General features: G+C 38.4%; 10 protein-coding genes across 36 annotated transcripts in view; 7 read left to right on the forward strand and 3 right to left on the reverse strand.

The window, feature by feature from the left end:
* The first annotated feature begins 4,988 nt into the window (after positions 1-4,988).
* Positions 4,989-5,581, forward strand: LOC125230929 (COX assembly mitochondrial protein homolog). The gene is made up of 2 exons (XM_048136218.1): positions 4,989-5,133; positions 5,227-5,581. Exons 1-2 carry the CDS (start codon positions 5,076-5,078, stop codon positions 5,523-5,525), a joined length of 357 nt encoding a protein of 118 aa, XP_047992175.1. The 5' UTR covers positions 4,989-5,075; the 3' UTR covers positions 5,526-5,581.
* On the reverse strand, positions 5,516-7,082 carry LOC125230928 (tRNA-splicing endonuclease subunit Sen2). The gene is made up of 3 exons (XM_048136217.1): positions 6,257-7,082; positions 6,045-6,169; positions 5,516-5,713 (listed from the first exon to the last, which is right to left on the reverse strand). The coding sequence occupies exons 1-3, from the start codon at positions 7,074-7,076 to the stop codon at positions 5,579-5,581; spliced, it is 1,080 nt and encodes a 359-aa protein (XP_047992174.1). The 5' UTR covers positions 7,077-7,082; the 3' UTR covers positions 5,516-5,578.
* A 72-nt stretch (positions 7,083-7,154) lies between these two features.
* Positions 7,155-29,548, forward strand: LOC125230926 (V-type proton ATPase subunit H). 4 transcript variants are annotated; one of them, XM_048136213.1, is made up of 12 exons: positions 7,155-7,296; positions 7,549-7,572; positions 7,876-7,957; positions 8,034-8,211; positions 8,457-8,669; positions 14,938-15,120; positions 18,776-18,910; positions 20,464-20,649; positions 22,056-22,243; positions 22,587-22,775; positions 24,649-24,762; positions 29,025-29,548. In XM_048136213.1, exons 1-12 carry the CDS (start codon positions 7,239-7,241, stop codon positions 29,098-29,100), a joined length of 1,626 nt encoding a protein of 541 aa, XP_047992170.1. In that variant the 5' UTR covers positions 7,155-7,238; the 3' UTR covers positions 29,101-29,548. The 4 variants fall into 4 exon arrangements, with proteins under 4 accessions (XP_047992170.1, XP_047992172.1, XP_047992171.1 ...); XM_048136215.1 differs by lacking the exon at positions 14,938-15,120; XM_048136214.1 differs by lacking the exons at positions 7,155-7,296; positions 7,549-7,572 and adding an exon at positions 7,618-7,792.
* Positions 29,549-30,961: 1,413 nt separating this feature from the next.
* Positions 30,962-44,944, forward strand: LOC125231093 (actin-related protein 5). The gene is made up of 12 exons (XM_048136438.1): positions 30,962-31,122; positions 31,205-31,370; positions 31,598-31,764; positions 32,766-32,957; positions 35,793-36,023; positions 36,658-36,779; positions 37,002-37,082; positions 37,363-37,524; positions 38,296-38,459; positions 39,033-39,170; positions 42,604-42,758; positions 44,534-44,944. The coding sequence occupies exons 1-12, from the start codon at positions 31,014-31,016 to the stop codon at positions 44,836-44,838; spliced, it is 1,992 nt and encodes a 663-aa protein (XP_047992395.1). The 5' UTR covers positions 30,962-31,013; the 3' UTR covers positions 44,839-44,944.
* A 2,542-nt stretch (positions 44,945-47,486) lies between these two features.
* On the reverse strand, positions 47,487-92,977 carry LOC125231267 (zinc finger protein ZFP2-like). 24 transcript variants are annotated; one of them, XM_048136666.1, is made up of 22 exons: positions 92,891-92,977; positions 89,807-89,978; positions 88,941-89,154; positions 73,143-73,208; positions 68,269-68,361; positions 67,810-67,893; positions 67,263-67,407; positions 65,125-65,235; positions 64,925-65,035; positions 64,617-64,727; positions 64,385-64,495; positions 63,839-63,922; positions 63,121-63,291; positions 62,675-62,845; positions 62,300-62,470; positions 61,070-61,240; positions 59,098-59,167; positions 56,974-57,135; positions 52,970-53,107; positions 52,338-52,444; positions 51,757-51,839; positions 47,487-51,658 (listed from the first exon to the last, which is right to left on the reverse strand). In XM_048136666.1, the coding sequence occupies exons 2-21, from the start codon at positions 89,839-89,841 to the stop codon at positions 51,769-51,771; spliced, it is 2,397 nt and encodes a 798-aa protein (XP_047992623.1). In that variant the 5' UTR covers positions 89,842-89,978; positions 92,891-92,977; the 3' UTR covers positions 47,487-51,658; positions 51,757-51,768. The 24 variants fall into 24 exon arrangements, with proteins under 24 accessions (XP_047992623.1, XP_047992621.1, XP_047992622.1 ...); XM_048136664.1 differs by having other exon boundaries at positions 92,758-92,891; XM_048136665.1 differs by lacking the exon at positions 92,891-92,977 and adding an exon at positions 92,782-92,890.
* Positions 92,978-97,454: 4,477 nt separating this feature from the next.
* Positions 97,455-101,387, forward strand: LOC125231269 (60S ribosomal protein L11). Its single transcript, XM_048136690.1, has 5 exons — positions 97,455-97,510; positions 97,755-97,916; positions 98,286-98,435; positions 100,087-100,234; positions 101,234-101,387. Exons 1-5 carry the CDS (start codon positions 97,505-97,507, stop codon positions 101,359-101,361), a joined length of 594 nt encoding a protein of 197 aa, XP_047992647.1. The 5' UTR covers positions 97,455-97,504; the 3' UTR covers positions 101,362-101,387.
* A 651-nt stretch (positions 101,388-102,038) lies between these two features.
* LOC125231102 (dynein regulatory complex protein 1) lies at positions 102,039-112,142 on the forward strand. Its single transcript, XM_048136451.1, has 16 exons — positions 102,039-102,172; positions 103,034-103,221; positions 104,883-105,118; positions 105,197-105,403; positions 105,687-105,854; positions 106,063-106,441; positions 106,526-106,623; positions 106,704-106,829; positions 106,966-107,091; positions 107,381-107,423; positions 107,505-107,589; positions 109,973-110,052; positions 110,189-110,329; positions 110,463-110,565; positions 110,662-110,825; positions 111,816-112,142. Exons 1-16 carry the CDS (start codon positions 102,039-102,041, stop codon positions 112,004-112,006), a joined length of 2,469 nt encoding a protein of 822 aa, XP_047992408.1. The 3' UTR covers positions 112,007-112,142.
* Positions 112,143-116,183: 4,041 nt separating this feature from the next.
* LOC125231046 (androgen-induced gene 1 protein-like) lies at positions 116,184-117,379 on the forward strand. The gene is made up of 2 exons (XM_048136388.1): positions 116,184-116,429; positions 116,516-117,379. The coding sequence occupies exons 1-2, from the start codon at positions 116,283-116,285 to the stop codon at positions 117,071-117,073; spliced, it is 705 nt and encodes a 234-aa protein (XP_047992345.1). The 5' UTR covers positions 116,184-116,282; the 3' UTR covers positions 117,074-117,379.
* A 5,713-nt stretch (positions 117,380-123,092) lies between these two features.
* On the reverse strand, positions 123,093-139,590 carry LOC125231377 (dyslexia-associated protein KIAA0319). Its single transcript, XM_048136821.1, is given in 19 exon segments — positions 123,093-124,042; positions 126,232-126,346; positions 126,805-126,949; positions 127,471-127,638; positions 128,356-128,523; positions 128,526-128,571; positions 129,026-129,226; positions 130,095-130,184; positions 130,374-130,564; positions 131,477-131,717; positions 132,460-132,600; positions 133,496-133,653; positions 134,362-134,584; positions 135,494-135,723; positions 136,129-136,249; positions 136,595-136,874; positions 137,112-137,349; positions 138,112-138,342; positions 139,214-139,590. Coding segments are annotated over 18 exon segments (3,051 nt in total). The 5' UTR covers positions 139,377-139,590; the 3' UTR covers positions 123,093-124,042; positions 126,232-126,330.
* Positions 139,591-140,415: 825 nt separating this feature from the next.
* LOC125231171 (serine protease 29-like) overlaps positions 140,416-144,179 on the forward strand; it is an 11,981-nt gene continuing 8,217 nt past the window's right edge. Inside the window, exons 1-4 of the mRNA XM_048136533.1 lie at positions 140,416-140,505; positions 140,767-140,837; positions 141,977-142,160; positions 143,436-143,641. Of these exons, the coding sequence (XP_047992490.1) occupies positions 140,469-140,505; positions 140,767-140,837; positions 141,977-142,160; positions 143,436-143,641 (498 nt within the window). The 5' untranslated portion in view covers positions 140,416-140,468. The remainder of the gene's footprint in view (positions 140,506-140,766; positions 140,838-141,976; positions 142,161-143,435; positions 143,642-144,179) is intronic.

Consider the following 144,179-nt stretch of genomic DNA (forward strand, 5'->3'; position numbering starts at 1 on the left):
CAGACGCACGCGTCCACTGCACTATCTTTTGATACTAAGTTTATCTTGGTTGTTGGCAATGCCAAAGCGTAAAACGCACTAACCAAAACAGTGGACTAGTATTTTTATCATCATCTACGGATGATCACACAACGCGTACTTTTAACAAGACGCGAGCCTGGGGGTTGACCGTGAGTCAACACGAAGGCATAACTCATGTAAGACATGGTGATTCTATTACGAACACATGTTGATATGAACATTAGTTACTGAATGTTATCCGCGAGATAACACTAAGTAAGACGCGCATTCGCGCATATGGGTGAAATCTACACTGAGAGAAATTTGCATTGTGAATTTAACAAGTTCGACTTGTTGCGGTTTATCCGTTTGAATCAGCCAAACGTATGTTTAAAACAATATGTGTCAGGTTGTTTTTATAAAATCGACTTGTTGATTCAAATATATTGCCGATTCAAATGACAAGTAGCTTGTTGTTTGAATCAAAGAGCACGTAGGTGCTATTTTAACCAAAAATGAAACTGGTTGTATCTTCTCTCAGTGTACCCACAATTTTGGTACTATTTTTATTTTAGTTTTTATAAAACTAAATTATGGCTTGGTTTTGTTCTGTTCAGAAAGCATCGTTGCTTTCTCGAACAAGAAGTCACGGAGACCGAAATGGTACATTCCGGACAACAAACTCGATTACCAGGACTCGAATTCTCCATACATCGAGAATGTTCCGGAGATCTTACCTGAAGACGCAACACCCTGCGGGTACGGCGCCAGGCTCAACTCCTGAAAATCCAGCTCCAAAAGTACCTGATTTGGACCCAGACCTGGTTACCGTGTTTAGGTGAATATACCGACCATACACCCATATTTGGGGAAAAATGTACGGTAACTTAGCCTCCCCTTGGTTATCATTAGTCCGCAAGGGTTTACCAAAGATTTGAAGGATAAGATATTAAAAGAATACCTTATCTCCGAAAATTGTACGCTTTTTTAAGCATTTAGATGCTTCATGCAGAAATTTCTGCGGCCATTACAGCCATGCTGTTTGTGGCAGCTGCCAGTTGGGTGTAGGCATTATCAGCCATAAACCGAGCTATTACTGTTCTATTGACGTCTGATGATATATAAGATCACTGCTACCAAGCTGTTAAGCGACAGTTGTCGCATCTTATCAGACTTGCATTATTGCAAAACCCAAGCACGTACAAGGCTTGTCACACCCAGGTTATAAAAACCCTTCTTGACCATAATTCAAGATGCGGGCGATTTACTCTATGGAAGTAAACTCCCGGAAAAAATAAAAGCCTCAAAAGTAATTGAGAAACAATGGCTACAGATAAAAAAGTCTGTATATTCGGGAAAGAGCAACACGGCTCCATCAACTTCGACATCAACGTCGGCGCGCAACCAATACCAGTTTCAGGGAAACGGGTCAGGCTCTCCTCGTTACCAGTCGATAACGGGGGGGGGGGGGGGGGAGCCCAGAGAAGGACAGCAGTTAACCAACCCCGAACCCTCCAGCCAGACCAGCGGGCCAGGGCAAGCCCCGTGCCACTCCTCAACAATGAGTCAGTTACCTCACGCTGGTAAAATAAAATATTTTTTATGATTGCTGGTCAAAAATAACATCAAATGAAGTTATTTTAGATTCGCTTAAAAACGGTTGCTCGGTAACTTTTGAACGTCCGGTTTTTCAAGACGTTGTACCCCAAATAAATTGGACAAGTAGTGAAAAAGCCGTTATGGAGGTACGTCCAAAATTTAAATAAGCTGGATGCAGTTGTCCCTTGCATCCCACAGCATGACCAGTTTATTTCGAGAACGTTTTTGTCACAAAAATCTAATGACACCAAACGTTTTATTCCAAATCTCGAAAAGCTGAACAAATTTATTCCTAGAGAACATTTCAAAATGGAAAACCACAGTCCAACTGTTAAGCTTATACTTATCTACCAACAGGTAGCTTCATGGCTACAGTTGATTTGAAGGAAGCTTACCCACTGATTCTTATTGCGAGACATTGCCGCAAATATCTGAGCGTCCATTTTGAAGATGAAAACCCTAGTTTATTAACTAAAATGAATTTACGGCTTTGTCTTATGGTCTTTTTTAGCGCGGTATTTTATGTGTCGGGTACTCTTATGTAGAGTGTTTACGAAACGTAAACGTTTACCTACTAGAATGCTTGTGCTTTGTCATAAACTATACTAATAGGACATTAAAACCGCGACAGGTTTGTCGAGACTTAGGTTTTATGTTCAACTCAGTCGATTTTTTTTTTTACCTACGGGAAAAATGAGAGAAAAATCGACGTGATGGTTAGAAAATCTCTGTCACTACACTCTTGTTCAGTTAGAGAATTATCTCAACTGATTGGAGTACTTATTGACGCATGCCCTGCAGCTAAATTTGGGTGGCTATATACTAAAATTCTAGAACGCCAAAAATTTCTAGCCTTGCAACGCGACCCAAACTATAGTAAGAAAATTAAATTACCGAAACTAATATTAAATGATCCGAACTGGGGGATGAATATTATATTCTCTTGCACACGGAGCGTCGAGATCCGAGGAAAAAGCTTTCCACATAAACCAATTGGAAATATTAGCAGTATGTTTACCTCTTAATATTTCTTTAATGACCGTCGTTGTGACTGTTTTATATTAATTCGTATAGACAATACGAAAGCTATAACTGATATAAGCGATGAAAATCGCATGGGCAGCGTTCAATTTCGAATTTTGAACGACCCTTTCAGACGGATTTGGCAGTGGTGTGAAGAAGCGAAACCTTTGGTTTTTTTTTGCATCGTATATAAATATTAAATATACGAAAGACAATATAGAAGTAGACCGGGTATCACGAAATGTGAATCTCGATACTGAATGGGAACTATCTCATGAAGCGTTTATACTGCTACGCATAATGTATACTGCTGGTGAGCCTGATATTGATCTTTTCTCTTCTCGCTCCAATGCCAAATGTACACTTACTTATCATGGTGGAAAGACCCAGATGCATCAGCTGTAGATGCTTTTACACTAGACTTTTATAGTTTCCCTCCATTGCCGATCATTTTAAAATCTTTAAAAAAGATAATTTATGACAAAGTAACAGGAAGTTTAGCTTCCCCGTCTGGCAATCCCAAGCGTAGTTTCCTTTGTTAATGTCACTAGTAAAATCCGATATTATTTACATGAGCCCCGAAGAACATAAGGTCTGTTCTGATCACAGCACCAGGAATCCGTTCCACAAGCGCTTTCTCCTGGGTGCAGCGGTGCTCTCCGGTAAAGGTTATCTGAGGAAACTTCATGTGATCGCATCTATTTCTAAAAACACCATTCAGCAATATAACGTTTCGTTTAAACGTGGTTTAAACTATGGTGGACATTTTGATCACAACTCGATCAAAACGTTTTTAGTAGTTCGATTAAGTTGATTCTAAGATTTTTAACGGATGGATCCATAAACAATCTAGGTCAGCATTATCCCTGTTTCTCAGGACCAAAAAAAAAAAAAAAAAAAGAACATGTTAAACGTTTGTTAAAACGCACATTTAAAATGAGACCTAATTTTCCAAAATATACTTACTCACTCTTGGGATCCAAAAATAGTATTGGATTACATTGATGAATGGTATCAAAATACGACTATAGAGCAGATTACCTAGGTACTAAAAAGCTTGTCGTATTATTGGCATTATGCACTACCCATCGCGTGCCAACATTCTTACTGATTAAATGAGTGAATATACACTACCCAAATGGGGTAAAAATTATCGTGTCAGATATTACCATATACCCCGACATACTTATACTGTTCCTTTCGTACCTTAAAGAAACGTGTCGCGCGACTTCGGTCCTTCGCGAGTATCTCACTCTAACAAGCGATAAAAGGGCCTCCGAACTCAGAACACCTCTTATTAACTGCGAAGCGCCCTCACAGGGACGCGATGGCACAGTCAATAAGCAGGTGGATAAAACAAGTACTAGCGGAGATCGGGATGGACGTGGCAACATTTAGTGCACACAGGCACTCGCCATGCTACCACGTCTACTGCCGTTTCGGCAGGGGTCAATGTTTGACATTATCAGAAAAACTGCGGGTTGGACCTCAACCTCGCAAATATTTCCTAAATTCTGCCATCGTCAAATAGTTGACGAAGACCTATTTGCAAGATCAGTTTGCTATAAATAATTATGAACTGTGTTACTGAATAAGACTGATCTTGTGTATAAATTACATAATTATGTAATTGCTAGTTGTTTAGTAATAATTATGTAACAAAATTGAATGATAAATATTTAATTTTGTTTTCACAATTGCCATCCGCAAAACTTTGTCTCTAAACAACTACAATAATGTAAACTTAATAATTATATCGAACAATGAAGCGAGGAAATATAATATATGATCAAACGAGCTTCGCAAGCGAAGTTCGATCGATATTATATGACTCGCTTCATTGGAAGATATAATTACCCTCCCTCCCGATACACCCAGATTCCAAAGTTTTGCTTGGAATAATCTCTGAAAATAATGATGATGCCACCGCCGGTTGACACCGACCTGAGGGTGGGGGGGAAGGTTTAGAGGCAATTGAAATACTTATTTTTTATAAATCTCTAAAATAAGCGTGCAATATGTTGCCAGTAGATTAAATAAACTACAATAATGTAAACTTAATAATTATATCTTCCAATGAAGCGAGTCATATAATATCGATCGAACTTCGCTTGCGAAGCTCGTTTGATCATATATTTTTAATGAAGTATTTATGAGAATATTTATCCATGTTTTCAAATTTATTTAACTGTTTTTGCAAATATTGTCGCCTGTTTCCTGACGATTACTCGTTTAAGTGCGTATAAGAACACCTCATGGACTGTCAAATGTCAGTGTCATTATTGCCAAATGTCAACATATTTTTGAAGGAAGACTATCTTCTATCTTACAGATGCCATGAGAACTAAAAACTGAACTGAATCTTCTATCTTCCCAACATCATAGCAATCGTAATAATAGTAAAAAGACCATCAATAATTCTGTATTGCATGAAAGTTTGAAATTACGTAATAATGACAGAGGATAAGACCGTACTACCAAAAAAATTCTCTGAAGGACCGCATGGCGTAGGTTAGTTCAAGTTTACGTAAACTATTTCCAATTTTCCAATAGTAAAACGGAACTACCCATGTAAATAAAATTACAACTTGTCTTATTCTTTAGGTGATCCTGATGATCGCAGCCTGAGAAAAGTGGAATTGGAAGTCATGATACCCAAATTAATGAGGGAGAAGGCCAAAGCAGAGAAATGCATAAAAGAGGTTGCAGAATTTGAGAAGTGTGGTAAAGACGCATCCCTACTGATGGTGGTTAAATGCCGGAAAGAAAATGCTGCTCTAAAGGACTGCCTCTCTAGCTGGTATCGTGATGACAGCTTTAGAGCATTATGCACGGAAGAATATTTAAAAGAAAGAAGTGAATTTAGGAAAACTGGAATCAAAAAGTCAATAAGAAGGGCTTAATTGTATTTTATTTGTAAGATAGCTGTTTAGTGTAAATATAAACCAAATGCATTTTAGTCAATTTCATCATTTACTAATATTGGAATGTTCCTAGTGAGATGTATTTCCCGCACACTGTACTCCTTTAAACCTTCCGGCATATTTTCTGAATAAGTGCTGGGCTCATCAACTTCTGCAATCAATACTTCCTGAAAATATATTACAATGTTTGTAATGAGTAGACATAACAAACAGCAGTTAGTAAAATAAGCAGCTTAGCAGCAAAATTTATGTTATTATTACAAATAAAAGTATGTAACATAATATTTTAATCACAGCCTACATTATCATAACATTACAACCTACAACTAACAGAGATATTTAATTTTAAATACTCCATGAGGTAAATCAAAATTTAAATAAAAATATGAATATCTTTACTTCATTAGTCAGCTGCAGAGAAAACTAGACCCCCTTGCATACAAATTTGTACGGCAGGGGGTCTCCTTTTCTCTGCAGCTGACTGTACATAGCTCATACCTTTGTAGTAGTAGTGGCCATTCTCACATGCCCAAGAACTGACACAAAATCAAATTGGTCTTCTTTGCATTTTACTACTACTATGTAATCAGAGTGCATTATTCCAGGACCCTCTCTGTACAACACTGGAAACATCAAAATAAAACATAGTATGAGCCATTCATAGAAAAATTCAGAAGTTGCACTACAATAATTATAAAAACCATGTTTACCATAGTCTCCACCAAATTTAATTCCAGATTTGACTATGTATCCTTTAGATCTGAAGTAATGATAAACAACATATTTGGGAACAAACTTCTTGTCCATCTTTGTAAACAAATCCCAACATTGTTCTATTGTGAGCATCTTATCACCACTGCCTATAACTTGTAAACAACCAAGGCCATAAGAAAGGAAGAAAGCTTCTTGTAAACTCAGCATTAGCTTTTCTTGAAGCTTTATTTTATTTATGCAGCATTTTGGTTTCAGATTTTCGATATAATTACCCTCTTCAGTATCACTGTCTGGCACAATAGCAACCAATTCTTGGTCACCGTGTGGTTCAAAGCTATCAAAATGCCCCTGCTCACTGTCAAAAACATCATTACTAGCACTATTACTGTCATCACTTGATACCAAGTCTATTACATCTTTATTGCCAATTTTTTGGCTGTCATGCTTTATCTTAGTGATCAACCCATCCATGTCTGTTAGTAATTTGTCTACAACAGATTTTCCATGGTTATCAGCAAACTTTTTGTACCAGTAATTCCGTTTGAGAAACTGCCGTTTGCGCATAATTTGGCTATAAGCGTTATGAGCTGCTCTTGGCTTAGAGCGCGAAACAGAGCCCTTGCCAAAACACCCCATGTGATACAGCAGAGCCATTTCATCTGGCGATCTCACCTCGACGTTAATTCCATTATAATATCCAGTAAATACTATCCGCATCGAGCTATCCACCGGAAAACGGGCGGATTCCACTGCAATAGACGGCACGTTATTTGGGTCATTACTCTGACATTCGTCTTGTGTTTGTAAAGAAGTCATGACAATAGAACTGGCCGGTTCCCAAATTTATTTAAAGTCGTATGTGTCACGCCAGCAAGTTCAAACGCAAATTTCATGTATCAGTCAGTTTTTTGGTAGTTTCGGCATTATTATGCACTTATAAATTTTCGGCAACAATTATACGGTTTCGAAATTGTTAAGATGTCTGAACCAAGTAGACCCAGGAAACCTGATTCAGAAAATGTTGAAGAATATCAGTGTAAGTACTTTATTTTAAACAAATAGCTGATCCAATCCAATCCAATACAAACGACCTTGCCAAATTTATCTTTACTGCTTTGACATTGACAGAACGTTTGACGTTTACGGAATACCATAGAGAATAGGTACTTCATTATTGATTCCTAAACGAAATGAAATGACATTTTAACTTTCTTCATATTGGTTGCTCTGAATTTATTCCCAAGGTAGACAACATAACATGTTATATACTTGTCTCTTTTTTTCTCAGCATGGCGGGTATACAACAAAGAAGGTAAGAAAATATATGCTTTCACACTACACCAACGTCACTTTATGTAGTCACAAGACCTCTCAGCTGAGGCTGTCGTCTTTACTTGTATTTGGGATTTATTGGATTCTTTGATCTTTATTCCAATTATTATTGGCTTGATCATAATTCTATGATATCCTAGCCAAAATGGCTAACATCAACGAGGAAAATGTTAGTAAGCTTATTGGCGAAGAGAATATTGGTAAGTTCCTGTCCATTGTATCTAACTTGCTAGAACCAATTTTATGGAAAAGATTATGTGATTACCACTCCCATGTTTTGCAGATATGATCGCCGCCACCAGCGTCCTGCAGTTGAGGGCCAGTGAAATCCGCCAAACGGATATAAAATGGCAATCGTATCTGCAGTAAGTAAAGCAGAATGATTGAAGCTTATTCTACAGATGTGTTTTAAGAATTAGGTAAATATAAAGTATATTTTAGGTCTCAGATGATCACGCAGCACGACCATGACTTCGTGTCGGCCCTGGACCGTGGCAAGAAGGACCTTCCGGATAAGAACCCCGATGAGTGCTGCACGGTATTCGTAAACCTGCTCACCCATGTCAGCAAGGATCACACTATCCAGTACATTCTGGTTATGATTGATGATATCCTGTCTGTAAGTTGATATTTAAATAACATTTTTTCTACAATTCAGACCAATTTAGTTTGTCACACTGAGGTAAAGTGGTCATTATTGGGTTTTGTTTTTATTGCAAACTTTTATATTTTATAAACAAGCATTTAAATTTGGTTAACAAATATTTTGTTGTGCAGGTTGCTGTTCATTTATACTGGTAGCAAAACAAGAGGAAAAAAAATGGATAATGTCATTTATGAATATTGGTGAAAATGAAATTTCAGGAGAACAAGAACCGAGTGAAGATTTTCCGTGAACACAACAAGTCGGGACAAGTCTGGCAGCCTTTCCTGAACCTGCTGAACCGCCAAGACGAGTTTGTGCAGCACATGACTGCTCGCATCATTGCCAAGTTGGCATGCTGGCACCCGCAGCTCATGGACAAGAGCGACCTCAACTTCTACCTGACGTGGCTGAAGGAACAGCTCAAACAGAATGTAAGTTACTACTCTGAATATGGGCCTTGTAAACTCTGTTGATAATTTCTGGATGCTAGTGGGTAGTTGGTAGCCCTAAGCTTTACATTGCTCCTATGTGACTAAACGCTTTAAAAATATAAATAATGGCGCAATTTGCGCTCGAAAGTGCAATCCGTGAACTTCAGCAGTCAGTTACAACAATGACCACTCGTATTTCATCGCTCGAGACCAAGATCGCCGAACAATCTACGATAATTCTGAATGAATCAGATACAATAAAAAATCTCAAAACGAAATTTGAGGGTGCTGCGCAGGAATCAGCAAGCTGTAAGTCCATCAGCAATATCCCCCAAGCAGCGCTGCAGCGGCCGGTGCGTCTAGCGAAACTAAAAGCCGTCGCAAATATTAAAGCGCCTCCCTCGAAGAAAACGAGCGCTAAAGCCGCTGGCAAGCCCGTACTGAGAGCGTCAGATGTTGGCGGAGCAGTCCCGACAACGCCCGAGGTGAGCCGAGCGCAGCCGACCACGTCTACCACCTCCAACGAGCCTACGGTAAGCGATCGGGCCACAACACCAGCGATAGTTACGTCCGCTCCCGCGCCCGCCGCCGCACCTGCTCTTTTGAGCGAACAGAATGAATTGGATACCAACTCACCACACAGCGACGAAAAATGGCATACAGTTAGCCGAAAACGCCGCCGAGTTTTCACTGGCGCAGGAATTATGGATGACGACATCTCCACCATCGAACGCGTTAAGTATGTTCAAGCCTGGTCCTTTCGACCGGAAACAACAACGCAAAATGTACTAAAATACCTAAAACAACGCATCCCATGTGAAGGTATCAATGTAGAAAAGCGAAATATTAAAACTAATTTCCATGCCGCCTTCGTCGTCAGTTATCCGGAAAGTATTACAGAACAAATCTACACGCCAACGTCGTGGCCACCGGGTGTGAAGATATCGGAGTGGTTTCGGAGGGGGACTGGCGGACCGCGGCCCGCCGCCACTCTCACCGACGGCCGGCGCGAGCGCACGTCTAGCTCGACCTCCGTCCGCTCGCCACTGTGATAAGAATGCATCTACACCACGTAACGACGACTTCACAATAATTAAAGTGTGCCATCAAAACATCGCAGCCTTAGAAAATAAAACGCTACGACTGGAAGTGCTATTAGAAAACGAAATGAAGTGTGACATTCTTGCAATCTCTGAGCATTGGTTATCAACGGATAAATTAAGATGTATGAATATTGACGGTTACAAACTCGCATCCAGTTATTGTAGGAATGTCACTGCGCACGGCGGATCTTGTATATTTACGCGTGATAATATTAAATGTCTTGAGAACAGTGAATTAGTTCAGTTATCGATGGAGAGGTATTGTGAAATATCGGCAATAGATTTACTTGATTTTGACGTAACGATAATTTGCATATACCGAACAAATTTAATTAGCAATAATGAGTTTTTGGTACATCTAGAACGGTTGCTCAACAAGATAACTGAGGCCCAGCTCAATTGTGTAATTGTAGGTGATATGAATATTAACTGCTTAGGGCCCCCACAGACGGGAGACAAAACTGTTTTGTCTCCGTCGCTCGGTCTATGGGCTAGTATGAAGGTGCGCACACGAGGCGACGCAACTTTTCATACAAATACGAAAGTCGCCGAGCAACTGTTGCCTCCGTGTGCGCGGGGCCTTAGGCGAACCGAACGCGGACATAAACAGAAGGTCCGATTTACTAACTACCCATGGTATGATGAATAAAGTCGACTTTCCCACTCGCGTGACGGCTACAACGTCGACCTGCCTTGACCACCTGTATTCGAACCTAGCTATAGATTTCGTTAGCGTTGATCCCGTCATTACCAATTTGAGTGATCATCTTGCTGTTATGGAAGTACTACGACTGCGAGATAATCATTCAAATAAAGTCACCCACTTGTCGCGAAATTTCACAGTGCAAAACCAACAACACTTTTCTGCCGCTATTGAGAGCGTTGATTGGAGTCTAATATTTACAAAATATAACGACGCCAGTAGCCTTGCAACTTCACTTATAAATATAATTTCTAATAAGTTCGACACTTGTTTCCCGCTAAGAAAAAAAGTAGTTAGAGATAAAAATAGCTCAACCTGGATAAATAATGATATTAAATTATTTAAATCCTTTCTATTTGAGATGATAGAATTAGGAAAACGGTAATGTAATGACAGTATTTGTAAATTTATAACTAACATCAAAATTAAATTTGACATGTTAATAAGGAAGGAAAAATCCAATTACTACAGTAACTTAATAAAAACTGGCAACAATACACCAAAAATACTGTGGAATGTCGTGAACAGGGAGAGAGGCAAAAATAACTGCCCTCGACTGGACGTGACAGAGGTGATTGTAAACACCGATGGGTCACTGTTTGCTAGTAAAAAGGATGCTGTGAACGCACTGAACTGTAGATTCCACAGCGCTGCGGCGGCGTGCGGCGCGCCCTGCGCCAGCTACGCGCTGCGCTGCCGCCTACGGATCAATCTCTTAGGCTACTGCCATTCAGCGCGGATGAGGTCTATCGCTTGATAACATCACTCATTCCTCCTAAAGCCTCAATGGACATTTACGGGATAAACATGAAGTTACTGAGGGCTGCACCGATCCCTTTAGCCTATGCCATGGCCGAGTTATTTAATCGCTGTATAAAAGAGGGCATCTACCCTAAACCACTAAAAATCAGCAAAATAGCGCCAATATTTAAAGGCAAGGGTAAAAATGCGGATATGGATGCATACAGACCCGTCTCAATTATCCCTGCGCTGTCAAAAGTATTTGAGAACGGTCTAAGTCGTCGCCTGATGAATTTCCTGGAGTCGACGAGTGTCCTATCTGACAGACAACACGCTTATCGTACGGGCCACTCCACAACCTCATTGACCCGTGATGTAGTCCGACGCATAGTTGGCGCCAGGGAAAGAAAACACGAGGTTGCTGTATTATGCTGCGACCTGTCCCGGGCTTTTGACGTCGCAGACCACGCAGTCCTCACCAGCAAGCTAAGGCACTATGGGATCGATGGCCCCACACTCTCCTTGTTTAAGAGCCTTCTCCAATTTAGATCTCAAATTGTTGTCGGAGATAGTGGAAAGGCTAGATCAGACCCACTGGAAACCACTATGGGTGTAGCTCAAGGTTCATCGGTCTCAAACATATTATTCTCATTGTTGCTGAACGACCTGCCGCATGCAATAGAGGCTGCTGAAATCCTCATGTACGCGGATGATGTTGCTGCAATTGTCACGGCGCAATCGGTGGACACCATCGAAGAGAAACTGAATGAGGCCGCGGGCCAGCTTGCACAGTGGTTCAATGCCAATGGTCTGGCGCTGAACCTCAAAAAAACGCACTACCTGGTTTTCAATCTGTCTGGTCGCAGCACGAGGCCACTTGCTGTATCTGTGAACGGAACTGCTTTAGACCAGTTAAGTAGTACCGGTTTCTTAGGCTTTGAAATCGACACCTGTCTAAAGTGGGACCATCATATTAACAGACTCAGCGGACGAATCGGCAGCGCGTGTTTTGCGTTAGGACAGGTGACCAGGTTAGTGTCTGATGAGGCTGCGCGCTCGTGCTATTTTGCCACTGTGCACTCCCTGATCCAGTACGGTGCGGAGCTCTGGGGACGCTGTGCCGGGTGGGAAAGGGTGTTTCGTCTCCAGAAGCGTGCGGTCAGGATATTAGCCCGGGTACCGCAAAACACTGCTGCACGATCATACTTCAAAAAAACTGGGAATACTAACTTTACCTGCAGTGGTAATCTTGCAAGTGGCTATGTATGTGAGGACAAATCTAGCATCCTACAAAACGCGAAGCATGGTACATACTTACAACACACGATACGCCCACCAGCTAGTCGGCGTGGACCGCAGAATGGCTAAGTCGGCCAAGCTCACTCATATCATGGGACCCACCGTCTACAACAACCTGCCCGACAGCGTCACCGGCGCCCAGAGCTTGGACGGCTTTAAATCTCGCCTCAAACGTTGGCTTGATGAGCACTCCTTCTACGATTATGAAGAGTTCCTAAATATACACAAAAATAATGTATAATTGATCTCATTATTTATTTTGCTGCTATGACACATTTAATGTTTAATTTAATGTGTTTTTTTTTGTCTCTTTTATAACGTGTAAATAACCTTTATGAATAAATGACTTATGATTATGACTTATAAAAATAATGTTGTAAATGTAATTTAGTTTTAAGATGCATGTAGTGTTTACATTTGCATAGTATTGTTTATTCATTGTCATGGACATTTTGGTCTTGGCAGAATATACTGAAAAGTAAGTGAACAAAAAAAATTTTTTTTTGCTAGTGACATGATATCTGATATTGACTAGGTGTAAATGATATAGATTATGGATAATCTCAGTTGAACACTGAACCAATCAAGAAATGAACAGCAGCAAAACATAAACTGTAATATTAGTAACTGAAAATTATCAACAGAGTTTATAAAATCTATGATTTCCATGCATGACTGCATAAATTAATTTGTGATCTTGTTTTTTTTTATTGAATTATACAGTGACATGTCATTTTCATTTGTTAGTCGTATACCTCGAAATCAAAAAATCCTAGTAGCTTTTCACCTATTCGCATTTTGCCGCGATAGTGTATTTTGTTGTAGCGTTTAATATCGATGGTATATTTTGTTACTCGCAGATATTTTTAGTAGATTTTTACAACAGTAGCAAATTTTGATGTAGCATATTATCAATAGCCTATTTAGTTAACCGCGTATAATTTCAATAGATTTTTACAACAATAGCAGATTTTTATGTAGCATTTATCACTAATAGCCTCTTCAGTTAGCCGCAAATATTTTTAGTCGCATTTTACCTGGGTCGCAAATTGTATTAATAGTTTTGAAAACAGGCTATATCACTGGGATATAAAAAAAAAACGTGGTATAATACGTGGTCAAATGGACATATATCAACATCATCATTTGCATTCTGTGACAGACAGCAAATAGTGTCTTTTATTTTTTTAGTAATATCAGTGATATTCACAACGAGGTTATATAACCAGGAGAAAAACTACAAATGTGAAATGCATTTACAAAACAAAACTATAGAGGTAAAGTGCTTGAAGGAAATATCACGATATCTAATAACGCATTACAAACAAATATCTATCGAGGTGAAAAGCGACTACAGTGAAGAAAGGCAGGGAAGTAAATATGCTATGAATTTTATACACCATTGTAATTAGCGACCAAAAATCATACTACAAGAAAAAAATCGGTTCAGAAATTTTGAGATCGCGGCGAAAAGCGAATAGGTGAAAAGCTACAAGGATTTTTTTGATTTCGAGGTATATGACTAACAAATGGTCATTTTGTCGATAACATCATTGCTTGGCTGTTCTATTAACTGCTAGCATGAAATTTTAGCACCTACACTTTACTGAACAGTTTTTGAATTTGGTATGCACTTGCACATTTGTTTGATTTTTTCAAAGAGAGAAATTGCATATACCTATTATATACAAAATCGGACTGCGAGAAAGCTTGTAACTTATAATAGTAGCAGAAATACCTTTATTATTTTCCTTTATTTGAAGATCTTTACCTAATTGGATTACAAGTTACAACCTTTATTTTCACATGTGCACAATTTCTACTTCCTTTGTAGTAAATATGTCAATTGTCAAATATATTAAAATGACTAACAGACTATCCTGTAGTGTACAATCTCTACTTATTATTTTGTTAAAAACTGTCTTTATTCAAAGTTTTTTTTACTACATACACTTCTCTTAGAAATTAGATTAAAAACTTTTACACTACACAGAACACAAAGTTGCCAAATCGCCTAGATATTTCTAATATTAACATACTTTGCACTACTTTAGTGCAGAGCTGTGCATTCATCAAAGCTGCAGTAACACCTTAACAGACTTTATTTTCTAAACATATATTTTTGAACATTGTGAATACCTGCTTATGTATAACTTTAAAGTGTATCCAGATATTGAAAATGTACTAATCGTCGAACTTGAAAGAGTAATTGAGACACAACAGCACTTCGTTTTTTGCAATCGATTTTAACTTGGGAAGGCTTCTTCCGGGACGCAACTATATAGCAGGGAATCATGATGTTAAAATATATAAAGAATAAAGTCATTAATCTAAAGCAGCTAACAAGTCGTGTTCATCGCGTACCATCGCCGCCGGGGCAATCGCATGTGCCCTGTTACTGAGAGGTTTGTTTTCTGGTAAGGCGGAGAAAATGTCTGCCGAGTTAGCGCATGCCGAGCAGGTTATGTTGGCTCATGAGAAACCGATCGTGGACAAACACAAGCACAAGTACAAGGCCCCCGAAGCCCAGGGCAAATACCACAGCCTTTACACCTCCTTCGACGACCTTGCGCCCCTCGAGGACCTGCCCCCGGGCTCCAAGAAGGTACTCTGTGTAGCCGCGGCTCTCCAGTTTGTAACAACCGATGCTAACATGTTTTTAAAGCTGTTACTAATTAATTAATATTTCTTGTGTTCATTAATCGTTTAAGGCATGCTTTCTTAACCTACTGTAAGTAGTGTTGTGTGTATAGAATGCTGTATGCGCGTGAGCTTCAGACTTTGTGTGAATAATAAACGCAAATAGATGGTCTATTTCTAATTAGCACAACAAATAGCGGTTGGGCCGGCGCTTTCTCGTTGCAGCGCACAACAATAAATTTCGCTATTAACTCAATCAATGTGCTGGTGAATTTTGTAGCCGGTTATCTTACATGTACGTATCGGTATACGTAAATAGTTTGTTACGAATTAAATAAGTAAAAATAATAATTTAATATTTTGTAAGAAGCAAACAAATTAAAGTGTTCAATGCATTAGATGACGATGTTAACACTACATAAACTAAGAATTTTCTTAATAAAGGGGCTATTTATTATGTATGATATAGACGGGTTAGTGTGATATGGATGCTATTTTTATTTTTCAGCGCTAAATTACGAGACAATATTGGGTTTTGTTTGGTCCCGTGTTTTTATTTGTTTTCTAGATTAAATGTGAAGCTTAAAGGACAATGGGCTTAAAATGAACAACTTACGCGGCATTACGTTTAGCATCGCTTTTTAGCGCGTATTCAATTATGAACCAGTATCTATCGCTATAGCGAATTAATCGCTTAATCCTTCGACCTCAAAAGACATTTACTGACGCACGGTCACAGCTCAATCGTAAATTCGTGAATAGTCAGTCGAGCGTTTGTCGCGCGAGTACATTGCCTCGCCCTGTGTGGGCGCAGTTCATACTGACAAGGATCACGATGTTGCAACGCGTCCTATAATCGGAGCTATTCAAGTTTCACCTTTCCAAGCAATATAGACCGGTCAAATCTTACACAAAAATCTGCTAAAAAAACAAAGTGTGATGTAAAGCTGCATTTTTGGTATATTATTTAGGGTCCTTGAAAGGAATGTGAAACTATGTTTTGCAAGCAAAAAAAGTGTGTGCTTTTTTTTTAATATGCAAAAAACTGCAAAAAAATCGGACTTTTTTTAGTTTTTGTAGTGTCATTTAAAAACTAGACATTTTAGGCAATAAGTTGCTTCGCAAAGGTTAAAGAACATTAAATTTGAAATCATTTGAGCCTACTCGCAATGCCGTATCTCAAACAGTTTTTGAGATATGATACTTCTAAAATGGGTATTTTTCCCCTCTTTATGAAAATTTTCGTTTTGCCAATATTTTGAGACAGATTTCAGCAAAACATAGCACGGTATTATATATTTTGCGAAATAAAGTTGTAGAAAATTTAATTAGCTTTCATTTAAGACCAAAAGAGGGCCAGTTAGTCAAATAATCAAATTTATAACCTAAAAAAATAAGATTATAATTATAGTATAACTAGATCAGAAATGAGTGGTGGAGGGTGATGGCCAAACGGGATAGTTTACGTGATATATATTTCAAGAGACGTAACAAAGAAGGCGTTATTATTATTTGGGGACTGTTCAAGTATTACGTAAGCACTATAATTATAGGGGGCGAGGAGGTGATTACTCTGCTTATAGGGTTTTGGTCATGATTTAGAGCTTTCCTTACTTTCTTGCTAACAAGGGGAATGGTGGGATGGTATATATTTTTAATAAATTAGATTAGAAACCTAAAAAAATAAGATTATAGCATAAATCTAGTATTACTGGATCAGAAGTGAGTGGTGGAGGGTGATGGCCAAACATCATGCCAAAAGATGGATAAAGATAAGAATGGGGGAGGGTTAACACTTGATATAAATTTTGTCTTTTATCTATTTTACTGTACAGTTTCTTACTTAATAGTTGAACGGCCCCTTGTCTTTGACATACTTCCACTTGTTTCTTCCCTCTATACATTTTGTATGGGGCAAGGTGTGTAGAACAATGTATTTAATATTATGTTTCGTATGTTGTCTAGACAGTCAGGTATTTTAAAGTGTGTGTTTTTTTAAATATCTGTGTATTGCCTATGGTATTAAATTTTAGATGGCTGGATGGATGGATTGTATAGTGTGTGAGTGCTCTTAAAAATTACCACAAACACAAGCGTCACAAAATATCAGTCATACTCGGCCACTGAAACAGTGGAACTAAATAAAATGAGTAGCGATTTACAATTATTGCTGGATTCTGAATTTTGATGTGAGAAAGATCTGGCACATCAGTATCGCCGCCTGACGAAAAAACGATTCAGAAAACCTTCATTGGTGTGAAGTGGTGAACACCAACACCAATGTGGCTCGACTATTACAGTGGCCGAGTACGAGTGATAGTTTGCAACACTAGAATTTGTGTTTGAAATGGACATTTTTTAATAGCACTCAAACACTATTCATCTAAAAATCAACACTAGAAATAAGTACAGATTTGGGCGTATCAAGGTGTCAATATCACTGCGGTGAAAAAGGCCACTGACTGTCCAGACAACATAAGTTGAATACATGAGTTATGAAGGGCCGACCAAGCGCACTGCCTGCAGAATTAAAGAACACATTGCTGCTGTCAAAAATAATGACACTTTTCTTCTTCCTCTGTTCCTCATGGCTTAGGATTGCGACGGTCAAGACTTGACCGTCGCAAGTGACCGGGTCAAGTTGCTTAGTCCTACGGTAATGTCGACGGAACGCCACAACATACCTAGATTGAAGATGACTTCAAACTATCAAATGTATGGAATCCAGTGATTTGTTTGAGTAAGTGAAGTCAGAATTGAACAAACGTAGTGACATTGTAAGTGTAGTGTGTTTGGACAGACCATCGTGTGTGAATGCGACCGGATTTACACCCGCACCCGCCTTCTTCATTTTTAGAAATATCGGGAGCACGACAAAAATCAAAAAGGTAATCACGGTCTATATCCCAGTCAATATAAGTCTGACGTAGAATACATAGTAGTATTTCTCATTTAAATAGTATAGAAGGAAGTAAAAAATGGGACTACGTCAAGGACAAGGGCCATTCAAGAGTTACTTATGCTAATTTATTACAAATATATACCCTCCCCCCATTTCCCTTGTCAGCAAAAAAGTAAGGAAAGCTCTAAATCATCACCAAAACCCTATAAGCAGAGCAATCACCTCCTCGGCCCCTATAATTATAGTGCTTACGTATAATGCCTATTATTGTTATAGTTCTTACGTAATACTTGAACAGTTCCCAAATAATAATAACGCCTTCTTTGTTACGTCTCTTGAAATAAATATCACGTAAACTATCCCGTTTGGCCATCACCTTCCACCATTTCTGATCCAGTTATACTAGATTTATGCCATTATAATCTGATTTTTTTAGGTTATAAAAAGTCTCCAGTTTTTAAATGACACTGCAAAATCTAAAAAAAGTCCGATTTTTTTGCAGTTTTTTGCAAATTAAAAAAAAATCACACCCTGTTTTTGCTTGCAAAACATAGTTTCACAGTGCTCCAAGGACCCTAAATAATATACCAAAAATGCAGCTTTACATCACACTTTGTTTTTTTATTTCTCTTTTTAACCAATCTAATACGTGTTGACTTCACTGGCCCCTACTCAAGGAGCTTGTACTATAAACTATAATGACTCTTCGTGGTTCCAGCACATCGACTACATCCAGTCGGTGGCGCGCTGCCTGCAGATGATGCTGCGTGTGGACGAGTACCGCTTCGCCTTCCTGTCTGTGGACGGTATCTCCACGCTGCTGTCCATCCTCGCCTCCAGGGTTAACTTCCAGGTACATAATTCATATATATTACTTGCTTATACATGCTGTGTTATCAGTCGAACATTAGATCGCGCGGCGGCCGCGGGCACTGTAGACTGGGTTTCGTACCGTCTACATTTCGCGCAGCCGCAGCGCGATGCAATCTTCGAGTGTTTGCCGCGCATAATTTGTTTGTACAGAGCTTACGACTTAGGGCTAGACGGAGGCTGTAGGGACAGACGGAGTTAAGCCCAACTACAGCCTGGCAAATAAGAGTAGAAACACAGAATATATAATAGTACAAGTACAGAAGGCTCACTCCTTTGACGTGCACAAAACGCCGCCATTCTAAATTCTTACCTACATTAACAAACGGACCGCACGCCTGCAGACGACAAATTCATTGGGCCACGCTAAGGTCGTCGCCACTGAATGCTCGCGGCCGCCGGCATGTACTTGTAGCGCGGCGAAAGGATCGCGGAGTGAGCCGCCCCTGGTAGAAATTAAAAAGTGACTACATCGTATTCGTCCCTTTCAAATCAATATGTGTGAAAAAAAGAGAGGACACTAAAGGCGTATTAAGTTGTCAAGTAATTAACTAAATATTAACTTAATTTTAAGCGACTTAACGCGTGTAAACAATCAATTTAGTAATAAGTTACAAGTTAATATTTAGCGTGCACTTAAGCAAGTAGATTAGAAATTTGTCTATTTTTCGGTTAAGTGGGTGGGCATGAACTACCACTTGACACGTTTGGACAAGCACGATTTAGTTAAATATTAGTTAATTGTATAAGTTTGGCGGAGCGGTTGCGATCGTATGTTCGTGAGTTAACTATATTTTTTGAAAAATGTTGTGGTCGGAAGACACTAGACAGTGAAATTTAATTATTGAAGAATATATTAAACAACGCACTAGCGCCATATTCCTTACTTCTGCTTATCCAGTTTCTCACCCACAGTCTTGTGGGTGCTCTCGTTTCCCTGTCTATTTCATCCTTCAGTTCGTCTAAATCCTCGCTGAATACGAATTTAATTACTGAATTTCGGGATGACTAAAGAGCTAAGGCTGTTTATAGTGTTTATGACGTGTAAACGCTTACTTAAAATTAAGTCGTTAAAATTAGTTACTTACTTGACAACTTAATACGTGTGAACCGGCCTTATGCCATTTTTATTTAGTTTCAACTCTTCTTTTGCCAGGCTATACACCTTGTATGGGAAGATGGGAAGCGCACGCCGACATTGTAGTTGGCGTGCAGGCATTAGTGCAACTGGGTACGAATGCAGTGTGCATGATGATGATCCCAGTTGATAAAAACGATTATATATATTCTTACATAGCCCTCAAACCATCACTCTACTACATTTTACTTTGGGTTCATTATGAATTGCTTTCTAAACAATCATCACAAAAGATCTAAAAGGGACAGTAGTAGTTGGAGTAATTCGTATATACTTAAGCAAAATGTGGATGGATGGGTCTCGTTTATAATATTTATTATAATTCTACAAAAAAAAATAGATTTTCCGCTAGGTATGACTGTGAAGCAACGATGAAATGACGCTGTTGTGTTTTTCAGGTCCAATACCAGCTTGTGTTCTGCCTGTGGGTGCTGACCTTCAACCCTCTGCTGGCCGAGAAGATGAACAAGTTCAACGCCATCCCCATCCTCGCCGACATCCTGAGCGACTCCGTTAAGGAGAAGGTCACTCGCATCGTGCTCGCCGTGTTCCGTAACCTCATCGAGAAGCCTGAGGACAGCCAGGTACACTACACACACTAGGACTAGTGACAGTTGTACTCAACCCGCTAGAAGATGAACAAGTCAACGCCATTCCTTCTCGCAAAATTCTGAGCGATTCTTCTAAGACGTATAAGAAATACTTATTACTTTATAGAGAAACCTATAGACAGAAACGTAACTAGGAACAATTGTATTCGAACTGCTTATGAATCTTATGATGTAGGTACAGGCACCTATGCTCAGAAGACACTAGCGCGGGTTGGCATTGCACTTTGCATCCTTCTTCTTTATCTCAATGGTATTTAGCAAAAATGGGTTACATTTTAACGTGCCAAAATGCGCCATCGTTTCATTCACCAGATCTCGGAACCCACTTTGCTACCAGTATGTGTTAAAAGAGACACCGATGCAGCGCGTCGGAGAAGTGAAGGATTTAGGGGTGCTGCTGAAGTCCGACCTCACGTTTAGAGACCATATTGTTAGCGTTTGTAAAAGGGCTTACCGAAATCTGGGGTTTGTAATGAGGCAGGCCCACGCGTTTACCAACATTAAGGCAATTCGCGTCCTGTACGAGGCAATAGTCAGGAGTCACTTAGAGGGTAATGCGGCCATCTGGAGTCCACACGAGTCTAAGTATAGGGTAATGTTGGAACGCATCCAGAATAAATTCATTCGATTTGTGTACCTAAAGTTATACGGAGTATACCCTTTTTACCCGTTAAACTATCCTACATTGTTTGTATTAGGCATGGTAGGATACAATAAACTAGAAGTTGGACGGGAACTGGGACTGTCTTTGTATATATTTGTAAGTTGGTACGAGGCAAGTTGTGCAATCCTGGAGTCCTGGCAGAGGTGCGTTATGGCCGCTGTACACATATGGCCAACGGTTCCACCAACCCTTTGTGAAACCCCTTGGCCAAGATAAGAGCCGCTGTTAAACGGTTGGCCGGCAAGCGCAAGCGCCAACTGCAAACTTGATACACGCTTGGCCAAGGGGGTTGGTGGAACCGTTGGCCATGTGTGCACAGGGGGCGGCGGGCCGACCCTGCTGGCCGAGCCGCGCGCTCGAACGCAACTCCTTCGCCAGGCCCCTTTCACGCGCGCACTCCGGACCATCAATCGAGTAGCGATCGAGTTAGATATATTCTCTTGTTCTCTGAACGAATTCACAAAGGCTACGCTATATGTTTTGTGCTACGGCAATGTATAAAATGTTGTGTAAATTTCCATACTATCGTATTAGGATGCCCTGTTATTGATAGTTTATGTGTATGTAATAAATAAATAAATAAAAAAAAAATTACTTTGCTATCCAACAATGTCGATTACACTTAACTTTCATATATTTGATGACTTGATCCTACAAATCGGCGCTTGACACCATAAATAGGAAAGTACATCATGCGAATTTGTTTTATATCCAGGTGGCAAAGGAGCACTGCATCGCCATGGTGCAATGCAAAGTCCTGAAGCAGCTCGCGATCCTCGAGCAGAAGCGCTCCGACGACGAGGACATCATGAACGACGTGGACTTCCTCAACAACCGCCTGCAGGCTTCCGTCCAGGACCTGAGCTCCTTCGACCAGTACGCTACTGAAGTTAAGAGTGGACGGTGAGTTATTTTTTCGCTACCCTTAATCTTTAGGCAGGTGTAACTGTAAGTTTTCGTTGGCTGAGCGGCAAACATTGGCCGTTTGCCGCGTCAAGACACTGCTCCCTCTGGGTAGCGTATATGACGCGCCGCGCACCTATACTTTAATTACCTAAATGAATAATAATGTGGGTAAATGTGTGTTGTTTAAATTCGAACTAAGCTGATATTACACGAATATGAGCTAACATGTATTTTTGTTTTAAACGTAAGAAGTAAAGTTTACCAGTGCTAAGCTGTTTAAAAGAGTACCTATAGTCCATTGTACTTTGCGGCATTTGACATAAAACATTTTTTTTCACAGACTGGAATGGTCGCCCGTGCACAAATCCGCCAAGTTCTGGCGCGAGAACGCGGCCCGCCTTAACGAACGCGGCCAGGAGCTCCTGCGCACGCTGGTCCACCTGCTCGAGCGTAGCCAGGACCCCGTGGTGTTGGCCGTCGCCTGCTACGACGTGGGAGAATACGTGCGTCACTATCCCAGGGGCAAGCAGTAAGTATCTTACTGGCAGGGTCGCCATGTGACGTGGAACGAGTGTGTAACTAGTAGACACCTGCTGAGCGCAGCCAGGACCCCGTGGTGTTAGCTGTGGCCTGCTACGACGTGGAAGAGTACGTGCGTCACTACCCCCGGGGCAAGCATTGAGTGCTGTACACTGTCCGGGTCGCCATGGGACGTGGGACGAGTTTGTAACTAGTAGACACCTGCTGAGCGCAGCCAGGATCCCGTGGTTGTTAACTGTGGCCTGCTACAACTTGGGAAAATACGTACGTCACTACGTACGGGCAAGCAGTGTGTACTGTATACTGGCAGGGTCGCCATATAACGTGGGACGAGTGAGTAACTAGCACCTGCTGAGCGCAGCCAGGACCCCGTGCTGTTAACTGTGGCGTGCTACGACGTGGGTGAATACGTGTGCCACTACCCCAGGGCCAAGCAGTGAGTACTGATGTAGTGTAGATGTATTTGAGGCAAGAATAGGGATATAGACTACATATAAACTGGCAGTGTTAAGCCAGACGCTATCGCCGATCGTATGGTTGAAGTAATTCTGTTTAGTTCGTCCAAACACACGGTTTATTTCAAAGGAAAAAGCTCAAATACAACCAGCACCCAAAATATCTTGGAATTACTCTGGATAGATCGCTCACGTACAAGGAACATCTTGTGAAGCTCTCGCAGAAACTATCGACGCGTAATAATATCCTGCATAGGCTATGTGGCACCTCGTGGGGAGCATCAGCGGATTGCCTGCGCACCACTGGTATCGCACTGGTTTACTCAGCAGCGGAATACTGCGCCCCTGTGTGGTCAGAAAGCGCTCACGTGGGCAAGGTGGATGCCAAACTGAATGAGACTATGCGGTGTATATCAGGATCGGTTAAGTCCACCCCTTCCTATTGGCTACCAACACTATGCCACATAGCACCTCCACATTTGAGGAGAAAACATGCACTCAGGAGAGAAGCTGAGAAGATCAGATCCAACCCAGCATTGCCTACTAAGCAGTGAGTACTGATGTAGTGTAGATGTATTTGAGGCAAGAATAGGGATAAAGACTACATAAAAAAGGGAATTCTGTTTAGTTCGTCCAAACACACACTAATACATACTAGCCACATATTTTTCGTTTTTTCTAATTAATGAAAAAAATACAAAGATACAGAGCATCAAAGTTCCGGAGTGGCGGCTTGTGACGTCACTTTTAAGTAAAAATTGTACCTAGGCGTGACGTCACACGAAACTTCAATGCACTGTATCGTCGGCATTTTTCGTTTACGAGAAAAAAGAAAAAATGTTTCCAAATTTTTTTGATAATCTAACGGACGGACTAAATAGTTTTTTTAGGCGGCTCGCCCATTACTGACGTTGACCGAACTAGCACGATAAATGCGAACGTTCCCACGAAAATACGATGGAAAACAATTATGTACGAATTATGTACTGCAGACTGGCAGGGTCGCCACTCGCCGTGTAACTTGAAAGGCTACTTTCTTGGATTCCAACAGAAAAACGGTCTTGCTAACGATCTTCACTCCGCGACCACAGTATAATAAAGAGTATTATCATACAGTATGGCCACTCCCGCTCCCCGCTGAAAGTGCCACCCACCCCGTCTCGGTTACCTCACAGTTACCGTCTGTCAAAAACGCGAACAGTCGACCTGTCATATGTCACTCATACAAGCATAGTACGAGTTCACCTGCACGAGCTTAGACTGTGTGCTAGGAATGCGCCTCTTTCATATATTTAATCGCCAGTGTCCGAGGTGTGCCGCGACAGTTCGTGTTTTTGCGAAGGAACTTATTCGTCTTCCTCTTATTCAGGCACGTCCATACTTAACAATATTTTATGTTTTTTCTAGTGTTATTGAGACCCTCGGCGGCAAGCAGCGCGTGATGCACCTCCTGAGCCACGAAGACCCCAACGTGCGGTACGAGGCCCTCCTCGCCGTCCAGAAGCTTATGGTGCACAACTGGTACGTACTGTTCATTACTATGGGCTCCGATTTCCGCACTTAGCCTCGTGCGTGCTGTGTTTGCCGGCTAGGGTCTAGCCAGCCTAACTCCGCCGGGATGGCCGGATCCTCCTGGTGTCTCCACAGGCTTCTCGGAGTGACCTCGTCGTTTTGAGGATTTGAGCCCGTTGTGTGTTCACTCCCTAAAAAGCACTAGCACTAAAAAGTCTTATGTATAGGTAGAATAGGAAAAAAAGGTTAAAAGGTGTGCTATTCCCGAGAAAATTCCCTCTCATAGGGAATATTCCCCACAAAGGGACATTTCCCGAGAACGGCACATCACTATGCCCATGCAATTAGAACGAAAAACATGTCGTGCAGCATGGACGACATTTTACAACCAGTCAACGTTTTCGCGGGAAAGAGAGTCAGCAACCTCGGCCTAATTTCACCTTCGACATATTATTATGACGTTTTGTGTGGGTAAAAAAAACCCTTGCTTAAGAGCGTTATAACATTTCGGCGTCGGGCGAAATTAGGTATTTTACCCGCCGCGCGAGTCCAATATGGCGACCCTTTCTAGCACGTCTTTCCACTCGCTCGCACTACAATAATGGACAAAACAATCTTCATCCTTCCTATGGAATTTTGATAACAACCACAATCTACTATCTGAATATAAACTTTTGATTTCTAATAAACATTATTTTGTACGAAAATACTAGAATATAGCGCAAAATAATATTAATTGTGTTAAAATTTAAAGTAATAATTATAAACTGTGATCATATTTAAGTAGATCCCATCCCAAGTATTTGCTATTGTTATATGATAAGTATTATTATAAGTATTAGAGTAAAGTATATATATTATAGCCTGACAAGTTTTTATTTGACCCTCGCCACGTTGCGGATTTTCAGCTGAACTAATTTATTTTACTGGCAAGGATTAATATTTGACACCCGTCGTCAAAAGTCATTGAATGTCAGTGATGTAAACGAGAAGTAAATATTTTCAATTTTCTAACGGTTTCATCGCAAATTTGCCCAAAATAATATTTAAAAAAGTGAAAATAATTATACTTAAGGTGATAATTTACTAACAACAAAAAAGGATGAAGGATTTCACAGTATTTCGATAACAATGTTCCGAAATCGTTTGTTGACATGTCCGGTACTGACAATTTATAGTGCGGTTGTCCTGTACTGATTATTTGGTTTCGATTTAGCTTAATTTATTTTTTGTTCTTATTTAAGGTGTCTGTAGCTCTGCCGTGAAAAATATTTATAGAAATAAGAAGGCCGTTACATCATTGACACCAGTATAAAACAAGGTCCCACGCAAAAAGAAAATAAACATCGACGACTTCGATAAAGGGACAAGATTCATGGATTTTAGGCTGTGCGGAAACAAGTAGCGAGTATTTAAACCTTGCTTATTAAACTTTGATTCTCTAAAACCCTGTTTTCATTTTCTACAAATATTAAAGCGAAACCAGTACACGCTGTCCCCATTATATATGACGTCCGCACATTATTGCCATATGAAAGCGGTTTGTAGCGACACTCTTTCAGGGTCAAATAAAATCTTGTCAGGCTTTAATATGATGATAAAATAAGTCAAATACAATTCTAATTACATCAAGGTGGTACTCAGGGTCTAATGATGGAGCTACAAGGTGGACACGAAGCGGTTTAGTTCCATGGTTCATTGGTACTGGTGACCACCATCTGGCTTCATCATCAGACCCTGAGTACCACCTCTTGTCAAAGGTCTTATTGAGACGATCCCAATGAGCCTAAACACGAAGTGGTTTAATCATATGGTTCATTGGTACTGGTGACCACCATCTGGCTCCATCATCAGACCCTGAGTACCACCTCTTGTCAAAGGTCTTGTTGAGACAATTCAAATGAGCCTACACACGAAGTGGTTTAGTTCCATGTTTCATCGGTACTGGTGACCACCATCTGGCTCCATCATCAGACCCTGAGTACCACCTCTTGTCAAAGGTCTTTTTGAGACGAACCCAATGAGCCTAAACACGAAGTGGTTTAGTCATATAGTTCAATGGTACTGGTGACCGCCATCTGGCTCCATCATCAGACCCTGAGTACCACCTCTTGTCAAAGGTCTTTTTGAGACGAACCCAATGAGCCTAAACACGAAGTGGTTTAGTCATATAGTTCAATGGTACTGGTGACCACCATCTGTCTCCATCATCAGATCCTGACTACCACCTCTTATTATTATAGAGACGATCCCAATGAGCCTAAACACGAAGTGGTTTAGTCATATGGTTCATTGGTACTGGCGACCACCATCTGGCTCCATCATCAGATCCTGACTACCACCTCTTGTCAAAGGTCATTTTGAGACGAACCCAATGCGCCTAAACACGAAGTGGTTTACTCATATAGTTCAATGGTACTGGTGACCACCATCTGTCTCCATCATCAGATCCTGACTACCACCTCTTGTCAGTTTTGTTGAGACGAACCCAATGAGCCTACACACGAAGCGGTTTAGTTCCATGGTTCATTGGTACTGGTGACCACCATCTGGCTCCATCATCAGACCCTGAGTACCACCTCTTGTCAAAGGTCTTATTGAGACGATCCCAATGAGCCTACACACGAAGCGGTTTAGTTCCATGGTTCATTGGTACTGATGACCACCATCTGGCTCCATCATCAGACCCTGAGTACCACCTCTTGTCAAAGGTCTTATTGAGACGATCCCAATGAGCCTAAACACGAAGTGGTTTAGTCATATGGTTCATTGGTACTGGTGACCACCATCTGGCTCCATCATCAGACCCTGAGTACCACCTCTTGTCAAAGGTCTTGTTGAGACGAACCCAATGAGCCTAAATACGAAGAGGTTATAGTCATATGGTTCATTGGTACTGGAGACCACCATCTGGCTCCATCATCAGACCCTGAGTACCACCTCTTGTCAAAGGTCTTGTTGAGACGATTCCAATGAGCCTACACACGAAGTGGTTTAGTTCCATGGTTCATCGGTACTGGTGACCACCATCTGGCTCCATTATCAGACCCTGAGTACCACCTCTTGTCAAAGGTCTTATTGAGACGATCCCAATGAGCCTAAACACGAAGTGGTTTAGTCATATGGTTCATTGGTACTGGTGACCACCATCTGGCTCCATCAGCAGACCCTGAGTACCACCTCTTGTCAAAGGTCTTGTTAAGACGAACCCAATGAGCCCAAACACGAAGTGGTTTAGTCATATGGTTCATTGGTACTGGTGACCACCTTCTGGCTCCATCATCAGATCCCGAGTACCATCTTGATGTGTCTTAGACCGTATTGTAATTTAAACATATTTATCATCATAACGTTGTAATACTTTAACATTCAAACATAACAAAACATTACAAAAGCAAATATTTACGGATCTAGGATCAAATTTGTTGGTCGCTGTTTACACACACACTATGCGAGGATAGCCCGTGTATAAACAAGGCGTCCGACCCACACAACGATAAATATTCTCGTCGTTCGCGATCAAAACTCGGAGAGCGGAGCGACATACGTCTCACCTTCACGAGCTCTGACGCGGCACTGAAATCGCGAGCGTCCGTCACCGGTAAAATAGCGACAGGAAGGCTAGTTTTCAAAAAATTCACAAAAAATCATTATAAAATTTTATAACGACAAATGTATAATAGCAATTTAAGCAGATGTTGCAGATTATTTATATACCAAAATAACTTCGATAACATGTAGATTTTCGGAGAAATGATAACTTGTTTCGATGTATTTTCGAGACAAAATTTAGTTCGTTTTACTTCCAATTTCTGAATTTCAAAGGATTAAATGATAAATGTTGTTTATTCATTGTAAAGTACAAGATATCAGGAACTGAAATTTACCGCATCTATGAGAGTGAGCTTATCAAATGTGACTTAATAAGAGCTCCCAAATCTGTGCTTCACGCGGTTTTTCCTAAACGAGCATCAGAAAAAAAATCATTACTAATTGAAAAAGCTTTTTCTTCCATATGTTTTTTAATTAACCGTCAGTTAATAAGATGTTCTAACTGAAACAAGTACATTTACTGTCTTTTAGTATGAGTAAAGTGTACAATTTTATCGATGAATATTGTGCATTTTACAATATATCGCCTTTTTTGTCATAGCGCTCTTAATAATGGGCATCCAAATTATCAACCTATTACGATGCCTCAGGTATTCTTGACGTTCAAAAAGTTAAGTTATCATAAGCAAACTGATTAATTTACGTTACATTATTTCCAGGGAGTACCTCGGCAAACAGCTGGAAAAGGAACAAATCGACAAGCAGGCGGGCACCGTTGTCGGAGCTAAGGCTTAAGCAATATATATATTTAAAGCTTTGTTGTTATCGAGTATTTAGATTACGGGCCTCTATTACTGTTACAAATGTACTAATATGATGTAACGCTGTTCAGTGTGACCATGAATACATTTAACACGCCCTAAACTTTGTAAATAAGTCCCAATTCATGTTACCTAATTTCAAATAGTAGAAGAGTATTATTGTTCAGTCAACATTTAAAAGCAATTTGATTTATTTATTGTACACCTACAGTTGTTTTTAAAAGTAAGAAAGTCTAATGATTGTCAATATCCACATTCCTATTTATAATTGTTATATAAAAATCGATATATTAATGTATGCTTCAAGAAAAATACTGTTATAATTAATAAAAGTAAATAAAGTGTTAGAAGAATTTACGTAGCAACTTAAAGTTGTTGAGAGCTGCGACAGTATTGTGAATAAATTAAATAAATAGCGCAAATCGTGTTTCATTTCCGTGAAAAGCTATCATTCGCTGACATAATTATTTTGTCTGTCTGTATTGTCGTGGCCAAAGAATATAATCCTCACTTCATATGGCACAATTATAAACTGGTAAGTACATAAGTGGCATACGACCACGGCTATCTTCTGAATCCTTGCAAGTATTTAGAAAATTTTCAAACTTATGTAATGATTGAAACGTTTGTAATGATTTCAAACTTATTAATGTCATACATTAAATTTATGTATTGAAAAGATTACACATCTGTGAATTTCTCTCTTGTTTCACACTTTTTATAGTAGTCGGGTTTTAGTTTTTCAACTTATTTTTTATTTAACTTACTTTGGGGTTACTATTTTATTAATTAAATATGAGGACGCCGAAGGCGCCCGGCTTAGGACCGCACGCGTCGGGAATACTATAATTATTATTATACTCTTTGGCGTCGGGCTTAGAATATCTTACCTCTATTCTCATGGTCGTGACTTTCGTGAAACTTCTTTTAAGTAAGCACAGGGACATTATGAAATTTGCCGCCATATTCTACTGACAAGAGCGCGATGTCACCATAGATTTATATATTATTAAGCTAGATTGAGTTGTTAGGCCTATTATTGGGATAGAAGTGTTTGAAGCGCCAACACAGTTGGCCATTGAGAGAGTACGAAGTTGGGGCTGGTGTGGCCCTCTACAGCGCAGCTTATTGCCACTGTCAAAATCATTTGAATGACGTCATCACTGTCATTATTTGGGGATACCAGTCAATATTCAAAGTTACTACCAAATCTACTAATACCGAATTAAAGGTTTTTTTTAATTGCGCAAATCTTTGGTTTTATGGCTTCATAATAATGACTTACAATTCGTTACAAGGTATTAATATCCTTGCCTCGATATAATACAAAAATAATTTAAGAAGTTTATAAACTTAGTTATCATACAGGTAAAAAATACTACTACTATAGTAATCTCTTTAACACTGGTCACACGTGCGAGAGGGACACCAGCCCCCAGCCCCAACTTTGACCCTCTCATGTGGACACACTTTTACTAGTCTGATATGAACGTCTTTCTGCACCAGTGATAAAGTTCAATTTAGTATGGCAAAAAAAGTGTGAGCTCAGTCCCTATTGAAAGTCCATGGATGTCACAGTATAAGTCGAAATTCTATTATTTTTAACGCAGCCATTTGCAGCTCTAATTAAACCATTAATGTGGCTTTAATCAGTGGAATTGGTGGAACGATAGCAAAGAGTAGTATAATATATCAATCAAATATCAATAGTGTATGCAGGATCGTGTAATAACCTTGTAACGAGTTATCACCACGTTTTTTTATGTAACTAAAACAGATTTGGAAGAAGAAACGTCAAACTGACATTGACAGTTGTATGAAGTGGATGGTTTTGGTTTGTGCGGCCTGTTTCTTTGGGTTTATTATTTAGGTAATTTGTATAAAATAATGGATAACAACGTTTTAGTTTTAAAAGACTACAAAACCGTACCAGACGTGGTGCATGAATATGAGCCTACTTTAAAATTCGGCCATATACCTTTAGTTATTGATAATGGTAAGTTATTGTTTATGATACTTGTTCTTTATTGTATTTCTTACTTTATTTTCGAATGTTTTATGACCAAAACTTGTCTCAGGATCGTACCAGTGCCGTGTGGGTTGGTCAATATACGACGAACCTCATTTAATATTCAAGAATTTAATAGCAAGACCCCGCAAAGATAGAGTGAAGAAAGATGCTGAACCGCCGGTAACGCCGCCAATTCAGATCGGAAATGATATCATTAACATAGAGGCAGTAAGGTAACTAAAGTGATTGGGATATTACAAATAAACTTTTAAAAATATTAAATTAACAGACCACTTAAAATGTGTCTTATGAGTTAAATACAGTAGATTGGAAAAGGTTTTTAATTCGTTAATTGCTAGTAGTGAACCTACAATGTATTTACTCCTGAAAAACACTTATATTGAAATACTTGGTCATAAAAGACTAAAAAAAGTCTTTATTAATCATATTATTCATTCAGGTTTCAGCTAAAAACACAATTCGACAAGAATGTGGTCACACATTTTGAGGTGCAGGAGCAAGTCTGTGACTACATATTCTCTCACTTGGGCATAGACAATGAAGGAAGCGTGCCTCATCCCATCGTGATGACTGAAGCTTTTGTTACACCCAATTACTGCAGACAGTGTAAGTTTTTTTTGTATCCTGGGCTACTTGCCTCCTAGTCAAATCAGCTTCTTATTAAGAACTGTCAAAACAAATTTCAACGTCTTGTTAATATGGAATTAATTTGAAATTGAATTGAGTGATAAATAATAAATAAATAATAAATAAATATTAAAGGACATTCTTACACAGATTGAATGAGACCCACGGTAAGCTCAAGAAGGCTTGTGTTGTGGGTACTCAGACAACGATATATATAATATGTAAATACTTATATACATAGAAAACATCCATGACTCAGGAACAAATATCTGTGCTTATCACACAAATAAATGCCCTTACCGGGATTCGAACCCGGGACCGCGGCGCAGCAGGCAGGGTTACTACCGACTGCGCCAGACCGGTCGTGAGTGATGTCACGGTCAACTCAGTTACCTTATATATTTCTACCTGACTTATTAAAAATAAAGAGGATTTAAAAATAACTTCTGTCCATGTTTTTCTTATATTTATCTGATGCTTTATTTCGTGCATGGTATAAAATATTTTATATTAAGTACAGCAAGGTCCCTATTGGTGATCTTACGCTAGTTTTATTTCATGTCTACTGACAAGTGTTATTAATTTATATTACATAAGAGTTATCTGACAGAGAACTTCTCTAAAAGAGCTTAACAATAAGTTGTTAAACACCAATGTCAATGCATGGTACAAACAGCAACACCCTTAACTGACCATCGGTAGACTTTATGCCCTTGTAATAAGGATTACAAATGTACAGCTAACAGTGTTGCCGATGGTACACAACATTTAAAAGGCAAAATTAAGATTGCAGCATTTAACAATGGTTTCTGCTATAAACTGAAATAGATATTATAGCTCAAGAAGAAGCATTTTTTTGTATTTATTAAAATTCTCTTGTCAGCAGTATGCCACATTTCTCATGATCCTACAGCCAAGCAGGCATGTGCTGCATAAAATTCTTTCAATTAGTACAATAATATGGTGTTCTTCAATTACAGTGATGTCAGAGCTGCTATTTGAAGGCTATGGAGTGCCAGCAGTGAGCTATGGAGTGGACTCCCTGTTCAGTATGTACAGGAATGACATTGGAGACACTGCTCTCATTGTCAACTGCGGCTACCACACTATACACATCATCCCTGTTATAAGGGGAAAGGTTATTGAAGAGCATGCAAGGAGGATTAATTTAGGTATGGGTTAGTTAGATATTGGATAAAATAGAAAGGACAAAAAAATGTCATGCAGTTGTCTATGACTAGGGAATGCAATCTCGACGAGATTGGGGCCCAGGCGAGATCTCGGGAATTCATGAAACCAATCTCGCGAGATCTCGCCAATTTCGAGATTGGCCGGTTTGTGGGTTTATTCTTGTAAATAATCACAATATAGCAATGAATAAGGATAACAATCATAAGAATGATTGCTATTATGAAACAAATATTTATCTTGACTATTTTTTCAGATTTTTTTGATGTATTTTACATTGTTTAACATAAATTAAGTACCTCACAACTCACAATATATTTTTAAAGTATAGATTATTATGTAAGAAAATAAAATAAAATAATTCACGAATGAGTAGAAGCGTGCCAATTTCGAAATCGTTGTCATGCCAACCGCGAACAAGTACACAGTAGAGACTACTTAAAAAATCTTTATTGATGAAAGGATAAAAATTTAACATTATCAAAATCAAGGTTATCCCTACCATCATTAAATAGACCCACATAAAAACATTAACTTAGTTGACTACTAATAAATAATTTAATTATATTAGACTACCAATACAATACGCTTCTTAAACCCGACAGTTAAATAAGAAACTAAAATAGAAAGAAAAACGGAAATATATACATAAATATCATTAAATAAATATTATTTTTCCACAGATTGACTTAGTCCCACGGTAAGCTCAAGAAAGCTTGTGTTGTGGGTACTCAGACAAAGGCATACATAATATACAAGTACTTAGATACATAGAGAACATCCATGACTCAGGAACAAATATCTGTGTTCATCACACAAATAAATGCCCTTACCGGGATTGAAATCCGAGCCCGCGGCGTAGCAGTCAGGGTCACTACCCGCTGGGCTAGGCCAGACCGGTCGTTAAATATATAATAATAACATATTACAATATATATAGTAGTGTGACTATTTAAAAAAGAAATAAAAAAAAATATAATACAATAATTTGATTTTTAGAGTGTAAAATAGAAATTGTTATTGGTTGCCTAACAAACGAGAGCCGTAGTGAGGTTGTTGTAGGCTTCTGCTCTCTCGACATCCAACAAAACTCTGTGCACGAAAATTCGTAAAATAGATGGCTGTGTGTATACAGCCATAAGTGTAATACCATAATGGCGAATCACGCAAATAGGTCTGGCTGACACCTTTCGAATTATTTCGAAACGGTCTGAATCTGTCATTCGTCATTCCGAACTCAGATAGGTAAATTATTGAGCGAAATAAGCGAGTTGAATCTCTCGATCTCTATTGAGTTAACAAGTTGGCGAGTTCAGTTAAATGATATAGTTCATATAAATCATTTACAGCTTGGGAAAGAAACATGACTAGTCATTTCGCGAGCTTTTTATGCTTGAGTTAAATCTCGTTGATCTCGCGAGACCTCGTCAATTTTTCGGCCGAGATCAATCTCGCTAAAAATGACCGAGATCTCGTACAAAAGAGATCTCGCGAGAACGAGATTGCATTCCCTATCTATGACAATACAATACAAATCATTATGAGCAACAATAATTGCTAACCATCAGGCAATTGGAAATGCCTGTGCCTATTTGACCATTTCCAATATTACAAGTTGCTGCTTTAATCCAAGCTGCTATGGTTTTATGTACACATCATTACATGGAATGTATTTAAAGATAATAATTTTGGACGAGGACTTCCTTAGTTTGAGACATGGACTGGGGCATTTTATGTATGATAAATCGCTTGTATGAACATACGTACACATGCTTCCAGCTTTCCGATGCGTAAATGTCTTCATACTAAGAAACGATTTCTCATACATAAAATTCAGCTCGATGCTGACAGACATCACCCATACACTAACATTTTATTTTTTATTAATATTGTTATTGATTTCTCAGTGTTACTTGGACGACCATAATACAACCACTCAGTTTTAATCAGAACATAGATTAAATATGAGAAGATCATACCATTCCATACATTAAAATGCGACCGCCTAAGAACGCGAATACACTACACCACGAATGGCGACACAAAAAAAAATGCCTTTTTGCTATCGATTATTTGTAGATTGGCGTTTAGTGTCACTTTCGAGCCATAATTCTATGTCAAAAGTGACACTTAACACCATCTACAAGTATAATCGAAAGCTACAAGACATTTTTTTTTGTGGCGCCATCTATGTGTGGTGTAGTGTATGCGCGTTCCACAGACCAACCCCTATAGACATCCATTACAAGACGACTCGCGGTCACCAGCCTTCCTAGTATTTGCACTGATATAAGCGCGGGCGCTCGCCGTGCCCGATCAGTATTGACCAAGTAACAGACCCGAAAGCAGCGCGTGTTTTTCGCACTAAAAAATTGGAAAAGGGTATTTTGATACCTTAAAGATGTCCACCTGTAGTGGGAAATGGTGTGGAAAGGTAACAAGAAGCTCAAATTTAAAAACAGACGGCATTACATTCCACAAATAAGTCATATTTATAATTTATTCAGAGTCGGCATAGGTCAACTTACATTGGCCACTTACGCGTCAGTAGAGGGACAGTCATACTTCTGTCCCTTTTCATCTGGCGCGACTGCCCGCCGTCCTTGAAACGGCCAATCACAGCGCGCTTAACACATTCCCCGCCCGCTCCTCGCACCCCAAACACTGGTGACTCGTATCGCGAACAAAATATACAAGATTGCTACTCTATAGGAGGTTCTCTGTGGCGCGTTCTTAGGCGGTCGCATTTTAATGTATGGGATGGTATGATCGTCTTATATTTAATTTATGATCAGTATCAAAAATTTGTTGTAAACCAGGTGGCAGTGAAATGGTCTGCTACCTCCACAAGCTTCTTCAGCTGAAGTACCCGGTCCACGTAAACGCCATCACCATGTCCCGCGCCGAAGAAATCCTGCAGGAACACTGCACTATCGCGCTGGACTATCAGGAGGAAATCAAGAAGTGGGCTAACCCCGACTACTATGAGGCCAATGTGAAGAAAATACAACTGCCTTATGTGCAGACAGCTAGCTCTTCAGGTTTGACTGGTAAGAGTAGTTTCAGTAGGTGTACTATTTTGTGTGTTAGTATCATTGAAATATGGCATAATGGAGAGATCTTAGAGGAACACTGTAATATTGTCCTGGACTAACAGGAGGAAATCAAGAAGTGGGCTAACTCTGACTACTGTAAGGCTAATACATGAGTGAAGAAGATACGATTGCCTTAGTGCAAACAGCAACTCTATTGATATTAGTATCATCACAATATTGTCACAGAATATATAATAGTACAAGTACAGAAGGCTGACTCCTTTGATGTTCACAAAATGCCGCCATTCTCAATTCTTACCTACATTAAAAAACGGACCGCACGCGAGCAGCCGACATTGAATGCTGTTGCGCCGCGCGAAAGTCGTCAGCGTCACCACTGAATTGGCCGCGCTCGCGGCCGTCGGGATTATTTGTAGCGCCGCGATAGAATCGGGGAGTGAGCCGCCCCTGATATTATCAAAGATCCTGCACCTGTATACTATCCTGGAATTGAAATATCACAAGAATACACGCAGATATTTAATTTTCTACGGTAGAATGTCTGTGTTCATCTCTACAAACCTCGAAATCTCTCTATCTAATCTAATTTGTATGTGTATAATCCTATATTTATCTATTTTTCTTCCAGCTGAACAACAAAAGGAGAGAAAGAAAGAGATGGCACGGAGGCTACTTGAAATTAATGCGAGAAAAAGAGAAGAAAGACTAGCAGAAGATGAGGAACAATTGAACCATTTACTTTCACTACAGTTATTTTCTTTTTACGAAATACAGGCAGTACTCGTTTGTGTTTTTAATATTCATTTAAAAAAATACTTTCAATTTGTAAAGGTTAACAATGTTATGAAACTGTTATGAAAAAGTTATGAAACTTTCAAACAAATTTCAAATTGATGCATTTTTAATATTTAGGAATTTAGAACGGAACCCTAAAAACAAGTTAACATAGTAATTATATTTATTTGATTGCAGGATATGATAGAGGGCGGTGACACAGACGAATTCAACGAGGCTGTCAAAGGGTTGGACTTTAAGAGCTATGAAGATCTTCAGGTATAACCCCAATAAAACTTTAATATATCTCGACAGACATTAGTAAAATTCAAGCGCAGTCAGACAACAGATTTATCATATAAGAGCATTTTTAAGTCGAGTAGTCGAGTTCTCATATTCGGGCGATTTTCTGACTCAGAAAAAAGTCATTTCGTTTGATTTTTCACTACTCTTTCCAACTCTGATATCTGTATCTGCGTCAGGTCATAAATATTTGAACAGATATCTATTGCCATGTTGTTCTATCCCAAAAATGACTATCAATGTTTATATCTTGCAGAAACAAATAACAAACCTAAACATGCGTATAGAGAAGAACAAGCAACGAATAGTAGCGGCGGCGACGGCGGACGAGAATATAGAAGTCCGTCCGAGCGGCCGCTTCCAACCGCCTTCCGACCCTGAAGCCTTCCAGATATGGCTCAACGACACCAGGACTAAGGTATAAACTTTTTTTATGATAAATCGGTGGTAAACAAACATACAACTCGTAAGAAACAAACAACAAACCTAAACATGCGTATAGAGAAGAACAAGCAACGAATAGTAGCGGTGGCGACGGCGGACGAGAATATAGAAGTTCGCCCGAGCGGCCGCTTCCAACCGCCTTCCGACCCTGAAGCCTTCCAGATATGGCTCAATGACACAAGGACTTAGGTAGTTAAAGACTTATATAATACGCCGGTGGTAAACAAGCATGCATACGACCCGCTTGATGGTAAGCAGTAACCGTTGCCTACGGCTGCCTGTAAGTCCTGAGGTTTTATATTTACCTCATTTACCGATCCGAACACACCAGGAGGAGGTTTAAGTACCTCGGTACCCTCGTTAAATACTGGTAACATTATATGTTTGTGGTTTTATATTTTCCTAGCTGGACTCTGTTCTAGATCTGGATTGTACCACTGTGCTGTGCCCTCACACAAAAAGTGAGACGATGTGCAGTGTTCAACTGTTCATATTTCAGTTGGACGTGGTTTATGTACAAATCCATGGACATGGACTAAGCGTGTCACTAATATCTAATTACTTGCTTACATTTTAGCGTCACGCTGATCGTCCGCGCTGAAAGGCTTATGTATGGTGTTGAGAAAGCGTTTTTAATAACGCTGTGAAGTGAGCTGCGTGCCGACCGTTCGACGCGGATGGCGTGACACTAAAACCAGCTTCATAGAGCATAAGTAAATAGTTTGAAGGTTAATTTTCGTTTCAGTACCGCGAGCTAGTCACCCGGCGCGAAGCTCGGCGCGCGCGCCGCGCCGCCATGGTGAAGCGGCGCACCGCGGCCGCCGCCGAGCGCATGCGCGTCATCTCACGACTCGCAGCCGCCGGCGACGACTTCGGGAACCAGGATTCGGACTGGGATGCTTATAAGAGGTAACTCCTATGATATGGCAATAGTATCGCATGGCAGGAAGAATCATGCTTGACAACTCGCACCTCGCAGCAGGCCTCGGGTTGGGACGCCTACAATAGGTAACTCTGTGAAACCGTGTTACCCTAGTATCGACATGACAGAACTACTATTTCAAGTCATTTGGTTAGTTACTTACTTTCATGCTTATTTTTCTAACATCTTTACAAGATAATGTATAGTCTTAAGCTGCGTTTTCACGTAGCGTTCTAATTCTGAACGAGCATTCGTATATTCGCTCGTGCGCAGATGACACACTTGACTTCCATACCTATATCGGTGCACAAACGAATGCTCGCTCAGAACTGTTTAGAACACTAAGGGTCAGTTGCATCAACCACATTTGAAAGACACATCATCGTCACACAGCAGACGTCTATGGAACTTCCCATACAATAAAATTTAACGAACGCTTTAACAGTGACAGACAATCGCCCTTAAGTGAAAATACAGCTTTAGAAGGATTAACCTTGAGGAGTTTACTCGTTGAGGTTTGAAAGAGGCTCTAAGTTCTAATTTATTACTTTGACTTCCAGCATCAGCCGTGAAGCTGACTCCGACTCTGAAGCAGATGGTGAGCGACTTCTGGAGCTAGAAGAGACACTGCGCGAGCACGAGCCGCCGCCGCCCAGCGACCAGAGGCACCAGCTGCACCTGGCTATTGAACCCTTCAGGTAGTCACATCACCATTACTGACTCCAGCATCAGTGTGAAGCTGATACGCGCGGTGATTGACGGTGAGCGACTTCTGGAGCTAGAAGAGGCACTGCGAGAACACGAGCCGTCGCCGCCCAGCGACCAACGACATCAGCTGCACTTAGCTATAGAGCCCTTCAGGTTAGTTCAGCTAGGTTAGCATAGTACAGCACAGAAAATACACTTTTTATAAAACCAAAGTTAAAAATGTATTCACAGCAATACATATGTGCACTTGTGCAGCACTGTTTTGAACAGCTGACTGAGGGCCGCCATCTGAGCCGAGCGAATTGGCTCTGGTGAGGCAAACGTGCGCGCACGAGCACGGACGTTTTTCGCACGAGGATGCTCGGTCAAAAATGCTCCTCGTTACGGAGTGAAGCATGTCGAATGATCTTCGACAATTTTACGTGAGTGACCCGATTTTATGTTTAAGAATACTATTTCCTAAAATGTGTCTTAACATCCTATCAGGATGCCTACTGCCTAGCCAATTAATAATAGCGGACGAAATACTTCCATGTATTTTATTCCCGCCTCTTACGAGTCGAGTATGGCAGCTTATGCTTAGGGCGAGGGCAAATGTATGCCTTACCACAATTACTGGTCGATTCTTGAGAGCTGGCATGAATGGAATGAACAAAACTTTGATTGTATGAATGACACCTGTATCGATATACGTACAGTCGTAAATGTCAAGTACGTGTCAAGAGCTATCATTTTATATATCATATTATTTATTCACAGACCATATTCTTAAATCCGCAACGCAGACTTCGTCAACTGAATACAAAGCATCACGGACTCTATCAGCCTACCAATTTTTATCAAAAAACGTGATCCAAATGTAAAAACTTATCGAGAATAGCACTATTAGTACAAGCTTCGTCAAAAAGTAAAGTATTTTATTGGTTAATCTGTCACACACACACATTCATATTTTCATTCACTCCTTCGTTCCATTTCTGCCTACTCTTGTGAATTGACGAATTCGCATTCAAGCGCATGTTGCGCAAGTATTTCCTTGACAAAGTTTCTTCATCGTCATCTTAATGATTCACACTAGGTATAGTATAGGTGGGGGGGTGCCGTGATGACGTGCTAGCGAGCTCATTGCACCCCCCTATAACGGCTTGGACGGAAACGCCGCAGGGGTTTAGTGGGTATTCTCTTCCCCCTCCCTCTGATTAGCAGAGGGGGGATATGGGAGGAGGGAGTCTCACATACCACCCCCCAATGGGCCTCCTCAGCCCGGGGGTGAGATGCGTAAATGCATTCCCCTGCGTCAAAAAAAAAAAAAAGGTATAGTATAGGTATATCAATGTAAATATATATGTATGTTTATTTTTATTACGTATATATGTAAGTTTATCTTGAATATGTATAGTTTAATATTCATCTATCCATAGTTTAGGGGGCGTCCATTAATCGCGTCATACGTTTTTGGCTTATTTTAGACCCCCCCCCCCCTCCCCCATGGTGATCTTTGGTGATATTTTCAGGACCCCCTCCCCCTGGCCAATATGACGTGTAATTTTTTGGCAACTTAAGTAGACTTTTTTGAACCCACGAATCAACCAAATCTGGGCGCGAAATTCAATTTTTTTATGAGAATTAAACCTTCGCCCACTCATTTTTAAGGTTCCGTACCTCACAAAGGAAACCACTGAACCGATTAACTTGACGGGCATGTAATTTAAATAAAATAAAGTTGTTTTTAGGGGTAAAAGTGAAAATGAAAAATCTATGTTTTTTGAAAAAGTTTTTAGCGTGTTACATATCAAATGAAAGAGCGTTAATTGGGCCATTTTTTTTTCAAAGTTGTCCACCCCACTTTTTTCTTGATTTGGAAATTTTTATGTGCTTTCCACTCAGAATCGCGAGCTATTATAAATATTATAATTCTAATAGGAGAAAAAACGTGTCCCAAGGTTTTTCCCTATTCTGTTACCATTTCTTCATACATTTGGTATGGTGGTAACGGAATGGAACTAATGGAAGGTCTAAAAAAATATGGAAATCTTGGGACATTTTTTTTCTTATCACGATCAAAGGAATTCGCGATTCTGAATATGAATCGCGTAAAAAATACCCATGTTACAAAAAAGTGGGGTGGACAATTTTGAAAAAAATGGCTAGTTCAAAAATATATGTTTTTAATAATTTTCTGTCAAGTAATTTAAGAAAACAGGCAAAAAACGACCATACCTTTATCTCCGAAACTACTTAGCATAAAATTTTCAAAGAAATACCGGGGATAGCCTTTAATGTATAGATTACAGGAAAATCTATTAAAAATATATAGTCAAACCTAAATCGGACTTAAAAGACAAAACACAAATTACGAATTTCACTCACTGGGGCTGCAAGGAGTTACCAAATCTTTTGAAAGTTTTGAGTGCGTTTGAATATTACATGTACATTCATTTTTGTTTCGTCTTTTTTATACATACATACATACATTACATACATACATACAATCACGCCTGTATCCCATGAAGGGGTAGGCAGAGCACATGAATCAACTCAAGTTTCAGTGCCACTCTTGGCAAATAACGGGTTGAAAAAAAAATTGTTCAAAATATCTATTATTTTCAAAAATGACTTAAGCGCCTCCGCTTAAGCTTTTCTTGTGATGTATGTAGTTCCTTGCAACACGAGTCCAACTCACGTTGACCGGTTTTTAAGTGTTATGGCTCGTCGATGATTCCGCCAACGTCAAGGTTTAGGAAGGCACGCGTTTTTTGAAGACAGTTGGCCGGTGAGCTCTACATTTGTCAAATTTGCCGCCTTTTTTCAGTGCCATGATTAGGTTGACAGTCTATAACCGACTGTTCGTGTACACGTGATGAGGGCAAACTAAAAAAATCTTTGAGAATGAAAAATAACCGACTGCACACAGCTCTTTTTTTCTCACTTGATGGTTTCATCGGAAGATCAGCGCTAGAAGTCATCAGCAACACGCTGAGATGAGGCCATTTCGTGGCACTTCATTCCTTTCTGTGTGTTGTAATGTGTAATTAATCTTGACTGTGTTCACGAATAAATTATATTCTATTCTATTCTGTTCTCTTTGCACTGCACAACGCAAGTTACGACTGTAAAAGTTGATATAGAAAAATAGCTCAGAAATATGATTTTTTCTTTACGTTAGTGTAACAAAAAAAATACACGTGATATGTTCCTAACCCCCCCACCCCCCATGGTGATATTTAGTGATTTTTTCATGACCCCCTCCCCCCCTATGCAGTATGACGTGATTAATGGACGCCCCCTTAGGTTAAAGTTTCCTTTTCCTTCTTTAATGCCTTGAGGCATTAAGTCCGCCATTTGTACCTTATTTTGTTGTGCAATAAGGATTAAATATTTGATTTATTGATTTTTCATAATATAAGTTGTTTAATTAAACAGGGCTCCAGAGCTGATGTTCCAGCCATCAATGCTGGGCAACCTGGAGGCGGGGCTGGCGGAGACGCTGGAGTACGTGTTCAAGCACTTCAGCGCCGAGGACCAGCTGCTGCTCGCCAACAACGTCTTCCTCACGGGGGGCTGCTCGCAATTCCCTGGTAACCATTCATTCACTTCAATTCTATTCAAAACCTTTAATGTCATAAACAACACATGTCAAAAATACAAAAATAATAATACAATAAAATAAGGAATTAAAATAATCTTAAACAACTTAGTCAAAAATAATGATAAATACTAACCATAAACATATTGAAATAAAACAAAAATGTCAAAAAAGAAAAAACACACATTCATCATTTTAAATTAAACTTACTATAGAATTCACGTACCGTAAAAAATGCCTTGTCAATTAAAAAGTCCTTCAGCTTTTTAACAAACAACTCATAAGAAGCCGCTTCTTTAATGTCACGGCTCAAACTATTATATATTTTGATACCCACCACCTCCAATGAGTTTGATGATTTCGCGAGCCTGACTAATACAGATTCATTCTCTCCTAGCTGTGTCTGGCTATATCGATTCAGTCAACAAGCTTCAACACCTCTGGTGTTTCGGGTGTCCATGGGCGGCGGTGATCGCTTACCATCAGGCGACCTGTCTGCTCGTTTGCCTCCTATCCCATAAAATAAAAAACATTCTTCTGCGAATTAAAAAAGGTCCGATTTCCGAAAGTAACGGTTCCATAAGATGCAACGAACTAGTTGTGTTGTATGGTATGTATACGTGTAACAAGCTGGAAAAGTTTGTTCCTGCGACTCGGTTAATCATTCTTCACTTTTATGGAAGTACCGAGTAGGTATGTATCGCAAAATTAAACTTCGTCTTAAGACGCGGAGACACGAGGCGCAACGAAAATGCGCAGCTGAGTTGTATGTCTACGTATATTATATGCGCCATTACCCGCAAAACGTCAATTGAAATTGTCCAGCTGACTCAGATGTCTTGTTTAACTAACTGGGTTACAATTGTTAAACCCTGGTCCCAGCCATGCATAAGCTAGCTGTGACTTTAGTAACGTCGGTCAAATAGGTCAAGTTATAAGCCAATCCAAAGTTTCAACTGCACGCTTGGCGCCTACGTCATGAGTTTTTACATAGTCTAAAGAACTTTTTAACCGCCTTCCAAATCTCAAAGGAAGGAGTTATCAAGTAACTGTTTTTTTTTTTTTTAATGTTTGTTCCTCGATATCTCCGTCGTTACTAGACCGATTTTGAAAATTTTTTTTTGATTGAATGTATATGCATACAGATTGTTTCCATTTTTCTCAGAACCCAGTTCTGATGATGGGATCCTGGAGAAATCGAGGGAACTCCTCAAATCTGAAAGGCATACATATGGTGATTTTTGTGTTTTTAAAGGAACAGCATGCATTTACGTACGGAACAGTAACATTTGGTGCAGTGGAACTCCTGATGATGGTCAGAATGGAACTCCTCAAATCTGAACGGCACACTTATAGTGACTTTGGTATTTTTATAAGAACAGCATGCACTTACGTCCAGAACAGTGATATTTGGTGCAGTGGAATTGCTGATGATGGTCAGAACGGAACTCCTCAAATCTGAACGGCACACTTATAGTGACTTTGGTATTTTTATAAGAACAGCATGAGTGACATTTGGTGCAGTGGAACTGCTGATGAAGAGTGAGCCGGCCCTGGTTAGAGTTCCGTTCTGATAATCATTCTCATCTGTAAGTACTTCAGAATCATCCAGATTTCAAAATTGGTTCAGAAATGACGGAGATATCGAATAACAAACATTAAAAAATATACAGACGAATTGATAACATAATCCAACATTTGAAAGTATTTATCACCAGAACCCCAAAGGAAGGCGGTTTTTTTTTCTTAAAAATTATTTAATTCCAGGTTTAAAAGAAAGACTAGAAAGAGAGCTCCTAGAAATGCGCCCCTTCCAATCGACGCATAAAGTGGTTACCGCCAAAAACGCAAGTCTGGACGCGTGGTACGGCGCTCGCGACTTCGCTGGCAGCAACGAGTTCGAGAACTGGTGTGTGTCCAAGGAAGACTACTATGAGCTGGGGGGAGAGTATCTGAAGGAACACTACGCGAGTAACAAGTATTTCAAGAGCCCTGCGCCGATTGTTGATAATACTTTGGCCCCTGCCGGCGACGCTAATGTGGTGAAGGAAGAAATAGTTGTCGACTGTTAGTTTTAAAGTGTGTATATATTCTGTGTTTGAATTGAAGCTGCAACTTGAAATGGTATCATTTCTATGGAATAAACTGATCTTATAAAAAACTAAATGTCTTCTTGTAAACCATCATCATTAAGAGCCATTGCGCACTGTTATTGATGTGCCGACGGAAAGTTTCCAAAATTCTGAAATTTTCACATAGGAAAACTTCGGAAACTTTCCATACTTTGTATGGACAATTGTAGTGTGTGTGGATTGAGTGAGCACCTTCCGAAAATAAAAAAAAATATGCTGATCATTTAGTAAAAGTTCTAAAACAATTGTAAAACGAATCTCTGAATTTGTAAAAAGATAAATCAAAAGTTACAGCCATTAACATGTGCTCACTCAGTTCTCACAAACTACCAACGAAAACAGTGACTATTCATTTAACATATAATATTTATATACTAACATTTAGTAAAAAATAGGCCAACCTACCTCTATAAATATTAGATCACCTAGTGACGTATTAAATTTTTTACAAATAGTTTCTTATGCTCACTCAATCCACACACTTTTGAAAAGCCGAATTTTGATGAAAAACATAAGATTTAGACCGCTATTATATGTGTATAGTTTAGTAAAAGTGAAATGGGAATTTGTAAAATACAAAACGAACCACTAACGTGTCAGGTTTTTTTATAATAAATTTTTGTAAGTGCTCACTCAGTCCACACGTTTTGAGAAAGTTAAAAATGTAAATATCTTACGATTTGTAGCACCTAAGACACTCGAAAGTACTTCAACATTTAGTAAAAATTTTTACTAAATATCCACCATCTAATATTTTATATTCGTTGTCTGGTTTTAAAGATATTCAGACATAACTTTTCTCATACAAATGTATCAAGTAGGGTGACTACACTATGTCGGCTCCTGATTTTCCCCACCTTCCCATTGTCATATTGAGATTGGGGAGTTTCGTTCGTTCAATTTTGATAATATTAAACTAATACCATATTATTTATCCATCTGCAAACTGTTTTTAGGTTATGTTCTTGGCCTAGTGATGATGTGTATTGTGTAATTTTTATCGACGTCACGATGATAACCATATCGACATGCATGCATTAAAAAGGACATGAATGATAATTGGTAAGAAACAAAGAATATAATACTTCACTAGTAAGAAACCAGAACCTGGTAATCTAATCGCGCTAACAGATGAGCGTACCGGATTTGTAAGTGGGAGCGAGAAATAGTTATTCTTTTCTCGCTCCCACTTACAAATCCGGTGAACTATTATCAAAATTGAACGAAACTCCCCAATCTCAATATGACAATGGGAAGGTGGGGAAAATCAGGAGCCGACATAGTGTGGTCACCCTACGTGATACATTTGTATGAGAAAAGTTATGTCTGAATATCTTTAAAACCAGACAACGAATATAAAATATTAGATGGTGGATATTTAGTAAAAATTTTTACTAAATGTTTTTTTTTTTTTTTTTTAATTTATTTAGAAATCAAACAGCCTTTTACAAGTACGGTTTACAAAACCATACTTGAAATATGTTGAAGTACTTTCGAGTGTCTTAGGTGCTACAAATCGTAAGATATTTACATTTTTAACTTTCTCAAAACGTGTGGACTGAGTGAGCACTTACAAAAATTTATTATAAAAAAACCTGACACGTTAGTGGTTTGTTTTGTATTTTACAAATTCCCATTTCACTTTTACTAAACTATACACATATAATAGCGGTCTAAATCTTATGTTTTTCATCAAAATTCGGCTTTTCAAAAGTGTGTGGATTGAGTGAGCATAAGAAACTATTTGTAAAAAATTTAATACGTCACTAGGTGATCTAATATTTATAGAGGTAGGTTGGCCTATTTTTTTACTAAATGTTAGTATATAAATATTATATGTTAAATGAATATATTCACTGTTTTCGTTGGTAGTTTGTGAGAACTGAGTGAGCACATGTTAATGGCTGTATCTTTTGATTTATCTTTTTACAAATTCAGAGATTCGTTTTACAATTGTTTTAGAACTTTTACTAAATGATCAGCATATTTTTTTTTATTTTCGGAAGGTGCTCACTCAATCCACACACACACCAATTGTATGGGTGGAAACTTTCCATTTCATAAATTTAAGTTCCCTTTATTTTTCGTGAAAGTTTCGTGAATTTTTCAAGAAATTTAAGATTTTTTTGGAAACTTTCCGCAATTTGCACATCACTACGCACTGTAGACTAGTCGTCGGCGATTAGGTCTCTCGGCAACCTAAACTCGACAACTAACCGGTGACCGAGTGCGTAATCACTAATTTAACCTGCCTGTCGACGTACTGTCACTGAAAAAACATATACCCTTTCTAATAAATAACTAATATAACAATTCCTGGGTACGTAGCCGAATGGCACAAACGCTCGTAGACATCTATAGCTCTTGCGTATTGGCGCGACAGAGCCAGACTACCTGTCGCGGCGTTTCGCGTCGCAGAAATGCCATTCGGCTACGGCACCTGCATAGTTCGGCTGTCGTCGAAATCGGACACGAACCAATATTACGAAATTTTTAACGGTTGAACATGCATTTCGATTCAATACTAAATTTTCTGCTAATGCTAAGCAGGTTCTAGCTAGGGGGTGATTTAAATTAAAACAAGGGAGTTAGCCACAAATATCATGGCACGTTTATTTTTCTCCACTACATGGCGACTTCTAAAAGAATCGTGACTTGTTATTTTGCATTTCACATAATAGTTTCTTTTTTTATTAGAGCTCGCAAATGAGCACTAAAGAATAATTTTACAATGTATATTTTTCCATAAAATTAAATAAACTCTGTATTTATTTTGATCTCGATATAAATCACTATGAACTGAAAAAAATTTAAAACACTTTGTTAGTTCGCTAATTATATTGATTGATGAGACTATAATAAAGAGTACATTTAAAAAATCACATTAAAGCATATACATAATGCTGACTACATAGACACTCTTACAGCCCCGCCTACCGTTTAGGTTGCATACCAAAGTATAACAATAAACAATTATAAACAATAAGGATAATTAATAATTCACATAATATGAAGATTTATAAGAAAAAAATCAAAAATATTTGATAAAATATCACAAGTAGTCAGACTATAAACAAGTAAATAAATGATTCTTGTAAAGGAGGCTGTAAGAGCGATATCCGCGTGCAGTTTAATACACCACAGTTAACAAACCTAACTTAAAACTAGCCTAAAAATTTTAACAATAAGAAAACAGTTTAGTAGTTAAAAGTATTGGTCATTAAAACTCTGAAGAGCTATAACTAAATGACAAACGTACCAAAGCCATCATGCCATGATGTTTGCTTAGAGAATTTTTAATAAAAATTTGGAATTAAATTATGTAAAGTACTCCAAAATTTGGTTAAGTATGGCTTACAGCCACGTATAATTTTATTATAATATAGACGATAATTGTAAAAACAATAGTGACTTAGAAATAGCTCTCAGTATATAAAAAAAAAGTTAAAATCCTTAGGCTGTACTCTCATAATGATTACAATGTAAGCAACGCAATAATTGGCAAAGCGGAAGTTCGCATAAATCTAATGATACAATAGAACTAAATATATGTACCTTAGACATTATGATTACACAAGGCTCACTGTATCTGCTCGTTAACCTACGATCCAATGTAACTGGTCGACGGCCCGGGCCGCCTCTAGACTAGCACTCGGCCTCCAGGAAGTATACATTACACTCGAGGGATATTAGGATATGTACGATTTCAAAACCGAATGTAAAGGGCTTACAAAACAACGGGCTGCTCCATCGCAAAAACCGCCGATGGTCCAAAAATAACAAAAAATAACGCTGCCAATATGAATTCATGTGAGTATTCTTACGTTTCAATGTGGATTTCTTTATTTTTTAAAGTAATTCAGTCTTTTCTACGTTTGAAAATAAGTAGAGGAGACAATAAAAACTATTTTTACGGTTACGTAAATTGAAATGGCTCATTACTTCTCTATATATAGTAACTAACATCGGTATGTAAAATAGTTAAGCAGTGAAGGCACAAAATAATCGATCCTCTACCTTATTGCCAGACCTTAGTTTATGTTCCTTCACTGCTATTATATTATATATCGGTCCTCATATCTTACGAAATATATTTCCAGTGAACAAACTCACCAGATTATGTAGACGAATGTACCTGCATTTATCGAAAAAGTCAGAAATATACTTCGTAACAAAAAGGACCTTGCGCCAACTTCCGGAATGGCTCGGCTAGGGTGAGGTACTATAGCTCATATAATTATGTATAATTTCAAGAGAAAACAATAATAAAGAAAGTGAACAAATTATAACGAAAATATATTATTAATTCTAGAAAATAAAACGTGATCACCCTCGCTGCGCCACATCGAAGTTGTAACGCAACATACATTTCTATATTTTATATGTACCTAAATCGCTATGTTGGTGTTTCTATTTCCATTCATATATCTATGGATAATACATGGTGTCAACACTGTGGAGCACCTAAAAGGTAGTGCTACACAATGCCGTTACAAACTATGTTTTATAATTTTCAATGGTGAGTTATAATGGTAGCTGAAAGATATATACTACTCGTAAAACTCAAGTTAGTTTGTCTAAATAATACTGTTCTCAATGGCTTGGTAAGAAACTTACTAAAAGTGTACAAGAACTCGAAGACAATTATCTGATAGTCGTAACCTTATACATTTTATTTCTGGGCAACTAAATGCATCCGTCGTATTCATATTACCGTATTTTATCTTAAAATATTGTGTACATATTTTTTTTTATTTTAAAATGATAAATGAGATATTGGCCTATTTTCTCGTGTTTTCTTTTAAATACAGAACTATCAAAATATAAAAAAATATCGAGGACTATCAAACAACATCCATATGTATATTATTATATGTACATACATCTACAAGGAAATTTTGTTTTTTATACCCAAAAGTAGTCCCGCACTAAGTATTCTAATTTTAGTCGAACGATGTTTTCCTCAATTTCGACTCGTATTTTTGGTAGACGTCTCGTCGTTAGTCCCTATTATTCCTATCGTGGATTGTTTTCCTTCCATATCAATCAATAAATAAACCCTACCAATATTTACAATTTCTAACCCAGCACATGGACACACGCAACAAGATGGAAATAAAATAATGCATCTATGCAACAAGGTAAACAATAACAAGGAGAAAAATAAATCCAAATAAAACAAATAAAAAGTATGATGTCGGTACGTAACACACTATGAGAAGGCGAGTACTCTTACAATATTCTATGTCCAATTCTACCCTGACCTGCAGACTTAACTAACTTACTCTACCACATCATTTACAAGAAATGGCACCAATCTATCTTTGATATCAAAATGGCAAACCATAAGGAACCCCCGCAGCGGACACGGCACCGGCCCGTGCCGAGTGCACGAGTGTGCACGAACGTCTCGGCGTTTTGGAAGACTACTGCGCTATATACTATTCGTTATTACTATTATTCGACAAACGACTAAGGGAAATAAATAGTATGGTTTTTATCGATTTTCCTTTGTGATACGGATAAGGGCATATATACTATATTATATCCTAATTGGTAAACGATAACACTCTGTGTACGACATTTTCAAGAAAATACTCTACATGAACATTCACATTGAAAATTAGTTAATGTATATGAAGTTTAATCAATGGTGTTACGATGATATTGCCTAATGTCGCTATCCGCTAGAAGGCACACAAAGTTTAGTAAGAAGCTTCACAAATTATACGCTCTGTCGTGCCAGCCCGCCGGCGCGCTTATTGCTTCCACTCTATAGCGCCCGCACGCAGCGAGTCCACTCCACGCCGACCCAGGCGGCGTCACACGCATGAACACTGAACATAACTTTACCAACCAACGCAATACGATTCAAAAATATTGCCAATTTTATGTTGCAACAGGCACTTCTCTGGATTTCTCCAATAAACATCATATTAAAGTTATTCATTTTGTGAAGCTTTCAATATTGCCTCTGAGGAATCTGCACTTTGTGGAATTATTTGTACTTCTTCATTATTATTAGTTTATATGAACTGGAACCGTCTTATGGATTACTACGGGAAGTATCATCTAGTAATTTAATCTTCTCAGTGATCAAAATACGTCTCATCGGTAACAGCACTATAAAAATTATCCGACTTCATTATACACCGACACATTCTATTTAAGTTAAAGCATCGCAATAAGATATTGTTACAATTCACTACGCCTTACGAAGATTGTATGTATACGACAAGCGAACGGCGAACGTCAAAATTTAGAATTTCAAGTTGGAGATTTACCATTCACGATCCAAAAGTTACCACTAAGCAAATTAGAATATGAGATCAAAAATTTAGGCCTACAATCTATATGATGAGACTTTTTTTTAAGTAACGATTTATGAATGCCACCACGAAGCTTAATATAATTATGTGATGGTATAGATAAATCACAGTTGTGGATATAAATCACAATGCATATCATAGGCGGTACCGCTACTGACTACTCGCTACTCTCGTCCTATTGTGATGTCCACCGGCTCCGCTCGCGACTCGCGACTCGACGCTCGCGCGTCACGCCCGACGAACTCAACAGTAGCTAAATAAACTCCTAGCAAATAAACAATCCGTGCCCGGTCCATGCCGACAATCCAGACGGAAACAACCGCTCTCCTCGATATTGATGACTTTATATTTATTCTTATTCTGTAAATAGCTGCTCTTGTTGTTGGCTGCCACGCAACTTGCACTCAGGCTGCTTACAAGTCAACCGAGAGCTGAAACAAATGACAATAGTTTAGTAGGTTACTTCCTAATAGAAATAAGTCTCTATGAAATCGAACCATTTAAAGTACATAAAGGTATCAAGTGTTACCTTTTGTGGCGATCAGTCTGCCAGGTGCATCTGACCCGACATCTGGGGCTGCGGAGTGGGGGTGTGCGGCGGAGGCGGCGAAGCTACATACATACAACATATTATGATAACAGTGATGAGTTTATAATTTATATATAGTAGTGTTACTACTTAAAAAAACAAATCAAAAAATATTTCATAAAATAATTTGATTTGTTCCCTACATCGATATTATGATAACAATTTGACTCTAAGGTAAGGTAAGACAACACAAAACACATATATAAAGATGTTTTAATTTTGTGTGTAACTTCATTTGATCTTGGACAGAGAACAACTGAAAAGACGTAGGTACTTTAAAATCCAAGTAGCTTATGCTCTATCTACAATTTATTCCTGGGCCGTTTTATTATGGGTCCTGTGACACATTTCTGTTCATATAACCTCGTAAGAACGTCTTGTCACACCAATGCCTTTAGAGGCCTTAAAAAATATATAGTTAACGTTTTCGGACCCATAATATAACGGCCCAGGAACAGTACAAAATATTTGTCAATTTAAAATTTAAGGAAGCTGAACTTGAGTTGAGAAGGTCTACTTACATATCGATGCGATAGACTGCGGCGACATAGCAGACATCTTGCTCGTATCTTGCATGGAAACTTGCGTTCCTTGAGATGTCATATAACGATTCACCATAGGAACAAAGCTAAAAGATAAAGTTGACATTAACTTTTGTTCACAATCCATATTTATAATCAGTATGTTAGAAATTCGAATATCACACAGTGATGTTTATAGCAAAAATCTGTTTAAAGAAATAAATGCATACATACGTAGGTAAAAACGAATTTATAATAAGTTATAAGCATGCTCGGAGGAAATTTGGATTAAGATACAAATTGTTGCCGCCCGATATACAATAGTTTCATAATATGTAGTTAATTTTGATATGAACAAATGTAGTGTCCCATGCCTAAAAGATCTAACCTAACCTTCTTGCTATGTAAATTGCACAAATAAATTAGCATTTGTTTCGAACAAATTCGCTAACAAGAATATTATATGGAGACGGCAAAGGGGATACTCGAATTTTTATATTTTCTTTACTTTCTCCCATAAACGCACCCTTTAGCACAACTTGCCTAGTCGCGCGCGAGTCCATACATCAAGCGAGACTTCAAGTATGGACTCGCGCGCGACAAGGCAAGTTGTGCTAGAGGGTATGGTATACCTTAAGTCACAGACGCCGGGCGAATCAACAAAGTTGCTATTATTCGAGTTGTTGGTGTTGGTGGCGACGTTGTTGATGGTTCCGATGCTGTTGGCCGACACGTTGCTGTGGTTGTCGCGGTGCACGCGGTTGTGATGTCTGTGTACAAGGTATTAGTCCATATTAGAGGTATTTTTTTAAATTATAAATGGGCTTACTCGTGACCACAGACTACCAGATACGAAGACCAGAAGGTGCCTGTTCGTCTGTAATGCTTCTCATTCATAGTATTCATTATTTAAAAACCAGTATTAATACTTGCAGGCAATAATTTAGACTTTTTAATAATCCAGGTCTTTTTCTCGGGGGAGCCTCACCCCTAGAGAACGCGTCCCCAGGTAGCGGATAGGGGAACGCTCGCCAGGTGGACCTGCAAACGGACACCTGGAGGGTAAGGGTGAAATAAAATAGCCCTCGCGGACGTAACAGGCCGGAGAAGGTTACTCCGAAATCAAACCCCTACCAGTGGGCTTCTTTGAGGTAATCGAAGCAGAGACCACTGGCAGTGCTGCACGATTAGGTTGGGTCGCGCAGAAGGGATGGCGGCGGAAGAGCTCGTTAAGAGCCAACGGCGGCGTCCAAAATTCTCCTGGTGGAAATACAACCTTGGCGTCAGGTGGCAACCGGTCGTAAAACACAAAGCCAAACCTTTCCTCCCTGTACATGATGAAGCACAAAGAAAATATGAGTGAGTCAAATGCTAGGGCGTCCCCCGGAAGCGACGTAGAAGCGACACAGAATGCGAAAAAGAAGAAATCTACTAGGGCGTCCCCCCGAAGCGACGGTTTTGACAAGAACTCGCGTTCGCAATCTACGTCTACTATAAATAAGCTTAGACTGGCAACCTGGAACATCGGCTCTATGACAGGACGCAGCAACGAACTTAGTGAAATACTAATAAATAGACAAATCAATGCCTGCTGCGTTCAAGAAACCAAGTGGAAGGGGTCTAAATCGAGGAACATTGGAAACGACTACCAACTTCTATACCACGGGACTACAAATAAACGAAATGGCGTAGGCATCATCCTAGATAAAAACCTGAAACAGCGTATCATTAACGTAGATAGAAAAAGCGACAGGCTTATAGCTGTGAAACTCGCTATGGACAACCAACCGCCATTCAACATAATCTCCCCTTATGCGCCCCAAACAGGATGTACAGAACAAGAAAAACTAGAGTTTTGGGAAGACTTTGACGAGCTGATTCAAGGTATCCCCCAAACAGAATACGTACATATAGGCGGAGATCTAAACGGCCACATTGGAGAAAAAGCGAGCGGATATAGCAACGTTCACGGTGGCCACGGGTACGGGAAAATCAACACGCAAGGGACATCCATCATAGACTTTGCAATAAGATCTAATCTAAAAATTATAAATTCCTGTTTTAGAAAAAAGCCCGAACATCTCATCACCTACAAAAGTGGAAATCACAGTACACAAGTGGACTACATCATGGCAAACAGCAACATGCTAAAACTATATAAAGATTGCAAAGTTATTCCAGGCAATGCTCTTACATCGCAACACAGACTACTGGTTTCAATTATGCATCTTCCGAAACCCCTAAAAACAACTACCGACAAGACAGAGCATATTAAATGGAGAGAAATACACGGCCCGAAAGGTCCCACGTTACTACACCAAATATCCTGCTATCTAGAAGAAGACATGAAGGCGGATAAGCAAGCGAGCTTAATGTGGGCGGACTTTGAGAACTTCTGCATAAAAAAGGCCAGAGAAATACTCGGTGTCTCAAAAGGAGCATTGCGTAACGCCAAAGACCCTTCTTGGTGGAATGACAGCGTGAAGGAACTTATAAAATCAAAACGAGATGCCTTTAAAACCTGGCAAAAATCCCACCTCGAAGAAGACCGGGCCGTTTATAAATCACTTAAAAGCACTGTTAAATCCGCAGTAGCACAATCCCGAGCCGCAGCGAATGAACATTTCTACAATAGGCTGGAAAAAGCAGAAAATGAAAACGCTATATACAAAACCGCGCGCCAGCGACATAGACTGACACTAGATGTCAAAGGTAACAAGTACGTAAGGAACGCCCTAGGTACCCTGCTAACAGCGGACAAAGATATCACAGAAAGGTGGAAAGAGTACTATGAACACCTTATGAATGAGGAATTTCCCAGCGAGCCAATGCTCCATACACCACCAATCGAAGGACCCATAGATACTATAACCCTGGAAGAAACCAGGAAAGCAATCGCTAAAATGAAATACCACAAGGCGGTTGGCCCAGACCAAATCCCAGCTGACATTTGGAAGAAACTAGGATCTGCTGCTCTACCGTGGTTAACGAAGCTTTTTAACCACATTCTTAGTGAGGTAAAAATACCATCGTCTTGGCGCAAGAGCACACTATGCCCAATATTTAAGAACAAAGGGGACATAGCAGAATGTTGTAACTATAGAGGCATAAAGCTTACTTCGCACACTCTAAAGATATTAGAAAGAATCTTTGCCAGACGCATAATGGATATCAGTAGTATAACAGAAAATCAATTTGGTTTCGTGGCCGGCAAGTCCACCATCGACGCAATTCACACCATACGAATCCTTATGGAGAAACATCGAGCAAATAAAGAGAACCTACATCTACTCTTCATCGATCTAGAGAAGGCCTTCGATCGAGTGCCTCGGGAGCTTGTCTGGCAGTCTTTGAGAGCACACGCGGTCCCAGAACGTTACATACTGATAATTCAAGATATGTACAGTAATACCACAACTTGTATTAAAAGTCCCGCAGGTATAAGTGAATCATTCTTAGTAAAAGTAGGAGTGCACCAGGGCTCAGCACTGAGTCCCCTCTTATTTAATTTATGCATGGATTATATAACACATGGCATACAAGAGCCTACCCCGTGGTGCATGCTCTATGCGGACGACATCGCGCTATTAAGTAAAACCGCCACTGGCCTTCAAGAATCCTTAAATAAGTGGGTGGAGAGAATAGAAAAGCATGGACTACGAATTAGCCGCAGTAAGACGGAATACATGCAGTGTAATTACGGAGCAACAGCGGACCTAGAAATTGATGTGTGCATAGACGGTACACCATTGCCTAAAGTAGAAAGTTTCAAGTACCTTGGGTCCGTCATTACAACCGATGCAAATGTTGATAAAGATGTTAACCATCGAATAAATACTGCATGGCTCAAATGGCGGTCACTAACCGGGGTCCTGTGCGATCCCAAAATGCCAGTTAAGATCAAGGGAAAAGTATATAAAACAGTGGTGCGACCAGCCTTAACCTACGGAGCAGAGTGTTGGACTATGAAAAAAGTTCACGAACAACAACTGCACACTAACGAAATGAAGATGTTGAGGTGGGCCGGCGGTGTGACGCGTCTAGACAAAGTCCGCAACGACTATGTTAGAGGTTCCTTCAAAGTAGCTCCTATCGTGGAAAAAGTGAAGGAAAGTCGCTTGCGTTGGTATGGCCACATACAAAGGCGCGAAGACGACTACGTGGTCAAGAAAGTACTCAACATACCAAACTCGACCAGGGGAAGAGGAAAGCCGCCTGCCACTTGGTGGAACAACATCAAGAAAGAGATGGACCGGGACAACCTAAGTACTCAGACAACCCAGAAACGAGTTCTCTGGCGCAAGTGTACAGGGAGACCCGACCCCAGATAAACTGGGAACATGGGTAGGACAAAGAAGAAGAATAATCCAGGTCTTTGAGGCTGGATTCTCAATGCTGTTTTAATACAATAATAAGGCTGTTTGAAAAAGTTTTAGCGAAATTAATTCACTGATATTTGCAGCTTGCAATAGAATATTTGTCATCCATTTGCCATTCGATCAGATAATTTGATATAAGTAGACAATTGCACTAAGGAGCCGGCTGAATGCGTTCGGATGTGCGTTAATTGCGACTTGTGAAGGTCGAGCAGCTGTCGCAGTGCGGCTTGTATAGTATACTAGAGATATGTGTGTACCGTATTAGATAGCTGTCCCGCACGAAGGTGCGCCCGCAGACGCTGCACTCGTAGCAGGAGCCGGCCGAGTGCGTGCGGATGTGCAGCGCGAACTGCGACTTGGACGTGAACGTCATGGAGCAGCGGTCGCAGTTCAGCGGCTTGTCGGCCACGTGCGACCATCTGATAAGAAAACGGGTTTATTAGAAAAAAAAAATCATTCCATGCATAAACTTTTTCGTATTAAATTTTTTACAAATAGTTTCTTATGCTCACTCAATCCACACACTTTTGAAAAGCCGAATTTTGATGAAAAACATAAGATCTAGACCGCTATTATATGTGTATAGTTTAGTAAAAGTGAAATGGGAATTTGTAAAATACAAAACGAACCACTAACGTGTCAGGTTTTTTTATAATAAATTTTTGTAAGTGCTCACTCAGTCCACACGTTTTGAGAAAGTTAAAAATGTAAATATCTTACGATTTGTAGCACCTAAGACACTCGAAAGTACTTCAACATTTAGTAAAAATTTTTACTAAATATCCACCATCTAATATTTTATATTCGTTGTCTGGTTTTAAAGATATTCAGACATAACTTTTCTCATACAAATGTATCAAGTAGGGTGACCACACTATGTCGGCTCCTGATTTTCCCCACCTTCCCATTGTCATATTGAGATTGGGGAGTTTCGTTCAATTTTGATAATAGTTTACCGGATTTGTAAATGGGAGCGAGAAAAGAATAACTATTTCTCGCTCCCACTTACAAATCCGGTACGCTCATCTGTTAGCGCGATTAGATTACCAGGTTCTGGTTTCTTACTAGTGAAGTATTATATTCTTTGTTTCTTACCAATTATCATTCATGTCCTTTTTAATGCATGCATGTCGATATGGTTATTATCCTGACGTCGATAAAAATTACACAATACACATCATCACTAGGCCAAGAACATAACCTAAAAACAGTTTGCAGATGGATAATTAATATGGTATTAGTTTAATATTATCAAAATTGAACGAACGAAACTCCCCAATCTCAATATGACAATGGGAAGGTGGGGAAAATCAGGAGCCGACATAGTGTGGTCACCCTACTTGATACATTTGTATGAGAAAAGTTATGTCTGAATATCTTTAAAACCAGACAACGAATATAAAATATTAGATGGTGGATATTTAGTAAAAATTTTTACTAAATGTTGAAGTACTTTCGAGTGTCTTAGGTGCTACAAATCGTAAGATATTTACATTTTTAACTTTCTCAAAACGTGTGGACTGAGTGAGCACTTACAAAAATTTATTATAAAAAAACCTGACACGTTAGTGGTTCGTTTTGTATTTTACAAATTCCCATTTCACTTTTACTAAACTATACACATATAATAGCGGTCTAGATCTTATGTTTTTCATCAAAATTCGGCTTTTCAAAAGTGTGTGGATTGAGTGAGCATAAGAAACTATTTGTAAAAAATTTAATACGTCACTAGGTGATCTAATATTTATAGAGGTAGGTTGGCCTATTTTTTACTAAATGTTAGTATATAAATATTATATGTTAAATGAATATATTCACTGTTTTCGTTGGTAGTTTGTGAGAACTGAGTGAGCACATGTTAATGGCTGTATCTTTTGATTTATCTTTTTACAAATTCAGAGATTCGTTTTACAATTGTTTTAGAACTTTTACTAAATGATCAGCATATTTTTTTTTATTTTCGGAAGGTGCTCACTCAATCCACACACACACAAACTTTTTATATGAAATCTGTTGGATTTTCACTTGTAAAGGACCTTATTGCACTTGAAGCATAAGAAATCTTCTGTGATGGAAAGCCACGTCTTAAGTATAAGGGCTCATATAGACGAAGCGAAGAATTGTATGGATCTATCCATACAATTAACAATTTAGAATGGAAGGATAAACGGTACATTATTTGTAAACATTTGGTTCGTGGACTTCCACAGGTCAACAGTCATTGTGACACTCGCTAGTTAACTGACCAGTTTTGTAAACCTTATACATATCCAATGCAATATCATAAGGGGGTATAATTATCAAAAGACTTAGATTATTTTAATATGGGCCTCAAGTTCCTCAAAAGTGTATTTTTTTAATAAATTAAAAGATGATATTACCTGTGTGCTGTTACGTAGCTCTTGACGGCGAATCGTTTCTGACAAATGTCACAGGCATAAGGCCGTTCCCCTAAAAACATAAAAAACAAATGACCGACAATCGAGAAGTCGAAAATAGGACACTACAGTCTAATAAGCAGACTAATGAAAACTGATCCAGAAAAGATGTAAAAGCAAAAGTGAAAAGCAAAAATGATGTTAGAAAGACGGCAAGATGCAATTAGACAATGATGCATTCTGAAATCAACGAAGCCAGGCAATTATAATAAATAATAATTAGAATGATGATGCAGTGAATGATAGGAGATATTATAACAAGTTGTCGGTGCCACATCATTGGGTCCAGCATGACAAAATGTACCTGTTATCGCAGTTTGCCGTCTTCGTAACTATGCGTGTATGCACTCTTCTATTGCGGTAACGGATTAACACAAAACAACACATTTTTGTGACTGATTTTGTATAAATACTGGCTTTAAGCAACAAGTGACTTTTGTAACAATACGTAACAAGTACAGAGCATATAGCAATAGTGCTTATTATTTTCGCAAATAATTTAGAACAAGGCGCCCGTAAGGGATTGATATTTTCTGAAATGCTCAGTTATCAATACTTAAAACCTATAACTTTAAAAGCTTGTGTGAATATGTTACCGAAACCCGCTTTGTGATATAAGAATGGTGTTTAGAGCATTTTCTACCATTCTGCGATAAATAACATGCCATTTATTGAACTTCAACACACAAAATAATCTCACTCAAGTTAGAAGGCATCAACCTGAACTAACCAAACGAAACTTTATAATGGGCTGTCTGGGCTAGCGTTTGGCGAGTAACATCAAACCCAATGGCAAATTCCCATCAGCCGGTGATTCAATTTCAAAAATTGAATTAGTGTAAGGTTTTTGCAACAATTATGGAATAGTTCTCTCACTAGCTGTTGGGGACAGCATACAAGGTTGCTTCTCTACATATGTAATACATCATTATCAATTGTATATATATGTATATCATTTATTAATTTCGAAAGCATCGGTTCGCGTTCGCGAATTCGGTTAGCGTTTCTTACAGATATCGCAATCAAACGGTTTTTCATTCTTGTGAGTCAAAATACAACTCGTAGATGAACGCAGCTCGTACTTCATGCACTGATGTAGATTATTTGCTTAAATTGCATGCAAAAGAGCCGGTTTCGGGTCTAATAATTATAGAGAAGCGACCTATGACCTAAAGACTTTAAATATAATTAATTGTACGATTAAATTATACCGACCAAACAAAACATCGTGTCATAATAGTTAGTCGATCTCGAAGGCACCCAGAACTAAAGTCGCCTACAGAATCAAGCAAACTAAATTGACAGGTCATTATGCACAAATGTTGCAACATTTCGACCAGTGCTGTTCATGTCTGATGTCTATAGTTTCAAAAAGGTTGAATTAGGAAATATCGATAAATTTTCCGCGAGTGGCGCTACCTTTGTGCGGTTACTTGTAAAAAAAAAGACGTTTATTCAAAAGTTTGAACACTTCTACATTATAAGTACACAGGCACTTACCTACAGACTAATTTAAACTAACTTCAAATATATAATAAATTCAATATGTATTGTTTTAATGCAATTTTATGAAATCTTTAGTATTTCGTAAATTATGTAACTTTATAGCAATAAATATTATTATTATTTAACTATTTTATTATTACATGGATTGTAATAGCAACATCTTATTTATCGTTATTATCTTATCGATATATACTTAGAGACTATTTTTTGTGCCATTCCTGCTAGGTAACATTTCACCAGTCAATCAAACGCAGCGTGAATCAATGTCAATTTAGTTCGCCTGATTCTGGAGGCGACCGTACGCCTTTTTTTTATAAATGGAGTTATTCAAGGCCACAGACTAGCCGAAGCGAAGACGTGGCCTATAATGCAGTGAGCTCTCCCAGAAGGTGCTCTTAATGTGTCATACCAGTATGAATTCGCTTGTGAATGTTGAGCGTAGACTTCTGCGTGAAGCGCTTGTAACACACATCGCACTCAAACGGCCTCTCCCCCGTGTGAGTCCGCATGTGAATCTCCAAATACGGCTTGCAAGTGAACGCGGCCGGGCACTCCATGCACTGATACGGTCGACCTTGCACTAACCACCATTAATGTTAACATAGGAATGATAAGATGCACAAAGGGGAGTATAGTAGTTGGCATGCTTTTGAGAGTCTAAAAATAGATGGCGCTGCAAGCTACAATCAATCTCTGGCAAAGAATGAAATTAGTAGAGGCTTATTTTCAAAGTATATTTTGATGCCTCAGTGCTTTTACTGACTTTTTGATACGGGATTGAAATTTTTAGAACGTCACTTGACATGCAATTTTCAAACATATTATTTCTGATGGCGCCATCGAAACGAGCATAAAATTTTCGTGATAATTTCCGAGGTAAGTTTTTTCTTAGACTTTATATGCCAACTTTTTTACTCGTTACCAAAAATTAAGCCTTACTCCGCCATAATATAATTATGTCAGGTGAGCTGTCAAAACACACCTCTACAATATATACCTCCACTTTGTGCGTTTTATTTTCCTATAGTTGTAATATTAGATTAGCGCCCGAATGTTTTACATTAGACACACCTTGACATGTTTAGGGTTAAGTATGTGGCACCGACAATTTCAATTCATAATTTAGAAGGTAAATAGAATGTGATGATTTGTAGAATGATTCAATGAATAGAGAAGCCAGATAAAGATCACGTTGTCTAAGTGGCGCGAATAGAATTTATATTTTATTATGTTTACACCTGCAAGGCTACAAAAATATCATACGTGTACACACCAGTGTAAAAATACTATGATTTTGCGTGTAATATAAAATACCTACGAGTAATTATTTAAATATTGTAGTGAATTATACAAACAATTGATAGCGTTCACGACGTTTATTTGTATGATACGACATTGAAATAAGTAGAAGACGCATGTTTAGAATCATCAATTTAAAAGTAGGTACCTACCTGAACAAAAACAATTCAAATATATCCTTCGTCGCTTTTAATATTGCTATCATATTTAATATTGTCTGCGTCCTAACTTAGCCTAGTGAATTACAATTCGTGCCACTAAGATAACGGAATTAAATACATTTAAGTTAAATGTAAATATTAAAAGTATGAAATAACCATAAGAATGGAACCGGACATACCTGTGTGCGTTCGTTTATGTATATTGAGTGTGGACTTTTGCGCGAATCTCTTCAGACAAACATCGCACTGATAAGGCCTTTCGCCTGTGTGCGTGCGATTATGGATCTCCAGGTACTGCTTGCAAGTGAAGGCGGCCGGGCATTGTAGGCACTGGAAAGGCCGGCCCTGAACTGCAAATTTAAAACACGGTTAGTGGAAATTTCACACGAAAGCCTACTATCCCCCTTAAGTAACCCACATCGTTCATTCATCCCTAAGTAGAACCTGCTCCTGGCACTAACAGTATATGGTCGATAATGATAAATATGGAGACTATCGTGTACAAAAGCAGTCCCAGGAGCAGGCCCTATTCCTACGCCAGTATGTGTATGTACCTGAGTGGGTCCGCTTGTGGATGTTGAGGCTGGACTTCTGCGTGAAGCGCTTGAGGCAGATGTCGCACTGATAGGGCCGCTCGCCGGTGTGCGTGCGCGTGTGAATCTCCAGGTACTGCTTGCAGGTGAAGGCCGCGGGACACGACAGGCACTGGAACGGTCTGCCCTGGACTGGTGCCCAACATAGATATTATAGCAGCGGCCAGGCGGCAAGGACGCTAGGCGCCCTCGCGCTACGGAGATCGCGGCGCCGGCGCGGACTGGTCGCCGCTCGCCGCTAACTCCGCTCCAAATCTTTACTAGCCGCGAGACACGTTATAGGTATTCGGTAACACACAAGCACGACAAATAATATAAGAGAGATTTGGAGGAGAGGCAGAGTGTGAGTGGAGAGAGATATTGGGCGGGCGGAGGGCCAGTCCGGCCCGGCTGCCGGCTGTACCCACCTGTGTGCGTCCTCTTATGTATATTGAGGCTGGACTTCTGCGTGAAGCGCTTGAGACAGGCGTCGCACTGATAGGGCCGCTCGCCTGTGTGCGTGCGCAAGTGAATGTCCAGGTAGGGGCGGCGGGCGAAGGCCGCCGGGCAAAGCCCGCACGTGTAAGGGCGCCCTTGCACTGCGCCCAGTGCACACACAAAAGCGAGTAACGCACGTCGCCGACGCCAGGCCGAAGCCGCGCGAGCCGATCCCCGCCCAATCTGTCGCTGCCGGGTGCCGGCGGCGACTCTTTGCCCCAATTTTGAACCCCTTTTGGACACGGTATAAATACCGACGCGCGTGTGCGTCATTGCGGCGATTGCATTACCGCTTTTGTGAAAGAATTAATATTCATGAAGAAATGATGAAATACAAAAAATGATATCTCTAAAATCACCGATATGCATTTATAATGAGAGCTGATGACCGGCATTAATAAAACATGATAGGAGGAAATGAATGGTGAGTGCAGAAGAACGTAAAGCGCGCGGCGAGGAGGTTAACGATGTCGAGATGTTAGTCGAAAGCAACGAGTTCGGAAGCTTGAGTAGGAACGTAAAACAACGGGTTAGGCGGGCAACGGAAAAATAAGAACGAAGCATGATTCTAGATGCTTAATTTTGAGATGGATGAACTCTTCTCTGATCGAGCTATCGCGTTAAGGTATATGTATGTGGGCTACTAACCCGTATGTATTTTTTCGTGCAAATTGAGCGCGCACTTCTGCGTGAAGGACTTGAGGCAGACGGTGCACTGGAACGGACGCTCCCCTGCGGACCGACGCGACGCGGGACGCGGGGGGACAGAGAAACAAAACAAAACCACGATGGACAAATAATACCGCCATAGTAGGCCGCGGTCGGCTCTTTACTATGCTCTGCACTACCATGAGGGAATTATAAAGCACTTTATTTGTCCATCAGACATCTCTCTCTCCTACTTTTAACTTAACCAAAATCCTCACAACGTACACATGCTTTACTTATTACCGTTTGTGAATAGTTTTTGAGCGTGTGTCACCTAGTTACGTTTTGAGGATTACTAAAAGACGTTTTTTTAATTAACCCCGATTCTAACGAACAAAAACTTAGGATAACTGGGCAGCCCTTAAAAACTATTCACAAAACGTGGGTGTCAAAGCCACAACAGCAAAGTCTGAGTATTCAGAAGCCATTAATGGATTGTGGCTTGGAAACCGAATGCAAATAAAAATGTAATGTCAAGGGACCCACCAGTGTGTATACGCTTATGAGTGCCCAGGCTCGACTTCTGCGTGAACCTCTTGTCGCAAATGTCGCATTGATACGGGCGCACCTTGTTGATCAGCGATTGTATGTGCTCCTCTAGAAATACCAACAAAATACAGCTACAACAACCGTCGACGCACCACAATAAAAGTGCCTGATAACGTGAGCTAATAACAAATGCATTGTCTACTTAAGGATTTTAGGGCAAAATGCCTACCAGTATGTATTTTCCCATGTCGGCCCAGGCTGGACTTCTGAGTGAAGCGCATAAAACAGATGTGGCACTGGTACGGCCGCACTTTCTCTAACAGGGCTCGTCTGTGCTCCTCTATAAGGTATACGGTTTTCGATATAGCAACTCTGTTCCCTCTCAAACAATTAATGTAATGTATATACACCTAGCGCGTTAACAGTCAAGGTTTGCTCATTCACACACATTCAGGGGGAGGTAGGCTACGCGTTAGTAAGACCGATCTGCCTCGAATAGCGACACGCATAAAGTGGCAGGAGGAATAAGGGACCCACCGGTATGAATTTTCCCGTGCCGGCCCAAACTCGATTTCTGCGTGAATCTGAGATAGCAGACGCCGCATTGGTAGGGCCTTTCCTTGGCCAGCAGCGCACGTCTGTGTTCCTCTGAACGAAATCGTACAAGTGAGAATAGTGGCTTTACGGACTAAGGGGCAAGTTACTATGAGCTGGGAGGGTTAAGGAGAAGAACCCACCCGTGTGTATTTTCTTGTGGCGGTTGAGGCTGGAGCTCTGCGTGAACCTGACGCCACAGAGCTCACACTTGTAGGGCCGCTCCTTCACCATCAAGGCGCGCATGTGCTCATCTAGAACCCCAACACACGCGCTCTACACATCTCGAGGACTACCAACTGTCGGACCCCATTTTATAGAGCTTTATAAAACTTACAATTTTCCAAGCCCAGGCCGGCAACTTTGGTGGACAGACTACTTGCCTTTGGATCAGCACGCGTCATCGCATCAGCGTTGTAGGTCTATGCTTGTAAATCTGTAGCTTTATAAAACCTGCCCCGGCGTTGAGAGTCCTCCACCTCCCCCTGTTTGCCTCACAATGCCTTCCTCACGCCCTGATTTATTTGTGTACTCGACACAACTCAAAAACTATTCACAATGTATGTTAAGCATATGTATTGTCAACTAATCCATGATGGAACTGTGTGTCGCACCAGTGTTGTTTTTATTAGGATCTATGACTAAATAATCAGATAGCAATAGATAAGTATCATAATTATTAATATGTAAATAGGTATATGATTGTATCTATCTAAAAGCTCCTTCCAGAGACCGCGGATTAAATTTACTGGAGAACCCGATTTTGTTCAAAAAATAGATTAAAGATCCTCATCATCATCTCATCAATAACGTATACCTTGTACAACTTGGGTATACACAATCCTACTTTTAATATTATAAGTCAAAAAATAAACGTTAAATGTCGATCACATCTTTAGATCCCTTATTAATGAAAAAAATGAGCGAAAGCCCCCTCCAAAATAACTGGATAAGAGCGCAAATCATTTCATATTGCTCCGTCATTTTGAAACGGACCTCATACAGTTTTACCATTAGTAAGGGACTTAATAAAAAGTACCAATTAGCTCGCGCAAACCTGACATACAAGCAATACAATACAAAATAACTCAATAAACAGTATACTTATGCAAACTTTAAAATAATATCGGTAATAATCACAAAGAACGTCGCAATTCCAAAAACTTTAGCCAATATTTCAAAAATAAATAGTAAAAAGACAATACATATAAAATATCCAATACATCAGGGCGTCAAAACAGGACAATAAGCAAATGTACTATAGGACTTGGCCAATACGAAAAGATTTAAAAGAAATTTCAAACTGAAAAATATTGAATTTCAGTCGCGGAAACAGGAGGAGGTTTACTTGAGTGAAAATATAAAAATTCAATATGTGACTCATAGATATTTGTTTTGGAACAATCCCCTCATGGTACAATCAACAAGGGAGCTACTTTCACTCTACTGTAATGTAACTTCCATATAAAGAGGTATTGTTCCCTAAAACCTCCCTCCGAAAACGTCTTTTTAAATGCAACTTGTGTCTTTACACAAACAAATTTAAAACCTACTCAATATAACTCTTGCCTCTCATACCAATAAATTCTCACATCAATATGGGTAGTTTTGGAAAAATAAATCAAGAAATAATATGGAAATTACATTAAAATTAGACATCGGCAAGATGGTACATGAATAACAATTTCTGTTATGTAAGCCATTCATGTAGCATTCTCTCGTCAATCATTACAGCAACAAAGAACAGAGATAACAAGACAATTAGTATTTATTAAAATAAAATTATAGCAAATCTGTTCAATGTGAAGAAAAACATGCTTCATTTGTTCAATAGTGTACTTTTTGCGATGCTACCAGCTACAACCATAGCACGCTAATGTTTATCATCGACGATATATACATTTGTGTCTTTCTAGTAAGTGATATCATGATATGTGGCACTCTACCGTCAAACAATTTACCAAAAAAAATTGCTATGAAGTCACCAAGTCAAGACTTTAATTTGAGCCCTCTACACGAGAAATGGACTGGCAAGAAAAAATAAATTGTAATTTTCCGTTCTTAGGCAGCCACGATCAAACTAAAAATTATACCAAACGTCGACGATAAAAACCTGCGTGCTGGCAGCATGGCATAAAGTACGAGTTCAAGTAGACGCTATTTTCACTCAAAAGCGTAACGTGAGAATATTGTCTACTTAAACACGCGTCGAAACGCGCAGTTCAAGTAGACGCTATTTTCACTCTAAAGCGAGAATACTGGCTACTTAAACACGACTTACCGGTGTGGACGCGCTTGTGCGTGTTGAGGCTGGACTTCTGGGTGAACCGTTTGAGGCATAGATCGCATTGGAACGGCCTCTCGCCTGTGTGTGTACGCATGTGCACCTCCAGGTACGGTTTGCGGCAGAAAGCTGCGTCGCAAACCTAAGGCGTTCGAAGAGCTAGTCAGAATTGCGTCGCTTAAATTCAAACTCCACTCTATCCTCTTAAAGTAAAGTCGATAGGCCCGCATCGCACGCATGCGTTTTAATTATTTTTATAGAAAATATTTCAAGTGCGTCTCCCGATTGCAATGTAGGTACGAATCGCAATGTCAGTGGACAAAATGTGCTGCGTCTGATGCGTTCGATAGGGACATGTGGACCTTTCGAAATTTACCCCAATACCTTTTCTATTATCTACCAAAATCCTAAAATATATGCTTCAATTGTTGGCTTAAAACAATATATTATAAACCACAAGAAAGTTAGTTTAAATCAGTACAATTACAATCTTAATAAGATTCCAATGAGAAAATGTTCGACTAAAATTAACTAAAAATCTTACCGTGCACTGAAAAGGCTTGTTTCCGGAATGAAGCTTCATATGAACATAATAAGATGAAGCGGACGAGAGTACCTTCCCGCAAACCTGTAAGAGAATAATTCGGTTTACTTACTAAATATCCGGCTTGAAGGACCAAAAACTTTCGTTATTTTTAAGTGGGGATCCGGGATATTTAATTACTTATTTCTAATTCTCACAGTGTAGGGTTTTCTCAGATGTAGCTTTAGCTTTATAAGTAGGTATTCAAGTGTTACTTTTTCGAATGTATCCCTCATTGTGCGATATATTACATTTTATTTCAAGGAAAAGTATCGCGCAGTACTTAGTATCAAAATCGTTCTTATTTTATATCATATTTTGAAGTTATTAAAAAAAGACCCTTACGCAGTCTTGGTATCAAAATCGTTCTTGTTCTGACCCTATGTTGGTAAAGTGTGGTGGAGTACAATTTTTTCTTACCTTACAGGCTTGTGGTTTTGATCGTGGTGTTGTTTGGCCTCCATTTGATACTTCCATTTTTGTTTGAACTGAACCCATATCGACGCCCAAGCCCTATTAATAAAATAAATCTTTAGTTTACATACGAGGTTTTAGTCTGATCATACGCTGAGTCAAGTGTGTGCTACTCTGCGGCGGCGCCACCATAATGTGCGAGGAATTATTATTATATATTTTTCTCGGCAATTTATACCACGAAATTGTCGTAAAGCGAAAGAACATAATAGGTACATAAGATAACCAATTCCCGCCAACTTTTTTTTCAACATGTGATCAGAGTTTCAGACGCTTGGTTTTTTGCCAAGTCAAACATTTTTTAAACGATAAGTAATCGAATCCTATTTTATTTACTTAATTTAATGACAGAAAATACGGAATTCTAATAAATTATAGCAAAACTAAAATAACCTATCAAAGTTTTGTCACCTACACAATTTTATTGCTCAATAAAATTTTGCAATATGTTTTAACTGTTTGTCTCTTGAGACCGATTACCTTAGTCTTAGGCCGGCACGGCAACAGACAGTCTTAAAATTCATAATTTGATAAAGTCATAATCAGTACAAAAATCAGATCGAGTGCACGGAGTTACATATAATTACGCGACTGTCCACACACACTCTTGTTTTTTAAGATTATGAATTTTAAGACTGTCTGTTGCCGGCCTTAGAAGAAAATTGTACCTACTTTATGCTTTAGAATGTAAAATGCGATTTTATGTCGTCTTCGCACTACATAAAGGTGCACTTTTCGAGCATGAGAAGTAAAAACGAATTTTTTTTGTTATACTTATACAGAAATGCCTGCCAACGATACTATATTTATATACTATGATTACTAAAATAATACTCTCTTTAAAAAAAAAATTACATTATGTAAACACTGTCAAACAATTTAAATCTGTCAGTAAATAAGAACAAAGAAAACTATTTGCATCCTTTTCTATAGCAATAGAAAAGGATGCACAATTTTATTGAGCAATAAAATTGTGTAGGTGACAAAACTTTGATAGGTTATTTTATTTTTGCTATAATTTATTAGAATTCCGTATTTTCTGTCATTAAATTAAGTAAATATTGGGTTGGTAAGAAAGTAATGAGCGATCGATTGAATTCCACATAAAATTTTTGAGAGAGTTCTAGAATCTTCTATGGTCGAAAGTATATAAAGGGCGAGTCGCACAGTTTCTCGTCAGTCATTCACTAGCTGTCGCCGAGCTAATATAAGGAAGAAAATGGACGAATTAAAAGTGCATGTAAGGCATTGCTTACTGTATGAATTTCAGTCTGGCCATTCAGCCGCCGAAGCAGTGCGTAATATATGTCAGCGTGTTGCTCCTGAAGTTGTGTCTGAGGCCACGGCGAAACGATGGTTCCAGCGGTTTCGTAGTGGCGACTTTTCATTATCAGATCAACCTAAGTCTGGTCGACCGGTGAAGATTGATGTAGCCAAATTAAAAACCTTAATTGAAGGAGATCCGAGGCTAACGAGTCGTACTCTTGCTACCGAGTTAGGCTGCTCTCATGTCACCATAGAAACACATTTACACGAGTTGGGAAAAAACTACAAATTAATAAACTAGGCTTAATAAACTAGATCATTACGGTATTCGGGGGCTAGCTCTCGAATGGATTAAAAGTTATCTCTCAAACAGATTCCAATGTACTGAAATTAATTATTATTGTTCCAAAAGTAATACTATTGAGACTAGAAGATCTTCGTACAGACCTAATCCAAGAGGCGTGCCTCAGGGAAGTATTCTTGGCCCCCTCTTATTCCTGTTTTATATAAACGATCTCCCACAACAGACGAACAATCAAGTAGTATTATTTGCAGACGATAGTAGTGCTTTGATAAGGTGTACAGGCACAACAAAAGAATATGAACGAGAAGTTAATAATACTCTCGATGACATTATTACTTGGATGACCGACAATTCATTAAGCATTAATCTAACTAAAACTCACTTTGTCCAATTTCATACAAGTCGTAGACCAGGATTGGTAATCAACATATCGCATAAAGCAGACTCAATCACGGAGTCAGAGACAACAAAGTTTTTGGGTCTTATACTCGACAGCAATTGTAATTGGCAATTTCACATTGACGAATTATGCACGAAATTATCCAAGTTTGTGTTCCCGATACGTAGATTGATAAATAATGCATCGGAAAAAGCGGGGCTAATGTCGTATTTTGGTTATGTTCAGTCTACCCTCACATACGGTATAATATTCTGGGGAAATTCTACGGACTGGCTAAAAGTTTTTAAGATGCAGAAACGTTGTATAAGAGCGCTCTGTGGTGCATCCCAGAGAGATTCCTGTAGGCCTCTTTTTACCAAATTTAAGATTTTGCCGATGCCTTGTTTGTACATTAAAGAAGTGGCTATGTTTGTAAAAAAGAACCTTAACCTATATCAAAGGAATGATAGATTCCATCGTAATTTGAGAAATGTGTACAAATTGGTAAATACGCATCAAACCAAGTCAAGTTTTTACAAAAATAGCATTTTCTCCATGTCAATCAAAATTTATAATAATATTCCAGACGTATTTAAGGACCATGACAATACAAAATTTAAGAAAGTGCTTCACGAATGGCTTTTGGATAAAATGTTCTATTCCCCACTTGACTTTTTAAATAATAATGGACAATTATAAATAAATATTTAAGTAATTATTGCACATTTACGATTTGACATAATAATAACAATAACTTTGACATATTCTGAAGTAGGTACCTATTTTTCATATTGTTTGCTTAGCTTTTTGTGACTGTGTAAATATTGTAAATAGTTTTTATTGCATGCTTTGCATGCCCCAAAATATTGTACACCAGAAATGGTAGACTGCGGAAAAGATACGATTATTATTATTTTTGACATCTTTTATATTTTTTACCTGTGGTCTGACAATAAATCATTTCATTTCATTTCATTTCATTTCATTTCATTTCATTTCATTTCATTTCATTTCATTTCATTTCAAATACAGTGTTTGGATACCGCACGAACTTGATAGAGATCAACTAAACCGCCGTGCCGATATCTGCATACAACTTCTGTCTTTTCGCCGCACATTCAACTGGTTGGACCATCTTATCACTGGAGATGAAAAATGGGTCTTATATATAAATCACACACGCAAACGTCAGTGGCTAGCTCCAAACGAAAAAGGAATAGAGGCACCAAAAACAGAGCCTCACCCGAAAAAAGTTATGCTGTCCGTTTGGTGGGATATTCATGGTATTATTCACTGGGAACTCCTACCAAGTGGAATGACTGTTACCGCATCAGTATACTGTAATCAGCTTGAAAATTTAAACCAAAAAATCTGTCAGAATCGTCCACAGCATGCTAAAGTTTTTTTCTTACACGACAACGCTCGCCCACACATTGCAAAAGTGACTCGGCTAAAGCTATTGGAGCTAGGTTGGAAAGTGATACCTCATCCACCGTACTCTCCAGACTTGGCACCTACGGATTACGCATTGTTCAGATCGCTAAGCAATGCCTTGAATGAAAAAAAGTTTGATGATCAAGCCCATCTACGACAGTACATAGCTGAGTTTTTTGAATCTAAACCTAAGATGGAGACAAGTAGTAGATAACGAAGGCCGTTATATTTTTGATAAATGATTAAAATAATAAATTAAATAAAAATTACAATATTGGTTATGATTCGCTCATTACTTTCTTACCAACCCAATAAAATAAAATAGGATTCGATTACTTCCCGTTTAAAAAATGTTTGACTTGGCAAAAAACCAAGCGTCTGAAACTCTGATCACATGTTGAAAAAAAAGTTGGCGGGAATTGGTTATCTTATGTTATGTACCTATTATGTTCTTTCGCTTCACGACAATTTCGTGGTGTAAATTGCCGAGAAAAATATAATTAATTCCTCGCAATCGAAGTGAAAAGCAAAGTGTACAACAGGGGCATAAATTTAATAATAATTATTAAAACCTAGAACGAAACGCGCCGAGCACGGGAGCGAGCGGGAAGGAACATATCTCCCTCTCGCTTACCCGTAGGTACACCTCCTTACATACTAGCTCATACCGTTCAGGCGGAATGCGGAATTACTGAAAGTACATACATTTACTAAGTTATAGTGATTTTTTCAATACGTACATAATAAACAGCATTGGTACATCAATTCCCATGAGAAAAAAGTAGATGAAGTCATTTCTATCTATGAGAACTGAGTGGCGCCGCTGCAGAGTATGCTCCCTGGCGGCGCCACAATAAAAGCCCATAGTCAAGTGCGTACCAAGTAATATCTAGGTCTACAGATTATTCGAATTAACCCCAAAATGAAATAAAAGAATCTGGTGTTCCTAAAATAATTTGTTTCCAGTAATATATTATTGAAATTGGCATGTAATTTTTTTTTAATCCACCCAATGGATAATATGGTCTTCGTTAACATGCAATGGAAATAAGAAAAAAAATCGCGAAATAGGTATTTAGGTATAGGTACTTCTTTGAGGCTTAGGTATTGTATCACCAAAGAGGATCGAGTATTATAGAGAGTTACTGTCAAAGTATTATTGTAATTACAGTGCATAGACTGCCATCTCTCGACACAGGCTTAAAACTTTTGAACCTCAGTTTTGACAGTTTGGCCCATATTATTAGCTTAATATGTGTTAAAATGTCAAGTATAAATATTAGCGCCAGCCGAGCGTTCCCCAAAAGTGTAACGCCATCTAGGCCACCGTACCTTTTTCTTTATAGTTCTGAGGTACGTTTTTTTCTTAGACTTTAACCGTCTATACGGAGTTACATATGTCTTTGGTATTACTTATATGAGTGGAACATAGTTTACCTGAGAGCATTGGCGCCCATCTATATCCATTTCGACGCCTTCATCATCCATTCCTTTAAAGCTTAGCTGCAATAAAAAATATAACACTGACATACACTTCTCTTAAAAATCTTGTAGACATCCAAACAATTATCTGAGTAAAAGTGGGGAAAAATCAGTAGTTACGTTACTTACTACTTACATTATATGTTACGGTTACTACATTACTACTTACATTATATGTTACGGTTATCTCCACTTATCACCATAATATTGACTTTCCAGTAGTGGTAAAAATTAGTAGGACTAATTTAGGATGCTAACTGGGCAAGAACAATAAACAAATGAAAGGGTACTAACACTACTAACCTCACTAACCTCGTTGTCTTGCTGGTGCTGTTTGTCCATCAGATCCTGCTGAAGTTGTACTATTGAACTGTCCTTGGAGTCTTCAGGTTATTGATTCATGTTAATGCTAGAGAGTGCGAGTGACAGTGAACATGGGGGTATGCGGCCAAGAATAAATATCAGGGTTCGAGGATATACATATATCAATGGATATATATCAAGATATACGACGACTGAATAATAGGGAGATGTACAGTCGCCATCAGATATATAAGAGCGCCCGAGGTACTCAAAAATATCTGAACACGCCTCTATTGCCTAGGCGTTAGAGGCGTGTTCAGATATTTTTGAGTACCTCGGGCGCTCTTATATATCTGATGGCGACTGTATATGGTTTAGTTTTTGGATATTGTGTTTCTTAGCTTTTAAGTATTAATTATTGTTAATTGTATTTTGTATTATTGTGTAATTTTGTATATTTAGAATGAGTTAGTATTATAAATTGTAAATTGTATTTAATACCTAATATTATATTGATTAATACACGTTAATCAAACAAACATTAATTAAATATTTTTTGTTATTTTTTCATTTAAACGTATGCATTTGTGACTCAGTGTGTCAGCTAAATAAACGTATTGTGAATGTCAAGATATATATCTGAAATATATCGGATATATATCCAGCTAGGTTCGACGATATATATCAATGAATATATAATATCCGATATATATCTTTTTTTTAATAAATATTTCAATACAAAAATGGTTTTGAAAAATGTCTTCTCTTCTTCTTCCTCGGTTCCTCATGGCTGAGGGTCGCGACCACATGAGGTCGTTATTTTTCGCACCAAAGCTCTCCACTCCGCACGGTCTTCTGCAGTCCTCATAATAGGCGCCTGTGTTAAACCCTGGCAGGCCTTCTTAACGCTGTCCACCCAGCGGGTCGGTGGATGGCCACTTCCCCGTCCTCCATCCACCATGCCAACCATAATGCGTTTTTCTCTGGCCAGGTTTTCCGGCTGCCCCGTCTGGCCACGTGTCCAAAGTAGTACAGGATTCGCTGGAGGCATATACTTGCGCCGTCACAAGGATTTCCAGAGTTAATAATATATATATCTATAAATATAATCCCGGCTCCTGAAAGCGACATAAAAATACATTAGTCTAATGCTCTCAAGACCAGCATGACAAGATAGAAGACAATCTAATAAATTAGCTCACCGCTAAAGGTCAAAGAAATTTCCTAGCGGAGCGCTCCCAATCCCACAGCAGAAGACAGATCATCCCTGTGAATAACCAAGCACATGGTTAGGAACAAACCCACAACGTTTTACGCCATTATGGAGTTGATCAGAACAATTCAGATACTTACTCAATCCGAGGATTATTGCAGGCCTTCTGCTTCCACCGTTTTGACCACCATACGGTATGGTCTTGTGGAGAAAGTGCGTGTGCACCCAAAAGGGTCAAAAAGGAAATGGACCACCCAAGATCATTAACCTATTTGCATATGGAGCAATCAAGGACATAGGGTGACAAACCCAGGAAGACATAATATATCGAATTAATATATTATATTTATTTGAGACTCCATCAGAGTCATGAAAGATTTACTATGATGTACATAGCAAGATTGTCACTCCAGACAGGCCTCTTATTTAGAGTATTAATATTATAGTATTTTGTTATGTATTTAAGATAATTTTCTGCATTATTTCTATATTATTATATTAATTTAATTTATCAAAATGTACTGGAGTAACAATTAAAAATCTCATAAAATGGGTTATTTTTAGCTATCTGGCAACCCGTGCACAGATTATGCAGAAAAGTGCATACATGTGTGGATGCAAGTATTTTTGCACCAATTGAGGATTTGAAACAAAATAAAATTAAAGAAATTTCGATTTTAGATTTATAAAAAAATATTAATTACGACCAGGAAAAAGTACTACGTTACAATACCTCCCTCCCCGATTTAAAGGTTCAACGTAGGTGAACCGCCCGCTGTCCCCAGCGGCTTTCATCACATTGAACTGTGAGGAACCAAGGCAACAAACAACCCTAAGGCAAGAAAACTAAACTATAATACTAAAAGAAACAGTATCCCAGAAGGACAATGAAAAAAAACAAAACGAGGCTTCGAGATTTTATTTCAAAAAGAAATGTCTACACAAACCATCAAAGCTTCCTAACTTTGAAACAATTCTACCATTTTCATCAACTTGCCTGAAAGGCCATATCCACAAAACTCAAAACTAAAAAAATCTCGAACCCACGTAAACAATAACGGCAGGTAAAAAAAACTATGAGGCCAACCGCGCAACACATAGAAAAAACCTCCGTAATACCTAACAACCAGTGAACGAACTGTTGGCGTTCTCAGCACAACGCGATGTAGCACCTTGTGCTAAGAAAGCCAATATCCAACGCCAGGACCGCTGATCAGCATTCCTTAAAATATACTCTGCTTGTCCGGGCAAAATGAAAATGTCTAGTCCATAAACTATGGGCCGACTCCGAAATCCAAAAAATCTAAAGTTCAAAAACAAACAAAATCGTCAAAATCTAAGTTTTAGTCCCTCTTAGTTAAAACTCCTAAATATTCCAAAACCGTGTCCCCGACTAACTTGTCGGAGGAAACGAAACATCCAAAATCATGTTGCACCACACCCACAAAACATGGTATACCGTAAACAAAACAAGGCGTGGCAACATGCGAAATAGTACCTAAACTAAAACGTTAGGTATTTAGCCTAACGACGCGTTACCTACAAGATACGCTAACAAAATACAAAAAAAACGTACTATTTCTGTGTTTGTCCGGTATGGTAGTACCTGACAAAATTTTTTCAACAAATGTTGCTATTTGGTCATATTAAAGACGGCTCTGACCTTGAGGTTGAGAGGCACAGTAGCTGGTGAGTGGTTTGTCGTCCTTGGCGGCACGACGACAGGTACTAGACGAGGGATCGTGCGTCCAAGGATAACTCTTCCAAACTCTTAACCAAACTATAAGTACCTACAGCCCAATTCGATTTAAGACTGAGCGCAGTATCGATCGCGCCTAACATACTTCACGCATTCATAATACCTAACATACATCACACAATGCAAACATTGTAACGAAGCAGTTTTTCTGTTCGCCACGTTCCGAACAAAATTCGTGAATTAAATATTTACCGAATATTTAACACTACTAACGATTTCAACCGCATATGTTATGTTACGAGAGCTAGGTGATAGCAGTTGTCAACCCTGGCGGCAAAGCGACAAGCCCTACAGGCTCGAGGCTTTGCGTCCAGAGATGACTTCCACCTCAAAACCTGACTCCCGTTAATACCTACTTAAAGTCTTTAATATGCCACGACCCGATTGGTTGACCGTCCAACCTTTCGAGCTCATAAACTAATGGGGACAAAACCTTCTTAACTCTGCACGGTTCATACTTAGGTGCGAGCTTCGACATAAAAAACTTAGAAGCGTCACTTTGCGTGTACGTACGCTTCTGAACAATATCCCCAACCGAAAATCTCGCCTCTCGGCGTCTCATATTATAATACTTGGCATTTGTTTCATGTGCTTGCAACATACGTACCCTAACCTGTTCAAAAATATCTTTCAAACAACCAAATTCGCCCGCATACTCTTCTCTAGGGATACCTACACCATATTGTTTATCGGTATCTTTATAAAAGGAGCCGTTAATGACCGGTTCCCTAGCGTGCACTAAAAAGAAAGGAGAATACCCGGTGGTTTCGCTGACTGCACTGTTTATGGCAAACCTAATCTGGTGCAGTTTTTCGTCCCATGTACGGTGATTTTCCTTTATGTAAGATGCTACGGCGGTCATTACAATTTTGTTATAACGTTCCACCAAATTCACGTGCGGTGAATAGCGCGGACTGTAAAAAATGTTAGGTACGTTGTAGCGTTTCAATAACTGCTTAAACTCTGATCCCGTGAATTGCGCTCCGTTGTCCGAAATCACGGTTTCAGGTACGCCATGTTCCAAAATGACATGGTTTTCAAAATGCTTCGCCACCAAAGCGCTAGTAGCGCGGCGAAGTGGAAACAGCAGTGTATGTTTCGAAAAGCAACATGTAACAACCAATAAAAATGTATAACCTGCCCGAGAGCGCGGAAGCGGACCGACGAGGTCGATACTAACTACCAACCATGGTCGATGACATACCTTTGGTTGTCCCATGAGGCCTGCAGTCGGTTTCTGCGAGTGCTTGTACGCTGCACAGACATCGCAAGCCTTTACGAACTCGACTACATCCTTGTACATACCGGGCCAAAAGTATGTCAACGCCAACCGGCGATGAGTTTTAAAAACACCTAAATGAGCTGCAGTTGCTTCGCAATGGTTTTGCTGCAAAACTCTCTTTCGATCACTCTTCTTCACCACTTCTTTCCAATCAAACTCTCGCAACAAATTATACTTGGCCTTCGAAAGTCTAAAAAGTTTCCCGTCTTTTAAACAAAAATTCGGAAAATTCGCGGGAAATGACCTACAGCCATTTACAATCTTGTCATACCATTCGTCTGGCTCAGCGTCATCATTCGTAACATTTATAGCGTCAACTTTCATAAGTCTCGAAAGTGCGTCAGGCACAACGTTAAGCGATCCCTTTCTGTGCTCAATCTCAAAATCGAATTGAGACAGTCTGCAACCCCAACGAGCTAACCTCCCTGACGGGTTTTCAAGGTTCATGAACCATTTGAGTGACGCGTGATCAGTGATCACTTTAAATTTACGCGAGCCTAAATATGCCTGAAATTTCTCCACTGAAAATAAAACCGCGAGAGCCTCCTTTCTGTGGCGCTGTAATTTCGCTCACATTTATTTAAGGCGCGGCTAACGTATGCAACAGGATGCTCAACACCGTCGATGGTCTGAGAAAGCATTCCGCCAATCCCGTAGGACGACGCATCACAATGTACTGTAAATTGTTTATTAAAATCCGGTACCGCCAAAATGGGTGCCGTAACTAAAGCGTTTTTTAAAGTTTTGAATGCTTCCTCTGCTTCTACAGACCATTCGAAAGGTGGCGCTTTCTTGCCCTGTGACGTAAGTTTATTCAGAGGAGCGGCTATCGATGCAAAATTTCGGATAAACCGTCGATACCATGAGCACGTTCCTAAGAATGCCCTTACGTCACGCGCGCTCGTTGGTGTGGGGAAGTTGAGAACGGCAGAGATCTTGTCAGGATCAGTACGCAACCCGAACTCGTCTACGACGTAACCGAGGTATTTTATAGACTGCCTGAAGAACTTAGACTTCTCAAAGTTGATGGTTAAGTTCGCCTTTTCCAACTTCGCCAACACACGATTGAGCAACCGTATGTGCGTCTGAAAATCTGATGAACAAATAACGATGTCATCGATGTAACAAAAAACTAAACCGTTTTCGATGTCGCTCGTTATATTATGGTCAATAAGGCTGTCCATTAGCCTCTGCTGACGCGCAGGCGCTCCACAGAGGCCAAAGGGCATGACCTTGAACATAAACATACCACGACCGGGAACGCAAAAACTGGTTTTCTCCTGTGAGGCCTTAGCTAACGGGATTTGCCAGAATGAGGAACTTAAATCGATCGTGGTCAGGTATTTCGCTTCCTTCAAACTGTCCAAAATCTGGGGAATGTACGGAATGGAATACGAATCTCCCTTTGTGATCGAATTTAACTTCCTGCAATCTAAACGAAATCGCCAATCACCGTTAGATTTTTTAACTAAAAGAGCCGGATTATTCCACGGACTCTCACAGGGCGTAACTACGTCCAACTTCAACATACGGTCTAACTCGGAGGCTAAAGCAGCGCGTTTTTCCGGAGACAAAGGATATTGTTTCGTTTTGATGGGCATGGCGTCGCCAGTGTCAATGGTGTGCTCCATTAAGCTGGTTCTGCCAAGCCCCTTCTCCTCGAACGAAATGTTTTTAAATTTGCCTACAACGGTATCCGCGAGTTCCCTCTCGGCCGCAGTTAAGTGTTCGTAAGACCGGATCGTGTTTACTTGTTCCGCACTTAAACCGTTACACATAAAATAATTTTCAGGTGGAGTCATACGTTTCGCATTTTTTAAAACGTCAGGCAATAAATCGAATGCTTTCCAAAAATCTACCCCCAAAACAACATGATTAACAATAGAGGGTACAACTACAAATTTAATAACCTTGGTAGCATTCAAAAAAGTAACCGGAACAAAAATATGCCCGATTGTCTCACAATCGACTCCATTCGCAACACTACACGACTTGGAGTGTGCCTCTTGAAGTACAAAACCGAATTTCAAAAAGTCCAAATGTGCATTGTTACCTAAAACCGACAATGCTGAGCCGCTATCGGCTAAACCGTAAACCTCAAAATTATTTACACCTATTTTTAAATATGGCCTGATATCATTTTTATTTGGTGTAAACTGAATCGTAGCAATCGAACTTAAATTATTGTTTTGTGCAATCGATTCTAAATTTAATCGATTCACTTGGCCATTTAACTTGCTGCGATTCTGCCTTAGGCGTTTTTTGACTGTTGTGGTATCGGTTTCTGAACGTTACCCTTTTGACAACAAATGTCACACTTTGACCGCACAGTGTCAGGCTTGCCACAACCGTAACATTTAAACGAACCATTTTTAGGCCTTTGTTTACAAAGCCTGAAATTGTGATTAGTTTTGTTGCATTTATAACATACCGGCCGCTGTGGCTTTGAAATATTAAAGTCATTAGTTTTACAATGTTGTTTCCTCTGTGGCAAAGTGTTACACTGTGGCACCGAACCGTCAGACTTTCTCGCGAAGCTTGAGTTTTGTTTTTCAGCAATAGCATTAACTTGTTGATGTTTGGAACTGGAGGCCTTATACACATGATCGCGACAAAGTGTATGTTCACTAACCTTCGGCGGTTCTACAAATAACTTCGCCCTTTGCTGTGAAAACTCAACCTTTCGACAATAAGTCTTCAGTTCGGCGACGGAATGAATGTCTACCAATGCTAACTGCTGTGTAAAATGTGGTCGAATGTTGTGCAACAAGATGTCAAGCTTCGCTTCCTCCGGTAAGTCTGACTTTAATCTAGCAAACATTCCTGACATTACTGCAAAATACAAATGAATGGGCTCGTTCTCGCCCTGTGTCCTAGCCTGAATTTCCTGTTTCAACCTAAAATCATAATCGCCAGGGACAAACTCATCTAACAAGAGTGACTTTAACTCTTGCCAGCTTGAAACCGAACTCTTAATACCACGGAACCATAATAAAGCACCATCAATAAACAAGTGAGGCGCGGCCTTAAATAATTTGGAATCTGACACACCATTTGCCTCCTTCAATTCTTCAACACGCTCCAAAAATGAGCGCGGGTCTGTCAATCCATTAAACTTGACTTGCCATTTAGAAATGTTCAAGTCACTTGAGCATTGTACACGCATCTCTCTAAAACTATCTATTGGCATTTCAGAACTACCGGCCGAAGCTGAAGCACTTGGGTTCGAACCCTCAGCGACACCAACTGGTGCTGCAGTTCCCACAAGTGGACCTTCAATTTCCGCCAGCAGACTCTCCAACCTGGACTGCAAACTGCACTTCGTAAGCAACAGTGCCTGGTCATCCTCTTCGGGCTGGATCCTAGCGAGACGATGATAAATATGGTACCCTAATGCCTTCGCTCGGCTCAAGGCATACCTCTCCTTGGACTCACTATACTTCGCGACAAGGGACGACAAATCATCAATCTTCCTAGCCACAATATCTAATTCCGTGTCAGGCTCTAGTGAAGTTTCCAAAATGTCTTCGCTTGGAGCCTCAACAACAAGAGCCCGAAGCTGTTTCCTCAGAGCATCAACTGTACTGGCGGGAGTTTCGGAACGAATTTTCACCTCATAAGTCAGCTCATCTTTCAACAATGCGTGAAACTGAATATTTCTCTCCATTTTGCTAAATATGAATCTAATTCTTGAGAATACTGGTATTACAATGCTCTATTATGTAAAAGTGTGTACTTTAAACTATAAATTTTCTTTTAAAAAATTCAAACCTTGTTTTATTTTGAGTTACCTTTTAAAACAGTCAGCTGACTGACAAAATCTAATATTCTTTCTAAACTTGCCAAAGTCCAAACACAAAACAAAAAAAAATATGTGTCCTAAACAGTCTTAGAGTTACAAGCCACAAAAAAAAACAAAAACCAAATGCTTGCTGGCTCTAAGCTAAATATAAAATCTAGTAACACAATGATAAAGCTCTGGCAAATTTGAAAGTCAGTGCAACTACTTTTAATCAAAACCCTGGTAAACTTTTGCTTACAAGTGCAGGCAACTTTTAGTTTTCCAAAAAATATTGTAAAACGTTCAAAATAATAATAAAAGTTTCAAGGCGACACAAATTATAGAAAATGCACACAAAATTATTCAAATTTCCAACTATGGAAGAAGTGTTCAACTTTCTTTGACACTTGTATAACCTTAAAAATGGTTACATAATCACTAAACTTTCTCCTTTCTAAATATATAAAAAAAATTGTGCAGGAAATCAACAGAAATGCATTTAAATAATAGCACAAAAGGAATATTTCATAGTCTAAGAGCAAGCAGCAAAAACAAAAGGTGAGTCATACAAAAAAATTTCTAAATATTTCTCTGGTACCAAAATTCCCCAAAATTCCTTCAGCAAGCTTTTAAATTCAAAACTTTGGGCGCCAATTATCTCAGGGTGCCTTACTGTTAAATAAACTTAAAGCTCCGGCTGTACAAAATTAAGGACACAAGTGATAATAATAGAAAAAAATACTAAAACTGAAAATAATAAAAAACGGTGTCGAAATAAGCTTGCAAAGGGAAGTATATGGTGGAGATAAATAATTTAAGATTTGTTTATATTTTATAACATTTATTTATATGGAAAATTCTTGCCAAAATGTGTTTGTTCAGTTGGTTCTTAATTTAGTTACTTACTGCGCTAACCGTGTGAAAACTGACCTATAATTCTCTTGTTCGACACCAATGAAATGTACAGAGCTCAGCGGGAAGCTAGGTCGCTTAAAAGGGTTCTAAGTAAATTTTCACACAAGTTATCTTAATTTTTAACTAGAAATTATACTACTAAAATACCTAGGTACCAGTTCTCAAAAATATTTGCTTGCTCTAAATTACTGACTCTATGAATTTAATCTAACTAAATTTCAGCTGACGCAGATGCCCTGACCATTAGAAGGATAAATTGGACCGACCTCTAAGATGGTGAACCTTCGGGAAAGCTGTGGAAGGTGGCACGGGACCTCCCGGGGAATGTTGGCAGCACTGCGGAGACTTTTCAACCCGGAACGCGTGCCACGTGGACACCGAGACAAATGCGGCAGAGGCAGGCCGTCTTCCAGCGAACAGGACACAGAACTTGCGCCGTCACAAGGATTTCCAGAGTTAATAATATATATATCTATAAATATAATCCCGGCTCCTGAAAGCGACATAAAAATACATTAGTCTAATGCTCTCAAGACCAGCATGACAAGATAGAAGACAATCTAATAAATTAGCTCACCGCTAAAGGTCAAAGAAATTTCCTAGCGGAGCGCTCCCAATCCCACAGCAGAAGACAGATCATCCCTGTGAATAACCAAGCACATGGTTAGGAACAAACCCACAACGTTTTACGCCATTATGGAGTTGATCAGAACAATTCAGATACTTACTCAATCCGAGGATTATTGCAGGCCTTCTGCTTCCACCGTTTTGACCACCATACGGTATGGTCTTGTGGAGAAAGTGCGTGTGCACCCAAAAGGGTCAAAAAAGGAAATGGACCACCCAAGATCATTAACCTATTTGCATATGGAGCAATCAAGGACATAGGGTGACAAACCCAGGAAGACATAATATATCGAATTAATATATTATATTTATTTGAGACTCCATCAGAGTCATGAAAGATTTACTATGATGTACATAGCAAGATTGTCACTCCAGACAGGCCTCTTATTTAGAGTATTAATATTATAGTATTTTGTTATGTATTTAAGATAATTTTCTGCATTATTTCTATATTATTATATTAATTTAATTTATCAAAATGTACTGGAGTAACAATTAAAAATCTCATAAAATGGGTTATTTTTAGCTATCTGGCAACCCGTGCACAGATTATGCAGAAAAGTGCATACATGTGTGGATGCAAGTATTTTTGCACCAATTGAGGATTTGAAACAAAATAAAATTAAAGAAATTTCGATTTTAGATTTATAAAAAAATATTAATTACGACCAGGAAAAAGTACTACGTTACAATATGACAGACAAGCGGACGTGAATTTTAAGTTCCGCCAGGATCGACACATTGGTGCGGCGCGCCGTCCATGGGATAGCCAACATCTTACGCCAACACCACATCTCAAATGCATCGATTCTGCTCCGAGTACTCGCCTTCAGAGTCCAGGTTTCTGAACCATACAGGAATATAGAGAAGACCAGGGTACGCATTAGCTTGGTTTTCGTTGCTTTACTGATTCCTCTGTTCCTCCAGATCTTCTCTAACCGCTTAACCGCAGATTTTGCGATCTGTGCTCTTCTTATCACCTCACGTTCACAATCGCCATCCGCAGTTATTAGTGAACCGAGGTAGATGAACTCCTGTACGGTATCTATATCCGACAGCTCTCCAGTTCGGACTACAGAGCCTGTCCTCTGCACAAACATTAGTTTGGTCTTGGATCTATTAATATGGAGACCGTATTCCGCGCTCACTACTTGTACCCTTTGCAGAAGCTCAGCAAGTTCCGATTCGTTTGTGCCTATAATGGTAGTGTCATCTGCAAAGCGTAGATTGTTGATGAGCAGCCCGCCTACACGTATGCCTCCATTCCAGTCCTCCAAGACCCTCCTCATGATGTGTTCGCCTATAAGATTAAACAGCTGTGGCGAGAGAATGCACCCCTGTCTGACTCCACGTTTGGTCTGAAAGCGGTCTGATTCGGTGTTGTCAATTCGCACCCTGGAACTACCATCAAGATACAGGTTCTGTACGAGGAAGATTAGGTGGTCCGGTATACCCATATCTCTCATCACTTCGAACATCTTTACCCAGCTGATGCAATCAAATGCTTTGGCGTAGTCTATAAAGCATAGAGCCATCGGCACATTGAACTCCCTGGCTTTTTCAATCAGCTGCCTCAAGTTCAAGATCTGCTCTCTTGTGCCTCTACTAGGGCTCTGGATACACGTGATTCACGCCGAACCGTAGCTACGTGACCTTAACACCGGCGGTACTAAGATCACGAATTTCACGAACACGGCAAGGTACGTGCCTCGTACGTACGTACTTGCCTTAGCGCCCGGATTCACGTGACACGCCGCGGTCCGTGACACGCCGCCGCCCGAACCTATGTTCGTGTGCAGAGCTTCGAGTGGCGGTTCCGTTGGGTACTTATCGTACGTTTTGTAGATTCAACACGCCCGGGAGAAAACCAAATCATGACTACTATGAATTATCACTTAATACCTATACTTAATACTGGACGAAAGTTTTTTTACATATGAATTAAACTTATATTTATGTTTTGCTTCGATTTTTATACAATACATATAACTAGCGGCCCTCCCCGGCTACGCACGGGGATTATCATAAAAATTGTTATAATAAGTTATCCGTAAAAGATAGATATATGCCATCGCGGACTTTTTTGTAGACCTATTAGAGAGACACAATTTTCCAATACATTATTTTGATATAGCTCAAACGGTTTTGGCAGCGTTTTCGATTAAAGCTCTCAGCCAGCGGGATTTTGTCCAACTCGATTAGAAAATATCGCCATATTTTAACCAATTCAAACAAAACTTTAACAAATTATAAATCTAAACTTTTCTCAAGGATTACTTTATTCATAAATGAAAACCGCATGAAAACCCGTTCTTGTTCTTGACTTTATCACAAACACACAGACAGACGCAGCAGGGGACTTTGTTTTATAAGAGAAGATCAAGTGATTTATGGCGTTATTCGCTGTGTTACGTTACGGCCTAATATTGACATGTGCCGTCAGAATCCTCAAATACTCGACACTAACTTAAAACTGTATGTGGTGACAGTTTAGTATAGTATGGAGTAAATATTGTCCCAGAGCTGTAAGAAGTGTAAGAACCTCTTTTTCACACATGACAGCGTCCACAAAACGTAAAATCGTGTAATAATGGTTAAAAAAATCAAGTACTTAAAAACAATATTTCGCTTACTTTAAACATAATCTAAAACATGTTACATTTTTGCGGATCTTCGTTAGTAAGTATTTTACGATATTCATTTATAACGCAAGATTTACTTATTATGTCATTTATCATTCATTTTAATTTTTAAACTAGTGCTGTGGCAGAGTGTAATTACGATTCAAATGACATTTCAGTAAGTTGATAGAAATCGTTTATTTGTTTGCCTAATCGATTCAACCAATTTGAAATTAATCGTTAGATTTGGCAAACGATACGTCTTAGCCACATCGCAATATACATCAAAACAAATGTGTCAAAAATGTGAACTTACGGATCCGGGACAATAGTTCTAATGAAATTCAGCAACACGACGCTTAGCCATATATTTCTGGTGAAGCATTATTATGTTATTCTTAAGGTTTTCACATTTATTCTTTCATTTATTATGTATGAAAATGAAAAAGATTTTTATAAAAAGTGATTTACCTACCAAGTGGCTTTAATTAATTAATATTTAAGCTTGCTACTAGGTAAGAATATAACATAATCTTAAATGTAAACAAGGCAAACAGCAGTGTAGATGAACAAAAGATCAAGTTCTGTGAATCTTTGAGACGTACTATGATGACTATTTTACTCCAGGTAAAAAAAAATATGCACACATGTGCGCGGGGCCACGGTTAAGACAAAAAAAAAACAGCTGCAGTTCTTATCAGTTACGGTACATTAAATAATACTTTTAGATAGTATATTCCTTTAAAGCACAGTATTGTTTGACGAACGAGCTCAGCTATCTTACTGTGGTGGTATTTTGTAAATAATAAGTGCAGTTCCACCACGTGGTAATAAAGACAGTAAGATTTACGAGCAGCCTTTTGTACGTGAAGCTGAGTGAAGTGAGCGATGTGTTATTTTTACATTTTGCGATTTTTTTATTTAATCTGGATGGGGCAGATTAGAATTTTAGTTTATTTCAATTAGTCACTTGTAAGATCCCAGTTGACCAACACTTGAAGGCCTTGACACTTTACTTTAGCGGTGAATTTAAAAGTTATTGTCGTTGTTGTTTTGTTCAGTTTTTGTATTGTTACTGTTAATGTTTGAAACTCTTAACAACGAAGAGAAGTTTGGTGTGGAGATATGCCACGAGAGTCGGAGATTCAGCTTTATGTAGTCTCTGCAAGGATCGGACAAACAATGAGTTTCCGTGTCGTCATGGTACTACAGGATCTATCGCGAGGCATTTGACGTCAGTTCATTTGAAATCTGCTGTTACTGTTACGACATCAAACGAGTAAGTTAATTTTTTAAATAGGTGTAATCCATAATAAGTAAATGAAAGCAGCAGAGGTCTAAGTTTAAATACCATGAAAAAATAATTTTAAAGTTATTGCATGTAAATATAACGAAGCTCACTTTATTAAGCAATGCTTTATTAAGCAATCAGTAATAAATGGCTTAGTTATTATATTAATTATTATTTTTGAAACAATTTGAAACAGTTTGAAACAATAAAATGAGAATCCTGCGCCTTGAACACTCTTAAAGTAGACTTTTTTTACGACAATCAATCTTATTACTATATACCTAACGTAATTACCTAATTAAATGGTGGCTATAACAGTTAAGTTGGCGTAAAATGTATAACATAATTATTAACTAGGTATGTGATAAAATTACGTTTCCGTGGATGTCATCCCATCGTCACATTCTTAATTTTTATACTAAATTGACAAATTTCATATTCCGTTTATCAATAATTGAATGGTACCGTGTATCTTCCTATTTCCTTATCTACCTATTAAATCTTATTAATCAGAGGGTAACTAGAGAGTTTTTGTCAATGAACACTGCAGACACATAATAAGCAGATTCAAAGGTATCACGGTGCACGGTTAAGCCCATATTACCATGTTAACGCATGGTATTTTTCAACCACAACCACTCAACAGATAAGCTTAACAAAGGATAAGGTATAGTCATGGTATAGTGCCTTAACATAAAAGTAATATTTTAGTGAAAGTATAAGCATTTTCTGAATTTGAACTCGAAGCGTCGGTTGTAGCGTAGAGACAATGCTAACAGTGGTTATTCAATAATAAGTTGAATTTAGAATTACAACTGTTGAATACTTTTGGATAGAGTAAAAAACTCAAATGACGGGAAGGAAACTTTATCTGAAACGGTTACCAAATCTAGCAGTTACGCTTACAAAAGGTTACCTACCCATATCGTTGGTATTTTAATAACCACTTCTAAATTAAGCCTATCGGAAACCCGGGATCGTTTATTCGGTTATATTTATTTATTAATTACATATTAATATTTGAAGAACTGCAGTATTGAATATAAATTTTAATTCAAAAGTAATTAAGATATAACCTCTCGATACCTACATTTTTATTCATAACTTATAGAGACTGCATCCGATCTTATCTTCTCTCATGAAACGCCGCTGGCGGACCGGGCGTGTCACGTGAATTCGTACGTACGTACGTACGGATCTACGTACGTACGTACGCTAATTTCACGTGATTTATTTTCACGTGACGAACGAACCAGAAATCCGTTGCCGTGTATCACGGCAACGTGCGTACGGCTACGTGTTCACGATACACGGTCACGACCGAGAGCCCTAGCCTCTACCTCTTACAAAACCTGCCTGCTCAATTGCAATCTGCCCGCCGATGAACCTTTCCAGTCGTCTATTGAGGATATGCAGTATAACCTTACTCGCATGTGATGTGACAGAAATGGTACGATAGTTCTCGCATTTTCTGGTGGTTTTGAAAAATGTAACATTGTTAAAAAACTTATCTTTTGAATTGTGTTTGTTACTGTTTTTCTACAAAATTTTATGTTTTTTAGTACATTTTTCCTTATCTAAAGTAGTATTCATAAATAACGCAACAAAAAAATTAAATGCCTTCCATACAAAATGGATATATATCAAAGTTGATATATATCCGATATATATCATAAATATCCGATGTTTTGATATTTATTATAAATATCGGATATTTTCGAACCCTGATAAATATGTAAATGAAAGGGTACTAACCTCACTAACCTCGTCATCTTGCTGTAAGTCTTGCTTGTGTTGTTGGTCCATCAGATCCTGCTGATGCTGTACTTGCTGTTGTACTATGAGGCTGTCCTTGCGAGTCTCCAGGTTATTGATTCATGATAATGCTAGATTGTAATTCACAGTACTCACAGTGGACATGGGATTTGAGGCCAAGAATAAACAAATGAAAGGGTACTAACCTCACTAACTTCGTCGTCTTGCTGTAAATCTTGCTGGTGTTGTTGGTCCATCAGATCCTGCTGATGTTGTACTTGCTGTTGTACTATGAGGCTATCCTTGGAGTCTTCGGGATGGTGCTGGTTCATGTTGATGATGGCATGGGAGTCGGAGCGGATGATCGTGGGCGGGCCGGAGTGGACGTGGGCGTGTGATGTGTAGAAGCTGGGGAACAAGCTGATTTATGTTTATATTTCTTCATTCAATGAAGCATTACATTACACTGGACTGCCAGTTATTTAAATAGGGTACTGGTTAAAATTTTATTGATTTCGTATTAGATTCCATGACTTTAGTTAAAAAGAGGCTACTTAGCAATTTTACAAAACTAACAGGAGTACTAGAGTGTTTACATAAAAAAAATAAACAACATTCTGGAAGAATGCTCAAATGGTTCAATGATTTAAACAAATCGCAAAGGTTCAGATCATCAAGTGGGCTGATCTTGAAAGAATGTTGAAATAATGAAAGCACCTAGAAACACAATGAAATTGCCCTTGCTGGTGTAAAAGACCAGCTTGATCAGTCCTGATCCAGTTTTCGAACACATCCATGTACTAGCAGAGACCACCAAGACCTGAACATGGAGGGTTTGTATCAGAGGCCTATGCCATTACAAGGCAGATATTATTGTTAGTGATGTTAACTAATTTGATATAGTGGCAGAGAATACCTAATCTGAACATGGAAACATTTGCCATTACAAGAGGTCAGTGTTCAAAGTTTCAAACATGTGTTGGAGAATGCCAAGACCTGACCACGGAGGTTGTCTTGGAGAAGTTTGCCATTACAGGAGACAGTAGTACATATAATTGTGATGTGGACTAACCTCATGGGCTCCGCCTTGATCTGCTGTTCGAACATGGATATAGTGGCGAGGAGGTCGCCGGGGGGCGGCACGGGCACGCCCACGCCCCGTGCCACGCCCCCGACGCCCACGCCCCAGTGTGCCGGGAAACTAATGGTGCCGTCGGTGCACCCCCATTCTTAACTGCTGCCACCTGAAGAAGAAATTACAGGTTTATGGAAGATTTCTCAAAAACCTTGTCCTGCTTATTGAAATGGATTCTTACAACTCTAATCAGGACTTATTGGAAGGGACAACCTGGATACATGCCCAGCTTCAATCAGATTTAAGCTGTATTATTAGTTTCAGATTAGAAAGGAAGGCATCATCATCCACATGGAAGTAAGTAAAACATATTTTTAATTATTACTAACTAATTCTGTAAATACAAGGCACTTGAACTCTATACAGCCAACCATGAAACAGTGTACTGGACGTACGCAATCAGCTGATTTAAAATGTTACTCTGTAAAATTTGTATCAACAGATCTGATTGGTCCGGTGATCCGAGTAAGCTCAGAATACTATGGTCTGTTTCTCCAAAGTTTAGATATTTTTTCCACAGAAATCTCACCAGGCTACTACAAATTTTAACAACATGGTTTTATTGGTAGCTTTGTCACAGCTGTTACCTAACAGCATATTTTTCTAAAATTTGTAATGAACTCAACCCAATATCAAAACAATAATTTGATACTAACCAGTTTTTTCTGCTGAATTTGTAATTTCAGTATAAAATTATATAGTATTTCTTATTTTTTACTTGTGTTTAAGTTATTATTTTTTCAATTTTCAATTTATTTATTCATAACAAGTTACATGTCAATACAATCATATTTACAAAATTACAACTATGTCCATCTTATTAACTATAGGTATAACAATTTCATAATAATCATATTTAAGTTTTTTTTTGCAAAAACTTCATTTTTGGAACAAACTTTTATCGCCGACTGTACCTTTCTTTCAACAGTCATCTACTGATTTCCGACACATTTCTAAAAACCCCTTTCTCGATGGGGATACGACGTTTCATAACAGAGTTCCTATTCCTATGACCACCTTTCTGCTCCATCATCAGATCAGCTCCATGATACCATAATATTGCATTGTCATGTGATTTACATATGTATGGAAAATTTCAGATCAATGAGAAACCGGGAAGTGGGTCAAATTTAGCTTCTATGTTTTGACCCAAAGTAACATACTAACAAGGCAAGTTAAATAAAAGCTTGTAACAATTATTTTTATTCAAAAATTCTTCTATTGAATAGAAAGCTTCATATAATAAGTATTCACACATTATTATTATTGATAAAGTCTCGGACTAATGTACCACACACATTGTTGAGACTTTTTAAGTCTGTGTCTGTTAAGGAGGAGACTACTTCCATTTCGGTAGTTAGGGCCACGCATTTTAAATTGATCAAGATTTTTACGAACTACTTTCATAATTTCTAATATAGTATAGACTCGGAACAGTCATGATTTTTAAAGTCTGAAATATACTTGTGTTTATTGCTTAACTACAAAGTTCTAAAACACTGGACATATACACTAGACTCAATGCATTAAAATCAAACACTTATGTTATAAAATATAATCAGAAAATAAAAATAAAAAATATATAAAAATAACTGCTTTATTCAATCATATACACAAAGGGTACAGCATTTTTTTAAATAATATCATTTAATTTTGAACCATTATTTTAATAAATCCAACAACCCAATTATGCATGTAAATGGTTAATTATTTTTTATAATACCAAATAAATTATTCAATAAGTAACATTTCAATATAAATTTTAATTAATCTGATTGGAATACATTAGTAACATTTTCATTACTTTGTAAATTATAATCATTTTTCAAGTTCCTAGTTACCTATAGTATAAATAAGTAGGTATGACATAATATTAATTTTTGAAATTTTAATTTTTGAAAATAAAATATTTTAATTTTTGAAATTACTGGTAAATTATGTATTTTTATTTTGAACTGTGATTTATTTATTTTAATTGTACTGTTATTTTAATTGGACCATATGTTGTCTGAAATAAACGGATTTATTATTATTTATTATTATTATTATAATAATTATAGGTATTAAAACAAAACCTATTTATTAAATAACAAAAACAACATAAAATATGAGCGAAATAGTTAACATTGAGTAATAGACATTAAGGTTACATTAACCGAACAGTTCATGCAGAAGGGCCAATGACCAGTGAAGTTAAAGCTCTAAATACCTACTGTCGCAACCTATAGTCTAGACTTAGCTACGGCTATACATATACATTCACTTATAGGTATGTAAAACAGCAGCGTGTAGATGTACATATAATACAGTACACAACGTGCGCTTATCTAGTCCATATACATACATTAGTAAGTTAGAAATGTTTATGAAACAGTAAACAAAAACATTTGCTATAAAAGTAAGTGTATAAATTGTTTTTAGGCAAAAATTAAATGGCGGAAGCTCACCGACCGTCTGTCTCCACCCAGCCTCCCCCCCGGCCATCAATAAAATGGCCAATTCGTTATTGAATTTTGTCCCTAACTTTCAGGCCGAAGCTGCGCGATGCCGCCGGTTGTTATGCGACTTGTTAATTTCATACCGCTACTACTCAATGTAAACAATACAAGTTTATAACGCAATAATCCCTACTATTTTATAGAAAGTTATGTCACATCGTAATTTAAAGTATACTAAACACATTCAAGCGATTGTTAATAATCAGTAAACATAAACACCGCACACGAATAGAAGGTTCTTTATCGAAAATACATCGACCTTTCCTATAGCGAAGGGAATGAGATACAAATTTATTATTATTCCTTTTTTATGCAAAATGGTAAAGTCTCATTTGTGTCTATCTATAATTTTATTCATTATATATACGGCAAAAGTAAGATTCTACTCACATAAGTATAGAAACACCTATTTACCGTTGCGTGTATAGAAACACATAAATTACAGCACTAATTACACAATTTCGTTAAGATTGGCCATTCGAATTATGTTTTTCTTTAGACACCGATATAAAATGGCTGCTACCTCATTGTTCTGCGCGTTCGTTCGTGCGCATAGAAGCCGTGAACGCTTGGGGACGACTTCTCCGCCAATTAAAATTATGGCGCGAAATTTAAGGCGCCATTAAATTGATTTTAATGTCCATGTTATACGAACAAATTTATCCTCGAAAACCGGTAGCTCAACGTTACAGTTATGTAACAAAATAAATAAACTGTAACGAATACGATCAGAAATATTGAGAAATATAATTTGGGATTGCAATCAAGAACATCGTCAATCGTAGTTTTATGTCCATTGAAAGTTAATGTTATCTGACGATATTGATGCGGCCCGCCATTTATATGTTGGTCCAGTTGTCTTGCCGAGTTTGCGTGTATATGGCAAATAGGGCAATAAAACCTTAATGTTTTATGACTTAATGACCGTGATTGTTCCATTATTAGTTATATTTCTTATAGGACTTTATTACTGAATCAGCTACCTCTGCAATTTACCTAATATGACTAATATCACTGAAAAGGTGAGGTAGATATTTAACGATGGTAGTGTATTATCTATAGGAACAATAGGGTAGTCGTTAAAAAGGTGCCATGTCATAAATTCATAAAATTCTAATCGGATTCTAATATTTCTAACCCTCATTCTAATTGTGTGATTTATGATTTTCATAAAACAACAAATAGATTGTTACATTATAATACATAGGTACATCAGTTAGTAAATAAAATAATTCAATGTTGTATGACTTGTATGTATTTGGGTGAGTTTATTAAGTAGGTACCTACGACGTACCAGGATTAATTAGTAGTTGGGTGATGTAGGTAACTAGGTACATATATATAATTAACCGAACTTTACTGATCCTTATCTACAAGATAATGTATAGGTATCGTAAACTAGTTTCCATTATCTAATTATGGATATGTACATTTTATTTTAACCAAAAGCGTATGTTGTTATAAATACCGTTTATTTGCAGTACAATACATATCCCTTTATACTAACTTATAGTCGCGTCGCGCTTAAGTTACTAAAATAATGAATAAAATATTAATTCTTATAATTTCGTAGATGACTGTCAGCTAAACTAAGAGCCATAATAAAATAACATAAAACTGACTAACTTACTTGTCCAACTAAACTTTATTGATTAAAGATAATCATTTTAAAAATGACACTTAAAGAGTGAATAATACAAGCCATTTTCATATGCCAACAAACGCTATAAATAAACGCTATAAAATGTATAAAGTTAAGGGGAGCTATTCACGCTCAAGCACGTTAGTTAGTTCACATTCTACATAAATCGTCTATGTCTACGTCTACGTAAATTCGTGTTTGACGCAAGGATAATGTAGTTCTAATTTAAACGATAAGTAATATTTTTGACGTGATAACGTCTAATAACTCGTTACTACGGGCAGCATGCACGAAAAAGATGACGTCATTGTCCCGTTTCCCAATATAGCTTAAGCGCCGGGTAAGTGTGGGGTAAGTAATAGAACGTATACAAACGTATGGTATATTCGGTAGAAGGTATAATTTCAATTTGTATAATTTTGTATGGTATAAAGTTCAATTAGTATAATTGCTGTTATATATAATTTTAGATAGCATAAATTCAAATTATATAATGTTTGTTACATATAATATTGTTTCCTATAAGTATAATGTGGTATATTAACGTTGAAGTAATAGAATATACAAAACGAATACCATACAGGTGATATAAGCGCCTGCTGTTTTGCTGCTGATTCTTTTCTGTGGGGTCACAGTTCAAACCTAACCTAAACCTTCTATTGTGACAGGATTCGTTTCTGTGGGGTCACAGTTCAAATCTAACCTAAACCTACTTTTATGACAGGATTCGTTTCTGTGGGGTCACAGCTCAAACCTAACCTAAACCTACTTTTTTGACAGGATTCGTTTCTGTGGGGTCACAGTTCAAACCTAACCTAAACCTACTTTTTTGACAGGATTCGTTTCTGTGGGGTCACAGTTCAAACCTAACCTAAACCTACTTTTATGACAGGATTCGTTTCTGTGGGGTCACAGCTCAAACCTAACCTAAACCTACTTTTTTGACAGGATTCGTTTCTGTGGGGTCACAGTTCAAACCTAACCTAAACTTACTATTGTGACAGGATTAGTTTCTGTGGGGTCACAGTTCAAGCCTAACCTAAACCTACTTTTTGACAAGATTCCTTTCTGTGGGGTCACAGTTCAAACCTAACCTAAACCTACTTTTTTGACAGGGTTCGTTTCTGTGGGGTTCCCAACCTAATTTTGTGATTTATATGACATGTTGTTATATTTTTTAATATTTATATATTATTAAAGATATAGTAAATGTAATTAGTTAATATGTATATTATAGTATACGGTAGTATGTATATTGTATGTTATATTATTTGTATCTTATACAAATTGAAATTATACCTTTTGTGCATTATACATAAAAAAAGTATACTTTTTGAGCGTTTGTAAATTGAGAATATGCCAAAAGTTTGTATTCATTATGTTACGCACCCGGCCTGAGTAAAGCACCACAGCTGCGACAGATGGCGCGCCCGTGCTTATTATTTTTGAGTGTTTGTAATTTAAAAACATGAAAGATTGCATTAAAATAAGCATCCTTTATAGAATGAAGTTGTTTGAAAAACCTACTTATTTAGGAGTTAGAGCAGTACGAAGTTGCAAATTTTCCCATAGTATTTACTAAGGCGCCAGAGACTTAATAAATTTACGATGATTTTTTTTACCAATATAACCTATGTTAATATTGATAAATCATATAGAACACGTTTAAATAAGGATGTTTTGTTATATAAACTTTTTCTTCTCCATTAATATTTACTGAGATATTAGGGTTCTAAGATTAGTAAATGGCACTAGCACTTTAATAAAATTAACGCGTGTCTCGCAAACGGTCTAGGATACAAAATGACGACTTTTATATAGGTATAGGTTAGGTTCGTTAGGTATCTTCAAACGGCCGAAGGCTCCTATTCTGTGCAGTTTCTGTAATAAGCGGGGCTCCGTCGATATCGCTTTCTGTCTCTGGCGCCTTAGTAATGCTACGGGAAAATTTTGCAACTTTGCACCACTCTAACTCCTAAATTAGTAGGTTTTAAAAAAAACTTTAATTTATAAAAGATGCTTATTTTAATGCATTCTTTCTAATAAGAACAAAACACTATGCTAGAAAGAGTGCAGAGGAAGTTCTGTAGGCACATTTACAAACGACTGTACGGATGTTACCCATATATGTATCCATCTCTATTCGTAACAGGAATGGTTGGTCTTCAAACTCTAGAAACCAGACGGAAACTGCTGCATATTATGCATTACCGCCAACTGTTTCACCATAGAGTAGATGACGCATCCGTGCTTGAGAGAATGGGGCTGCAAGTGCCAAGAGCGAATGTGGTGGTTGGCATGCCGGGCGCGGTGCCGGCGCGGCGGCGGCGGCGCCTGTTCGCGGCGGCCGGCGCACCGCTCGAGCCCGAGCTGCTCTTAACCGCATCATGTTGGAGACAGACGATATTTACATATTTGCTGATAGTGTTGGTGTGTTTTACAGAAAACTCTTAAGGTTCATAGACTCTACACTCCTTAGGTGATTAATGTAATAACCATAGTTTAACTTTTAAGTGTGTTTGCTTTTATTTATGTCAATTTAACATGAAGCGCCTTTACAGACAACCAATTTTATTTATTTTTACTAAGTTGTATTTGCCAGACTACAGGAGTAATTATGATCACTTTCGTGTTTCTCCATGACAGCCAGACAATCCAGACATGAGTGTGATGCGCTAAAATAGGGTAAAACTGCGACATGAATCTTGGTAACGTCGCTAGAATTTCAGGCTAAACGCTCACCACAAAAGAATTCGTAATATTCGTATTACCTATGTCAAGATTCCTACCTCGCGACTCTTAATTACCTTAAGACAAATCTCACTTCGTACATAATAATATGATTACAAAGTTTATAGACCGCTCCAGACTATGCGCGCGAATCACGGCGCGACGCCGCGAACGTGAGTGTGGATTCGATACGCAGAAAGTTCAACACTAGCGTTCGCGGCGTCGCGCCGTGATTCACGCGCATAGTCTCTGGAGCGGGCTTTAGACCCTCTTCGGTCTAACGTAGGTGGGTTATGACTGACTAGACTAGAGATCTCATTCACAGCGAAACTAAATGTGGTGGCAAATCATTCACCCAGTTGGAAACTAGACAGATGTTCTCTTCTTTGCTGAAAACAGGTGGCAGTGTGTAGAAGGGTTTTATATGTTATCACACTTCACACAACACAAAAAAATCCTTATTTCCTTATTATCAACAAAGGCCCTGCCATATGCTCAAAGAATGAAATTACCAGAATATGAAATATGTAGTTTTATAAATCACTTCTTAAAAAGTCATCTAATTTTCTGTTTTACCCCAATGCACCATACCCTTCAACAATACTTTGTACTTGCCCGTCAAATCGGACAGTGAATAGTTTTCCGTATTATGTTGCCATTAAATTTATTTTTTATTTTATACTGGTCATACTAATTTGACACTGACGTTACAGAGTTCTATATTGTTTATGACTCCTTCAAATTCTTTTTTAGGAAATTGTGATCATGGCGGTACGTGTTTTGTTATTAACCAGTGAATTTATCCATTTTAATCTGTGAAAATATTAGTAATCAAGGAATTAGTTACTGTTCAAGTGATTTTAAATTCATCTCTGTGCATAAGTGATGCTATATTTTTAGCATTAATATTCGTTGAGAGGGTTAACCTTAAATCTTGAGCTTACCAAGTCAACATAGAAAACAACAAATTATATGTGAGAAGTTACCTATTTTGAACTGAATATGTATTTTTCAGCGTGTACCACCGCCCGCGTTGAACAAAGGCAAAAAGGAGAAGAAGGAGAAGAAGGCTCCTAAAGACAACTCTAAAAATGTTATGCGAAACCTTCATATCAGGAAACTATGCCTGAACATCTGTGTGGGAGAGTCCGGAGATAGGCTAACCCGTGCCGCTAAGGTTAGTAGTCAGTGTATAACATAAAAGTCAATATTTTAAACACCGGTGTATTGTGTATCCGTTGACGTGTTTAAGGTTATGTGTGAAGCAAGTGGTACACAGCATGAATTGTTCAAGTCTCACGATTCATTCGTGTTGCTTTGTAAATTCATGCAATAGTAATATTTCTTATTTGCAACTTCTGAGCACTATTGCTTTACTGTTCAGAATACTAAGAGAAATGACAAAACACTCGAACATGTAAATCCTTGTCAGTTACAATTTGTTTATCAATTATGACTGATTCTGAATTAAAAAAAATTGTCACCCTTTATAGTTATGTTGGTGGAATGCTATTTACCACTTTTACCAGTAGTTATTGATTTCCAGGTGTTGGAGCAGTTGACTGGTCAGCAGCCTGTCTTCTCCAAGGCTCGCTACACTGTGCGATCCTTTGGTATCAGGCGTAATGAAAAGATCGCTGTCCACTGCACTGTCCGAGGTGCCAAGGCTGAGGAAATCCTTGAAAGAGGTCTCAAAGTGAGTAGTGAATGCTTTGGTTATGGTGAATTACGCAAGTGCTGTGTGCTTTAAGAATGGTATTGTGTTCCATTTAGTGTAAAGTATATACTTTAAATTAGAGGCAATTTAGTACATTGTATAATTTGATTCCATTCGTAAAAGCAAAAGTTTGTCAGCTAATACATACATATATTGAAATCAGAATAAGATTTGAATCATGTTATTTTATTGTGTCTAGCCCACACAATACAAGTATGGATTTGTATGACCAAAATGCTAAATAACTAAATTAAATCTGTTAGATTTTGTTTGATTTACATGTATCAGCTTTTAATTGGCACTTGTTTCATAATGTCCAAACACTAATTGTAACTGTTTAACCCCTTATGCTTTGGAGCAGATCTGTTCCATATTGTTTCAACTTTAATATGTATTTATTATGACTAATGACAATTTTTTGACAGGCCGACTCGCGGCTGATTATGTCAATCAAATTTGAAATATTAATTAGAATAAAATCAAAATTCCAATGACTCAAAAGTCTGTCTAGCACTCGAGGAGTTAATATTACATCAACTGTTACTAATCTACTTTCTTTTCGAGTGGGAATACCAATGCCTGCTTGGCTTTTCCATGGCCTTTTATTTATCAACATATAAATAATGAAATAGTACATTACGATACAAGTGCGTAAAAAAGGAAGTTCGAAACGAGTGGCGATAAATTAAAACACTACCAAAGGGAGTGTTTTAAATCGACATGAGTTACGAATTTCCTTTTCGCACGTGTATCGTACGACGTTTTTCAGTACAGATGAGCCTCCGAAGTTTTGACCTGCCATATAATGAACCACTTCTCGCACTAGTGCGTAAAAAAAATACCATCTGTACTGAAAATATAGATTTACATTAATTAAAAACTATTCTCTAATTGTTTAGCATGAATTGTTCAAGTTCCACAAACTATTTGTGTTGCTTTGTAAATTCATGCAATATTATTATTTCTAATTTGCAACTTTCAAACACTGAATTTTTACTGTTTGGAATACTAGATGAAATAACATTGATAGCTTTCATAATCATAATACATACCAGTTTACTTTTTATTGAAAATTAAAAATAAAGTTTTTTTTATGTTGCATGTTTGATGCAGCAATAGCAAATTAATTATACTTTTTGAGGCCTGATTAAAGTGATAAACCTCAAGCTGCAGTGAGTGCTTGCAAGCTGCAATCCTGTTTTTCTTCCTTACTTACTTCTTATTTCCAATGGTGCTACAACCCTTTGTGGGTCTTGGCCTCCTCCACTATCTTCCTACACTTGTCGCGATCTCTGGCAACCCTCCTCCAGTTAGTCCAGTTGCTATATTTCCTCATTCTCCTAAGGTCCAACCACACAGTCAAGCCACCTTTTCCGAGGTTTAGCCCCTAAGCCTTTTTTGTTGTGGTATTGTTCTTCCTACTACAGTCAATGATTTGCATTTCATTTTTTGTTTAAATATAACAAAATGAACAAGTTTATTATTGCTTATTTTGTTAGAGAGTAATGGTTTACCAAATATTTTCAAGAAGCATCTTAGGTTGAAATTGCAGTGTATTGAAGAAAAAACAAAGTTTAATATTATTTACTATCGAATAGTATGTTATACCGATACTTATTTTTCCTTGCAGGTAAGAGAATACGAGTTGCGCCGTGATAATTTCTCCGCGACCGGCAACTTCGGTTTCGGTATCCAGGAGCACATTGATCTGGGTATCAAGTATGACCCCTCCATCGGTATCTACGGTCTTGACTTCTACGTTGTCCTAGGGCGACCTGGTAAGTTCACTTAATTTATGTAGAACAATAAGAACGTCACATCAGATTCTACTTTGCCATAAAGCTAGTACAATAATAGAATAGACATAATTATTCTTTTTTGGATTCAAAGTTTTTCATCTGAATTGGCAAATTTAAAACAGTTTGTAACTGATCCAACTAGCTTGTCCAATCCAATTTATTGTTGTATGAAGTAAATCCTTGTAAAATTGTACTAGTTTGGAACTTTGGACTGAGCATGCACATTTGTTCAAAAGTGTAGAATTAACCAAACCTTCACTTTGTAAAGTATGTGCTACATGAAAAACTTTATACAAAGAGAAATACTGCATTATTGAGTATTTCTCTGTAATGAAGGTACATTTTTTCTTTGGAATGAATGTAAAATCCAACAGCTTAAAATTCTAAAGCATAGTGAATGAATATAACTGTATAGATCACAAGTCAATGCAGGCCTTCTGTTTTTGGGCAGGCATCTGAAGCAACCAAACCAATGTATCCTACCTATCTATTGGCTGTCAAATAACATTACACAGGACATGTTCAGCCAAACAGGCTTGCTAGCCGAATGGCATTTCGACGACGCCAGACGCCGATCGAAAGGCCGCTGGCTCTGTCGAGCCAATACGCAAGAGCGATAGAGATAGATTGCATTTCTGCGGCGTTTCGGTGTCGTTTCGCGTCGCAGAAATGCCATACTAAGAGCCCAGATGTTACTCTCCCCAATTCTCCCCAATTTTAACCTTCAGGCATTTCAACAAGGTTCACAATGTTGCTGAACCTGGACTATAACATATGGCAACATCAATGTGTCATGGTCATATTGGTCATGGTTACAGTTACAGTAGTCTCCAGTGAACAATATAAATTATACTTTTAAACTTCTCTTCATCCTGTATTGAGGTGTACCTAGAGCCCTTCCACAGACTGATCATTTGATCAAGATAACTTGTTTGAACTTACCCCTGTATTAAAAATGTACAAATTTCGTTTTTCCAGGTTTCAACGTAGCGCACAGGAGACGCAAGACTGGCAAGGTTGGCTTCCCCCACCGTCTCACGAAAGAGGATGCCATGAAGTGGTTCCAGCAGAAATATGATGGTATCATCCTTAACAGTAAGAAGTGAGCTAAGAGTAAATGACCTGAAAAATATTACTGTCTTTATCTTTACAATCCTATAACATTTACTCCACTACAACCCTCCATTACTAGTAAGAATAAGAACAGAGTAGGGCTAAGTAGGGCTAAAAACAATTTTCTATTTGATGGCGCTGCAAAGAGAAAACTTAGTTTGGCTTTGTAAAATACGTAAGTAGACAACTTTGAGAACAAACCAAATATTTAGATTTGTGTTTTTAATCACATATGCAAATTATAATAAAATAGCCTCCACTGTTGGCCTAGAGGACACAAGGCTGGTAAAAACACTGGCTCGAATCCGGCCCTCACCTCATGATGGGCTTTGTGATTATCTATTCAGACTGATTATAAAAATGAGATTATATTCTTTGGTATATTTTGACAAGACTGGCACACAGTTGTTTGTCAGATCTATGGAATCTCTTATTCTTCATGGTCAGATCGTTGAAAGTAACGTTGTAAAAAGGATCGTTAGCAATTATTAGTGTAAAATTGCGCTTGCACGTAGCGCTTATTCAATGACAAAAAGTTAATATATAGTTTCCTGACGTAGTTACTAGATGGCAGCACTTTGCCCTCGTCTCGTCACCATAGCAACGAATTTTGTTGAACCAGTTTGATGGGTCATTTTATACACAAACACACTGTCGTGAAGTGATCAAAATGTACGGAAAAGAAGACGATGACGAGGATAACGTGCTCGCCCCGAAGGAACCTCAGGTATCGTCGCAGGATCCTGAGGAGCGGAAGGCGGGCCGAGCTCTCCGCATCAAGCGTCGGCAGGAGGCTATCAAAAGGTAACTTGATGCTTATGTTGCTGATCTGCTAAGTATAGATAGTGCCGCTTATGACGTAGGCCTTAGCTCGTATAGTACATACATACATACATACATACAATCACGCCTGTATCCCATAAAGGGGTAGGCAGAGCCCATGAAACTACTAAAGCTTCAGTGCCACTCTTGGCAAACAAAGGGTTGAAAGAAAACGAAACTGTGACATTGCAGTGACAGGTTGCCAGCCTCTCGCCTACGCCACAATTTAACCCATATCCCATAGTCGCCTTCTGTGTGAAATTCTTAACCCGTCACCACACAGGCTCAGCTCAGCTCTCAGCTCAGGCTCAGCTCGTATAGTCATGGCATTAAAGGTTAGATTTGGAAAATCCGCGTGTGTATCAAGAAAACTACTCAGCAGCGATAACAGTCTAATCTGACCCCCCACCCCCACATTACTTAAAACTGAGGTAACCTCTGTAGTGAACTGTAATGAAGCATGTGTAGTAAAGTGGTTTATATGTTTATAGCGATACGATAGCTACTATTGTACCTGAGTTTCTACTGCCCAAGATTGGTATTGACATTGACTCGCAAATCCAAACTTAAACGCCTTATTTTATGTGGCGTTTTCTAATTTGTGCAACTTTGCCGCCGTAACTATTTTGTCCCTCACCTCACACCATCAAGCGAAGCAACTTTTCATACACTGGATGCGGCAAAATAATTGCTTCGACAAAGTTGCCCGTGGGCGCCTAAGGAAATATTCCTCATTTACCTATGTTTTTGAATGTGGCTAGAAGTAAACTTTCCAAAAGTCTTAGTAAATTTTGAACTACATAGCTGGGTTGAGGTCTAGGTAATTATTGTATTCTTCTATAGAGCGGAAGCGCCTCCGGAAGAAGCGGCGTTGGAAGAGGAGCCCGGGCTTATCGAGCAGGCCACGGCAACCGCGGCCGAAGAGCTTCAGCGACTCTCCCTAGACGGGGCTGCCAAGGTCACCAACGTCAAAGTTACTACCGATGAACGAGAAGTCATCCGTCGTGCACTCTTTACCAAAAAGCAGACGAGTAAGAGACGCAGCCATCATCTTATTATATCACACTTATAGGCTTCTTGATTAGGCCCAGCTACAGTGGCTGGCTATTGGCAGGGTGCAAAGCGGGTGGAGGGGGTAGCTAAAACGATCACAGCGTACACTACGGCCAAAATTGACATTGTTGTCGCTGACTTACGCTGTCAAACATTTGAGTTGTTTTCTCATGACTGTGTGCTCCTGTGTGCAAATCGAAACGGATTGACGAAAATGCGTAAATATCGAGGTTTCAATGGGACGAAGAAGCACGAGAGCAATAGAAGCAGAAGCAGTCCATCCACTGAAGGCTTATAACATTTTAAATAAAATTCCTGAGAACTTATTTCATCGCATTGATGATTACATATTTGATGTGATATCTGGTAAACTTCCAATATTTTCAAGTAAATGAAACAAATTTTGTAATGTATATTATAATTCTAAGTTATTATAGAGTTTGTTTTTATTTTACAATAAACCTTGTACCCTGTAAATGATATTTATAAAATAATACCTACAGTTAGCCTATGAAAATGACATAGCATAGCAGTGAACTGATCAACAATTTCAAAAGCCAATGATTTATTTATACTTTATTGCACATAAGTACAAATGGTGGAATAATGTCTTCAATCTCTATAAAATGCCCAGCTAGCACCAATTTCTTGCAATTATTCATCGTCTCGGGTTGGAAAATGATTTCGTAAGTGATGGCACGAAACCCCGTTTTAGTCACCAGTTTGTTACTTTCTCACTGAAAATAACAATTTTAATGTTATTGGCGATAATGTTATAACCACCATCGTCCAAAATTGTCTAATATAGTGAAATAACACAAGATTTCATTAAATTTTTTCACAATGTTTAATTACTTCTCGCTCGACCGCGGCGACAATATTGTCTATAATGGTCACCTGTCACGTGGCGTTGTCGTCGCGCACGGTCCCAATAGACGTGCTCGTCTCGTCAAGGACACATGACGTCAAAGTATGTAACCACCAAATGCCACCAATGAATAACGCAGTTTATAAACTTATACGGAGACCTAGGCTACAGTGGCTGGGTCTAGGTGGGGCCGCTAAATTCACCAACGCAACGTCAAAGTTACTATACAGCCTACCGATGTGGGGTAGGTCAACATCGTACACTCTTTACCAAGAAACAGACAAGAATAACGCAGCTGTTGTATCGCCACACAGCAAATTTAGGTAGTGTTGGTAACTTTGCCCACTACCCGGCAAAGCAAAGTTGCATGCTCTTAGTATTTTTTGTTACTTAAATGTAGCTGCAGTCAAAAGTATTAACACTTTCGCTACCAAGAACCCGACTGTCGGGTACACCGCTCGTAGAAGCGTAGCCGATTACATGGGTTTCCCCGTATGTAGTATTATTAGAGCCCGGTTTCGAAAGTGTTAAGCATTATTTGTGAATGTGGACGGGAAAACGTCCCACGTCCCACGTTGTCGATTGCTATAAAGCCGCTTTGTCAGTTTATTCATATAAAGATTCAAGTAAATCTCGCCTTAATGGTAAACCAACAAAGTGGGACGTTTTGCTAAACACACTCACATTTTTTGCATTTATTAAATAGATATGAGTTTCCATTGGCATATTTGACCGTAAATAAATGATTAATTTTATTATTATTTTTCCAAGTGTCTATGCAAAAACTTGAAGCGGAGGCTAAGGACGCACAAGCACAATATGAAGTCATCACGGCAAACTGGGAAGTTATGCTAGCTGTCAAAGATCCCCTGGATATACAAGCGGCCATGAAAGAACAGAAGGAGAAATGCGACTTTCTTTTGGCTCAGAAAACTAGAATGGTTGACGAGTTAAAGAACGATCTCAAACTAATGGACATCGCTTATTACGACGATTTAGATAAACAAGTATAGTAAAAATTGTTGATATTGAAGTATTCAAAGTTAATAATTTTATCCTAATGCCCCTTTTAAACATGATTTAAGGATAAGGATATAAAAGAGCTCTCGGAAAGGATTGAGAAACAGGTGTCTATAATGCAGAGAGCTTACCAGAAGCAGCTTACATTGATACAAGAGGCCATCGAGATAGAACGTGAAGCTATGGTCGACCACAATAACAAGCGATGGGATGCTTTATATAGGCAACGCGATAAGGAGGAACTTGCTCACATGGAGTATAAAACTGAACAGGTCCGTTTTCAAACATTCATTTTATATGAATAAAGTTATATGTTATACAAGGATGCAAAGTTGTATTTTAACAAGTTAGGTATAGTATATAGAATCCTACTTGCGAGTTTTTTAACACACGAGAAGTAAAATACATTTCAAAGTGTAACACAAAACTTCTTATCGAATAGTTATTACAATCTAGATTGTTATCAATTTTAAAGCAGTTACTCTATATTCAAGGTCTATTTATATGAATAGTTTTTGATGTTTCTCTTAGATTCTTATTTAACTTATATTACAGCTAGAAGAGCATAAACTAGAGATGGAAGCTATTATGTGGGATCACCATGAAAAGTTTCGTGTTGCCAAAATTGAACTAGAAGTCTTGATACAAGAACTGCAAAAAGAATTGGAAAAATTAAAAGCAACATGTATCATAAATACGGAAAAGATCGGATACAATTATCAAGTGGGTATTAGAATATTCTTAATTTATATATTTTCAATTAACTACATACTGAGGCCCTTATTGTATTATAATAAACCGTTGCGGTTACCGCAACAGATTTATTTAGCTACTTAGATTTGGCTTACTCTTACACATTTTTACCACAAACAGTAGGTTGCTGTCAGATAACGAGTTTTGCCCTTATACTTTTTATATCGTATTTTAACAGATTTTGAAAAAACGTGAGGAAGAAAATGTATTTGTGCGATCACAACAAAAACGTAAGCTTAATAAAATGTCCGACGTTGCTAACAAATTGCGTGCAAAAATCCGTAAAGCCGCTGAAGACGGAGCCATCGAGGAAATCAAGGCCGACACAGAAATCGTCAAGTTAATGCAAGCTATGGACGATTTAGAGAAAAAATCTTACCAATTTTCACATGTTAATAATTATAAATTTAGTCAGATTTGGCGCATGTCTGTAGCGCGATGCACAGAACTGGCTAAACAGTTGAGACTGGCAGAAGTTGCTTTACACGCTCATATTTTATCAGAGCCTCCGCCTCCACCACCGCCACCTCTCCCAAAAAACCCTCTCTGGAGATATGGTAATAAGTTCGATTAATGATTGATATGGTAATAAGTTTATTATTTGTAGCTACTACTTTGAAAAAGCATTACATATGTTGTAGAACATGAAGCAGCGAATGAATCTCAAGCTGTTGCAGTCGTTGAAGAGGAACAAGTAGATCCTAGCGATATGGTAGCTAAAACAGCAAAAGATAAACTGGTAATCTATTTACGTCACAACTACATATCTATTTTTGGACACTGATCTAGGCATTAGTCTGATAAACCTTTAATTTCTAGGTACGGCACATCCTTCAACTGGTTGCAGATAACACGGGATTTCTCGTAGAAGATCGTTTACTAAAACTTATAGAAAAATATGAGCTGACGTCTAGAAACTTGTGCACTCTGGATTCCATTTTTATGGTAATTTTTTTTAATTAATTACTACCTGTTACATAAATTCAAACGCACATTTTCTGAGATATCCTATCCAACTGTCCATCAAGAACTTTGGATTTGCACGATAGGTTCGTAAATAACACTGATATATGTTTTTCAGGCTCTTGAAATTCAAGCCGAGGAAGATGTAGAATTGCTGTGCAAAGTTTTTCTCAATTACGCTTTTTGCCCCGTTTGCGTTGGGATGGACAACGAAACAGAATCCATTGAACAATCTTCTATTATTGTAAGCCTTTCAACTTAATATTAGTAGGTATAGGTACGCTCGACTGCAGTATCGAAATAAAATGACATATTTTTGAAAGGGTAGGTAACTTTGCCCACTGAATTACGCAAAACATATACATACCTAATTAGGTATATTTAGTATAAGATTTGTTACTTTCAAAAGCAAATTATATTTTATTTGTAAGAAGTTTAGTTTGGCGTTCACGGTACCTAATCCTCCTGGGCAAAGTTATATGTTTTCTATTGATGTGATTATGATTTAAATCTTCTAACGTGGTGCATTTCAGGAAGATGCCGTATCACGTCATACAGTGCCCAGATCAGTTCGAGGTAAGGACAAATTAACAATTACCTTGTAATATACCTAGGAACGAATACTTAATAATTTCTTAAAATATTTATCCTGTGTAGGTGATAGATCATCAATCCGTGGACGATCTAGTGTGGTAAAAAGTATTACAGCAAGTGCATCCCGATCGATACACGTGGGGTTTAGGTGAGTAACTAAATACTTATTACAAGTTTGTAATTTAGTAAGGTCAGTGCGGGCAAGACCGGCATAGTTTATTTGAAATAAAGTTTGAGTGGATAAAACTCTATAATTAATGTAGTCTGCCGTAATGCGCATGGTCCTATGGGGTAGCAAATATTATATTTTACAAAGCTTTTATAATATTTTGGCGAAATATGGTAATTTTAAGTGATAAAAATCACATTTTTTAAGGCTCGGCGGGTTGACCGTCCCCCCGCGGTGAACACGGGAAGACCGTCTAGTGCTTGTTGTCCCGTAATTTCATATGAGACTAGGTTCCAAAACCATGATCGTTGTTATTTTACGTAATAACAGGGCAGAATGTGCTAGATAATTAATAAAATAACGTTGACATTTTAAACATAGAAGCATTTTCCATTTATAAGGCAAGACCGGCATATGTCCCGTAGATGGGGTTCATAACCTTTTCTTTTCAGGTCCAATTTAGTCACGATATTACAGGCTCATATAAATCCAACTACTTATTTGTTTTTGAAACTTGGTTATTAAGTAAAGGTAATAGGATATTAGGTACGTGAAATTGGTAACATTTCTTAGCAATGTCCCAGACATTATCAAATATGTTTTCAGGGGTGCTGATTTCAAAATTAATGACCAATTTGGAATCTAATATTACTGACTATCACTTTGACACAAAAGTCGTCATGGTTGTCGCCAAATAAGTTTTCGGAGGTGCTGATTTAAAAATTAATAAACAATCTGGAATCTGACATTGCTGACTGTCACTTCGACGCAAAAGTCGTAATAGGTGTCGTCAGATAGGTTTTCGGGGGTACTGATTCCAAAATTGATGACTAATTTAAAATCTGACATTGCTGACTGTCACTTTGACACAAAAGTCGTTTGGTGTGTCGTCAAATAAGTTTGCGGGGTAGCTGATTCCTAAATTAATGATCAATTTAGAATTTGATATAGTTGACTGTCACATTGAATTAAAAGTTTTCATGGGTGTCATTAAACAGTTTTTTGGCTGTAATGGTTATTGGAATGAGCACCCCCGAGTACCTGTTTGACCACACCCATGACCACTTTTGTGTCAAAGTTACAGTCATCAGCAATGTCAGATTCCAAAGTGGTGTTTAATTTTTAAATCAGCACTCCTGAAAACATATTTGATGACACCCATGACCACTTTTGTGTCAAAGTGACAGTCAGCAATGTCAATTAAGGGTCGGGTAGCCGTAAAATAGTCGGTCAAAACCGTTTTAAGGGTACCTATACGGTCCCTGTTGGGTAATGCTGATTATAAAAATAATGACCAACTTGAAACCCTACTCTCTTTTGAAATATTTGTCGCCGCATTTTGCACACTCTACATAACAAAAATAATAAAAAACGGGTAGAACTTATGATAATTCTACCAACTTAAATATGATGATGAATAATGCAGTGTAGGCTTACTTCTGTTCACCTCTTATCATTCTTCACAACCATGTCACATATATTTTATTTTTACTTAATACTTTCGAATGATTTTAGTAACACCATACGAATCATTACCAAAACTGTATTTCGAAGTTAAAATCAAAAACGGTACAACTACCATAAGCCAAAAACGTACTGATATCGTTTACACTCGACTTATTTCCAATAAAGCCTAAAAAAGGTTGGCAACTCCTTGTTTATCGTATGCCGGTCTTGCCTTTCTCTTTTATGCCGGACTTTCTGAGTAGGCACAATTTCTAAGTTACATATTTCAGAACATAAAACTAGAAATTGAGCGCGTTTTGAGTAGATTAATAGTACTAGTCAGAAAGAACGGTTATTAAATGACTACGTTACATATAAAATATAGAAATATTCCGACTGCTTCTATTTTATTTTAATTTTTTGCGGAACCATGTTGAACTCGGTGTTCGAGCTCGAAACACAAATCAAGATTATTGTTAACTAGTGTTCGTCCTAGGGATATGTATTGAAGACCAATGGCTTGAGGATGAAAAACTGGTATACCTTCGGAGGTGTGAGAGGCGTAGATATATAAACACAAAAGTTATAGTCAATAGACGCTCTTTCCGGGTAGACGGTCTTCCCCACACTGACCTTAAATATCTTATTGTAATGTGATAGGTAAGGTAATCGAATTTAACTCATGCCCATCGGCTATGTAATTTATGGACGGATCGTATGTAATTTTTGTAATTTTAAATGAAAAGAAAGGAAATATTTGTAGTGCATTTACAAACTTTTTTGCTTGTTCAAATTATATATTTAAGTTAGATTACTGCATTATAAAAAAATATTATTTTGATTATGATCTATGTACATCAAATACACCTACGCTTAGATCACAAAATTAATTAATCTAAAATAACTTTCATACCAGAGGTCAGGAATTATCACCGTCGGATATACAACTAATGACTGAAGCTGATGAAATTATTCAAAAATGCGGAGAACTGAATGGTAAAGATTTTGTAATATTTCACTGTAATGAAAATTAATTGGTATAGCATATCTCTATTAGTGAAGTTTGAATAGGGATAAATGGAGCTTCTGTATTTTATTCATAATAAAATTGATGTTTATCTATGTTTTTTAGTGGGAACAGCAGGTACTGGACCGATCACAGAATCAGGGACCACCGCAGGTCAGCGACGGCCGCATGCGCGAGGTGTCACCGTCACCTCCCAGCTCTCGCTTGCTAAGAGTATCAAGGCTGTTAATCCATTCCTTTGCCCAAGTATGAACTGCTCTATTATGTGCTTATATACTTAGACGAAACTTAAATAATTACGACGCCGGCGATAATCTTAGTCTGTTAAAATGTCTAAATTGATACCTAAATTAAAATGTATAACCTTTTTTCATTTTAGTGGGCCATTACTTGGAAATTGAACCGATGCAGGTACTTACAGCCTTAGGAGAGTTTGTCTCTGTATTCGTCCCACCGGAGAAAAGGAGACTTTATGATATACTGTAAATATGAACAGAATACATTATCATTGGTCAATGTGTAAAAATATATAATTATGTAAGTAAAGATACCTAACGTTAGATCCTGTAATATTTTAGTGACAGTGTGAAACCACCCGATTTTACAACTCCATCTCGTAAATTGAAAACAGAGGAAATACAACAGTATTGGATGGAGTGGAAGGATATTTTCCCATCAGACAAGGATAGATTTTGGGATGGAATGCTTTCAGCGCTTAATAACTACTTGCCAATTTTACAAGGTAAGTGATAGTTAACCACTTAAATTACAGATAATCTCCAGTCCGGATAAAAAACAATACTTCAAGCTCCTAGCATCTGGGAATTAAGTCTCGACGGTGGTCTACACTGGGCAGCCTATAGTCTCAAGACTTGATATAGAATCCACGAATGCGATTGCAATCTGACCTATCCCACAGATAAAATAATTTACCAGCCCATTAAAACTATTAAGGTGGTTTTCCACCGGCAGGGCGTGAATGGGCAGAGCGGGGAGGGAATTGAAATCGCCTGGACCCTTTTCCACTAAAAATTGCCATTAATAGCCATCGCGGGCCTGCGCGAGCCCGCGCGTGCCTGCCGCAGATTGTAGGTTTCATACGATACTCTATGTCGAAAGCAATACGGTACATTTTTACACTAATAAATATCTCAATTCAAGTCTCGCACATCCTCTTCAATCCGCGCCTCACCAATCTCGCCATGTCTCGTCGCGCTCTGCCGGTAGAATACCACCTTCGAGTTAATTTATACTCTAAATAGAAAGCAATACGGTTAATTTTTACACTAACTAATATTTCAATTCACGTCCCGCACATCCACGTCAATCCACTCCTCTCCACGCTAAGCCACTTTTCGTCTCGCTCTGCTGGTGGGAAACTAACATCAGAGTTAATTTATACTTTAAGTCGGAAGCAATACAGTTCATTTTTACACTAACAAATATCTCAAATAAAGCCCCGCACATCCAAGTCAATCTTTACTATTTCCACCAAAGATGCGCTGGGCGAGAATTTAAAATTCACCATACAAATTTCAATTCCCTCTCCGCTCTGCCCATTCACGCTCTCCCGGTGGAAAACCACCTTTACGCTTCCTCACGATGTTTTCTTTAACCGAAAGCAATTTATAGTCGCAAATCGGAGTTTACTGTGTTCAAACCAGCAGTTTTCGGTTTCGTACTGTTAGGGTACCAACACGTCAATAAAAATAAACATTATTGTTTTTTTTAGAACGAGAAAGGCTTCACGAAGAGGTGTGCGGTCTCCGTCGACGCAACGCGGCACTGCGACGCCTTATGCGTGGCGCGTTGCCCGAACTGCCAACCGTGCAGCCGAAGTACATGGGCCCATACCCGCAAATGTTCACTAGCACAGTGCCTGATGAAGCGCACACTGCTTATTCAAGACTACCGCCTATTTGAACATTTGATTTTTCTAAAATTGACGCGGCGCGGTAAAAAAATTCTATCAACACGCCCGTGTTATTAATAACAAAGAATGAAATTATATTTTAGCAAATATATTTGCTTCGTAAATGTTTTTAAATATATTTAACTTTGTCTTATCGGACAGGCTATTATTTATTTCAATATTACGAGGGCTGATTGAAAAGTTCGCGGCTTAAATATGAAATCAAAACCAAAGTTTTTTTATAATATTTTTATTTCTCTACGTAGTCCCCGTTAAGGTCTTTGCACTTATTCCATCTGGATTCCAAAGCCATTATACCACTTTTAAAAAAAAAATCCTCCAGGCCTTCAAAATAGGTATCCACTTCAGCTTGGACCTCGTCGTTGGTCAAAAATTTCTTACCACCCATGTGTTTTTTTAAATTTGGAAATAAATGGAAGTCCGATGGTGCCAAATCGAGTGAATAAGGCAGATGCGGCAATAATTCAAACCCGCAATTATGAATTTCTGCCATTGACTTTAGTGACGTATGCACGCGTGCATTGTCCTGGTGGAAAAGAACTTTCTTTGTCAGCACTCCAGGTCTTTTTACTTTCAAAGTCGACGTAAAAGTCGACGTAATCGACGTAAAAGTTCGCAATAATAGTCCGAGTTTATAGTCGTACCTTTTTGGAGATAGTCAACCATTATTACACCCTTTGCGTCCCAGAACACTGATGCCATAACTTTATTTGCCGACAAAATGGACTTTGCCTTTTTGGGTGGCGGAGATCCAGCACGAACCCACTGTTTTGATTGCTGTTTAGTCTCGGGCGTATAGTGGTAGACCCATGTCTCATCCATTGTAACATATCTGTCCAAAAAGTCTTGAGGGTCAGCTTCATACAGGTCTAGACAGTCGCGTGAAATTGTTAGACGAGTGATTTTTTGTTCCACTGAAAGGAGCTTTGGAACCCATCTCGCCGACACCTTGGAAAACCCTAATTCGTTAACTATAATGTTTTGAGTTTTTTCATAGGAGATGCCTACGATGTCGGCTATTTCTCTCACTTTTAACCGTCGGTCTTGGATTATCATTTTGCATACAGTTGCCACATTATTTGGATTGGTCGCAGTAGTTGGCCTCCCGGAGCGAGGGTCATCTGCGATACTGACTCGTCCCCGCTTGAATTCAGCTGCCCACTTTTTTACCATCGTATATGATGGACCGGATTGCCCTAATGTACACTGCATATCTTCATAAATTTGTTTCGCAGTCAATCCTTTTTTATGAAGATATTTAATTAAATCACGTTGCTCCAAATTGTCCATTGTGAAAAAACTGCTTACACGTATTTTTAAATGAGAGGAAAAACTTATTTTAAAATATTGCATTTAATTAAAATTTCGCGGGATGACAACTAAATAATGACAGTTCAAAATGACGGCAGAAAAAAGAAACTAAGTTTTTTTTTAATGGTCAGGCCGCGAACTTTCCAATCAGCCCTCGTATTTTCTCTGTGCGTACTACCTACTTAAAAAATGGAACACTCCAATTAAATTGCAGTGGCCAGTTCTATGCAAATAAAACGAACGATTATGTTGAAAGTCGAATGTAACCCACTTTTTTACAAATTATAAACTTAATAATCAACATTGATTCTGGGCAAAGTTACAATAAGGGCAAAGTTGCACGCCCTCTTTATATGAATGAATTTTATATGACATCACAGTCCGTCCAATCATGTTTTCGCCGTAAAGGCAGTCAATTGTTTCTTATTGTATGGTTTATAGATACTATTTAGTGTATATATATCTAAAGTGCCATGGAAAACATTTTCAATAAAGTTATTTTATTTAAGAAACAAAGTTATATTTTATTTTCACTTTAGTGATGAGGTAATCAATGTAATCATCATAGGATGATGATGACTCGTAATTCTGTGTACCTATATATATGAGTGTACCAAAGTAAGTATTTGGCTGTCTTGGGCGTCTTGGCTACTACGCCTAAAGGATAAAAGCTTTGTACTCTAAGAAGAGTACTCTTCTTCTACCGCGTATGGGACTATCCCCACTCAGGCGACGCATGTCCTGAGACGCGCAACGGACGTCAGCGTCACGCCGCTCGAATGTAATTTTAAAAATGTCTCAGTACATTTTGTATAGGAAAGACGCGCAAGGGACGTCGCTTGGCGCGCCCCAGGCGGCGCGGTGCGCGCCAAGCGACGCGTCCGTCGCCTGGGGGCGCGTCTTACGTCCTTCCTATACAAAATGTACTGAGGAGAGGTTTTTTAAATGACATTCGGGCAGCGTGGCGCTGACGTTCATTCCGCGTCTCAGGACATGCGTCGCCTGAATGAGGATGGTCCGACAAAGTTGCTCGGCGACTTTCGTATTTGAAAAAAATCGCCATGGTCACTGCCAAAAGTTGCCCGTGTGCACGCCCACAGGGGACACAGTTGCTCGGCGACTTTCGTATTTGTATGAAAACTTGCGTCGCCTCGTGTGCACACTTTCATACTAGGCCATGGTCGCGACAAAAAAGTCGCTGGCAACAGTTGCCCGTGTGCGCGCTCTCGTCCCGTCTAGTTTCAAGCTAGGAACATACTACGCGGACGTCCGTCGTAAAACGACCGCGACCGCGACCGAACAGTGTGCACGGAACAGAACATCCAGCGAGCCAGATTTCGATCGGACGTCCGTGCGCTCAAGGCCACGTCCGCGTCCGTCGACCGATAGTTTGCACGGTTATGTGTATTTCCATTGTCCAGATTCCCGTCCGCGGTCGATTTACGACGGACGTCCGCGTAGTGTGTTCCTAGCTTTAAGCTAGGAACATACTACGCGGACGTCCGTCGTAAAACGACCGCGACCGCGACCTATCAGTGTGCACGGAACAAAACATCCAGAGAGCCAGATTTCGATCGGACGTCCGTGCGCTCAAGGCCACGTCCGCGTCCGTCGACCGATAGTTTGCACGGTCAAGCTAGGAACACACTACGCGGACGTCCGTCGTAAATCGACCGCGGACGGGAATCTGGACAATGGAAATACACGTAGCCGTGCAAACTATCGGTCGACGGACGTGGACGTGGCCTTGAGCGCGTGGACGTCCGATCGAAATCTGGCTCGCCGGATGTTTTGTTCCGTGCACACTGATCGGTCGCGGTCGTTTTACGACGGACGTCCGCGTAGTATGTTCCTAGCTTAAACAAAGGATACTATAGACTAGACAGCCAAATAATAATACCACTACCGAACGAGATGGTCACATACAAATTATAATAAGAGTGACAGAGAGCAAAATGTTATTGTTTGTCTTTGTCATAGTTTCACTTTTCCGCCGCTGCCACAAACGAGTTTGTGGCAAACAATAACCCTTTACCGCATATTGTTCCACATTTGGCCGTTATAAATTCTACTCTACTGACAACTGTTATAGTTCAAATTTGAACAAATATTGTATACGTCACATGCGGTAAGGGATATGTACGTGACGTCAAGCTTATTATCCGCCCAGATTACGTAGGTTGTTTATGGTAAACTGTCAGCCATTTTTAAAGTACTTCTTAATTTCGCTCCATTATTCTATATCTGTCCCTTACGGGTGTACGCTTACGTCAAATCTATAGTATTCTTCATCTGAGGTGCACACTGATCGACCTATCAGTGTGCACGGAACAAAACATCCAGAGAGCCAGATTTCGATCGGACGTCCGTGCGCTCAAGGCCACGTCCGCGTCCGTCGACCGATAGTTTGCACGGTTATGTGTATTTCCATTGTCCAGATTCCCGTCCGCGGTCGATTTACGACGGACGTCCGCGTAGTGTGTTCCTAGCTTTATGTGTATTTCCATTGCCCAGATTCCCGTCCGCGGTCGATTTACGACGGACGTCCGCGTAGTGTGTTCCTAGCTTTATGGGGTCGTTCGAAATTATACTACAATTCACTACAGTAAAATCAGAATGAGCAAAATATTGTTTGATTTTGTCATCCAGTCGACATTATTTATTTGTATTTTGTAAGAATGTGAATAATGTGATGTGACACACAATGATCAGCATTCCGCAGTCACTTTAAACTTCGTACAGAATACATTTTCAAGCCAAGGTTACAACATAGTTACAACTAATAATTTCTGAACGCTCACCGGTTTATCGGGTCTGTCATTGTATTGTCAAATCGACATTTCTGATTCGCTTTTGGAATTGGAATGAGTTGGTTCGATATCTTAAGAAATTCGTGATTAAAAAATTGTTGGAAACTAATAATTATCAGTTACTCTTAGGTAGTAAGAAATTAACATGGCGGGTCAAATTATGTTCCATTTGCTTGGGGCTTTACAGTTCGCCTATGGGGTTTATTACGATCACACGTATGTAAGACTCCCGGGTACGAGTGGTGCAGGATCATTTGGAGGAAAGTTAAAGTTTTTAACTTTTATTGATGCCGTAAGTTTTCTTTAGGTAAATTTGTGACTTTGAACAACATTCCATTATTCGTTTTAAAATACTTAAGTGCTTGTTTATTGTTTTAGATAATTCAAACCGTATACTTCAGTGTGGCCCTAATAAATGATGTTTGGGGCACCAATGAACCGACGCCGTCAACGAAGCCGCTAATTCGACGCATAAAGGACACATTGTTTAGTACTTTAGCATTCCCAGTGGCAATGTTTGTTGGAATCACTTTCTGGGGCATTTATGCCATTGATAGGGAGTTGATTCTACCACAGAGATTAGATGCGATTTTCCCATCATGGTTGAATCATGTCATGCATACCAATATTGTTGCTTTTATTGTTATTGAACTTCTAACATCATTCAGAATGTATCCATCTAGAAATCGTGGTATTTCCCTTTTGACTGCTTTCATGTTGTGCTATATGGTATGGATACATGTTATCTATGCCCAGACGGGAGCATGGGTTTACCCAGTCTTGGAAGTTCTCAACTGGCCACTGAGGGTGGTATTTTATTTGTTCAGTCTTGCATTTGTATTGTCACTGTATGTTGTTGGAGAAAAAATAAACAAAATTGTGTGGTCTAAAGAAATAGAGAAGACTGTTAAGTCAGGAAAGAAAAAAGCAAAGTAATTATGTAATATTTAGTACAAAATAGGGTTTAGGAGACTACTTGTAACTTATTTATTATTAATTGGGATGGAATGATAATGATTTTTTAAGTGGGATTTTCTATGTGGACTTTGGGATGGTGGCTTATTCTTGCTATATAGCCAAAGCCCGGACGACGGGAACAAAAATGCACTTTTCAATAGTGCTTAATTAAATATCGACTATTTTATCGATATCCATATGAACAATTTTTTAATCAGAAATGTATTGATCTTTATTATAGTTATTATCTTACATGTCATATTGTTACATAATGTGTAAGCTTATTATTTCTCTGAATTAGTATGTGTTTCATACACGTGGAAGCACATTGCGAGCACTAACCTTAGGCAATACTTTCACCCTCGAGTAAGCAGCCATTAGCTAGAACTGGAAGTACACCCGCCAACCTGACGTCAGAATGGCGGGTGTCATTAATTTCTTAAATATCTCTGGAGTTCAAAGAGCACATTGCTCGAATTTTGGCGCACATTTGGCACATTGCTAGCACTAACTCCTGACGTATACCACACCAGGATTGCTTGATGTACACCCGCCATTCTGACGCTCACTATTATTTCAGTAAACTAATTACATACTAATAATCATCAATAATTGAAAAATATATATTAAAAAAATACTAACTGTTTATTACGCAAATTATATAAAGTATTGAAAAAAAATACAAAAAGCTCTTTTTAAAATTGTTTTAGGTACAACTACCAATTTTTTTATTTATTTCTTAATGGTGGTCGAGTACATCATGCTTTTTATCGACTTGTGTTTCCTCGCACTATAACACATAATTTCTCCCATCATCTGGGCTTTGTATATAGCTCTTTTTTTATGCAGATTTCAAAGTTATCTAACTGGTTGTGATCAGTGACATAATGGCAATACAAACTATACTACTAAATTTTAAACTAAATATGTTGCTGTAAGCATTGTTCAAAAAAATAGACAAACCTAAAATTTTATGTTTTACAGTATAATTATAAATTCCAACCTTTTCCATTAGCCATCTATCATGCATGGTCATTATATTTGGAAATGAATATAAATCAACCCAATAACACTAATAAAGGAAACTTACTTCCTGTAAGCACACAAAAAAAAACCGTTCTGGAGCAGATCTGATATTTAATTTAATTAGTTAATTATGATACTTTTCTCAAACATGGTATGAAATATTGATGTTATGTGCCTTATAATTGGCAGCGAAGTATGACGTTGCAGGTGCGGCTAGGACGATTGATAGATAATGGAATTTCATACAAACCTTGCAGGCTAAGGCCGGCAAAGTCTTCTTTTTTAATTTCCAAACACAGATAATTGTGACATAATATCCAGGTATTTAGCCAATTTAAAAAAAACTATAAGGGGCTTTATAGACGTGCCGACTGCAACTGGTATGGGCCCTAGACAATATATGATTTTGGTTTTCATACAAAAAAAAAAAAAAATTTTTTCGTTTTTTTTTTAATTTTTTGTTTTTTTATAGGCGTATACGGGGCACTAAAGGGGAACGAAAATTCGATTATTTTTGCGCTACGACGTACCGTTTAGGAGATACAGCCATCCGAAGTTACTATTTTCAGTAGACTTTATTTATTTCATACCATGTTTGAGAAAAGCACTATACATACCTCGGCGGGAAATGGGGTTGCCCGCCTCAGACCTATCCGGCCTCGCTTCGCTCGGCCGTCTATATGTAACCCCATTTGTCCCGGCCTCTGTAGTAATGTACTATTGCGTGATTTTATTTATTGCTATACAACTTCCATTTAATTCTGACATTCCAAACTCAAACACAAAAGTCATAAGATCTCGGCTAAGTTATAAGGTCTTTATACATAAAACTTTATTGTAGCTTTACTTTTGTTTTAATGATTATTGAAAACAACACAAATCTGTTTCAAGGGATTGCCTGACCCGTTTTTTAAAGGCCTTGCTTACGCTCGTCAGTTTAGCGCACATTCCTTACGCAAAGGAGTGAAATACTGAATAGGTACTTAAGCCTTATTTCATGACAAATTGTAGGTTTAATGGGGTGATGGGTGCTCTATCTCAAAATATAATAGCATTTCTTTAAACTTTCATATTTTTTTATAGTATAGGTACCTATAGTAATTTATTATAATGCGTCATACATTCTTATGTATGTAGGTATATTATAGAGGCAAAATACTGCCCACCGGTACTTGTAACATTCGTAATTAGATCGTAATAGTACCTACCTTGTAATGAAGTGTTCATATTGCTTATCGAGTTATCGCTTATCAGCGATAGAATAAGTCCATCACTTATGTTTTGTGAAATAAAGCAATACAGTTTTTATTACCAACGTGTTTTTATTTAAAATTATTCATATAGCCATACCTACCTTAGATCATACAGATCTTAGTTTGTTCTCGTAAGGTAGTATCGCTTACACCGAACCAAAGAATTATGCATGACCTTTTCTTTCATTTGTTTTTTGGTAGTCGCCTTGAATTGTGTGTTTGCATTTGTTCCCGCCCTACGTGAAGGGGCGGGGCCGTTCTGAATACACAAGTTTGTTATAACTTATAATATATAAACGTGTATCCAAACATAATTGTACTACAATGATTGTAGTGATTATCTGAGCTGAATATTCGTGTTGCTTTGGCTCTGTCACACCAATACGGAAGAACGATAAAGAGAGAGAGAGAGAACTACGATAATCTAAGCGTGCCTTGGTCAAGCCATTAATATAAAGGTTATATTTAAAAGATTCACGCGTCATCGTGAATGATAATATAATGCGATAGTCGTGAAATTTATCTTGCAGACGAAACGTACATAAAAGAGAAACAAGCACGTTTTGAAAAGCCTCATTTAATAAAGAAAAATACTCAATAAATCTGTGAATCTTAGGCGGGCCATTTTGTTTAAAATTGAACAACACTTTTATCTCAGAAAATTTGTATGTTATTTACCTATCCGCTTTACTCATTGAGTCATGAGTTCAAACATTTTAGATTTTTTTTCTTGTAATGGGATCCAAAGTTAACTGTATGTACATAAAACTTTAAATAAAATGGCCCGTGTTATAACTTATAATACATTGCACTTTAAACCTCGACAATAATAATTCTTGTTGGTACCCACCCCCAATGCATATATCGTCACTACTTTGAACATCTAGTACAGATGTAGTGCAAAAAGGTTTTTCTTCGTATTGTTCTCGAAACGTTCGTATTTGTCATGACAGTTCAGACAATGTCAGTACATCTTGTAGTGAGAGTACTAAGACTGACCGAAATAGCATGACACGTTCGTACGTTTCCATAACAATACGAAGGCAAATCTTTTCGCACTTTACATCTGTATCTTCTTCTGTCAATAAAAATACGAATGCAGTAACAATGTATGGGATGCATATACAGTTACTGCCTTTTAACTTTAAAAAGCAGTGTGAGATACGAGATTTTTTCAAAGTACCTAGTGACGATATAACATTGTCTTTGTCTTCTCATATAGGGTGCATTGGGATAATTTCGAAAGTCACAAAACAACTTCCATTATTTCCGTCATATCAAGACTCCCCTTTCGAAATTACCCGGGCATTTCTGTGCTTTGAAATTACCCCAATACACCCTACAGGTATTTATTCCTAATAATTACTTAATAAATAATACAAAATCGTCGCATAATAAAAAATAATACATTTCATTTATATTATCATTGATAAATTAAATCATAATGTTGTGCAGTAAAAAAATAGTAACTCGGTAACATATAATTATCACTTAACAGGACTAGAACTAATTTTCGAAGTTAAATTATTTTGTTAATAACAATAAATATGTGAATTAAAAAAATAACGAGTAAGGAATGTTAATTAAGTATATATTTTTTTATACAACACGACTTAAACAATTGTTACGTCATGTATAATTATTATTAATCCATAGCACGATCATAGCCGACACAGCCCCCATTAATAAAAATAAAATATGGCTGCTACGATAAATAGGCATAGTGATTCGTAGTATGGTTACATAATCACTATCTTAGTACTATATACTTTTTACTAACGGAATGTTTTTTTATCATACTTTCTTAAAAATTAGGTGTTTATTTTGATACATCTTTTATTCTATTTACATCGATTGATTAGTATAAAACGGTATCGTCGTCTAAGTTGATTCATATTTGTAGCTTCCCATAGAATAGGGATCATTCTTCATTTGCATAATGACCATTTTCTGGTAGAAAACCACATTTGTGCAAAACTACCCTACATTCTAGTTATTTAGGATAAAATTGCGTATTTCTTATTCGCACGTGTATCGTTCAACGGTTTACAGTACATGTGACCCTATAATCAATCGTAGTAACGTAAAGTGCTTATTAAATCACTAGATATACTATGAAATGTAAAATGTCTTTTTATTCGGCCTGCGACCTTGTATCAACCCTTTATAGTAGTAACTCATGACAATCGTGGTCGTGCTAAATCATTTTGCGACTTTTATGCACGACTGTAAAGTAAAGCTTCTAATATACTGTGACAGACAGAGCGACAAATATACATCCATACTAATCCATACTAATATTATAAATGAGAAAGTGTGTGTGTCTGTTTGTTTGTCCGTCTTTCACGGCGAAACGGAGCGACGAATTAACAGGATTTTTCGAGTAGAGATAGTTGAAGGGATGGTAAGTGACATAGGTTACTTTTCGAGCGAAGCCGCGGGAAAAAGCTAGTATGTATATAAAAACTCGATTTGGGTTCATAATACTATGTCATGTTGCTCCCATATCTAAGTATGTTTAAAGTGATATTTTAGTCATTACAGCTTCGTTAGTTTTATGTGTTTTCAATAATAATACAATGATAAATATCCTTATTCTAATGTCATCTTAAGTTTTAAGTACATTGATTTATATAATTATCTACATAAACAAAGTTACAGTAACAAAACGCAGTAGCCGTGTAAAAAGGCTTTCAAATACAATTAAAATTAAGTAAATAAAACATTTATTAAGTACTGGAATGTAAATATACTCACTTAACACTCATTTCGTGTAAAATATATAAATTAGTAAGATAGTCGCATATTAAACAACATTAAATAGATATAAATTAGTCTGAATAACATTTACAGCGAGTAATGTCTCAGTGCCTACTTATTATATTTTGTTGCATATACATTTCATTTACATAAGTTCATATGTATTATACTATTTTTCACCTTAGATGAGTTCGGTGACACTTCCAAAAATTCTGAATTACGCATATTATATTCGCTAAATATTCTTGCGAACTGAATTATATTTTTGCGTAAAGTAAAGAAGAATATAAAAACATAGTACTTTTTTTAAATATATTGTATTATCAAGGTCTATTATTTAGTTAATACGAGAGATATTCATCAAATATGACAGGTTGGACACCACAATTTAACCCATCAAAATCATCATTCAAATATATTATTTTTAACTAATTTAATGCATGAAACGGAAAATATTAGGGGAATCCGCCCGCGCGCCCCTAGTATTTTCCGTTACATGCATGATAAGGCAATATATTCAAAAAAGTATAGTTTTTAAATAATTTGTATTATTTTTCGTCAATATTTTGCGAACATAGTATGCATAATTCAGATTTTTTGGAAGTGTCTGTGTCTTTGTACCGAACTCATCTAAGGTGAAAAATAGTATAACATAATTATAATTGTACCGAACTGAAAACTGACGAAATATTTTTTTTATTTGTTCCCATTGGTAAGATACTGCTTTTTTTTTTTTGTTTTTGTCAGTTGTTACCACTGGTAACAATTTAGTTATAACTGGAAATAGTCCGATATTTTTATTGGAATATAGTACGAGTATCCGTATAATTATGCAAGTTCGATTATCTACAATTTGAGACGTAACCACACCAAAATATACAATGACAAATACATGTTATTACATATATTTATTTTTACATTTTACCTCACTTGTCTATGGCTTGATAATTATATGTAGGTATATCTAACAAAATTACCTATATGACATTCTAGTAAAAATACCTAATTCTAAATATATACGACTCACGTGAGCTGTGTTATTCTTATATTATTTCATTGTTTTCACAACGTCTAACGCCTCTTTTTATATTACTGTATTTTTAAATCTAGCGAAACATCGTTTAAGTAAATACAAAAACGTGCAATTTTCTACAATACAGGCTGACCAAAAAGAGTAAAATTAAAAAGTGGCAACATCGTCGTGCCGTCCCGTTTTCTCACACATATTCATTTGAAAGGGATCACACTACAATCTTGCCACTTTTAAATGTTTACTCTTTTTGGTCAGACTGTAGCCTTTGCCACGAAGGCAAAAAGACACTGTCATTGACCATTTATACTAAAGTTTTGTTAGTCATAAATCAGGAGTTGTCTATTAGGGCCAGTTACACCAGCGGCAATTGGCTGGTTCATTAGTGTCTATGGCTCAGTTTCTTTGGTCGATAGGGCCGCTTGAGGGGTGCGGTAGATCTTCAGAACATGTCATAGGACCCGCATTGGGGAACTGTTTTCATTGGTCGTTAGGGGTTGGGCACGTATACGGGGTGTGCGATTTTATATCCTAATGTCATTATGAGTTTCACGAGCCGTTTCAACCTAGTTATCAACATATGACTTTCACAAGTCGTTATACAACCTGTGGCTTTCCATGCACTTTAATTCTACCGAGTTATCGACGAATGAAACTAGACCAAGAAGTGGACTATTAAAGGCTCGTCGATTTCCAATACGTCGTATTAAAAACACTTGAATATTTCTAGGTTCTCTTCAAATTATTATGATCTTTAATTTTTTGAGGTGCTTTTTGAATCTTGTCAATCGCACTATACAGATGCCCCGTGAAGGCATTATAGCGTATCGTACATATCAGTATTGTGCAGTACTACCTGTACAGAGTAATTTCGTGTAATAGTAAGGCGGCGGAATTGAAAAAAGTCGTCTAGTTTTGAAGTTGATGTGACTGGAGAGTATACTGCTGACAAGTGGTATCGTTGTGATCGGTAGACTTTACTGAGTACGAAATAATGACTTGTCACATTCTCAGACTGTGGGGGGGTTAACTATGACGTCACAAAGATCGCGGTCCCGGGTTTCAATTTTTTGCCAATTTGTCTAGAACCCCTTATCCAATTTTGAAAAATGAGGTGTCGATTGAAAGCGTATAACGTGCTGATTAAGATTTATTATATGTGAAAAGTATAGTTTTGTTAGTTATTTTTTAATTAATAATAATGCAAAAAATACTTTTTTTTTACTCTCTTTTTTGATTTTTGTGACTCAAAAAGGCAATGAAAACGGCCACTTAGCTAAAAAATATGTTATATAAATCATTTAACTAATTATTAAGCTATCTGTTGCTTTTTGAATTTCTACGATCGGATAATAAATGAGCAAACTACAACCACATACCTGTAGGCGGGGAGTACCGCTTGACACGCGTACATACATTCGGCGTCTACCAAATTACACCTCGCGCAAAATTCGTTTCAAGCAGATATACCTCTAATCTTATTCATCGTAACCTATCAATATTGATATCTTTTGAAAGCAGAATTAAAGTACTTTAAAAAACAATGTCAATCATTTTTTTTAAATCAATAATCGCCAGTCTGTGGTGGTTACAAAGGAAAAAAGTGGTTATGCAATTTGACTGGTTTCCTAGGTTTGATACCCTAGACGAGTTTAAAAGGGGAGGTAAGGGTGACATATGGGTTTTTCTCTGGCCTAAAAGCTACACAGAGGGTCAGGGGAGAAAAAACTAGGGTTTAAGTTTAGTTTTAAGTTATTTTTTCCTTTATTTGTTGATTTTATTGTGTTTAATTTTTTTGTAATTTTATCAAGGATACACGTTGGTTTCTTTTGCTAAAAGTTGCCTTTTTTATGAGAAATGTTATGAATTTTATGGCTTTTTCCGATAAAGACTAAAATTAACTTTCAAATAAGGCCACATAGTCATACTTTTACTTATATAATATTAAGGGTATGACTATGTATCAGTAGGCCACATAGTCATACTTTTACTTATATAATATTAAGGGTATGACTATGTATCAGTATGACTATGTGGCCTTGTTTGAAAGTTAATTTTAGTCTCTATCGGAAAATGCCATGAAGTTCATAACATTTCTCATAAAAAAGGGAATTTTCAGCAAAAGAAACCAAAGTGTATCCTTGATAAAATTACAAAAAAATTAAACACAATAAAATCAACAAATAAAAGAAAAAACAACTTAAAACTAAACTTAAACCCTAGTATTTTTCTCCCCTGACCCTCTGTATAGCTTTTAGGCCAGAGAACAACCCATATGTCACCTTTACCTCCCCTTTTAAACTCGTCTAGGGTATCAAACCTAGGAAACCAGTCAAATTGCATACCCACTTTTTTCCTTTGTAACCACCGCAGACTGGCGATTATTGATTTTAAGAAAATGATTGACATTGTTTTTTAAAGTACTTTAATTGTACTTTCAAATGATACCAATATTGATAGGTTACGATGAATAAGATTAGAGGTATATCTGCTTGAAACGAATTTTGCGCGAGGTGTAATTTGGTAGACGCCGAATGTATGGGAACGCGTGTCAAGCGGTACTCCCCGCCTACAGGTATGTGGTTGTAGTTTGCTTATTTATTATCCGATCGTAGAAATTTAAAAAGCAACAGATAGCTTAATAATGTAGTTAAATGATTTATATAACATATTTTTTAGCTAAGTGGCCGTTTTCATTGCCTTTTTGAGTCACAAAAATCAAAAAAGAGAGTAAAAAAAAAGTATTTTTTGCATTATTATTAATTAAAAAATAACTAACAAAACTATACTTTTCACATATAATAAATCTTAATCAGCATGTTATACGCTTTCAATCGACACCTCATTTTTCAAAATTGGATAAGGGGTTCTAGACAAATTGGCAAAAAATTGAAACCCGGGACCGCGATCTTTGTGACGTCATAGTTAACCCCCCCACAGTCTGAGAATGTGACAAGTCATTATTTCGTACTCAGTAAAGTCTACCGATCACAACGATACCACTTGTCAGCAGTATACTCTCCAGTCACATCAACTTTTTCCGAGACCCTCTCGCCGCTCTACTATAAGGGTCCTAGACGTTACCTGTCTTGCCATCTGTGTTCGCGAAGGTATCAAAGGATCCAACATAGCTGTGCTCGAGCCCGCGCCACCACATAACTTCTGAGCTACGTCTTCACTTTCCTGTAAGTAAATATATTCTTGATAAAAAAATATTATATTGTATGATTAGTCAAAATATATATTAATATATTTTAGGAAACTAGAATACATTTAGGTAGAAGATTAAAAAAAAATTGAATAGTCGACGTCTTTTTCTGACAGTATGTCAGCGGCCGATTGTAATATCTACCGTATGGAAGAGGATCATGGCCCCATACAAGTGTCGCCGAAGCCCCACATAGCGGGGCTCCTAGGCAATTTGCCCTACACGCATCAGAGGCAACCTACCATCCCACCTATGTTTTATAAATACGATCTCAATCTGCCAAAAAGCTAATAGTCATCGTGAGCTATTAGCGCTCATGAGTTGGCAGCTAATGGTGTACATACATAATGCGAAAAAGATGGTGCCTTGATATCAGTTCTTCGTTGATGTCTATAGGGTTATGTTAAGAATTGTATAGGAAATAGTCCGTTACCTGGTTCCCTTGTAGTGCCCGTTCTTCTTGTAGCTGTGCGGCGCCTCTCCGTTCATGAGTCGCGTCGCGAATGAGGTTGTTTTGCTCTTGCTCTCGAATAGCACGTCAGATTCCGTCTCAGATTCCGACAGGTCTTTGGCGGTGACTGACAAAGAAGAAAAGGCAATCATAAATATGAACAATTAATTTTATTTATTTGGTTAAATTAGCTTAAATTATGCTAACTAAATGTTTACCTACACATTGTCCAGTTGTTCAGTTTTGTAAAATGAGGATTTTTAACCGACGCAAAAACGACGGGGTGTTATAAGTTTGACGTGTCTGTCTGTATGTGTGTGTGTCTGTCTGTGGCATCGTAGCTCCCGAACGGATGAACTGATTTAGATTTAGTTCTTTTTGTTTGAAAGTTGAGTTAGTCGAGTGTTCTTAGCCATGTTTCATGAAAATCGGTCCACTATGTCGCGGTCGGGGGTTTTTTCAAAATTTTATGGTTAGGTTATTACAAAACTGAAATCTAAGCTTCGTTAGTGCTTAGAGTTATCGCCAAAACACATTAAATTTGCTTAGTTGTACACGCCGTGTTGCTCCGCGGTGGCTTTGCTACCCCCAGGCACACGTGCACTGACCACAGGTCCACGTATTGCTATAGTACTAGATAGTACTTACAAGGCTTATCTTCATGGTCAGCAACTGGCAGCAGCCTGTACTTCGGTCTCCGCGGTGGCTTGCGAGGAGCGCACAGTCGTCTAAGGCCACGAGCGCAGCCCCAACAGCTGCCGCCAAGCGCGCATAGAAGAGCTACACCCCCCAGGCTCGCGTACACCACCGACCAATCTGTAATACATATATGTACCAATTTAAACTATAGTATTACTAGTTCCTATACTCTGATCCACCTAACAAAAATTGCCTAATTTGGGACCCATTTCTTGGCGCTCCTAAACGGGGCGTAAAATATCGTTCAGCCATGTTCAGTTCTATCGAAATTTAGAGTTACAAATATAAACGTTAGACAACAAAAACGCATAGCATTCGATCCGATTCATACCTCGCTTGGAAGTTAAAGCAAGACAACAATGTACAGGGCCGTATAGTGTTATCCATTTCAGCACCGATAACATGGTCGCGCGATAGACGATAAAACCGTCCGTCCCTATCGCACTTACAAAGTGTGAGAAGGACGGCCTGATGTTATATCACTTATCGCGCGACCACGATTGCCTGCTTTATGTCTCTCTTGCGGATCACAGCTGGCGTTTTAGTAGCGAATGGATGTGACCTTGAATTCATAAACATTGTCCCTTATTAGCCTGTGATTCGTAGGTGGGGTCTTGTCATGACGTCGGTGCAAACGAGTGAGCGACACAGCTTAGTTCCTGTATCCAAATAAAATATTGTAGTCTCCGCAGTCGAAATCGTCAAGGAGGAAATAGAGAGAAACTAAGCTACAGACCGCACGTGCGGCCGCGGTGCGTGTGCCGTCGTCGTACGCGCTGCGGCCGCGTGCGGTGCGGACACGAGCGGTACAGTGTAGTACAGCAAGCTACAGACCGCAGTCGGGCGCGTGGTGCGGCTGCAGCGCGGCGAACAGGCTCTGCATCCAGAAGGCGTCGCAGCGGCACGTGCGCGTCGCGTCGTCGCACACGCCGCGCCCGGAGCAAGTGCTGAGGCAGCGAGTTGTGCGCACGCGCGCGGCGGCTTCCGGCCCGCCGCTGCGGCTGCGGTGCGGGAGAGGGATAGCGCTCGGATGCCTTCCATCGCTTGGCCCTGTAGTAAACAATCGATTAAGTGCCGTTTGATACTACATGTCACCGATAAAGCGTTAGCAAAACTTTTTTATTTGAGAATTTTCATAGTTCACTTTTGAGTGACGCGGTATGACGTATGTTAATCTGATAGCTACGTGATCGATACCATGAGGCATGAATAAATTTCCTTATGTTTCTTGACCACAAAATGCACGGCGAATACGGCAATGCATTCTGTAGCCAAGGCATGAGGTTTCTTACTCGCAACTACAAACCAGTGACATTTAAACTATTTTTTTTCTACTTCCTCACCCTGATGCAACGCCGGTAGGAAAATTATTTATGATCAAGATCGGCCAGTTTACTCAGAATTACTTGATACTAACTTAAAATCTTGGCTTCATAGACACAATGCTTAAAATCGTAACGTTCTAAAGAAAACTAATTGATAATTATTCAAGTATTAAATTTACATTTTCCCACAAGAAGAATATAAGCTGCGTGTTTCCCGAGTCGATTTCCCCGCGCACTTCCGTGACATTGATCTTGACATCGTCCTTGAGCAGCAGCGTCATCTTCTGAATGAGTGACTCTAGTTGTGTTTGCGTGAACGACGATATGGGGATGTTGAGGGTCATCTCTAGCAGGTTGCGCTCTAGGCGGTCTGGCTTCACCTGCGAATAAAATTGACACCCCCACTTAGGCTGGTTTTAGTGTCAGGCGGACCGATCCGCACCGGACTAATGTGTATTAGGGCCATTTTTTTCAAAGTTGTCCACCCCACTTTTTTTGTAACATGGGTATTTTTTACGCGATTAATACTCAGAATCGCGAGCTTTTTCGATCCTGATAGGAGAAAAAAAATGTCCCAAGATTTCCATACATTTTTTCGAACCTTCCATTCCGTTACCGTCATACAAAATGTACCTATGAAAAAATGGTAACATAATGGGAAAAAAAACCTTGAGACACTTTTTTCTCCTATTAGAATTGAAAGAACTCGCGATTCTGAGTGGAAATCACATAAAAATTTCCCAATTCAAAATAAAAGTGGGGTGGACAACTTTGAAAACAAAAAGGCCCTTGGTTAAGTTTAGGGAGCGTTTTAGAGTAAAGCGGGCAAGTCCGCGCGGATGACAACATTAACTTTATATAAATTGGTTGTGCGGATCGCTCCGCGCGGCTGGACCGCGTGACTTTAAAACCAGCCTTAGGTACTCCGTTGGTTACGTGACCCTAAAGCGGAAGTTACACTGCGTCCTTCATATGCGGTCACCGTATTTGTTTCATACTGGTAGTTAGAAATAAATTCGGTGACCGCATTAGGTGAAAGACGCAGTGTAACTTCCGCTTAAATGAGATCTGGCGCACGCACACACACAAGATATAGCTGCTTTTTTCGGTTTAGAGTGGAGTTCTGCTTCTCAGTGATCACTGTGAATTCAGTGGTGGCGCGTCAAACATAACATTGTAAGAAAATGTTTGCGTCTTGTTTTTTTTGAAATTGTAAAAGTTCTATGGTCGGTTTGATCAGATAGTTACCTGCACGCTGACGGTGTCTCTGTCAGAGTCGCCTTGGTCGTCCGTCACCGTTAGCTCGAACACGTAGCGGCCCGGCTCTATGTTCGTTAACTAGAAGAAGACATTGTAGAGTTAATTTGATCTTATTCAATGACACTATATAGTCTAACTTAGCCAAATTTAAATTACAGATACGAGCAGAATCTGCCAGAATTATACGGCAAAATTGGTTGCCGTCTGCGTCCACTTTCAGAGGACTATTCTGATCTATTGAAATAATAAAATGGGTTTATAACTCACCATAAGCACAGGTTGCTTGTCCGAGTCTAGTATGACGGTGCCAGCGGCCAAGCCCGAGCCTGATCGCATCCACTTCCACGATACGATACGGAAATCGTCCGATGATTTAGATCCGTTCAGAATAAGGACCGGCAGCGGTAGGTACAGTACTTGGTTTCCGCCAGCGTCCGCTTTCGGGGGACTATTTTGGTCTATTAGAATGATAATGGGGTTATTAAATTTAATTTTATACTTGTCATTAATGTCATTATAGAACATTGTAGAAAGATTTTATAGTATTTTGGAATTACAATATCTATCTTTATATCAAAAAACATGAACGTGGTAAGATTTTCTACAGAACTACACAGGGCATTAATAATGTGCAAGTGAATAAAAGTAAAAAATAAACATTTACAGTAGGTAAACGAAAAATACGAAAAAGTCATAATAAGAATTTTCCGCATGACAAGTGCATGCGTTGTGCGATTAGTAATCAAATACATTATTCACACATATCTTTCGAAAAATAGCATACTTCATACGAGATTTTGCCAACACCGTATCATATATTAAATTCATGCAAAAACATACATCAGGCTTATTGTTATGTTTGTTTTATTCGATTAGGAATATCTAAAATCGGGATTTTACTTCCATTATTTTCTTTGTTCTAATATTCATTGAAAAATATAACGATATCAGTTGGCCGGACAATAAAAGTAGCGAAAAATACGCGTAACTAATTGGAATGTTTTTGCCGCACCAAACCGATAACGTGTCAGCAATAACTATGAAAACTGAAATCAACCGTTCACATTTAAAGTCCACAATTGTATGCAGCCAACTTACAGAGGCCGTCAGTCATATTAAGCAATTAAAGCTACATATTAACTTCCACTATTCTAATCTAAAGTGTTCTAATAGAGTTTTGAATGATTCGCGGTTATTTTCATTAGACTTATATTGACCGGGATATCGGGAGATCGACAAAAATCAAAAAGGTAATCACGGTTTATATCCCGGTCAATAAAGTCTAATGTTCTAATCTTTGCTGTGAAATGGAAATACATTTCTACCCCAATTTTAGATATTCCCAATAAATTAGTATTCCATAAACTTACTCTGAGCCACATTGACAGTAACATTATCCGATGCAGAGTTCCCATTATCGTCAAGTACAGTCAGCGAGAAAACGTACTGGCCCTTGGTGAGTACGGTTGCGTTGGCGACGGACTCGTTGAAGTTGAGGATGGTACTGTTAGAGGGGCCGACGAGGCAGCGCCATGTGTACGCGACTATACGGTGGTCGTCGTGCGAGGCCGAACCGTTGAGGGTTACCCACGTTTGGGGAAGGGATATGAACTGGAATGAGAGTTGTTTGTTAGTGGGACCGTCGCGAGTCGAGACGGTCAGCGGGAGGTGTAATGGGTTATGGAGTGGTCGTCCTGCGAGGTTAAACCGTTGAGGGTTACACAATTATGTTTGGGGGAGAAATATGAAGTGGAATGAGAGTTGACAGTTAGTGGGACCGTCGAGACAGCCAGCGTAAGGTAGGCTCAAATCAATATAAGAGTGGGGAAGCAGGAATATGACATAAACTTTTGCAAGTGGAGCCAACGAAGTAGAAAACTTCAGGAGTTGCGGACTATGAGGATTGAGGATACTACTTAACTGGACGTGGATAACGTTTAGGGGAGAAACACGAACTTAAATAAGAATTGTATATTAGCGGGGGCATGTGTAATTGTGTACGCGGCTCGTAGTGCGAGGCCAAACCGTTGAAAGTTTCGGAATGTGATATGAACTGCAATGATATGGTATAGTTTTAATACCTTAAAGAAGTATTGTGAAACGTTATGTTCTTTAAATAATTAACGCAAGTGGTTATGCCATAACAGTTTTATAGAATTGTCAAAACTAATGTTCGGAGTGTTATTAGTATTACCTACTGTGCCCATTTGGCGTATTACCAAAACATTGTACCCATCAAAATTCCGTATCCATAGGTAAGTATGCATAGAACAAACACACTAGTTTTATGGACCTTCATGCTGTTATTAACATGTCTCAACTACCGAAACTTGCATGCAGATGCAGAACGTACCTGGTCAGGGCCGGCATGAGCCTCTGGCGGGGTGTTGGTCGGCGGCTTGACGAACACGTGGACTTCGGCCGCCGACGACTGCCCTGACGAGTCCGTCACCTTTAGCACGAAGGTGTACATGCCCTCCGATAGGTTGGATAGCTGGTAAACAGTGAGTATTGTTAATAAAATACATCTAAACGAATGCAGAAAGGCACTTTGCTATGGGTGAGCTAATCTTTAGTTATGGCATCCATTTTTGGGGAAGATTATCAGGCAGCAACAAGGGGCGTTTCAGTTATTTTTTTGTTAATGGAGTAAGCTTTTAAAAGTTCCAAAAAGAGACTTTATAACTTCAATTGTTCTTTACTTGCCCGAGTATTCCTAATAATAGTAATTATCTATTGAAGCCCTCAATATAACAACACCTGAAAAAAGCCTTACCCCATATAAGGAAAGGTAAGGAAAGCATAAATATTACAGATGAGCTGGTTGCTCATACACCTATTCAAGCTAAATATTGTGTTACTTGTTACCTAGTCCTTATAGAAACTCCTGGGGCCCATTTCTCGAAGCTACAAGTTACAATTTACAAGTGGTTGTCAATGTCTAATATGACAAGTTGGAAAGAGACTTCCGCTCGTAACTTTTACCTTTCACAGTGGCCCGTTTCTCGAAAGGTACAAGCCTTGTATTACAAGTGTGTTTCCATGACAACCCATACGATTTGACAGTTCGCGCACTTGTAATACAAGGCTTGTTACCTTTCGACAAAGAGGATCGAGTATTATAGAGAGTTACTGTCAAAGTAAAATTTTGACAATTTGGCCCATATTCTTAGCTTGATATGTGTTAAAATGTCAAATATTAATATTAGCGCCATCTAGCCGAGTGTTCCCCAAAGGTGTAACGCCATCTAGGCCACCGTACCTTTTTCTCTATGGCTTTGAGGTACGTTTTTTTCTTAGACCTTATCCGCCTATACGGAGTATGTCTTTGCTTTCGAGAAACGGGCCATAGAAATAATTGGTCTTGTTCCAGAGGGTTTGTAGTATACCTGCAAATAAGGCGAATGAGTATTCTGCATGTCGACTGCTTTGTTTTCGTCTTCAGCGGCCTTCGTCCACTCCCACGAGGTGATCTCGTGGTCGTCGGTCGACAGGCTCCCGTTTAGGGTCAGGTTGTTGTTTGGGAGGTAGATTATTACGTCTTGACCTGATAAACGAGAAGAGTTGGACATTTGTACCCACACTAAAGGTGTCTTTCGTACAGTGCGATTTGTTTGACTGTAGACACTTATAAGTTATTATAAGTGTATTTGAACAGACTGACTTTTATGGTTTGACTAAGGGCCGGTTGCATCAAACCGTCTGTCACCGTTAAAACGTTCGTTAAATTTTATTGTATGGGAAGTTCCATAGACGTCTGCTGCGTGACGATGTCGTGTCTGTCAAATATGGTTGATGCAACTGGCCCTTAGTCATTATTTTTGCGTTACTTTGCTTTTTTGTACCTCTGTAACGCGCGTAAAAAAGACCGATTATTATTTACCAGCTTTTACCAGCTTTTGCCCGCGGCTTCGCTCGCGTTAGTAAGAGACAAAAAGTAGCCTATGTCACTCTCCATCCCTTCAACTATGTCCACTTAAAAAAATACGTCAATTCATCGCTCCGTTTGGCCTTGAAAGAGGGACAAACAAACAGACACACACACTTTCCCATTTTAATATTATTATGGATGAATTTGCACTAGTTTCTCATTGCATATGTACTTATTAAATTCTCTAACATAAGTAGTCACAAAATGAACACAAATGTGAAGAAAATAACTACTTTGAATCGCTTGTTAAAAATTATAGCTTTAGAGATAAGTCCAAAAATGATTAGTTCGTTTACTCTTTAGTTATGTGAAAGTATTTCTTACCTGCATTAGCTTCAGGCGGGTAATCCGTATGGTTCAACACTGTAATGTTAGCAGTCGTGGAGTTTTTCACGTGGTCTGAGTCTTCTACGGTAAGCTTGAAGGTATAGTTGCCAGGTTGCTTGAGGTCCTTCAGTACTAGTGTGGGTTTGTCTTCCAGAGGTGGCTGGTAGCCGATAGGGCCGGATGTGAGCTCCCAGTGCCAGGCTATTATTGCGTCGTCATCCTAAGAAAAGTAGTAATAGATTAGAGATGGGCCGAATATGGACTTTGCCGAATACGAATATTCGGCCGAACATTCGGTTCAGCTCTTACCGAACCGAACATTCGGCCGAATATTCGTTACGCCATATTTTTAAAGCGAATGTTAAAATTAAAACTACGAAATGATTGATAATGGTTATAATAGTACAACTATGTTCTTATGATTTAGTGGGTAACTAAAACTTAGTTAAAACAACTCTGAACTCTTCTCAACTCTTAAACTAGGGTTTTTTAACTTTTTTTCAAAACAGTTGTGTTTATATTTTGTCGCATTTTTAGTAGTTCCTTAGAAAGCTATTAAAATAGGTAAGATCCAATGGAATACGTAAGATCTTCATTAGTTATTTACTTTGTTTATTCGGTAAATATTCGGCAATGCAACCGAATTATTCGGCCGAATACGAACATTGAAAAACTTGCCGAATATGCCGAATACCGAATATTTACCGAATATTCGGCCCATCTCTATAATAGATAATAAAGACGCACTATCTAAATAAGCCATAAGAAAGTGGACTAATCCGAAATTACATTACAAACCCTTATTGCAAGTTAAGTTTAAAAGTACTTCATTCATTAATCGTGACTGCGCTAAGGCAACCTTGACAGAGCGAGATGCCTATTCGACGGTACTGCGGCTTTTATATCTTTTCGGATTAGCTAAATGGGAAAGTATACCTAAAATTGTATTCGCAGCTTACTGGTGCTGCTGTCAAGGACAGTAACAGTATTGGGCAATTTCACAGTCTGTGTCTGCGGTGTATTCTCCCTCAATGGTGGTAACACTGTCGCATTGGCAAACTCTTTACTCTACAGCCTTGAGCCCTTACCTATTTACTATGCGTGTTACAAATAGCGAGGAAAGTCTTACCTTACTGGCGCTGCCATCAAGTACAGCAACAGAATTCGGCAGTTTCACAGTCTGTGTCTGCGGTGTCACTACCGCTTGCGGTGGTGTGTTCACCCTTAATGGTGGTAACACCGTCACGTTGGCAAACCCTTCGCCGTACGCGTTAGTACCGTTCACAGTCAGCTTGAAGCGGTACTGGCCTTCCGTCAGCTCGGTTAGAGTCACTGTGGCACCGTTTTGGTTCATGTTGCCTGTGGAATATGGGTGGATATTTAATTAAATTTTCTAAAAATATATGTATATATTCAATGTAACTTTTTTATATTTCAAATGTGTCAAATTAAGTATGTTTTGTCAGAAACAGCTTATTGATTATTTAACTGTGACTTAATGAATCTACATTGTTTCAGAAATAATTTATGTGGTTATTTCACGTGCCTTTACTTGGCGTTTCTAACTTTCTATGTTACTGTCATTTTACTTTTAGGTACAAATTTGTATGCAGGGGGGCCTACTTTTCTCTGCAGCTGACTGTACCTATATTATTAGAGATATACTTATCATTAAAAATCTGTTTGAGAAGTATGTTTTATAAGGAACTAACTTTCAAGTTTGCATAGTTTTCTGATTAATTAATTAAAATCACGGAATCAAACCTGTGAATCCACCATTGGGCTGGTCAACTAGCGTCCACGCATAATTGTAGTGGCTCATCGTAGCCTTTTCGTCAGGAATTGTGTACGCTGCCAAAGTTACTTCATTGTCTGGAAGTTGGACCTGCAAAATGTTCATTTATACAGATAAAATTCGTATTCAGGCCACATTTTTCTAGACATAATGGACTGCACAGTATTTACTGTATACATTTATTTACACATACATACAAATTACGCCTGTATTCCATGTAAAAGGGGTAGGCAAGGCAGGGGTAGGGAGAGAGAGTTTTCTTTCAACCCCTTTATTGCTAAAAGAGAAACACAAAAACTTGAGCAGTTTCATGTGCTTTGCATACATATTTATTTAGCAGAGCAAAAATGTAACAAGCAATAGGTATTTAAGTCTGTCTATGGGTTCCCAAATCATTGCCTGAAATGAAATACATATAATGATGATCTAACTTACAGTTTTAGAAACAATGGAAACCGTCAAATTCTGAACAGTCTTAGCCGCATCAGATTTCTCCATTTTGTCCGCCACCTCACTCTTCTTGCTGTCCATAGGGATGGTAGGCCCCTTAGAGAAAGGCCTCAACATCTGTACACAGACTCCTTGTGCGTTCTCTTCGGTGCCGGGCACGCATTTGCAGATGCCATTGCGGGTCTTCAGACCGAGAGGAATGCATTCTGAATTGAAGGGGCAATCTCCCGATGCGCCGACCTCGCATGGGACTTTTTCTAGGAACCTGAAAAATTCGTTTTTTTATCTCTATTTTTATTAAACTTAGTAATACAAAGTTAACTGTATTTGCCAAATTATTGTATTTAGAAGAGCTGCAGCCCGTAGTATGCGTTCCGTATCGGGATAACAGCGCGCGATCTTCGCGAGCTCAATGAAAATGCTCCTCGTGACGGAGCGAAACATATCGAGCGATTTTCGATTATTTACATGTGAGTGGTGATAAAAAATAGATATACAATACCTAGTCGCATCCACTAACAACTCATTGTCAGTACTATCTCTGTATTTATCATACGGCCTAGTGTCATCATCCTCCATCGGCAGATTGTTAAGGAAATGCGACAGGAAGTTAGATTCCTCATCGTCAGTTAGAAGGTTTTGGTTCCTGGCGTACGGGGAGTAAACCGATTCCTCTTCGGGAGAATAATTGCTGCCCGATTCTCTGTAGCTGGACTGATCTAGGATGTCAGACCAGTTTTCTGAAAATTAGGTTAGGATGAAGTTCATATCTTTGTATGATTGTATTATGAATATAATTGGATGGAGGGGCCTTCCCCCACATTCTCCCACATTTTACTAAATTTTCGCTCTTCCATAAGAAGTGTTCATGAAAATTTATACCTTGAAACAAGCAATTCTTGTATATTTATATATATATCGACGACGACGATTTCGGAAACAGCTCTAATGATTTCGCTAAAATTTGTTGTGGGGGTTTTCGGGGGTGAAACTTTTTCTTTCGTGTTAGTTAACGCGAAATATGGTCGTTAATTTCTTCAACCGTGCATCGGCTGGCTGTAGCTCAGTCGTAAGAGGTCGGTCTAATGTTCGCAAGCACTTGGTAATGCTCGCTTTTGTATCTCTATTCCTACAAATTGTATATAAACTGTTGTACACAATAAAGTGATGACTACTACTACTACATAGCAGGTGTTAGGGTTTTGAATCCCAGATATATTATATATAAGTTGACAAAAACAAATTTCCAGAATATAAAATTTAAGCTTATGTGATTAATTATGATATATTAAACAATTGACAATCTTAACAGATTATTATTATTATTTGTTAATGCACGGCAGGCAGCTTAAAGCTGATATGTGCATGTCAATGTCCTGATGCACTTGTGTTTTGTCCATTCAATAAAATTCCTGATTCTGTTCAGATAAAATGGGAATAATGGGAATAAAGAAACTAGAACCAATTTGATGTCATGGATAAAGTGAAACTTCTATACATACCACTGGGCAGCACAGGCTTGACCAGTATCATAGAGACATGAGACTCCCACTTAGGGCTCCCGACCCTCAGCAGCGGCAAGCACAGCTCATCACTAACACACTCCACATGGAAGCAGCGGGAATCAAAGATGAACACTATGTTGCAGGCCTCCTCCAGACAGCATGCCATCACACACTGCCGGAGACCCTTGAGACCTGTTTTCTCTGAGTAGTTTCCAGCAGTTAGGTTACCTTAAAGATGAAGATTAAGTTACATTTTGATTTTTTAATCTCAATGACTGCAACAGTTTCATGTTAGGATGGTGAATGTAAACGAAAATCTTATGAATAAGAAGGAAAAAGATTAATTGCAATTATTCTACACAGTGTAACATAAGGAAACTCAATAATTTTAACAGCATATTCCTCTTCATATTAGAAGAGTAAAATGTCATACAAACTTTTCTGGATTTCACTTACTTTCAGAGTTATAATACTTTCACATTCTACATGAAAATACATAAAAAAAAAACCATCCATCCAATTTCAGCAAAAATTTGCTTGACATCACATAAAATGTTATCTTCATTTTGCCCTCAGAAATTCGTAGTTAAAATATTATGGTTTCCCCATGGTACACAGTTTATAAATGATAGAAAATACATCCAAAAAAAAACAAAAAAAAAAAAAAATGCTTGACATCATGTAACATTTTATCTATATTTTGCCCTCTGAAATGCATAGTTAAAATCTTTTGGTTTCCTCATGTTACACCGTTTATAAATAATAGATAACAGCATATGCTATGGAATATGGCATGCTGTGTTCTTTTCTTAATACTTAATATACCTATTATAAGAAAGTTTTTGTTATACTGTAATGTATTGGTAATATTGTACCCAGTCAAATACATAGTATCAAGACTATCAAGGAATCTTTTCTGCAACTACTAGAACTAGAAAACCTTAGTGACTTCCTATTATAATGAAAAGTAGCGAAATAAATTCGCAATAATGTAGGATTTACAATATACAAATTATTTACATTTTTAAAATTATGGTAACAAGGTAGGTTTTATTGATAAGTTTATAAGTTTTAACATAAAATAATATATGTTACTTACCCACTGGGGCATAATTGATAAAATTCTTTGGGTATAGTTTTGGACACTTATTGCTCTCATATTTATCACTCCAAGGCTTACTGTATTGAGCCAATGAAGCACGTATGTTGACAAAGAGTAAAAGAATACACAAAGTAACGCAAGCGTTCGAAATACCGATCATTATGTAGGAGAGACGTATCAAATAAATTAGTCAATATTGTAAAAACTTGTGCCTTTCAACTCTGGCTTGGCCAATGCTTATCTGGATTGCAATTGGAGTAACAATAACAGTTTAGGTTTGTAATATTCACGTGAGTGTGGAGATAAAATTCATTGATATTAAATACATTAGGTTTTATCTTTATTTTGCTTCATTATCACTATGGATTTTAATTTTGCGGACGCGACTGACAGTTTGATTTGACAAGATGCTACTGACAGCAGTGAGATGTATTTTCTTAATTAACTTGGCGGTCTCAGCGTGAGCTTGGCATTTCTTTGACATACCATTCACTGTCCAGCATTTCATTATAATGCCAGTGCTGCCAACGTTAGTCATTGGCTAAAAATGCGGGAACCGAGTTTTAAAATTAAAATTTGACAGTACAAACCGGAAAATGGGTGTCATACCACAGCAACGCACCATGCAGGGTTCCGGACAACACACAAACCATTTATTTGTTTAATTACTTTCTAATATTACATGCCACTTAAAAATCATACTTGTTCTAAACTTTTTACTAGCAAAACTATAAATAATATGAATATCAAAGAATTAGCTAATACATAACTACTTTCCATCTCTACCTAAATTTTTAAGAAACTCTACAAATTGGGATAAATGCTAACGGTAACTCTACAAATTGTAATTGCATAAAGCCTGACCAGAAATATAATACATATTTATGACTATTGTCAGGAGGAGGGCGCTGTTATTCTGATGTATGCGGTGACAGTTCAGCATAGTAGGTATGAAGAAAATATTTCTATATAGAATTCTACATCAATATCATCTAGTTTTCCGAAAACTCTTATAATATACTATACGGGTTTCATGAAGTAATCATGTAGGTATAGTCCGGACAAGGAGCAACAAATTCACGGTGTTTATAATTATTTTCAAAAGCATTCATTTCGCTGAATGTTTACAAAGTTTCCAAGCGTACCGTTAAATTAAATTCCTAGCCTTTTTAATTAACTATTTCACAGTTCCACAGTCGCAGTAGTTGAATTGTCTGTCCTCCCTTTACCTCCTTTTCATTAGTAGGTAAAGATGGGTGCAGGACAAATTGGAGGAATTGCTACTATGCGTAAATAATTCTGTTTTATTTTCCTATTTCAATAATTATAGGATGAGAAAAGTTTGTAGTCGTGGCATTTTCACGTCTAAGTGATTGATTAGTATTTGAGCTCTTTTTCAAATACCTATCTTTGCCATGACAATGATCTTTTCGCGGACTGTAAGTTTTGATTAAGTTGGCAAGAAGTTGGCTTATTTAAGTTTGAATTAAGTACGCTAATTGTCAACTTTTACTCTCAATAACTATTGATTGTGTTTTGTTTTTTTTCAGTGGAGTTCGATTTTGAAAATGCTGCTGGTTTTGTTGGGAGGCCTGCCACAAATCTAGATGGACAATACGTTGTAAGTTGGTTATCATCACCATGTACAGTCACCTGCAATAGTATATTGCACAACGAAGATCGCAATACTATCTGAGCCTAGTTTGGCATATTCATGTGAATTTGCCGCAATACATAATTTTCTTTTCCCCTTACTAGCTCGGAAACACGTGTTTTGTCCTTTAATACCAGCGGGTAAAAACGCATTTTATCCACTAGTGGGTAAAGTAATTTGACCTTGAATAAAGTCAAATTAACTGCTTTAAAATTGATAAAAGTGGGTGAATCTAGTAATAAAGATGATTTACCACCTGTGGAACTACTGGAAGCAGTGATAATAGTTATTTGTTATACAAGGGGGCAAAGTTGTATTTTAACGCCGAGTGTAGAATTGAAAAACGAGCAAGTGAAAGGATTCTATAGTTGAACCACGAGCGAAGCGAGTGGTTCTAGAATAGAATCCTGAACTTGCGAGTTTTTTAACACACGAGAAGTAAAATACATTTGCACCCGAGTGTAACACAAAACTTTTCCCCTCACTACAGCGAGGAAATTACAACGCAAAAACTGCGTTTATCACTGCTTCCAGTAGTTCCACAGGTGGTAAATCATCTTTATTACTAGATTCACCTACTTTTATCAATTTTAAAGCAGGTAATTTGACTTTATTCAAGGTCAAATTACTTTACCCACTAGAGGATAAAATGCGTTTTTACCCGCTGGTATTAAAGGACAAAACACGTGTTTCCGAGCTAGTGAGGGGAAAACTCATTTTTTGCGTTGTAGTTTCCTCGCTATAGTGAGGGGAAAAGTTTTGTGTTACACTCAGGTGCAAATGTATTTTACTTCTCGTGTGTTAAAAAATTCGCAAGTTCAGGATTCTATTCTCGTGGTTCAACTATAGAATCCTTTCACTTGCTCGTTTTTAAATTCCACACTCGGCGTTAAAATACAACTTTGCCCCCTTGTATAACAAATAACTATATTAACTATTATTTAATGGATTTTCTTGTCTGGGTCTGCTTGATTTCTTGACGTTACCTATAATAATTAAAATCTGAATGCGTTTATATGTCAAAACCTATTCGAGAAGTATTCCCAAGTTTATCTTCCGACTTTATGACGACGTTACATATCACTGAAGCAAGTGTTGCTCGTCAGGTGTATTACTTTTCCCAAGCCATGCTGTTCTGCGCGGGCGCACTGATCGAGCCCCACATGGTGCTGACGCCGGCCGTGTGCGTCTTCGGAGAAGAGTTCATGTTCAATGTCTTTGCCGGCTCGCACAGGTTCAAAGAGGGGCTCGGTACGAAAAGACAAGTTGAAAACATTTGTATGCATAGAGGTAAGGATCTTGAAATAATCGTAGGTAGGTAGGTATATTATGCATAAAGTAAATGTAAATAGACCGTATTATTTTATTCAATTTATATTTCATGCTTAATTACTTTATAACTATTTATTAAACTATAAAATATTTTTTTACCACACCAACTGGTAACGGTTTACTTTGCTATTTGAAAACAGATAGCAAAATTGCATGTTATCCACAACAGTGCAAAGTCATTTCATACAAATTTTTACTTGTTGTCTTTTTACATATAAATGATTATTTTGAATCATAAATATCGAATAAATTGATGGATTTGATTTAATTTGATGTTTTATAGTCAATATTTTGTTCGTGTTGGTGTGGTGAAAATTTTTGTGTTTCACTCGGTGGCAAAGTTTGTTTAACTTTCGTGCCTTGAAACCCTCGGAACGCTCAAGATTCCACTTTTTGAACCACTCGCTACGCTCGCGGTTCAATATTGGAATCTTTCGCTTGCTCGGGTATCAATATTGGCACGAGCGGTTAAACAACTACTTTGCCCCCTTGTAAAACAAATAACTATTGATAATTTCTCCTGTAGGTAGGTATGTGCCATATGCCTCTTTTTGCCTATGTTTAAGATATTAAAGGTCGTAGAAATATGTGTTTTACTTGTATATGTGTCACTCTCGCAGTGCACATAATTTTGTCTCTAAAATGGTCAGTCTATCAGACATATCGGAGCGGTCAAGGAGCTCACAATAGTTATTTGTTTTACAAGGGGGCAAAGTTGTTGTTTAACCGCACGTGCCAATATTGATACCCGAGCAAGCGAAAGTTTCCAATATTGAACCGCGAGCGTAGCGAGTGGTTCAAAAAGTGGAATCTTGAGCGTTGCGAGGGTATCAAGGCACGAAGGTTAAACAAACTTTGCCACAGAGTGAAACACAAAATTTTTCACCACACCAACACTATGAAAATATGAACTATAAAACATCAAAATAAATAAAATACTTCAATTTATTTAACGTTTATGATGCAAAATCATCATTTATACGTAAATTCCAACACCCAGCTTTAGACATCAAGTTAAAATTTGTATGAAATTACTTTGCACTCTTGTGGATAAAATGCAATTTTCGAATAGCAAAGAAAGCCTTTATCAGTTGGTGTGGTGAAAATATCTGAACGAGCCTCTATTTTCAAGGCGATAAGGCGTGTTTAGATATTTTTGCGCGCCCCGGTCGCTGTATATTTGATGGCGATGGCGACTATACTGTCAAATTGTGTGTCATACTTTTTGATCAGCTTACAACCACACGGGGCGATGGGACTACTGTCCGACGGACAACATAGCTCTGCTCGTTTTGAACAGCCAGTTCGCGATGCGACATTACGAGCCGAAGACAGAGTACATCATCAACAGAGTGCGCTATGGTGTCAGCTTGTACGATTTGATTGAGAAGAATGTGGAACTCCAGTGCAGGTACTACGGCTGGGGCAGTCGGCGGAATGTAAGTGATTTGCGAAGTAATCAACTGTCCTTGAGTTCAATTAGTGTTGTAACTATAAATGATGTGGCTTATGTTATGTTATTAGGAATGGGTAATAGAATTAAAATTTTGCGATATGATTTTTATACTGGAGCAAATAACGATCGAACCAGGATATAAGTACCAAAAATTATTATTATATCTTCCATAAGTGTAGTATTTGTTAACAAACGGTATGCTAACTGCTTATATAAAGCTAAGTATTTATCTTTGTCAAATATATCTCGGTACGTCAGCGGTGGTTGGTTCAAGGTTCAACAATGATGACATTGATGACGAATGTAGAGTTAGTAAAAAAAAAAAAATTGCGATTCTTGCATTGTATTAAAAAAGTGATAAATAACTAAAAAAAACCTGTCTGTGCCTTTTGCCACCAGACCACCAGTGTAATAAAAAATAGTTTTAGAATATTTTAAATACATATTTGATGTTCTAACTCGGATGAAAACAAGCCCGATTGATAATTAAAATTTGTGACGATGGTTTTGAGTTTTGACAC

Source organism: Leguminivora glycinivorella, chromosome 11, assembly GCF_023078275.1.
Source record: "Leguminivora glycinivorella isolate SPB_JAAS2020 chromosome 11, LegGlyc_1.1, whole genome shotgun sequence".
Taxonomy (NCBI): domain Eukaryota; kingdom Metazoa; phylum Arthropoda; class Insecta; order Lepidoptera; family Tortricidae; genus Leguminivora; species Leguminivora glycinivorella.

Bases quoted from the DNA above. Each gene is read 5' to 3' on its own strand.
- LOC125230929 (XM_048136218.1), top strand. From the start codon at position 5,076: ATGACAGAGGATAAGACCGTACTACCAAAAAAATTCTCTGAAGGACCG. The intron at 5,134-5,226 runs GTTAGTTCAAGT...CTTATTCTTTAG, and splicing joins TGAAGGACCGCATGGCGTAG to GTGATCCTGATGATCGCAGC.
- LOC125230928 (XM_048136217.1), bottom strand. From the start codon at position 7,076: ATGACTTCTTTACAAACACAAGACGAATGTCAGAGTAATGACCCAAAT. The intron at 6,170-6,256 runs GTAAACATGGTT...TGATGTTTCCAG, and splicing joins TAAATTTGGTGGAGACTATG to TGTTGTACAGAGAGGGTCCT. The intron at 5,714-6,044 runs GTATGAGCTATG...ATATATTTTCAG, and splicing joins TGGCCACTACTACTACAAAG to GAAGTATTGATTGCAGAAGT.
- LOC125230926 (XM_048136213.1), top strand. From the start codon at position 7,239: ATGTCTGAACCAAGTAGACCCAGGAAACCTGATTCAGAAAATGTTGAA. The intron at 15,121-18,775 runs GTACTCTGTGTA...TCGTGGTTCCAG, and splicing joins TGCCCCCGGGCTCCAAGAAG to CACATCGACTACATCCAGTC. The intron at 24,763-29,024 runs GTACGTACTGTT...CATTATTTCCAG, and splicing joins AAGCTTATGGTGCACAACTG to GGAGTACCTCGGCAAACAGC.
- LOC125231093 (XM_048136438.1), top strand. From the start codon at position 31,014: ATGGATAACAACGTTTTAGTTTTAAAAGACTACAAAACCGTACCAGAC. The intron at 31,371-31,597 runs GTAACTAAAGTG...TTATTCATTCAG, and splicing joins ATTAACATAGAGGCAGTAAG to GTTTCAGCTAAAAACACAAT. The intron at 37,525-38,295 runs GTATAAACTTTT...TTTTCGTTTCAG, and splicing joins TCAACGACACCAGGACTAAG to TACCGCGAGCTAGTCACCCG.
- LOC125231267 (XM_048136666.1), bottom strand. From the start codon at position 89,841: ATGTTCGAACAGCAGATCAAGGCGGAGCCCATGAG. The intron at 65,236-67,262 runs GTAAGTCGTGTT...TTGGGGTTCTAG, and splicing joins GCACAAGCGCGTCCACACCG to ATGAGCACATGCGCGCCTTG. The intron at 63,923-64,384 runs GTGGGTCCCTTG...GTCGGTCCGCAG, and splicing joins TCATAAGCGTATACACACTG to GGGAGCGTCCGTTCCAGTGC.
- LOC125231269 (XM_048136690.1), top strand. The intron at 97,917-98,285 runs GTTAGTAGTCAG...ATTGATTTCCAG, and splicing joins GGCTAACCCGTGCCGCTAAG to GTGTTGGAGCAGTTGACTGG. The intron at 100,235-101,233 runs GTAAGTTCACTT...TCGTTTTTCCAG, and splicing joins CGTTGTCCTAGGGCGACCTG to GTTTCAACGTAGCGCACAGG.
- LOC125231102 (XM_048136451.1), top strand. From the start codon at position 102,039: ATGTACGGAAAAGAAGACGATGACGAGGATAACGTGCTCGCCCCGAAG. The intron at 103,222-104,882 runs GTAAGAGACGCA...TATTTTTCCAAG, and splicing joins CTTTACCAAAAAGCAGACGA to TGTCTATGCAAAAACTTGAA. The intron at 105,119-105,196 runs GTATAGTAAAAA...ACATGATTTAAG, and splicing joins ACGACGATTTAGATAAACAA to GATAAGGATATAAAAGAGCT.
- LOC125231046 (XM_048136388.1), top strand. From the start codon at position 116,283: ATGGCGGGTCAAATTATGTTCCATTTGCTTGGGGCTTTACAGTTCGCC. The intron at 116,430-116,515 runs GTAAGTTTTCTT...TTATTGTTTTAG, and splicing joins TTTTAACTTTTATTGATGCC to ATAATTCAAACCGTATACTT.